At 43.8% G+C, this 121,896-nt stretch overlaps 2 protein-coding genes across 2 annotated transcripts; one reads left to right on the top strand and one right to left on the bottom strand.

The window, feature by feature from the left end:
• The first annotated feature begins 5,610 nt into the window (after nucleotides 1-5,610).
• CD74 (CD74 molecule) lies at nucleotides 5,611-26,314 on the top strand. Its single transcript, XM_028718282.2, has 9 exons — nucleotides 5,611-5,855; nucleotides 12,357-12,532; nucleotides 13,505-13,581; nucleotides 15,192-15,254; nucleotides 17,483-17,578; nucleotides 18,299-18,368; nucleotides 22,036-22,227; nucleotides 23,816-23,901; nucleotides 24,951-26,314. Exons 1-8 carry the CDS (start codon nucleotides 5,791-5,793, stop codon nucleotides 23,890-23,892), a joined length of 816 nt encoding a protein of 271 aa, XP_028574115.2. The 5' UTR covers nucleotides 5,611-5,790; the 3' UTR covers nucleotides 23,893-23,901; nucleotides 24,951-26,314.
• A 280-nt stretch (nucleotides 26,315-26,594) lies between these two features.
• On the bottom strand, nucleotides 26,595-66,894 carry TCOF1 (treacle ribosome biogenesis factor 1). The gene is made up of 18 exons (XM_077924615.1): nucleotides 66,641-66,894; nucleotides 61,863-61,918; nucleotides 60,105-60,232; nucleotides 59,683-59,780; nucleotides 58,504-58,858; nucleotides 56,717-56,799; nucleotides 54,711-54,941; nucleotides 53,523-53,771; nucleotides 48,749-48,932; nucleotides 45,306-45,457; nucleotides 42,905-43,138; nucleotides 41,902-42,193; nucleotides 40,574-40,662; nucleotides 36,376-36,583; nucleotides 33,187-33,702; nucleotides 30,175-30,242; nucleotides 28,097-28,130; nucleotides 26,595-27,156 (listed from the first exon to the last, which is right to left on the bottom strand). The coding sequence occupies exons 1-17, from the start codon at nucleotides 66,752-66,754 to the stop codon at nucleotides 28,101-28,103; spliced, it is 3,087 nt and encodes a 1,028-aa protein (XP_077780741.1). The 5' UTR covers nucleotides 66,755-66,894; the 3' UTR covers nucleotides 26,595-27,156; nucleotides 28,097-28,100.
• Nucleotides 66,895-121,896: the final 55,002 nt, after the last annotated feature.

Here is a 121,896-nt window from a genome sequence, read left to right as displayed (position 1 = left end):
ATAGATTTACCATGGTAGAGCTGTGGATCTGAATTGAGAATTTTCATTTACATTGCATTATTGCCGCACAGAAATCCCAAGCTTGTTTTCTCAGAAGTAACTCAATGCTTTCAATGACATTTACTCCCATGTAAGTAGATAGCATTGCAGTCTTTGTCTTTTTGTCAAGAACTAGGGAGAAGAAGTGTTTACCTGTGCAAATTCTCCACAGGGTTGGTTTAAATAGTGCTGGAATGAGCACCAGCCAAAATAAGGACTTTGTCATAGCTCACTTTCTTATTAACACTGCACTTATTTATATCCTACGGCGTTTCCGTGCGCTGCTCTGGTTCGCCAGAAGCGGCTTAGTCATGCTGGCCACATGACCCGGAAGCTGTACGCCGGCTCCCTCGGCCTATAGAGTGAGATGAGCGCACAACCCCAGAGTCGGCCACGACTGGACCTAATGGTCAGGGGTCCCTTTACCTTTACCTTTATTTATATCCTGTCTCTTTTAATTTTGCTAAAAATTCACAAGGCAGCTTCCACTAAAACAGGCACAAAACTGTTCAGAAACTAATTGCATTAATATAAACAGGCATGAAACGAGAAAGCAGCAGGGTTTTGTTTTTAAAAAATAAATCATGGTACTAAAATTAAACTTAATTAAAATCCCAGGCAAATAAGTTTTAACTTTACATCAAAAGTTAGGATTGGTGCTCCACAGGCCAGGAGCCACTGTAGAATAGGGCATATCTCAGGCTACTACCCCTTGGTGTCTGAAGATGGAGGCTTTCAGAGCAAGAACTTAGAAAATAGTATTTTAAAATTGTTGCAGCGTTACTTAGGGAAGTTTTAAATGTTTGATGTTTTAGCGTTCTTTTAATCTGTTGGGAGCTGCCCAGAGTGGCTGGGAAAACCCAGCCAGATGGACGGGGTATAAATAATAAATTATTACATTATTATTTCAGTCAGGCCATGCCTGGTTCAATAGTCTCTCTAGTTCCATCATGCCAAATGAATGCTGGACCTTTTCTGGATACCAACTGTGTCCAAGTTGTAGCAACAATGTTATTGATAACCAAATGGCCTGTAAAAGCAGAAAGGAGCTATTGGCATTTTGGACCCTCTGCCTTGGGTTATTTCCCTTTTTATGTTATGGGCTGTACAGTTCTAGTGTTTTAAGTGTTTTCTTCAAAACAGGTTTTGGTTCCGCAACATGGTTTTGGTGGCAGGCTAGTTTCTTCCTGACTCAGAGAAAGGATACATAAAATGTCACAGGACCTTGCATGTAGCTGAGCTAAATACTTATGTATTTAGGCTGATGAGAATATGCAAGGGGCAAAAGTGTATTCTCAGAGCAAGCCCAAAACATTTTACTGCCTGAAGCAGTACAGTAAATGGCACCGCCTTCTCTCCAAATTGAGCTTCTGCCCTGTACCTAAGGGCAGTCAAGTTATTTTGACACTTGAAGCAATGCTTATCTCCTTGGTATTAATAATGCAATAATAAATAAATGGCTCCACTGTTTTGTGGGACATCATTGGGAGAAGAAAAGGCTAAGGAGTAAACCAGGCTTCCTCAGCCCTCCAGATGTTTTTGGCCTACAACTCCCATGATCCCTAGTTAGCAGGACCAGTGGTCAGGGATGATGGGAATTGTAGTCTCAAAACATGGAGGGCCGAGGTTGAGGAAGCCTGGAGTAAACCCTACATAAGCATGGAGTGGAGCCCCTAAGGTGGTTGGGTGGCACATTGTATGCCACCTCCTGACAACTGCAGCCAAGCTGGTGTCAGATGTATTGCTCTGCTTTCCTTTGGTCCACATCAGCGAGGTCAAGAGAGTGGTCTGGGCAGCCCACAACCTCACACACACTGCTCAGGCTTGCAGCCCAGAGAGGTCACTTGAGTGCTGCTAATGCAGCAGTTTGACTTCGTCCCCTGAAGCACACAACATTGTCTCTTGAGACAGACAGATGCCAACAAAATAAGCTTTTTCATGAAACCCAAAATCCTCATTCTGCCTACCAGCCTTTATTCATCTGGTCCCCAGATTAATGACTGCTAACAAATGTCTTCCATTTTCGTGATCTCTTTTTGTGCATCATTTCGTGGAAAAGAAACTTGGAAATAAATACTTTCTTCCTCATTTTCTTTTGTGGTTTTATGTGGAAACCTAAGAAATAGAAAAGGGGAAATGATAACCAGTATTCTAGCCAATCAGAAATTGGCTACTTCCTGATGTTTAGAGTTGCTAGGTAGAAAATGCTTCACAAAAGGCTCAAGCTGTACTTCTGCCTTTGTTATGAGAGAGCAGTAGCTTGTTTAGCAGTTGTGTTCCAATGCTTCCTAAGCAAAAAGGTCGTTTTTAAAAAGAGGTAAGCTACTAAAATTTCCACCAGAAGTAGCTAGACAAATAAAAAGAATGTATATTCTTGTACACCTTCAGCACAGGATTGTTACAGGGCAGAACTATTTCCTTTTGATCTTGAAGGATTCATGTGCTCGAATCCTGCTTGCTGGTTTCCCACAGGCATCCTGTGAGAACAGGATGCTGGACTAGATGGGCCATTGGACTCACCCAGCAGGCTCTTATGTTCTTATTGTCTACACAGACTGGCAGTGGCTCTCTGGGGCTTCAGACAATGGTTTTTCCCATTTCCTACTTGGGGACCAAACCAGGGAAAGCAAGCAAGCATTCATTCAATCAATCAATCAATCAATCAATCAATCAATCAATCCCCCATGACAGTGGTGATGCCACTTCACTTCAGAGTACAGGCATGTGTGTGCCATTGTGGAGTGTGTTCACACCACAATGTTTGCACGTCTAGTTTCATAAGCTGGGGGGTGGAGGGGGCAGGAGATGAATACCAAAGGTATTGTAGGTGGAAGGTTGACTCACCCTGTCCCTCTCTTCCTACTCACCCAATTTCATTAAAACTACATGTAACACTGCTCTACAGATATTCTTGTCAAGAGTGCTTGTGACCTAATATCACTGTTACGGATGAGAGAGTTGCACATCACAGGATGCAAGAAGAAGCCACGCAACAAGTAATGTGTTATTTTAGAGATGAAAGTATTTGGGGATTTGTTTACAAAATCAGTTCTGTACCAAGAGAAGCTCAAATGTCTGAGCTACATCTGTTGTACAAATCAAGCATATCTTTGCTTATTTTGCATTATTTGGCTTTTGCTGGTCATGTGATGATGCAAGCTGATATGCAAGCACTGAAGTTTTACCCTTCAGTGTCTGGAAATCTCCAATATGATCCCCTAGTCGCCAACATACTTTCAAACCTAGTTAAAGACACTAGCTGAATGTAGAGGATTTATCTGCTAATGTGGACTCCAGTCTACAAAGGTCTTGTAATAAATCAGTTAACACTGGTAATGAGCATGGTACCCACAAGATGTTTTGAACTAGACCTCACCAATCAAACCTGGCTGGGGCTGATGGGAGATGGAGTCCAAAACATCTGGAGGGCATCTGGTTGACATATGTTAGGGCCCAGCACCACAAGGGAGAGGCAGGCCCCATTTCAGTGCAGTGACTGTCCAATGTAAACATGATCCAGTGAAAGGTTCTAGCTGAGCAAGTGTGACTTATTGTCCTGATCCCCTGGCTGATTCAGCAGCCAGACAGCATGCCAAGACTGAGTCCAAAATCCAAGGGTCAATCAGCAGCTACAAAGTCTACAGGCCAAGATCCAAAGTCAAAGGCCGAAGGTCAGGAAACGAAGTTCAGGGTCAATCAAAGCCCAAAGTAGAAACCTGTGGCGGTCCAGGAGAGCACAAGACCAGGTTCTTCACGGCAGTTGAGCAGACATGGCACGTAAGCTCTGCTGTCTTCTTATAATGTGCCTGCTGGTTGTAGCATCTGGGCTTCATCCTCACCTGCTCTCAGCTTGTTCCAGTTGAGGAATCACAAGCCTCCTTGTGATCCAGGCCCCACCTGGCCAGCTGGTGAGCTGGTTTATAGGCCCTCTGCTTCCTGGAGTGCCCTGCCCACTGTTTGTTACGCCTCAGGATCCACCATGTTCATGGGGGCAGGGGTTCCTCTGGCTCTGGCAAGGGGTCCCGCTGTTTGACTTCCTGCTCACTGGCCCCCATCCCCTTGTCATCCTCTGTTACCCCATGAGTACTTCCTACACCAACCTCTCCTTTTCCACCCCCAGCTTACGCCCCCCCCCCCATTTGACTTCCTGCTCTCTGAACTCCTGCCAGTTCATGGCACTTACTCCCATAGCCTCCAACATTTCTCTGATGAAAATAGGGACGTCCCATTCCATAATGATAATTTTACTATTTATACCCCACACATCTTACTGTGTTCCCCAAGCCACTCTGGGCAGTTTCCAACATACATAAAAACATAATAGAACATTAAACATTTTTTAAAAAAAACTTGCCTATACAGGATTGCCTTCAGATGGCTCAGGGGCTGGATAACTCCATACCCTCCAACATTTATGTGATGAAAATAGAGGCAACCTAAGTAAAAGCAGGACATTCTGGGATCAAATCAGAAACCTGAACAGCTTCTCTAAATCAGGATGTCCCTAGAAAATAGGGACACTTGGAGGGTCTGTAATCCCTAGTGCTGGTATCACTTGGGGGAAAGGAAAATGGTTTGGATCTTAACATGTTTTCAACAGGCCTTGTTAGCATTGGACATTGCATCTCTCTTGCAATGCTGGCCCAACTTTACAATACTGCTCCCATTTTTCTTCATTGGAATATGCTGACTGAGGACAACACCACTTAATACACTTGACAAAGCTGGCCCTATTGCATTAAAGTGTAATGTGCCATAGGAATTTGTTGCAACAGGCTGACCTGGTTACCCCTGTGGACCCTTTATCATGCCCTTGTTATTTGGTTATACTGAATTCAATATATGGCAGTATATGGCATCACTGTCTAGGAAGATGATTAACGCAAAAATACCCAATCTCTGCAGTCTTTTTTCTTTAGTCTAAACTTGACATTTACATTGGGACTGGCTGGTACATTTCCGAAGCCTGCTCACTATTTCCACCTATGAGAGAAGAAAAACTGGGGACTTTCATTTGTTCTCTGTTTCTCATGGGGTAATGACACAGGTCCTGCTATTGAATGTTGGAACTGGGAGTTCTCGGCTGTGGTGTTTTAAATTTAGGTGGTGGTTTTTGTTCTTGTTTGGTTGCAAATGAGTTAATAAAAGTTGGCAGTATATGATCTTCACTCCTTGCGTCTCACTGTTTCAGGGAAGATTTTAATCTAGCTTTTACACCCCCACATAAAAACAGTATTGTTCATCACAACTTACTATATTGTGGCATATTGCCTCATAAATATGCACCAGTAAAGATTCACCACATGCACTTTCCAAATCTCCCCTCCAAAGCCCAATCTGAAGTAAAATCTCTCTCCAAAGAACAAAAAGTTACTTTATTTGAATAAACCGTGCCATGAGAGAGCCTTGAGCAATGTTACAGTGTTCTCAAAACGCACAGTCTATGTGGTAGCACGAAAAGCTGCAGAACTCTACCTGACAACCGGTGATGTCATTTGAGTAGCCAATGAGATTTTTTAAAAAAGTTAAAGCTGGGATAATTTGCTTACGACCTGTGTGTTGGTACTGGTGGGGGTGGAGGAAGGACTTGAAGGGTTTTTCCAATTCTTTAGGTCCTGCAACTTTCACTTCCCATTTCTGTGCTTCTAGAAGCTTCTGAGGAGTGCAACAGCCTTTATAGAGCCCTTGCTGGTCCCAGGCAGAACATCTTAACTTGCAGCCACCAAGAAGAACATCAAAAGAGACAGCACCATGGAAGATGACAGGAACGACCTTCTCCCCAATACATACACTGGCTCTGCTCCAGTGCCAGAAAGGTATATATGATTGCATGTGTGTTCTTTCCCCCCACTACCTTGCACTTTTAATAATTTGTATGGGGTAAATAAGCATCAAGGTTTCCCACTGTAAACTGTCTGCCCCCTAGAAAGGCAGCCTGGCAGTGCCAGCCCCACCATTAGGCAAAGTGTGACAGCTGCCTCAATCAGTAGGCTTTAAATATCATGAAGAGGCATCATATTGAAAGGTATTTAATGTGTATTATATTTTTATCGCTGGGGAGGTGGGAAGGTGTTTGCAGGATTTTCTGTCTCAGGTACCAAAATAAATGGACTGGTCTTGGACATTTTGCATCTTTCTTTTCTTTTCTTTTCGATGGTGGTAGGGTGGCACCTTGTGTTACTCATGATGTTGTAGCAGACCAAGAGGTAGTGTAACTGTGTGTACTTTCTGTGTAACTGCCAGCAGGTCCCAACTATGTGGGCAGAAAGTTATGGTAAGGTATGGTACTCTGCTTTCAATCCCTCTAAAATGAAAGGCTAAAACAGGGGGGGGAAATTGGTGGCCTAAATTGGGGGGGGGGGGTGGAATTAACTGAAGCTGCAAACCTGTACGCATTTACCTGGGAGTAAGCCCCTTTGTACAGAGTGAGACTTGGGAATAGGATTGCGTTGCAGAAATGACTCCTGTTTGTTTGCAAACCAGTGAGGTTCGAACAAAGCTACTTTATATTTCTCCTCATGCTGAATTGCAGACCTTTGCTACAGTTAGTTCTGCCACAGTTAGTGTTGGGCTGTTTTTCGTAACTGAAAGGAAAAGTTTGGTGCAATTGATGCTCTAACTTTTATTCTTGCCTGCACCTCTCCAAATAAGGGGCGATTGGTATGTTTTATATAGTCTCAGCCCTATTTTTTATAACAATTCTTTGGAACTTTTGTATTTACCAGCCACCATTAAGCATTTCAGGGGAGGGGATGTGTTCTTTCTTTCTTACCTTTATATCCTGCTGGAAAGGCTATTTTACTTTTGAGGGAGGAGGAAATGGAAAGTAAAAAAATATCAGAGTGTGAGCTTGATTGTTTAGTAAGGATTTGTGCCTGGGTTTCCACACGCAAACCAACCTCTCTAGCCCTTGCACCACACTTACTTTTCTTAGTGTGCCTCCATTTTGTATGTCACGCTTTCAGGTTTCTTGTCTTTTTATTAATACATGGCGAATAATGATTTCTTAACAACGGTGACCATTTTGGGGGATTACACTGCTGCGACGCTGGCAATAGGCAGTTCCTGCCAAACCAAACAGCCAAAGCCAATCAGATAATAGAGACATGGTGATGTCACTTGTTGCTAGGGAGAAAGGTGTCCAGAAAATTAAGATCCATACTTTAACATTATAGCAGACTTTCTGTCCCGCATGTTGAGTTATATGGAGCTAAACTATACTGGAGATGGATTTTTATTTTTAAAGCAACAAGCATTATATTCTGCTTATGAATCAGATCACATTTAAAGCGAGTAACTTCAGCTTGGGCTGTCTACACTTGAATTTACATGACAGAGTATAACTATTAGAATTTCACTGTTTCATAGAATTATAGAATCACAGAATTGTACAGTTGAAAGGTACCCCGAGGTACCAACCCCTGTAATGCAGGAATCTCAACTAAATAATGCCTGATAGCTGGTCATTCAATCATAGCTGTCAACGTTTCCCCTTTTCTAAGGGAAATTCCCTTATTCCGAATAGGATTCCTCGCAAGAAAAGGGAAAGGTTGCATCCAACCGCTGCTTAAAAATCTCCAAGGAATGAAAGTCCACAGCCTCCCAGGGCATGGGCGTAGCCAAGAGGGGGCAGGAAGGGGCAGCTGCCGCCCTAAATCAAGTAAATCAATACAAAATACTTCACTAACTGAGGTTCTTCCCCCCCCCCCAACATAAAGCCTGCCCCCCCCCAAGTCCCAAGAGAGTCCTTTCCACTATCAAGCAGCTCTTACTGCTAGAAAGTTCTTCCTGGTGTTTAGTCAAAATCTTCTTTCTTGTAACTTGAAGCCATTGGTTTGGGTCCTAGCCTCCGGAGCAGGAGAAAACAAGCTTGCTCCATCTTTCATATGACAGCCCTTTAGATATTTGAAGAAGGTTATCTCCTCTTAATCGCCACTTTTTTACCAGGCAAACATTTTCAACCCCTTCAACCATTCCTCATAAGGCTTGGTTTCCAGACCCTTTATTATCTTGGTCACCCTCCTCATGTTCCAGCTTGTCAATATCCAGGGCTTTTTTTGAGTTCTGGCACCTCTCAGGTGGGCATCATTGCCGTTGTAAGAGAACAAGGGAGGTGTTCATGGTGAGTTCCACCACCTTTTTTTATATAAAAATAGCACTGTGCGATATCCATCTTAAGTTGTGGCACACTGAACTGGACACAGTATTCCTGGTGTGGTCTGACCAAGGCAGAATAGAGCTGGACTATGACTTTCCTTGATGATGACTCTTCACTTCTGTTGATGCAGCCTTTAGGGTTTGTTTGTTTGTTTGTTTGTTTGTTTGCTGCATCACACTGTACCTTCTGGTAGATTAAGCAGGTGCTGTAAAGAATTGGGAACTGTTTCTAAAATAATATTGATTATTGAGAGTATTAATATAAAACAGCCCCCCCTTGCACTGTATTTCAGGATTCAATTTAGATTTTTGTAAACACCATGTATTCTGCAAATAGGATTAAGAATTTCTGTTTAGCATAATATTCAGTCCCATTGCTAATATTAAACAGCCAATCCAAACATCTCTTCCATTAAAACAAAAAACAAAATCCTGGTTTTCTTAGCCACCACTAAGTATTTTTTTGGTGTGGGGATCTGTTCCTACCCCCACTTACTTTTTTCCCCCTGGCCCGAAAAGCTACTTTACTTCTGAGGGAGGAGGAAATGGAATGCAACTGCTTTCCCTTTTCCTACACATGCAGTTACTGTGTTACTTGTTTCCCTCAAGAAACTCCAAAATACAACATTTTAGCATCATAACAACCCCATAAAATTGTCTGGGTTAAAGAGCTGAAAAAAGACCTAGTAAGCTTGATTTGAACCTGGGTTTTCACATGCAAGCCAACCTCTCTAACCCCTGCACCACACCTACAAAATGGAGGCACACTAAGAAATGCATGTCATGTTCTCAGGTTCCTTTTCTTTTCATTTTTATATGGCGAATAATGATTTTTTAACAACAGTGACCATTTTGGGGAATTACTGAACAGCCAAAGCCAATCAAATAATAGAGATATGATGATGTCACTTGTTACTAGGGAGAAGGGTGTTCAGAAAGTTAATATCCATACTTAAAACATTATAGCAACCTTTTTGTCCTACAGGATGATTTACATGGCGCTAAACTGTACTGGAGATGGATTTTTTTTTAAAGCAACAAGCATTACATTCCTCTCTGAATCAGATCTAGAACATTTAAAGCGGATGAATTTAGCTAGGGTTTTTAAGTCTTGAATGTACATGACAGGGGACATAAATAATAGGACTTCAATGTTTAGTAGAATTATAATTCTTCTGATTGAATAATAAGCTGCTGTGAGTGATTAAGTACTCTTTCTAAAAGTTAATTGTTGTTAATAAAAGTACTCACAAAACAATGTGTGCGACAGGCAGTAGTTTAGAAGAGATTACGGTAATATGCCATTATCGCAAAGCTTGCTTGTTGTAGAAAAGGTAGAAGAGAAGCATAACAAACGTATTTAGAACTACTAAACATTTGTTGATTCTTGGCACTAGAACATATTTTCAAAATGTTAGTTATTTATCTGAAATGTTGCAAATGATTGATTTATATTTAACTGTGTTTGTGTTTTTGGTTATATGATAATTCAGTTGGAAATATCTGCATTTGTGTTTCATTTTAAAGCAAATAAACCTTTTTCTTTTTTTAAAAAAATGGCATCATTCTCCTTTTAATCACAGAAATGAGTATTTCTCAGGGGGTATCTGCCGCACATAACACATGCATGCACCATTTGAAAGAGAACACTTTGTTGTGTATGTTAAAGTTGCTTTATTCATGTGCAGATTAATGCGAATTTACTCGACTGAGTAAAACGCCTATGATTGATCAACTGTCAAGGTATCTTTAATCTGGTGACAGCCCTAATAAATACAGGGAGAATTATTGATGTAACTGAAGGTCAAACTTCACATTACAACAGACATACCTAAATGTGTCTCCATCTCTTTAAAATGTAGCTGTGGGGAGGGGAAAGGGGACATCGAGAGATACATCCAATATGGAACCACAGCATATGGAAAAGAATTATCCCTTTCCCCTTTCACTATTTCCCCAATGAACTTCCCCCACCCCACCCAAATTGCTACTTACCCCATTAATAAAATCATACTTAAAAAAAGAATCAAAAATCAATGAGGCTCATAGCAGCTTCAGTGTGCCTCCTGACTTACTTGCATTGAGCTCCTCCATGTAAGGGGTGGGCTGGATTGGCTTAGGGAACCCCCTGCTCCACTGCTAATGCACAAGAGATCTACATTCCTGTACTGGTATGCATGCAGAATCCCTTCATACGCACACAAGGAGATCTGTGGCCACTTGGCATATCCATGTATCCATGGGCTAGTCCAGGGGTCTGCAACCCGCGGCTCCGGAGCCGCATGTGGCTCTTTTACACCTTTGCCGCGGCTCCGGGACGGATACTAGCGAGGGGAGGAGGCGCATTGTGTGCCCCGACACTCCCCACTGTGGCGGGCGCTGTACTGGCTGTGACGTCGCATGGGGGCAGTGCGTGCGTTAGTCACGCACCGTCCTGACATCACCTTCCCGCCCACTGTCAGATCGGAGGGCAGCGGCGTGCATGCTTTAAATGTCGCAATGGTTTTGCGGCTCCCAGGTTTTTTTCCCCTTCGGAAATGGGTCCAAGTGCCTCTTTTTGTCTTAAAGGTTGCAGACCCCTGGGCTAGTCCATGTATTATTTGAATGTGGGTGCGGGGAGGTTTCTCTGAGCCCCACTGTTGTGATGACTAATCATAATTATGCACAGTGCTTTTTTTCCTTTAAAAATGTTTAGGGGTATTCTCATTTTGACTCAAGAAAACAACCGTTTTATAGTTCAAATCAGGAAAAATACAGTAAATGGACAAAAGTACAAAGATTCACAAAACGTTTAGGGGTATGTGTACCCCTGCGTCCCCCCAGAAAAAAAGGCACTGATTATGTGATACAAGTGAAAACACTTTTATTCTGATGCAATCTACAGGCTGCAAGAGTGGGGGGGGGGGAGAGAGAGAGAATTCCTGCAGTGGGTTGTACTAGATGACCCTTGGGGTCCCTTCAAACTCAACAGTTCTATGATTCTAATTACACACACACACACACACACACACACACACACACACACACTTGTATAATTATTGCAATCATACAGCTTTTACTGCATTAAAGCCTATGGCATTAGATCTCCAAACATTTCTTACTTTTCACGTTCTGTCTGCCTAGCAACAAGTGAGGTGACAAGCAGAACAGATCATGACTGGCTACAGCTTGGGAATTTCCCCCACGGTGTTTTCCATCAGGGTGAAGGACTGTTAAATACTGTATGAGTAGCTTGGGGAAAAGGAACTGTAAAAAGGGAATTGCGGTCCTGGTGGAACCAAGGGGAGAATCCTGATAAGCAGATGTTGAGCGCATCCTGTCTCTATCTTGCACTCAGGAATTAATCTTAAATTGTGTAGAACTCTTCTATTTAAAAAGTTAACTGGATAACTGATTTCCAGACTGTGTTTTGGGGAAGGATGTGACTCCTCAGAGCCTTAACTGACAGCGTAGCCAATGTGGTGCCCTCCAGTGGTGCTGCAACTCTCATTATGCCTAGCCAACATGGCCAATGATCACTTGCCATTATGCAGTTTAGAAGACCACCAGTAGTGATGGTCAAGTTGTCTGTAAGGAAGCTTGTCTACCATTCACTAAGCGTCTCACTTGAGGAATCTCTGATAAGCTGAGTAACCTCAAGTCTTCAGAATCATACCTTAGGACCAAAGATGGCAAGAGATCCAGGATCAGATTTCCCACACTAAAAAAGGAAGTTTAAAGAAGCTATGTGGGAGGAAGGAGAGGTGGCAAGTGTGAAGGTTTATCAGTTTTCCCCTTCTGTACTATCCCCACAATTTAGATCCCTTCTCCCAGCTACATTTTGACCCATGTAAGAAAATATAAAGGCACACACATGTATTGCCATGTAGTGCAAATGTAAGCTTTGGAACTGGATACTTTTGATCAGGAAAATTGTGTGTGTGTAACTCTTATTACCATGGCCCAACTCCACTTTCCCTCCTTTTCTATGGTTGTTGTTTATTAAAGAAACTTTTAATAAACCCCTTTCACCTAATTTAGCCCTTAGTTAACCAAGTCAAAGCATTCTGTTTGTGTTACAAGCCAGAGATATTCCGTGCCTTGGTAATTTGCATGCAGGTGAATCCAAACCTGTTCTAAGAAAATAAGCTCTCAACCTGGACATCTTTTATATCTTGCAGGGGTTCTTCCAGCCGTAAACCTGTCTATGCTGCCTTTTCCATCCTGATAGCCTTGCTTATTGCGGGCCAGGCAGTGACTGGCTACTTTGTGTATCAGCACAACACCCAGATTTCCAAAGTAACCAAGACCGCCACTGAGCTGAAACTGCAGTCGCTGGCCAACAATCTCCCTCATGGTTAGTAGCTTCCTTCTTCCTCTTCCTGCCCTCTCCCCCACTCCTACACTGTCTAGCCTTTAAGTTTAACCATGATATATTTGCAAGCATTCTGAATTCTTAAAACATTTCTCATTTTTTGTGTGTTAATTGTGCAAATCGGAGCTGAAGGGACTGAGCCTGGGTCTGTCAGCTGTTTATGCACTTGTATCCAAATAGCCATCTCTTGTCTGCTTAGATAGACAGACCAGATGATAGTTTACTATATTTATTAAATTTATATCCCACCCCTCCTCCCAAAGAAAGGAAAACAGATCTACAGATTTCGGAATGCTGACATTTTAATCTGGGGTGCAGTCACCCTGTTCTGATCAGGTTTAGTCATGCATATTGTGAGTTTTATAGCTTCAGTTTATATTCTGCTCTTGAGTTGCTTTCATGACTGTTATATATTGTACATTGACAGTTTATATCAATTTACAATTTATAAAAACATGAAAAGAAGCATTCTGCCCCTGAAGTCTGACACGGTACAACTTGGGCAAGGTTGTGCACCCTGTAGTTAGCGTGGATGAGTATGTTAGTGTTGTCAGTTCTGCAAGAGCCCTTCGTAATATATTTGGATATGCGAAGGGGTATAGCTCGGTGGCAGCATGGTGTCCTCCATTAGTTTGAATAATCCTTTTTTACAAAAAGCTATCTGAGCCTTTGGACAGTTTCGAGGGATTTCCCTCCCAGGCGTAGAGTTTGGAAAGCTGTTTCTAAAATGAGATGGGGGGGGATGTTTGCTAGTGGGGGGGGGACGACGACAAGTATACGTTTCCACTTTTGAGTCCAGCTCAGACACCTTGATTGAAGTCATGAACTCTCTGTGCAATATAATTTGTACTCTTGTATGTTTGACTCATCTGTATAAGAGGAATATCCTTGGGGGAGACCACTTTTTTAAAAATCCCCCTACATGTTTAATTGCACCACTCTTTTCTCCTGCAGCTCCCAAGGCAGTTAACCAGAAGAGGATGGCAATGGCCAACATTATGCCTATGGTCATGAGGGACCCAGATGAAGAGGTAAAGATGACAATTGCTTAACTAGCACAGGGCGGGGTGGTGTTAGGGTTGCCTGCTGCCTCGGAACCTCTCCTTTTCATCCATACAACTTGCAGGGGATAGGTATGGATGGGGGGGGGGAGACATTCACTCTGTCTTCTGGGGCCTTTCCTTTCCAACCAGTCTGCCAATACAAAAACAACCACTCCTGGCTAGTATTGCAATGCTCCCAGCACCTAGACCTTATACCAGTGTTGGAAATAAACGTTAGGCTCTTGAAACTGACAGGTCCTGCCTCAAATTAAGCTGTGTAGAGAGATTCCATTTGAAACAGCAGCTTCAGAGCAGGGAGAGTGAGTTGGCTCAACTTGACATGAGTCAATGTGACATGAGTGAAGCTGACAGCCTATTAGGCCAGCTCTGTTCTCTGTTCTTATTTGGTCACCTTGCAGTATGCAGGAATGGTTTGCCAGGAAATTAGCCTTCCTTGCCAACGTTCCCTAGAGGTGGCGGCAACCAGGGAATGGTGCCAAAGCTGGTTTAGGGACACCCCAGAACCCTTGGGAGGAAGTTCATACTAATGGTTTGGATCCCGATTGAAGTTCATTCCATGTTGTTTCCCTTTAAGTCAACAAAAAAAGTTGCAACTAAATTTTCACGTTGAGTTCAAAGAGACCTGGGTGTAAGTAAGTCCATTGTATATGTTGCGGTGTGTGAAGACAGGGAAGAGCTGTTTGTGTAGTCTGCTCTGTGGGATTGGGCAAGTGTGACAAAAGTTGCATGCCACCCCCAATCTATGCCAAGCGGTAGCAAGATTCCAGGGGTGTTCTAGGCACTCACCTAGGGCTGTGTTTCTGTTGGGAAAACCGTGGCACAGTGGAGGCTAGCGTCTTTAAGAAATAAGGTTTATCATACACATATTTACACCTGGAGTCTTCAATGGAGGGGGTGCAGAACAGGACACCCCAAGAGTGTTTCTCATTGCCTCTCTCATAGCTTTGGGGTTCAAAGCAGCAGTCAGTCATGCATGGGCATAGCCAAGGGGGTGGGTGGGGGCAACTACCATCCCAATCAAGTAAGTAAATAAAATACTTAACCGACCAATCGTGTCACAGATAGCTCAGTTCTGCCCCCCAAGATAAAGCCTGCCCCCGTAACATAAATCCTGGCTACGCCCAGGCAGTCATGGCTCCTGGTCTCTCGGTGCAGCCTTCTCCATCCAATGCCATCCATTCCTACTTTTTCCTTGTTCCCAGAACACCTTTAGATTTCAAAAGGACAATTTTTCCTGTGATATCATGCCTCGATCACCTTGGTAACCTCCCAAATCTCCTGTCTTTGCCCACTCCTGGGGCATGGGGGGGGGGAGGAAGGATGGCTTTGTGCATTGCCAATTGTCCTAAATGGCCCAGCACCTGACTCCCCATTGTTTCTCAATGACTCTGCACTTAGCTGGCTGCAGCAGACTGGCTTGCATAAGCTAACCCATGTCTGGCACAGTTCTGTAGCTTGCATTTCCCTTCATATTATCTAAATATTACCATTTATTAATTTCTACCATTCACTAACAGACTCTGGAATCCTAGATCTATTACGATATTTCAACTTCTTTGTTGTCGTCTCTTCTACAGTCTCCAGAGGATAAAATGAAGCTGACCAATAGCACTGAAGACCAGATCAAACGTCTACTCATGGTAAGAGCCTCGTCTCTTTGCCTGTGAAACAGTTTTGCTTGTCTTAGATGGAGAGTACTCAAGTTTGCGGCTACAGACTCAGCTGCTGGAGGCCTAGGGCTGAATCCCGCGAAGTCATCCTGTTAGCCCAATAACTTCCACTTACTCGATGGAACACCCTCTAGCACTCCTCTTCCTGTGGGCCACCCAACCCACTGGGGCAGATTTGAAGAGGGAGGTAGAGGATGCACAGGCACAACTTTGTTGGCTGCAACTCATAGCACAGAACAAGATATTCTTTATGTTCCTAAAAATCACTAACATATTATTTGTTTTCCAACCACAGTATCTGACAGGTGTGTTTGTGTTCCCGGGAAGGATTGGGGATACGGCATTTATGCAGGGATCCAAATGAGGGAAGGGTGGACAGGCACATGGGTTCCCTTGCTTTTAGTGCACCAGTTAGTACTGCTAGATTGAATAGTTGGTTATTTCTTCAGCATGAAAAGCAGCAAGGCACAAGTGCAGCAACCTATGCCTTTCTTTCCCATGTGCCTATACCTCTTTAGATCCAAAGACTGTAGCCTAAGTGTCATAACATTAACCGTGAATAACGCACAGGTTCGGAACTACATATACACTTTGGAAACTTTCCTGCACCCAAAGAAGGCACTACTGTACCAATTAAATCTGCCAAGTGTCCTGAACCCCTGGCCTACCTGGTCAGTATGCCAAGTTCAAAGCCCAATATGTCAATCCATATGAAGTCCAAAGATCAGGAAACGCAGTCCAGGGTCATTCCAAGTAGTCAAGTCCAGCAGTCAGGATACAGTCCAGAGCCAAACCCAAAGCACAGTCCCGCAGAGGTCCAGGAGCATCCAAGGCAATGAATATGGGCAGCTGAGCAGATAAAACACCTCAGCTCTGCTTCCCTTTTATACTCTGCATGCTGATTGCAGCATCTGGGCTTGATGAGGCATGTGACCCTCACCTGTTCCAAGCTCACTCCTGCTGAGGAATCACATCCCTCCTCCCAGAGCTAGCGAGCCCCACCTGGCCAGCTAGTGAGCTGGACTGTGGACCTTTGCGTGCCTCAGCCTCCTAGAGCACCCCTCCTGCTGCCCCCTAAGCCACAGAGCCCACCATGTTCATGGAGACAGGGGCCCCTCTGGCTCTGGTGATGGGTCCTGCAAGTCTGGCTCCTTGCTATTCCCCATCACTCTGTGAGTACTTCCTTCCTCATCCCCTTCTTGCCCCAGTGTGTCCCAGCCCCAGCTACACACCTCATCAGAATCCCCATCATCCTGCCAGTTCATGACACCAAATGACCTCGGAGGGCGGCATGGCAGGCATCTGTTAAATGAGAAACTTAGATAAATTGGCATACTCGTAATATGGGGCTATGCAGACAAAGATGGATTAGATAATAGGGAGTTTAGATAAACATTCAGACAGTGGGAGTTTGTGCTACATGCTGTGAATAATTGTCATTAAATTTTAGGGAAAGCAAAGGCTTTTATTTTTACCTCAGCTTCTCACTGCATGCACTTGCTTGCTTATTTCTTTGTATTTTCCTCCCCAAAACCCATGCCCTGCCCAATGTCCCAAAGAAACTCAAGGTATTTAGGAAATTGGCAGCAAAACACTATAACCCAAAAATAATTAAACCCAATAATACAACTATTGACATAAACAAATTTAACTGTTCCAAAACAGCCACCAGAATATGCAAAAGCTATGCCAGCGAAAAAGCTAATCAGTTGGCTTGTGGCTTGAAAGGACCCAAGGACAGGAGAGAAGTCCTCCTCTCTGTTTGTATGTTCCCTTTGAAATCATTCTGCTGTGGCTGTTTTCTTCTTAAAAGGATTTGCATCCAAACTTTGAGCTCTCCAAGGCAGTGAGGAGCAGTTGAGGGAGGCAGCTTTAGGATGAAAAGGTGGGGGGGGGGGAGCAGAGATAGTTCAGCAGTCCCTCCCACCTGTACCTTTTGCACTTTAAACCAGCAGCCTGCCTTAGAAGACTGTGCTGGTGACTCAACTCCTACAGATGCGTCTGCTGCCATGCTCTCTGGTTGGACCTCCCCATCACTGTATCTGGTTGAATTCATGAGATGGAGTTGGTATTTCACATGCCGCCAGTCCTGACCCAATCCTTTGAGCAAAGTCTTGCTTTGCTAGGTGATCTCTTTCTGGGCCTCCAGCAGACTTACTTTCCTTACATAACGTTTGTTAACATGTTCCTCCCTACAGCAATCAAACCCTCTCATAAAATTTCCTGAACTGAAAAAGAGCTTCATGGAAAATATGAATACTCTGAAGAACCGCTTGGATTTTGAGGACTGGAAGGTAAGTGCTGCCATCTTTCACAGAATCCTCTCCCCGCTCCTCCCCGTCCTGAAGAGAACACGGTGTCACAATGGATAGGCAATATCTCATTTAACAGATCATAGAGTTGGAAGGGACCACGAGGATCGCCTAGCCAGCCCCCTGCAATGCAGGAATATTTCACCCAATGTGAGGCTCGAACCCATGGCCCTGAGATTGAGTCACATGCCCTAGAAGCTCTCTACCCTGTTAATTTTATTTGCCTTGGGACTTATTCTTGTTGGAATCTAAGACTTTGGAAGGGATCCTAGTCCTTCCCCTCTTGTGCTCAGGAAAAGAGTACAAGTATCATTGTCACTTGCAATGCTTCCTAGTTTGCTCGACTGCTATCTAGTGTTTTGAGTTGTTCATGTGTGGGATTTAAAATAGGCCTCAGTTAAACTTGCTAAATGCCTGAGATTCTAGGAATTATGTTTGGGAACTAACAGCAGGGAGTTCTTCCGTGAAGGGACCGCAGCGCCGGACCTCTGTTAATTATGCCAACAAAGCCTCAGGTTTATTAGTGTAGTTAAAATTGGCTGAACTATATCAAAGCCCTTTCCTGCAGTGTACAGTGGCGTTCACCCAGCAGTGAAACATATGGTGGACTTCTCATCATTTGGCAATTATACAGTTGTTAACTTACATTTATTTATTTGTGGATAGGGATGCCTTTTATTAACTGCATTTGATCTTTTGCAGTCTTTTGAAACCTGGATGCACAAGTGGCTGCTCTTCCAAATGGCCAAGAATGAGATTCCAGCTGAACAAGGTATGCAAGGACTGTAGCACTGAAAGGAATTCTAAGGGTGATGGATGCAAATTCTCTGAAGGGCTCAAATCACAACACAACAGAAAACCTTCCATTTTGCTGCAGCTTCAGATCCTAAAGAGATGCAGGAAATCATGTGAAACAAAATCCCAATGTACTAGAATCAGTACATTTCTGTATGAGGGACTGAAAGGGCTCTGCTGCATGCCAGAAGACTAATGTTAATGTATGCTGATGACTTGGGGGTGGAAGGAGATATTATACAGGATGTTGAGCTACTGCTGAAAATGATAGCCCTGTGTGGAGTTCCCCCTCTCTATTTTGGAACATAGACAGGACTGGCACCAGAATTTATGGAGCCCGCAACATGGTGCCACCATGCCCCCCCAAACACCCTTCCAATGCAGCTGTGCCTTTTTCTTTCATGGTAACGACACCACCACCAGTGGTGGGTGGTTTTATAGATGTATGGTCTGGGGCCTTATATTGTGGGTAAATAAAAATGGCAGTTAGGCATCATGGATAGGAGCAGAGCTTGGCTCCCATTCAAAAGCAGCACAACCACCCATCCACCATTAAAACGGCTTTCCAGAGGTCCAGTGAAGAAGGTGGCAAGGCAGCACAACAGGATTGGGCCTGGTGGGGGGTCCTTCTGGGCCTATAGGGTCCTTGGCCAGTGCCTGTCCTGGGCAATTGCTTGCGCTGGGCCTGAATGCAGAGCATCACTTAACCAGTGATACATCATCATGTGTTTCCACACAGCCCCAACTTAAGAACAGCTTAGTTTATGAACAACTTGGAACGCTGCAAACCTGGAAGTAGGTGTTTTAGTTTGCCTTGGAAGCAGAATATGTTTCGCTTCCTGTTGAGTGTGTTCCATTTGTAAATTGAGTCCCCCGCTGCTATGGGAAAGCACACCTTGGTTTAAGAACAGACTTCTTGAAAGGATTAAGTTCATAAACCAAGGTACCACTGTAATGCACAGCACGAAGACATCACGACACAAAGTGGCTAGAAACTGTTACAGGTGTGCCTATGGAGGAGAACTCAGCACAGTGTTGCTCTTTGTACCGGCGGCTCCATGTCCCTTGCATTGGTTTGGATCTGAAGGATGTGAGTGGAAGGCCCTTCCTCTCATACAAGGGGGCACCTGCAATTTCTGCAGACTTCCCTCTTCACCTGCAGTTCCCCATCCTACATCTCATTCAGCTTTTCAGGGGCACAGGGGGCTGAAATGATGGGAGGGAAGCAGCGAATTTGCATTAACCTGAGAACTCCCACAGTTGGTTGGATCCAGCCCCACTAGCCTCAAGCAAGCCAGGGTGTGGATCCAGCCCCACTAGCCTCAAGCAAGCCAGGGTGTGAGAGCCACTCACAGGCAATGCTCCCCCAGCTGGAGTTCATTTGCAAGTGTAAATCTAGTAATTAGTTGGCGAAAGCCTTGTAGCTCCAATTAACCTGGCAAGCTTTGGGCTGGGGGGGGGGGAAGACTGCTCACCCTTAGCACAAAGACCACCCAAGCCCAGGATTCTCACTTCCAGCTGCAGTTCATTCACTATTTCTTGGCCTTTCTACGCAAAGCACAAAGGTTTAGCCCTACAACGTATTTCAGAACGTTGCTGCTGAAGGAGGCTGCTGAAAGGTGCTGCCAGAAAGCGTTGCCCACCTGGGTGCAATTCCTTGGCCAGGACCACCTATTTTCAGCGGCAAATCTAAGCACTCGAAGAGCGATTCCACACGGCTGTTTACTGTTCACTAGACACTGCTCACGCATGCAACTTCTGTGCAGCATCCAGTTGGTGTTTGATCCAGAGATCACGGAATGGCATTTTGATGAAGATGGCATCCTGTGGATGCCACAAAGGAGGGCATGCATGAACAGCACCGGGTCCCCAGTGAGCTGCTGTGTGCTCTCCAAGTCCCTTCCAGTATGAATCTTGTGACTGGAAGACCTGGGAATGTGCTTAATACGATAATCCTGTATATGCCTCTTCAGAAGTAAATCCCAGGGTGCTCGGTCAGACTTATTGCCAGGTGAGTGTGTATAGGATTGAGGCATAGGACGTAGGATCAGCGCAACTTAAAAGTGCTTAACTTTGCCTTGTACTCAAAACATGGAAACATATTTGACTTCTGTTGGCTCACCTCCCTTAGCTTCTGGGCCTTGTTTAGTTGCTGGCTTCCATATGGATGGTCTATCTGCAGGAACACTGCCCAGTCTACTAGCTTCTGTGTCCTAAGAGATCTGCTGTGGAGACCTTGGTTTTTTGGGGTGAGGTTTCCTTCTTTATCTCAATTGAAAACTCATGGGGCCAAGAGTAGGGCACTCTCAAGAGTGGCACTGCAGCTCTGGATTTCAGAGAGGCCTTCCAACAACTTCTGTCTAGGTATGGAACATCTTTATACTGTACAGTTGTTTGTTACATTTTAAACCAATTCTGCATTGCCTTGGCTGCTGTTCTACACTGAGGGACCTAATAATGAAAACAGCAAAAATGAATGTCTTCCTTGGCAGAAGATGTGAAAAACCTGTTTCGACATGTTGTGATACTGACCATTTTACTACTGAAATATGCTTGATGTAGAGCACAGCTTGAGCCCAAAGCCACTTGCTGTCTCTTCAAAGGAAACAGTGGCTGCAAAAGGGAGCTCTCTGCTGACTTGCAATTCAATGAATGAGGTCTTCATGTTGCAGAACCACTGGTTTTTAAAAAGCCTCTTTTCGCTCATCACAGCAGAAGCAAAACATGGTCTGCCCCTGGGAAGAGTGATTGGCAAAGAGCAATTCATTTGAAACTGCAATTATCTAAGCTAAATGATGCACCCATGATGAAAGAAGACCTGTTGTTTGAATTAAGGCCCACTTCAAATACTTTTTTTAAAAGGAAAAGGAAACCCTACTGAAATAATTTTAGCAGTCACACACAGAGAGAGGGAGAGCCTTATTAATGACACACAGTCTTGAATTTGGACACCGACATGGTCAACCACTTTCCTGTCCCAAATTTGGGCACCCATGCAATGCTTAAAAAAAGAATGATTCCTCCTTCTGTGATTTCAGCTGTTTCTGAAATAAAAGCCCGCAGCCGAGATTTTCATACCAATTAGCCACTCAGCAGTGGTCGGACACATTCCCATTAGCAGAATTTATATTAATACTGCCTCCATTAAGCAGTACTCATTAGCATTTGCTCTCATTAGGCTAAATGGGTTCCCTGGGAGCCATCCCAATAAAATAGCTGTCCTAATTAAACGGGCATATTGTTACAAAAAGCAATTCTTTCCTCACATCCCCCCTTTACTTTCCCATGGTGCAGCCACAATGAAACAGCCTCTTCTCATATTAGGAGGCAGTTGATACATTCAGCCAAACCAAAAAGGATTGCTTCTTCTGGACTTTCAGTTTCAAAGCTGCTTCTGTGGAGTTGGGGAATGCTTCCAGCTGTGCTATTTTTCTATAAGCGGGGAGCATTTAAGCGATTGGTGCCATCTTACCACCTGAAGTGCTGTGGTGCAGGGAAAGCTTTACCTCTGAACTTAGCCATGTGTCTCAAGCAAGGCAAGGGAGCTGTTCAGTTGTAGTTACTTACAGTTGCATCAAAGGGCAGTGCTAGCAGCTGGCAGTCAACTGTGCACACTGAAATTTATGTGTTTGTTTTGTTTAAAGTGAAAACCAGGTGCCAGACAGAAGAATGTGGTCGGGGTGTCCACCTGGGAAGATTCTGTGCCAAGTGCGATGAAAATGGCGACTATCTGCCTAAGCAATGCCATGGTAGCACTGGCTTTTGCTGGTGCGTCTACAAAAATGGCACCATGGTTGAGGGCACTACTAAAGTCCGTGGGCCACTGGACTGCACTGGTAAAGAGCTTCTGTTTCCTATCAAGGGGGAAAGGAGTTAATAAGCAAGCAGATGTCCTTTATATTCTTGAGTAAACTGGATTATCTAGAGTTAGGGAGCAACATCTTAATGGCCCAAGTCCTAGGAGCTAATGAGTCTCTCCCCCCCACCCCCACCCCGACCTGGACTTGAGTCCTAAACACAGCCAAAGTGTTTGCAGTGCAACAGCCATTGTTGCAGCTGTAGCAGTGTTCTTTCCTTTTTCTAAATAGAAGAGATGAAGTCAGGCATTGGAGTTTTTGGGGACATACAGGCAGGGTGGGCTGGGGTGCTGCGATTCCCAAGAGTCGCAACACAACTGTGTGTGAACCACGTCGACTACTTTCCACATCCACCATGCCAGACTTCCCTAAGAAGCTCTTATTACATAGGCAGTGCAGTTAGAGCAATTTTGCACAAAATACTTTGGTGGCAGAATTTGGGTCATCTGGTTGTGGAGCCAATACTTGTTGCTGCCAAATTCACATTGTTTTTCCTTGCCTGGAAGATAAACCCACTTTGATTTCTGCATGGGTGTGCCTTATGTTCCTTGTGGCTTCACCATGGGAATGGTGTTTGGTCAATATTACGAGGCAACTTGATGTGAAAAAATAGCCTTGTTAGTTGCACTTAGTCTTGCTTGATGAACTTACGTCATTCTCTTACCACTTACATTCTCTTACCTTGTCATTCTCTTACCATTCTCTTACTGAACTTATGTCATTCTCTTACCACCACCACCACCCACATCAAGAAAGTGAGAAGACTGTTGTGAACAGTTAAGGAAGTTTCCCCTATCTTTGCGCTTCAGATTTCTACCTGATATCTGCCCCTGAGTAAGCTTTTTCCAAATGTAACAAGCAAATGCAACAGCCATGGCAAATCATTTAAAACATTATGACCTTACAGCGCATAGAAATCTCAGAAAACCCAATATCTTCATTTGTGTCATTATCATTATGCCAATCTAACACATTCTCAAGAAACAAAACAAAACTTGGAATTAGTCAAATGAAAAAAAAAAAAAAAACCAGAAAAAAATTATTGGAATTAGTCACAGCCTATGCAGGAAAAAACTTAAATCGTAAGAACTCTGCTGGATGAGGCCAATGGCAGATCTAGCCCAGCACCCTGTTCTCAGAGAGGCCAACCAGATGCCTAAGTAGAATCTGAGTAGAACAGCCATCTCCCTAATGGTGATTCCATTCAACTTGCATCCAGAGGGATAGTGCCTCTCAAAAACCATAAAACCAATATAACCCACTTGCCATTAAGTACACAACTTTGTGTTGTTGAATGGACTAAAGATACAAATCGTTCAGTGCCCATTTGTCAGATTTCAAATGACCTTTCTCTCTACAGGCAGTGGAAAATAATTTGGCCAAATGTTAATAATTTTGTGTATTACTAAAAATAATATTAAGATAGATGAAAAACAAACAATTGTGCTGCTGGCTGAACATGAGAAAGCACAAACTGGTAGGAAGCATCCTAAACGTGATGTGGAAAGAAGAGGACATCTTAGGGCATTGGAAAGTGCTAATCTCTCTCTCTTCCTCCCTTTTCCAGGAAAAGGGCAACTGGTGAACGTGACAGCAGGTGATACTGAGAATGTGACAGCTTCTCAGCTGAGCTTCAGTGACTAAATGATTGAGGTAACTTAAGAATTTTGCTGGCTCAAACCAAAGACCTATCTAAGCCCACCATTGTTTTACCCCCATAGTGGCCAACCTGATGTCCATAGGGAGCCCACAAGCAGGAGATGAGGATCATAGCACTCTCTCTGTTGTTCCCAGTGACTGGCAAATCAGAGGCATGGTGACTCTGATCCTAGAGGGAGCATACAGTCATCATGGCAGGAGCCATTGATCACCTTATCCTCCCTGAAAGAAGCTGGCTTAGTTCAGGAGAGCCTAGGAGTTCATACACAAGAGAGCAAGCCAAGTACTTTGTTTTTAAACTTGGGTGCCTTTTTTAAACAGTCTGTACAGATTGAATAGGGACGCGGGTGGCGCTGTGGGTTAAACCACAGAGCCTAGGACTTGCCGATCAGGTCAGCGGTTTGAATCCCTGCAACAGGGTGAGCTCCCGTTGCTTGGTCCCAGCTCTTGCCAACCTAGCAGTTCAAAACCACGTCAAAGTGCAAGTAGATAAATAGGTACCGCTCGGGCGGGAAGGTAAATGGTGTTTCCGTGTGCTGCTCTGGTTCACCAGAAGCGGCTTAGTCATGCTGGCCACATGACCCAGAAACTGTATGCCGGCTCCCTCAGCCAATAAAGCGAGATGAGCACCACAACCCCAGAGTCGGCCACGACTGGACCTAATGGTCAGGGGTCCCTTTACCTTACAGATTGAATGGGCCACACAGTTCCTGCAGTTGCCAAGGCCTTCTATGTGCAGGTAGTGGCACATCCAGCCTCTGCTTATCTTTTTTTAAAGCCTGAAATACAGATATTCTCTAGGTGTCAAAGGCAGAGTGGGTTTTGTGCATGTGGAGAACGATAGGTATACAAGCCAAATTAGGATACCTCCCCACCTCAAGGCCTAACAATTAAAGGCACCATTAACTTTAAGGGGGAGAACAACACAAGTTTTGTGTGGGTTGGCTTTTTGTGTACTTTCCATCAATTTCTGCCTCTATTACTAGGAAACATTTCTGGGGCTTGACTTCTAATGCACCTTTCTCATTCTCTTCTTTCTTTAGGAATGCCAAGCAAACAGGGCAGGCAGTAGCACCAGCTGCATCAGCTCAAGAAGCCCAGCTTATCTTCTCCAGTTTGCTCTCGTTTTTTTGCTTCTGTATTGATTTCCTGAATTATGTTAGCCGCAACCACTTCTCAAATTCCTAGGCTTAAGCATTATCCTTAATGGAGGAGGGAAAAGTAGGTTGATTAAATATAATAGCCTGCTGAGCCGAGCCCTGAATTACCTTTTTAGAGAAGTAACCCTTGTACAACCACAGCTTTAGCAGCAAAATGCTTCAAGCAAGAAAGGGTGATGTTTTCCTCAATTATTCAGCTCATGCAGAGAGGATCTCCCCCCCCCCCCCCCGAATAAACCCTGCAGTGATTCTTGTGGCTAATCAGGCTCCATGAATAGGGGAACATTTACTGAATGTATGTGAATAACAATAGGATTCTGAGACAGTGAGCACATCTTCTGCAATGAAATATCTGTTTCCCTCAAATGGGGGTGGGGGGGAGAGAATATAAAATTGTTTTCCAAATATATTATTCAAAGGTTTATTACTCTATGTTTAATTCACCTTACTCTTTCCCCACTGGATTCCCCCCGATTTTAGATAAGTCTTACAAGAGGTAGATTTCTACTGAACCCTTCATTTATTTGTTCTTTGGTGATCACCCGTAGCCGAGTATGGATGCCTTCCATGAACACAGTCTTAACAGTGAGGCTGTAAGTGACTGTGGAGCCCAGTTCTGGATCCACACGTCCTTCCACAATGGGGACATAGGTTTCCAAGCAGGAGTTGATCGTGGTGAGGGTTTGCCAAACGTTTCTCCTTTTTGCCCTGAGTTTGTGCTTCTTTAAAGGGAAATTATCGAGTGTTCTTTACATACATGGGTATGAACTGCTGTCATCCTGAGTCATGCTAGCTGGGGCTGATGGGAATCAGGGTCCTGGTGGTCTAGAGGAATGGAGGCATTACCTTATGTAAGGTTTAAATATAGTTGTGAATCCTGAAACCCCAAATGCTGTACCCTATGGAGTTGGTTGTGTACCCTTTGCATTTGCTAGCATAGCCCTAGAACTTTCTTTAGTAGAGTTTCTAGCAAGAGAATACTGGAATTGTAGGTAAGGCTATATAAATCTAGGCAAAGAACAGGCTTCTCCCGCATCCAAAGCAAATATAAGTGAATGTTTCTTCAATTACACAAGCAAGCCAGCAGAGTGGATATATATTAGTGATAGTTGATAGACGAGCACCCACGCTTATGACATACTAATTATACCCTTTGAATATATGATCACTGCTTTATTAGTGAACTCAAAGATGATTTTAACTGTAAGTCTTTGTAAAGTTAAAAAAAATAAAAGATAACCTACTAATACAGGGCTCTTGTCCATAGAGGTGGATGACTGAGAGAAGACTCCAATTAACTGGTTAACAACCAAAGGGAGAGAAACGGAACATACATTTCCATAAACCTTCCTGTGAAAACCACGAGGGCTGGAAGCTTGGCTCTCTCTAAGAACGAAACAAACCACAAAGACATGAGCCGGTTCAACACAACATGACAGCTGTGCGCAGCTGACCAAATCCTTCAAAATTGTTTAGCTGCAGCCAAGAGATTTACACATTTTCAGTTTCCAAATAACACACATGTGCTTTTCCCAGTTACTATGGTTTTATTGTATACTATTATTTAAAAAAAGAAAGAGAGGGAGAGAAAAGTACAAGAGAAAAAGCCAACCTAGAATCAACAGGGTTTTGTACATATTGAACACAATTTCTGGATGGACATTGCAGAGACATCAAACTTCTTCCTTTAACGTAGTATGAAAAGAGGGGGAGGCGATCTTTTCCTTTAAAAAATATAACTCTTAAGGGTTGGGATTGGGTGAAGGAGGAAGTAGAGATAGCCGTAAAAGTAATTGCTGGATTCAGGATTGACTAATCAAAGGTGTTTGTCTTCCTCACATTCCGTCAGTTACAGTAGCTGCATCTTCTCCATTGGCCAAGCAATCGGGGCATGTCTTATTCCCAAGCAAATAGCCAGATCAACTGTTAGCAATGCTTAGCTCTAAAAGTCACAGTTAAAAATCGTTATAAATACTGGAATCAAGTCTTTGACATTCCCATTTTCTTTTCTTTAAAAATATAAACAAACAGTTTCTTTCCCTTGAATGCTCCCAGCATATTTTTATTCTTTACTTCGTGCTTTAAGCCACTACAGGAAAGGGAGAGAGAGAGAAAGAACACATTAAAAATAAAAATAAAAACTACTGCAAAGGAGGGAAATTCTACCAATGACAGATTTGTCAATGAATAGGAAAATAATTTTTCAAATGCACCACAAGCATCTTTTCTCACCCTTGTGTTAATGAGGTACTATCACTCCTACCAACCACCAGAAAACACCAATGACCCAGCTCCACCCTAGAGCTATTTGACTTTTGCAGAGGAGGAAAGAAGATGAAAGAACTCAAGGTACTTGAAGATACGATTTATTTCAGGCCTGACACATTCCAAAATAAACCTCCTTCAGAGCACACATTTTTAATGCCAATTCTCATTGAGAGCCTAACCCACTATAAAACTGCTATCGCTACGGAACTGCGTTAAATCCTTATCGGAGTTCTAAGTGGCTTTATGCCTGTTTCCCCAACCCTAGTGCCCTCCAGATGTCTGGACAATTCCCATAAAGTCTGGCCATTGGCAAAACTGACTGGGGCTGATGGGAGTTGGGAGCCCAAAAACATCCGGAGAGTGCCAGGTTGGGGAAATCTGGTTTATGCTCTTGATAGGCATTTAAAGCCATAAATTAAAAATGCAATTAAAAACAACCCAAAAACCTAGAACAGAATCATCTTCGTATACCTCTAAACTAAAAGTGATCCTGGAAGGAATAGTCCCAGCTGCCGGGGTGTGTGTGTGTGTGTGTGTGTGTGTGTGTGTGTGTGTGCAAGGCACAGGTGCCCTCCCAGAAATCAATAAAAATACTTCACTGAGGTTCTGCCCCCCTAAACAGGAATCCTGGCTAAGCCCATGCCAGCTGCCTTGAATGAGAGTATTTCCTAAGCAAAAGGCTCTAGCCAGAGAAAGAGAGCCATTGGAATTTGCCAAGTTGACATGAACTAATTGGCAGAGTACTTTAAAAAGATACTTACCGGCTCATGCTGCTCCCTCAAGATCACCAGTTTTCTGAAAGAAATCCAGAACAATTTAGGTCTGTTGTTGTTTTTACGCCCCCACCGCCCCAAGAACTGGCACTGCCTCCAACGTCCTTGGCTCCCTTCACAGTACAGAGAACACAGACCCAGTTTCAGATGGTGAAACAGGTCCTTCTACTTCTTTCTAGGCTCAGCCACGCATGCAACCATCTTTCCTGCTCCCAATCTCAAATGCTGGCAAAATAAGACTTAATTCTCCGTTTAAGAAACACAAAGCATGCTGGGAAAGGGCATCTCAAAACTTTAGTGCTCCGGTGCAAAACTTAATTCTGGGGTGGGTGGGAAGGGTGTCAATCTCAAGCTCGTTTGAACTAACGGAAATTTCAGACTCCCTTGAAGAAATTATGTTAGCTCAGGGCAAAGTGCTCGGTTCAGGCCCATATTCTGGAGAGTCTGGGCAACAGTTGAAGCACAATAACTCATACCATCCTGTCAGACAAATTAAGTAGCTCTAGCCTGGCTTTCACCTCACAGCCTAGTTTAGCTTTTAGGCCATATTCCAGACAACCAAACAAAAGAAAAACTACTGCTATGCAAGGCTGAACAGAACTGTGTGTGTGTCACACCACCCACCTCAAGACCCTTAAACTAGTCTGCTGCTCTCAGGTATAGTGGAGAAAGCCACCCTGCCACCTGTGTTGAAGAAATCCCCAGCTGCCAAACAGACTGGCTTCTATAGATGGAATTGGGAGGAGGGGATGCCATCAAGTGGCAAAATGTCTTGGGAAAGCCCTGATTCCCCCCCACCTCTTTTTTAAAGGGATTGCTTCATGAGCGATAAATGCATCCCACAGCCACGTAACCTAAAGGTAATGAAGTTTAGGAGGAAGCAAAGTTTCTTGCAATGCAAGTTTCCTATGAGCGGCGTCACATGCCAGCACCGCATCTTACAGTATTAGAATGTACCGCGGATTTGAATACGGCAAAATAGTAAAAAGCTAGTTACTGAAATAGAGTATTGGCAGTCTTTCACTCATGTGGCAAGGACAAGTTATCTGAAACTAGCTGAATAATTTGATTTTGGACAAAGTAAATGAACCCAATGTGCAGACAGCACTGTATCCCATTGTACTTGACTTTTGTTAAAAACTCCAAGATAAGCAAAGTGAAAAGCTCCTCACAGCACTCACAAGGGACACAATATAGTTATGGACAATATATGCATCCACCTGTATGTGTATATGTGTACATATATACAGTCGTACCTCAGAAGCTGAACAGAATCTGTTCCGGAAGTCCGACTTCCAAAACATTCGGAAACTAAGGCACGGCTTCTGATTGGCTGCAGGAAGCTCCTGCAGTCAATTGGAAGCCGAAGAAGCTGCGTCGGACGTTCGGGTTCCAAAGAAAGTTCGCAAACCGGAACACTCCTGGGTTTGCAGCGTTTGGGAGCCAAAACGTTTGACTCACAAGGCATTCAGGATCCAAGGTATGACTGTGTTTGGGAGTGAGGGATGCACGTGTGAATGTGCCCCAGTGTTAAAATTTCCCTAAACACACATAACTAGGGTGGGGAAAGAGAAACTGAGCTGAAAGATTCACTTTCAGAGTGTTTTCAAGCTGTACAGTAAGATGGACAATAGGTCTTCCTTCTCATGGATACAAGGAAATAGGTGGAAATAAAGCCACTCCACTAAAACAAAATTTAAGAAGACCGACAAGACTGTTAACATGGGGCGGGGTGTCACCTCCATTCTTTAATCCTGTATTTGCATCATTGATACGGGTTTGTTGTTTCTACACCCCCTGCATATAATCCTTAAGCTAAGGAATGCCTCTGACAAGGCTGTCTCCTAGCAACTTTGGAAATATGTAGACCAAATTGCGTAAGTATTCTAGGCTGCAGTCACACCTGGTTTTGGAAAAACAACATAGTCCTGGAGCCTTTTCAAATGCAAACAACCTAACACAGAGGGAGCAATCCTGTATAAGTCTACTCAGAAGCAAGCCCCATTAAGTTCAAGTGCTTACAGACAGGTTTACCCATCCCAAAAAGTTCTCTAGTGTCCTGTTACCTTCTTTTTCTTCTTCTTCTTTGATCCATCTGCGGTAAGAGACTCCAGCTTTTTGCTCTTCTTTTTCTCTATAAAACAATTATGCAAGAAAAAAAATAAGAACCTGTTTTTTTTAATCTTGAGGTCAGACAAATTATTAGCCAGTGTAATCAAGGTCTCCTTGGCTCTCCATAAACAGGGGAGGCTGTGGAAGAACAAGCTCTTCAGTCCTGAAGCAATCTCATTCAGCTATGTGGGATCATTTCCTAGGTTAAGAAAAGAACTACATTTAGGTAACAGCATAAGAAGGCAACTCTCATCACCCCTGACCTTTGGCCATGCTGGTTGAGGCTGATGGGAATTGTAGGTTGGGAAAGACTGGGGAAGGGGGGAACAAAGGCATGTTCTTATTTTAGAGAAAGCACTTTCCCATTACAGATGAATCCTCTTTGGCAAGGAGAGTCCCTATACAAGGGTTTCCATCATTCACAATGACCCTTGTTATGGGCAGTAATGCAGCAAGTGGGATCACACCACAGGCATGGCACACAGCACACAAGCCCCCATTTAGCAGGGCTAGTGGAGCTACAACAGAAACACAGTGTCCTCGGAACTTGTGGCTCAGGGTGCCCTCCGTCACTAGCGAAAAAACAAATGAAGTTCAGGCCAGAGTGACCCAGCAACTGGAGGGAAGTGTTTGGCGTATACTGCATTCTGCACAACAAAAGCAATATACTTAGGCAATCTCTGTATATTAGAATGTACAGGCTACATGGGAAGGATCTCGGATGCAGTTTCTTACTGCAAAACCACTAAAATGGTATTTACACAAGAATTTGTGAGAACTTTTCAGAATCTCAGCGTTGCCAATGGGGGGTTTGCAAAGGCTGGTGATCATCTTGCTCTTTGGGAATGTGCAAAATAAGCCACAAACATCCAGCCTTTATATATTAAATGACTTTCCAGTCGTGTCTCTGGTTTATAGAGGGAGAAACTGAAGACATTCCTTGCACAGGTATCAGACACCCCATTCTTTTTTGCATTAGTGATTCATTTGCCCAGTGCCTGGATCAACACAGCCATATGTATATATCCGTGCATAGCTGATTTTTCCAAAAGCTATATACCGTATGTTAAGTCAGAGCCTCATCCTTCCCCAACAATATAGCTGTAACTCAGCTTTGTCAGAAATCTCCCCTCCCATCTATTCCATTGCCCTTTCTCATCCTCTGCTGGAGGAGGGCTGGGACAGTCTTTCCCTGTGTGAGGCAGCAGCAAAGCGAGAGAGAAATTACTATGGAAATATACTAGCAACAGGAATGTACCAAATCTTAGCAGGAGCCTCACACAGGCTGGAGCTGCTCTTTTAACAGAGAATGATTAACAGCCATCCTCTCCCCACCCTCTCTGTGTGGTAACAGCAGCTCTCAGCACTTAAAGGCAGCTTTAATACTGTAGAGTCATCAGCACATATATCCACGGCTTGCTCAATTACTGCTAAATGTCACAAGAACTAGCAGCCCTTGAAACTGAATTTCATTCCTCCCGTGAATCTATGCATGGAACTGGGATGGTACTTTTCCATTTGTTTTTAAAAACAGACCCTTTCCTATACAGGACAGAAGGCTGTTCCCTAGCTCAGTGGGGCCACAAGATGCCTGGCCATTTAATAGCGGAGATTTCTCCTCCTCCCCCTGCCTTGCCAGGACCAGCAAAATGGGGGGGAATAGAGCTGGGAGTGAGAGTGCATGCACACAAGTGGAATGTGCAAAAACACCACAACAGCAAGGGCTGCCCTTCTTATGGGACATACATGCATATGGCTTCTGCCCTTTCCTGCATTTGCAGAAAATGGTCTTTGCTGCTCCAAATTGCACGGCAGAAATCCCTTACAAGCACAGGCACGGCCTTAAGTAGGAAGAGCTTTGATGAGTAAAGCAGACAGCTTATTCACTGGCAGCAAAGAAACTCCAGCCACACGACTGCATTGTTTGGGAGGCAGCATTGCAAAGCAAAGGGAGCCCAGCCTGATGGACCAATTTATATGAGGATAAGGCACATGATCCGGAAGCTGTACACCGGCTCCCTCGGCCAATAAAGCGAGATGAGCGCCGCAACCCCAGAGTCGGCCACGACTGGACCTAATGGTCAGGGGTCCCTTTACCTTTACCTTAGGCACATCAAGCTGGTCCTAAGTTTGAGATTTATTTTTCACACCCTGCTTTTTCTGTTAAACCACCACCAAAGCAGCTTACTATGCAACGTAACGGAACAAAATAGGGACAATACAACAGCAGGCCCTATTCAGATGCTCTACTTCTGCATTAAATCAAAACCCAGAGTAGCTCTTTCCCCTGACATTGTACAGGGCTGGTGTCTGTAAGGAGGCTGCGCGCAGCTCCACACATGAAAGCCCCCTATCTTCCCTGCAGATGCTTGGACGGGCACCACGTGGAAGGACTACTCAGCATCTGTGACACAGCACTGCCCCCGCCATTTGACACAGAAGCAGAACACCTGAATAGAGACTGCATCAACTGGGTGCATCCACAACAACAGGAGACCCACACACAGGCTTAGGGGAAACAGAAGGATGAAAAGTTGGGATTGTGTTTTTCGAGACTCTCTGAACACAGGATTCAGAGTCAGCCTTCTGCGTAGCTTGGCAGAAGGGTAGAGAAGGGCAGGCAGCCGCAGCCTGGTGACCTCCAGATTCGCTGGACTCCTGACTCCCATCAGCCTAGGTTAGCATGGTCAGTGGTCAGGGATAACAGAAGCCTAACCAAAGCCCACTGAACAGACGGTCCTCTGCAGAGAAACCTGCTGGTCTGAAATCTTGCATCCTTTGCTTACTAACACAAATGCACACTAAGCTTTCTTGCCAGCTAGCAATACCACACGAGCCCATCTGGGGGCAGCAGAGTGTGCTGAATAGGGCAAGGGACACCTGGGATTGTATGGTGTGTGTGTGTATGTGTGTGTGTGTGTGTGTGTGTGTGTGTGTGTGTGTGTGTGTGTGTGTGATGCTCTTACTCTTATCAGCTTTCTTCTCTTTGCTGCCTTTTTTCTTTGGTGTTTCGCTGCCGGTTGAAGACTTGTCTTTCTTCTTCTTCTTCAGCTTTTTCGGCACCTCTACGCCACTCTTTGCTTTCAGCTTCTTTCCCTTCGGCTCGCCCAGGCCAGCATCCCCAGCTGCCAGCTTTCGCTTCTTGGACGGCTTCTCTTTTGCCCCAGCCTTGGAAGATTTGGTTGCTTTGGGACGCTTGACTGCCGCAACAGGGGTGGCTTGGGGCTCTCCCTGGGCAGCTGCGCCAGGAGCTTGGGCTGCGGCCTCCTCTGAGCCAACTTGTGCGGTTTGAGTGCTGGCCTGCAGGGTGAGTGGCAACTGCCCTGCAGGTTTCCTTTTGGTGCTGCCGTTGCTCTGGGCCTTTGTGGCAGCTTTCTTTGCAGAGGCGGCTTTGGAGCCGACGCTTCCCGCTCCTTTTTTCCTTGCTGCGGCCCCCTTGGTCTTTGCCACTTCCTTTCCGGAAGAGGGTAATGGGCCAATCTCTGTGGAAACATAATTGAAAGAGAGAATGACTCAAGTGCTCTTGACAGCCTTACTAGCTGCCGAGAAGCTTATGCCTCTCCAATGCCTCCTACTTCCAAAGCACTGCGGCTCATGGGAGGTAAATCAGGCCATGCACCAAATTAGTAACCAAGCTTCTCGTTGAATGTTTAACAGCAGGAGAAAAAGGCCCAACGTATGGAGGGGCGAAGCCAGAAAGTGGTGCTGGGGGACTCTTTGAAGCCTTAGCCTTTGGCCTGTGGTCCCTCAGGGTTCTGTCCCCCATGCTATTTAACATTTACATTAAACTGCTGGGAGATATCATCCAGGGTTTCGGGCTTCTGTGTTACCGCTATGCTGATGACACCCAGCTCTATGTCTCCTTTCCGCCTAAATCCAAGGTAGGGCTGGGCAATGTTGGGTTTTCAACATTGCGATTTATCACCCACCAAACATTGCGGTTTGGCAATGTTGAAACAAGCTGCATCAGCTCCTGCTGGCAAGGCGTGGGGTGAAACTGCCTCCACTCTCACTGCCGGAGCTGAGGCACTTTCAACCCCAGTGCCTTGCAGGCTGGGGCCAATTCAGCTGGCCCCAGCCTGCTGCTCAGGAGTGTCTAAAAAAGCCCACACCCTGCAGCTGGCTCCCAAAAGCCAGAGGCGAAGTGGGGGGTCTTTTGAACTTCTCCCTTGAGGGGGCACAACAGCCGCCCCCCTTCAAGGGGGAAATGTTATGAGCAGCTGAGCAGCCCCGATCCTGCTTCTGCTGGTGGCGAGGGCAGTGGCGCACTCCTCAGCCAAGCAGTTTAAAGAGGAAGAGGGAGGAACAAGCTGTATGGCACCTCGGTGATGCAGCTTGTCTCTCCCTCTGCTGGTATGAAGGCAGACGATGGCGGTTTCACTCAGCGGTGTATCGCTGGTGAAACCGCAGCCTTCTGAGTCCCTCTGCCTCCAGCTGCAGCTTGTTTCTCCCTTGGCGCTGGCAGCAGAAGGACTCGGAAGGAGGTGGTTTCACCAGCAATATACCGCTGAGTGAAACTGCCATCGCGGTCTGCCCCTCATACTGATATATCGCCCAGGCCTAATCCAAGGAAGCTGCCTTAGTTCTAAAATGATGCCTTTCATCGCTAATGGACTGGATGAGGGTGAACAAATCCAAAGAAGACAGAGGTTGCCTAGGCTTACTGCCATCAGAAGAAACCCAGAGTTTATCATAGCGTCCAAACCCAGTCAGCAACAGTGTCCTGCAGCCCATGTTTTGCCAGCTTTCAGCAAGAAATAAAGTGTGTCTTTTTCTTATTTTAGCAGCTACGTTGTGTGACAGTTTGCTCATTTAGCTGGCCATATAACAATTTAAGAAAGCAGTCAGAAAGAAGAAAGGTAGAAGGACACACTTACTCTCACTAGTAACCCTGGGGAATGATCCACAAATCCAACACCTATCAGTTATTCCCTTCAGGTGTCCTGCCCAAGGGATTCCTAAGACCACACACACACAAAAAGCACGCCTGATGTGTTCCTGACGGATGTCCAACAGGTGGCAGCAGAAGACTTGCTCATGCTGACTAGCCCTTATTTTAAGGATTCATGTTCTTGGTCACAGAAATTTACAGAATCCCAGGACACAAATGGAAGCCTTGCACTTCAGATACCATGACTCCAAAGTGCTATTTTTTTAAGCTTTTTAGAAGAGATTTCCCCCCCACTTGCTTCTGAAAACCACCTTTTCGGTCAAAAACAGGGCAGAGCCCCCTAAATTACCTAAGCCTAGGGATGTTAAAAGAGCTAGAAATCTCACGTGACACAGACCCCCATTGTAAAAATGTCTGCCACCACCCCAGACACTTAACTGAGAAGATGAGCAGAAGTGGACTAGCTGCTTCCCTAAAGTGGCAGGGCGGGGGAGCACTTCCAGCTTACAGGCATCACTTGGCACACAGGCCTATTTTGGCCAAGCCATGGGTACCAGCCCCTACACCTAATGTTACAGTGTAGGGCAGGTGAAGTCCTGGCTCAGGTGAAAGGGCAGGAAAGCAGTTGCTGGGTCTTTCTAAGCCCCTTGCAAAGCTCTCTGCCAAGAGCCGCGCAGGCAGTATCTAATGATACTGTGCTGTCAAGGTGATTGACAGGTAGGCAGTCCAGGGTGGTGGGGGAAGGTAACAATCTGGCTTGCTGCCCTCGTTTCGTTCCCCATTCCTGTCCTAAAGAAAAAGAAACAAACGCTACGCCACACTTTAGAACACAGCTGCCATCTTGACCTTAAGGGTGATGCTACGGTTATGGCATGCAAGCTAAGAACAGACACACTGCACGGGGTTAACCCTTCAGTGCAAAATACTGTCCCCACCCACCTGAGGAGAGTCACTAAATATGTCCATGCAGAAATCTGTGGCTGCTATACCCTCTCCCTCCTCCCTCAGAAGATCTCAGAAGTTTCATGCCACACTGAGTTTGGGAGGAGGCAAAAGCAGCAGCTGAGACTCATTGCTTGAACCCCTCCTCCTGTCCACCCCCCCCCCCAAGCTGAGAAATGGGGACCTCCTCACTTTGTGCTGAATACGAGAGTTCTCAGGCGGTTGGGACAAGTACACCTGTGCCCATATCACATCATGACTGGTTTACTTGAACATTCCTCTCCTCCAGCCCTCCTGTAAGGATTCACCCTCCATGACTAACCTGTCTTCTGCCCAACTTTTTCCTTAGCATCGGCGTCCGAGTCACTACTGTCACTGGAAGAGCTGTCGCCAGAAGCCATGCTGATGGGAGGACCACGAAGAGCAGAGGCAGCTTTTCTGGAACTCTGTTTGGATAGCGCAGGAGCGGCACCCTTTGGCAGAGTGGGCAGCGGGGTCTTTATAGGGCCCACGAAGCCCTTTAAGAGGGACTAGAGGAGGGCAGGGGGTGGGGAGGAGAGAGAACACATACACAAGTTAGGAACTGGAACTTATTGAGGGATGCTGCTATCCGTCTTCAAGCTGAAGAACATGGAAGTGGTACCTTACAAATCACCACCGGGTAGCCACTTAACTGGATACTTTTTCATAGTCCTGCTGCAATATTGACAGGTGAGAATCCAGGAATGTGGTTCTTCAACCTCTGTTTCTCTTAATTTTAATGAGGCATCAGAGCATTGGTGGAAGGTGGGAAGAGCATGACAAGGAATTGTCAGGGCAGGTTGAGAAGACAATGCCATGTTGCCATCCGCCTGTCTCGAGAGACAATGGAGTGTGTCTCCGGGGGTGAAGTGCAACTGCTGCGTTAGCAGCACTGAAGTGACTTCCCCGAGGCATAAGCCTGGGCTGTGTGTATGAAGAACTGAACTGCCCAGATAGCAAGACCCCACTCTCAACCTCACTGATGTTGTCCAAAGGAAAGCAGAGCAGTATGCTTGGCACCAGCTTGGCTGCAGGAGTTGCTGGAAGGAGGCATATAAGGCTCCATCCAACTGTCTTAGAGACTCCATTCCAGATTTGTGTAGTTTACTCCTTAGCCCTTTCTTCTCCCAGGGGTTTAGGATCAGAGTTTTCCTTCTCCTAGTTGGGCTACCTTCCCAGGTTGACGAACCCCATCTGCCCTTGAGAAGACAACAGGAACATAAGCCTTTGGGTCCATTGGGTCCATCTGGCTCAGCTGAGCCTAGACCAGGGGTCATTGGATTCCTGTTCTCATCAGCCCCAGGTCCCATGGCCAGTGGCCAGAGATGATGGAGTTGTAGTCCAGCACCATCTAGAGGATACCGGGTTGGCTCCTCCTGGTCTATACAGCAGCTCTCCAGGGTTGCAGGCTGGATTGAATTTGGGACTTTCTGCATGCAAAGCAGATGCTCAACCCTTGAATTATGGACCTTTCTCCAATTAGGTTGCTCATTCCTGCAGGAGGAGGGAAAAGTTTTGCAGGGAGGTGGGGGTGCTATGTACAAGGACATACTAGTGAATTAAGCTTTCAGGTAGAGTTATGACTAGCCTTAAGCCCGCTGGGACCCGGGATCATCTGCACCATCATCACAAAAAATGTGCCTCCAAAAGGATCTAGCATCTCCCCCCTCCCCCAAGCTTCTGAGATGATCCAGTGGCATGCAGTCTGTGGACTAGAGGGATTAGCTTAGCTCCCCATTATTCTGGTAAAATTACACACACACAAACCTCAGTGCTTCATTTCTGGAAGAAACCCTTCCTTCTCTCTCCTCCTTCCACCAACCCTACTTCTTGAGGCTCTTCTTTAGTCCACTCTAGGCAAGCCAGAGGGCTGCACTCCTTGCATGGCAGATCTGAGGGCGTGTCTCACCAGAGCGGCCTGATTATATGAAGCTGACTGGTGGCCCCTCTAGCTCTGTACTGTCTACACTCACCTCCACCTTGCCCCAGCTGTTTGCAGAGTATGTATATGTATCTAAAATTGGCGATGCTCAAACCCATTCATTCTGCAGAAGAAGATTTATACCCAAAGGATGGTATGTAATTGTTTGTGACAATTAGGACCCACTGGAATGACAAAATGACTTGCAGAGGCTGACATGTTCAGAAATTTGCTTTATCAGTAGAGTTCTGCTCATAACAAGCTGAATCCTACTACTTAAACCATTAAGTTCTACTGTTGTCAGTAGAAAAGGGTGGTGAAAGTTGATGCCTCTGAACATGTGCAAAGTGGCACCTTCTCAAGTGACTGCTGCCTGTTCAAGGCCATTCTAGAGTAAGGGGATAGGAGGATCTAGGGGTGGAGGATCGTTGTGTGTAGGATATGCATGGCTTTAAAAAAAATTATCAAATGATTAAGTGCTAGGAAGGTATGATTGCTCTATTCTAATACTTTCCCCTGCCAAATACTGGACACACATTGAATGCTGTAAAAGCAGCTCCACTGAATGCCGACAGTTGGGTGGAGCCTGAAACTATTCTCAAAAATGCTGGGTACTATCTACCGGTGTAATTTCCCAAGGCAACTGGCTGTAACTGTTCCCCTACAAATGTCACCACATGCCACTGCCTAGAGACATGATCTTGCTTCCTCTAACTCTGGCTCCTGATCTGAGAAAAGCATGTTGTAGATTCGTAGGTCTTGAAATGCTGATACAGAACTTTACAATGATGCTACAAATTCCACGAGCAAGCCCAGGTCATCTCCTCCTTCACAGCCCCATTTTCTGCCTCTTATGAGCCCGTGAAGAAAAACACATGACGAGTCCCGCCCCTGCCTGCCCCAGTGAAGGTAGAAGCAAGGAAGCAGCTCACAGGCTCTGGAGAAAGCATAGCTGGAGAAAGGCACAGAGACAGAAAAACCTGTCCAATGCTTCCATTCCCCCTATTGGGAGGCAGCGGGGGAGAGAGAGAGCATTTATGCCAGTATTTTATGGGTTTACAACACACGCAGTAAATTTGCTTCTCTGTTCTCTCCCTGTTAAGCACGCCTAGGGGAGGCTGCTGACCATTACCACACTCCCAGGCTCACATGCAAGTCTAATGCGTTGCAGATGTACAGCTCATACGATATGCTGCTCATAAAAGGACATTTTATAGCTTAGACATGGCTTAAATTGCAAATAAAGAATTGCTGCCGTTTGCCTAACACAGCTCCCCTTGTTTAACCGTTGCATAGCCCTGCAGTTTCACCCTGGACCTCTCCCTTAATCAGGCAGGGCAGGTGAACATGAGGTCAGACACAGATATAATCAAGATTCTACTTCCAGGAAGCACCTCTCATTCCATTCAGCAGGTGCATTTAAGATGACGACACCTTTGCTGAACCTATTCCTATTCTCAGTTTTCTTATGAGTAATGTCAATACCAATTTTTAATATAAAACGTACAATAAATGTTGAACCCATTTGTCCTGCACTAATATAACCTTACATTTCTTATCTAGTTGCATGCCTCCCTCACCCCCAATCTCTTCCCTTTCATACCCCATGCACTTATCTTACAATGAAGGAGCACATTTTGTCATTTACAAACAAAATAAAACCACCTCACAAAACCACTGGGTCAGACTGAAAGGGTAAGAAAAACCCCCTGAAATGCCAAAACTTTAGGCATCCAGATAATATCAGTATGGTGAAAACCCTCATTTAAACAAACTAACTTTATATTATGGGCATAAGGAGGTTTAAATATCATTATTTTAAAAGCCACTTTAAGTTCAAGAAAACAGTGCATCTTATCACGGGCTTATGATATCAGGTCCAACTTAAGACTGGGGGTCACTACAGACCCCAAGTGCTGTTCCTGAATACTGTAACTATGTCCTGAAACAACAAATTATCCTTAAAGCAGCTTCTTCTTTCTTTTTGTTTTACATTAAATTGGAAACATTTTAAAAAAAATTATCATTTTGGTCATGATACCAGATCAATAAATGTTGAACCCATTTGTCCTGCACTAATATAAACTTACATTTCTTGTCTAGTTGCATGCCTCCCTCACCAGCTTGCAGAGAGGGGAGACCTTCCTTCACCAGGCTTGAGTAAGCAGCTGTAAGAACTATTTTTTACCAATCACACTTAACATCTGATGCATTTACAAGACCAGTAAAATGCCCTTCTTGCTCACTGCAGTCTTCCCTTATGAAACTGTGAGACAGGGCTATTGTGTCTCCAGATGGGGTTCAAGACTGATCCCCAGGCCCAAGACTGCTGAAGTGAGCAAAACTCCGGTCTGTATGGTGTTAATAGCAGATAACCATGCAGCTGAATGGTGAAGTCCACACCTTGCTGGCATCACTTATAGCTATGAGGCCAAGCCTTATAGTACTACCATCCATCTTGAAAAATCCTTTGGGCAGACATGCACCATTAAGACAAAACATCAAATGCAGCCCAGTGGAATGTGTGCCAGTGTTAAGAGCCGTCTTCTCAGCATGCAGCCCCCCACGGAAGCAATACCTGCGAAGCCTCCTGGTCTTCATCACTGCTGGTCGCTTCAGATGAGCTCTCTGGCTTCCCCCCCACTCCTTGTTTCTGTGGTATGCTTGCTAAAAGAGAAAGAAAGAGGGAAAACTGCCATCTGTGAGACTTCTACTGCTGCAAAACTGTTGTGACACAAAGAGCATCTAACTGTGGAGACAGTGCCAACCCAAGAGCCTTATGAACTTTTACCCACAGAGTTTGCCCATCCCAACTTTGCCAAGGTAGTCGCTGCAAAGGGTACATAGAAGTTTAGGTGATGGCCACTGGGGTTGCTTCAGCTGTGCTATAGGAATACCAAACTTTCCTTACTTTTCGTTTTCCCCCCAAGGTAGGCAAGTGAGGGAGTTATTGGGACAAGAGCTACGTGACCCTTGGGCCCAGCGAAGAGGCAGACCACTTTCAAGACTACTTGAATTACCACAGGCAGCCCACTTAGGGGCCACATTTCCTAAAGGAATTGTGCCAAATTCTACAGTGCTCCACATCTCGCGCCTAGAACTAGTCTCCTAAAGAAGGTTCGGCATACTTAGGCTTTCTTTGAGGGCAATTTTTTAAATTAAAAAAACAAACAAGAAAATCTCCTTGTGAGATCAAGAAAACACTGTGAGAAGGAAAACCATAAAGTTCTTCTCTAGTGCCCTTGTAATAAGACAAAATGAAGATATAACCAAGGAATTTCTCCCATTGAGACTTGGCCAATTGTGCTATCTATCATCTATCTATCTATCTATCTATCTATCTATCTATCTATCTATATCTATCATCATCATCTATCTATCTATCTATCTATCTATCTATCTATCTATCATCTATCTATCTATCATCTATCTATCTATCTATCTATCTATCTATCTATCTATCTATCTATCTATCTATCTATCATCATCTATCTATCTATCTATCTATCTATCTATCTATCTATCTATCTATCATCTATCTATATCTATCTATCTATCTATCTATCTATCTATCTATCTATCTATCATCTATCGAATTTCTACTGTGAAATAGCCACTGAGGGTGGGGAGGATTAACTGGAGTCATGGCTTAGCCTCATCACCTATTTCCCTGGCTCAGTCTTGGGATACATGGTGCACCCCTAATGCCTAGCCCCTCAACATCCAAGATTCCAGGTGAGAGGCTGTGGCTTTCAGATGGCTAAACACCCTTTGTAAATATGCCATGAATAGGCTAGGATCCTTCTCAGCTTCTCACAGGGGCACTGATATCTTGTTGCATCTCTTCACTGTGCTTGCCACATTCAAAGGTGACTAGAATCCCCCCCCCCCCATCTTATCTCTTACCAGGCTGTGGGATCTGCTTGGCGGTTGTCAATGCCTCCTCCTCGCTATCCGAGGAACTGCTGCTTCCAGAACTCTCCTTGTGCTTAGGGATCCCATCGGGTTTATCAGGCAGAGCCTGGCTTAGTTTAGGCTTCTTGGAGGAGCTCTGCTCCACCTTCCCCGTTGTTACTGCAGCAGGGCCTTGGCACTTGGTGGAAACAGAGTTGGGTGTACTAGAGCCGGCCTGTGCACGCTTCCCTGGAGGAGCAGCTGTTTTTACTGCTTTCGGCAGAAAAAAGGGGTGAATGGGGGGCTGCAGGAAGATACAAAATCAGAAATGTCCATTAGAAGTTAAAAGAAGAGGGTGCAGACTTCACAACCAACCATTCTTGGAATTAACAGACTATTCTTATGCCTAAAGAAAGCAGGTTCAAACATTCTTGTTTCTATTGCCACCTATCATGCATGAACAATGCAAATCTTCACTGGGTATTTTCTTAGAAGGCCAGCAACAATGAAGCTCAAGTAGTTGATCTTTATTTTTTGTTTTAAAAAAGCACATTATTATATTAACAACTCCCAACGCTGGTATCGGAAGATAAAATGACTGATCTCTGTTTCTTTTGTAATTTTAATACTTTTTTTAATGGATTTGTAATTTGTATAGGTTTTGGGCCACCCAAGTGGCATGTTTATACTAGATGGGTGGGATATAAATGTTGCAATAAACAAAAGAAAAGAATTTACATAATTGGCAGTAAAGTGCTATCACTTAAGAAAGATCAGAGGTGATGGGAGGGAGGCAAGGGAAATCCATGCCAGAGAGAAGTAAAGCAGCCCTACCAAAGTGCCTATGGACAATGACAGTCACTTATGACACTAGTATCACCACTGCCTCAAGAAGCTATTGAGAAGGGAAAGGTGTCATTAGTGCTGGGGACCAGGCAGCTTCACACCTGAAGTCTGAGCCACTAGTACAGCTGCACTCTTTGATTCTGTGCAGCAGAATGGATTCTCTTTTTACCTGTTTCACAGGCTTTGCAGCCGCCACCTCATCCTCTGAAGAATCAGAGCTGTCAGTCTCTGAGCTCTCTGCAGCTTTCTGGAGAGAGGCAGCTGCAGACTTCATTGGGCTTGCTGTCCCAACTTTTCCTGCTGGCTGAGCATTGCCTGCTTTGTCTGATGTGGCACCTGCCATCTTTGCAGCTGGAGCTTTCGCAGGAGCGGGTGTGGGTTTCTGAGTTTCCTGAGCTGGTTTCTAGGAAAAGGGAGGGTTATTACATAATTAGATTGTGACAAGAGCAGAAGCTCTATATGCATAGAAACTCAAGGGAATTTATTTATTCAAGGGAAGGTTACCAAACAACAAATACAACATATAACTGAGCCCCTATCTGCCTGCGGACTGCCTCGCCAGAGTGGTGCATGCTCTGGTTATCTCCCGCTTGGACTACTGCAATGCGCTCTATGTGGGGCTACCTTTGAAGGTGACCTGGAAACTACAACTAATCCAGAATGCAGCAGCTAGATTGGTGACTGGGAGCCGCCGCAGAGACCACATAACACCGGTTTTGAAAGACCTACATTGGCTCCTAGTACGTTTCCAAGCACAATTCAGTGTTGCTGCTCACCTTTAAAGCCCTAAACGGCCTTGGTCCAGTATACCTGAAGGAGCGTCTCCACCCCCATCGTTCTGCCCAGACACTGAGGTCCAGCTCCGAGGGCCTTCTGGCGGTTCCCTCACTGCGAGAAGCCAAGTTACAGGGAACCAGGCAGAGGGCCTTCTCGGTAGCGGCGCCTGCCCTGTGGAACGCCCTCCCACCAGATGTCAAAGAGAATAACAAATACCAGACTTTTAGAAGAAATCTGAAGGCAGACCTGTTTCAGGAAGCTTTTAATGTTTGATGTATTTTTTTGGAAGCCGCCCAGAGTGGCTGGGGAAGCCCAGCCAGATGGGCAGGGTACAAATAATAACTTCTTCTTATTATTAATATTATAATAACAAAATATGCACATATATTTATTTTTTGTTGTTAAATTTCTGCTCCATCTTTCCACTTGCCCTTATATTGCCATTCATCTAACATTTTTAAGGGTTTTATTTTTTTAAAAAAAGTTTAACTGCTGCCTCCATTAAGAAGATTGCAGTTGCTTCCCACAAGAAGCAAGGTGATAGTAATGGTGCTCATAAGTATAATGGGCTGTTAGTGTAGACCCACTGAAATTAACAGACATTATTATTATTATTGATAATAATATATAATTAGTCATTTTCCTAACAAAACTGACCCAAAGCTGCTTACAAAAATAATACATAGCTAGCTTGGGTACATTTCAGTAACGCTTAGAACATTGAAGACACATTCTGAAACAGAATGGTGTTTTGTTTTTTGCAACCCTGTATGTAAGCTGCAAGCCTTCCTTAGATTTTTAATTTTCAGACAAAATACTATTCAGAATGTTAGTTACCAGCCTCTCCCAACCTGCACCACTGGCTGGAGTTTTTGTGGGGTTTTCATGTGTTTTTCATAATATGCTACACCTGGCACAATAATATAAAATATATTTTATGCATCCAGCATGCATATATTGTATTATATGCTTCAGCCGTGATGTATATGTTATACTTGGATTAACAAAAACAATCTTTTTTTTTTTATAAAAAGAACCAAATCTGTCAGCTGTGCAAAATAATAACTACTTATTTATTCACCACTAGGAACAGTCTTGGCAACTCCTGCACTGGTTCTACCCAAGCACCTGCTCGTTTCTTCATTTTTGAGACTTCCAAGGAACAGTGGCTTTTAAGCGTGGAAAGCCCTAGAACTGTTTTCAGAAGCAGATCTGGAATCCAAAATGTGGAACAGAGATTTGGGGAGGGGACAATGAGGCTACTAGAAAAAAGCAATCCAACTATCTGCAAGCACTAGGTAGAGCTCCATGCAACTTCAAGGCCAGATGAGTGTTCCTAGCTGAGCACGACCACTTCATACTCACTCTGTGTCCCACAGCCTGAGCTGAATGGCACAGCCGTTGAGTAAACACAAATGCCAAAATCTATAGCTAGGGGCTGTGAGTGCACATAGTCCGTTACCTGGATGAGCAACTGTGAGCAAAAGGGGCCCTGCACACACAGCAACCCCTTCACAATCTCGAAGCCAGATCTTTTGAAGAAGCCAATGTCCTACTCATCAGATTTTCATAAGCAGGAGGCCAATTCCAGATCCTCATCCTCATTCCATGCTAAACAGCAAATTTTCGGGGCTTTCTTTTTATATTCTAAAAAAAATGGTTCTGAACACACCAGACGCAAGCACACGCCTCAAGCTTTGCAAAGCAAGCAACCATGAACTTAGGACCAGGATGCGAAGCACAGCCGGAGTTATACAGGTGGAAGTTACCGCCCTCCTAGCTTTCTCAGTTACCTGGGTGAACACTTTGTCTTCTTCAGAGTCAGACTCATCGCTAGAATCCTGGCTGCTGTCTTCGCTCTCCTGGGCCTTCTGAAGTGGTCCTCCTGGTGGGGGCAGGGACTTCGCAGCAGACACCACCTGAGGTGAAGCGTTTGCCTTGGTTGCTAAAAGGAAATAAGGAGGTGAGACAACAGCTCAATGGGTTAAAGCTTAAGGGGGCTGCAGCTCAGTGCCAGAGCATATGCTTTGCAGGCAGGCAGTCGCAGGTTCAATCCCTGGTGTCTCCAGGTAGGGCTGGGAACAATTTCTGCCTGAAACCCTAAAGAGCCACTGCTGACCATTTAGTCCAGGAACATTAGTCCAGATAGTGTTGGACTACAACTCCCATCATCCTTGACCATTGGGCAATGCTGGTTGAGGCGGAAACTGGAGTTCAGTGACACCTGGAGGGCCACAGGTTCCCCATCTGTTGTGGACAATACTGAGTTAGATAAGCCAATGGTCTGACTTGGTATTGAGGCAGCTTCTTATGATAAGATAGCTTCATCTGTAGATAGGAGCTCATGCACTCTGGACCTGTGGCTGCAGCCATTTCTTCTTAAATGAAAAAAGGAACAGAAAGGAAGTGAAACACAGACTTCAGGAACAGCCGCAGCTCTCTTGGAAAGGTCATGTCAGTGCTTGCTGGTGATTTCCTAGTACTGGTTGAAGAAAAACAGGAAGGAATTGGAGATCACCACAGTTCATGGTCCCACTAGAAAAGCTGGACCCCGAACCGAGAAACGTCTTCCCCTCCAGCTTCTGGACAAATATGTCAGGAAGTCTGTTGGGATCCAGCCTGCAGCCGTGAAGTCTAGATCTTATTAGCAGCTACCTGCTGGTGACAGATAAGCTGCTGCCTGGTATTCCCCCTCCCCAAACTTTTTTGACAAAAGCCTGTCAAACCTACAAGCAGGGGAGAAAGATTTTTAGATGCAAGCCTTTTAAAAAAAGCAAATCCATTGCACTGCAACTGAAAAGAGAACTCACTGAAGGACAATTCCTTTAACCTTTAGCTGGTCTAAGCTCCCTGGAAAAAAACAAAATAGCCAAGCCATGCAGTACAGTAATGCCTCATCTTTGTACAGTTAGACCAAACATGATAAAATTGTGGGGGAAGTTTCCCAATATCTCCATTAAAACCTCACACACTCTCCTTTTCCATGATCATAGTGGCAAAAAGAAAGGCATTGCAAATGCATGTTAACCGAGGGAAAGGGGTCATAGTTCAGTGGGAAACACTTGCTTGGCATACAGAATGTCCAGGGTTCCATCTTTTGCTGCAGGGGATGGGGAAAAGTACTTTGCTGGAGATTCTGCAGAGCAGCTGCCAGTCAGAGTAGAATATGCTGGCAAGATGGACGAAGAGCTTGACTTTGGATAAGGCAGCTTCCTGCGCTGGTGCCAAAGGGTAGCAGGGAAAAGACTAAGAGCTGCGCCAGAAATCCTAATAACTCACACAAGGTCACATTCAGCCATGGTTTACTCAAAGTAAACATAGAAATTATGTTTCAGAGTAAACATTGACATTGATGGATCTAAACTAGTCGTTTCAATGGGTCTACTCTGTGTAGGCCTAGCAACGGATGCAACCCATGCTTTGAAAGATGAGAGGTGATGGTTTTAAGGCACCAAGCAGTAGTCAGTGCAGCACACGTTTAAATAATATGCACTATTCAAGCATGCTACAGTGGAACCTCGGTTTTCGAGCGTCTCGGAAGCTGAACGATTCGGAACCTGAATGCCAAAAACCCGGAAGTAATATGCTTCCATTTTCGAACGTGCCTTGGAAGTTGAACGGCCTCTGCTGTGTGTTTTCCCATTTTTTCAATAGATTTTGCCAACCGCCCATTGACCCTCAGTTTTCAAATGTTTCAGAAGTCAGTCTTCCAGAATGGATTAGCTTTGAAAACCGAGGTTCCACTGTACTATGTCACTACATTTGTGTCCCAACCTACCTCCATGAAACTTGGGGTGGTATGCACTGAAGTTACACGCATTTTATCTTTAAGCAACGCTGAAATGTAAAGTTAGGCCAAGAATTTGCCTAAAGCTATTTAATGGGTGAGGGAAGACCAGAACTTGAGCTGCCCTATGCCAAATCTCCCACTCTGTCTGTCCACTGGGTACAACATGCTGGATATCTCATTTTTAAGGTTTTGCAAGAAATAAGCTTTCAAAAAGACCATGGAATGGCCCAAAGAGAGGGTACACACGCTCTCATAGCTTTTTCTGTTGCTTAGCGTCCTTGATTTCTCGGGTTTACGTTGCAACACAACATCTTACAGTGGATTCTATTATTTCATGGAAAGAGGCAGCTTCTACAGGAATGTCAAAATTTTGGAGAACATCTAGTCCCTCAGGGCTTCTCCTCCTTCATCACTGTAAGATTCCAGGCATATTTTTTACTGCTCGTGTTATGAAACAGTGAGACCTGCTAGGCAATTTGGGGCATAGCATTTGCTGAAAAACAGTCTCTGAATATAGAGATATCCAGTGTAGGCTTATGCTGTACCACAGGGATGGATGGATAACTCTCTTCACTCCTCACACTGCCCCATAGGGGCCTGGGAAACACCCCCTAGCCAGTTCCAGAGGCACAATTTGCCTGGGGAGCTTGTAGCCAGGGCTGCTGCAACAAACAGCCGTGCAAGCCTTTGGGAGGCAGAGACGCAAGAGGGCACCAGAGGTGCGAGGGAAGGAAAGAGGGATGGAGACCAGTGTTGCCCACGGCACCCCTGAGCATCATTCAAGGCACCCCAGGGTGCCATGGCACACTGGCTGAAAACCACTGGTGTGGAGTAATAAAGTGATAGCTGTGTACTAAAATTCCCAGTCACAAAAACTGAGCGCAAAGCTCTCCCTGGCTCTGCAAGCTGTCACGCTGGTTTCCTCCCATGACTTAAGATGGTTTCACACCAAGTCTTTCAACTTCACAGAAGCAGCAAAGCAAAGAATATTCCAGAGAGGGTTTCATAGCTGCTAACATTCCTTTATGAATAGCTCAAGAAGCATAAAGCCATTTTTACTGGCTGTTTTCTTCAGCCTCCAAGGGGAGCTCATCACTCAGAAATGGATCTGCTTGGCAAACGCTACGAGGAACCAGAAACAATGAGCACCCCCCCACCCCTCCTCAAAAAGTACAGTCCCTTCAGCCAATTTGGAAGTATGTTCTGAAACAAAACAAATACAGAATTGGAACACTGACAAGTTCCTCACATCAGTTTCAGAATAATTGGCATCTGTTCCTGTGTTTTGGCACTTCAGAGCGCATTTGTGGGTGTGGGTGTGCGTGCTTTTACCCTTAGGGAAGCTGTTTGTTACTCCGGAGCCCCCAATGCTCAGGCAAAGAAATTTTACAGAGAAGCTGAAAACAAGAGGCCCCCAAGCACCAATGAAAACCAGGGGCTTCTTACCGAAAGGAGGTGGCAGGTTCTGTTGTGTTGGAGGAATCATTTCCTCCTCACTGTCAGATGAGCTGCTGCTCTCACTCTCCGTCTCCTTCCCCTTCAAAGCACTCGACACAGCTTTCGCCGGGGTGCCTGGTTTATCAATCTGATTTTGTCTGGCTCCAGCGGGAGGCTGAGGAGTTTGCAATTTCTGCACCACAGGGAAAAAACAAAACACACACAACCGCCATCAGTGAAGGATTTATTTTCATGGCTGAAGAGTTTATTTGAGTTTCATTGGTTTCTTATCATTTGCCCCCAATCTGTCTCCCAAAACAGGATAAAAAAGGGATATCCCTGGATGGGAAAGACTGATAATTACAGTTTTTACGTGCAACTGAAATAAACATGGCTATTTTGCATGACATCACCTTGCCAACAAAGGTCTGTATAGTTAAAGCCATGGTTTTCCCAGTAGTGATGTATGGAAGTGAGAGCTGGACCATAAAGAAAGCTGATCGCCGAAGAATTGATACTCTTGAACTATGGTGCTGGAGGAGACTCTTGAGAGTCCCATGGACTGCAAGAAGATCAAACCTATCCATTCTTAAGAAAATCAGCCCTGAGTGCTCACTAGAAGGACAGATCCTGAAGCTGAGACTCCAATACTTTGGCCACCTCATGAGAAGAGAAGACTCCCTGGAAGAGACCCTGATGTTGGGAAAGATGGAGGGCACAAGGAGAAGGGAACGACAGAGGACGAGATGGTTGGACAGTGTTCTCGAAGCTATGAACATGAGTTTGACCAAACTGCGGGAGGCAGTGGAAGACAGGAGTGCCTGGCGTGCTCTGGTCCATGGGGTCATGAAGAGTCGGACATGACTAAACAACAACAATTTTGCATGACCTGAACTCCAGTTCAGACATGAGAGTTTAGGACTTGAAGTGAAGGAATATTCCTTTAGGTTTGTCTTCCCCAACTGTGGTGTGTATTCTCTGTCGAATCCCCAGGGTCAGTCCTAAAGCTGTGAAAGCCCCCTCCCATAAAAGTGGCATACTAAAGCAATGAAATTTCATATTTTAAAGCAGCCATCCTGAACCTCGTGCTGTTCAGATGTTTCATGCTAGAACTCTCAGCAGCCAAGTGACATGGGGCGGAAATTTTTCCGTTTCATAAATGTGTTAGTAACAATGAATAGATGCCAACTGAAAGAACAATTTTAGGCAAGTTTCAAAGTTTTCAGCTTTGTTTACGAAATGCAAGTAAAATAAAGCCCGCTAAATTAGATCACTCTAGGCCCTAGGGCATCAGAATTCTTCTTGGAGCAAATTAGTTCAATTTGCACAGGACACATTTCAGAAACGCCTCCTCTCCTGGAGCTCATTGGGCCGAAGAAACAAAGTAGAGCCTTCTCTTGGCATGCTTTGGCTGGCTGCAGAAGCAGGTGGAGCGGGTGGTTTGTGATCCTGCAGAAAACCTGTGCAGCTGTCTGCTACTAGTGCTTTGAAATGCCTTTTATCTTGGCTGTTTCAGCAGCTACATGGTTGACATTGTACAGGACATCCCCCACCTGTACTAAATCACTTGGTTACATTGAACTGACTGGGGTAACTGTGCCCCTGAAGGACCAGGTGCGCAGCCTGGGAGTCATTTTGGACTCACAGCTGTCCATGGAGGCGCAGGTCAATTCTGTGTCCAGGGCAGCCGTTTACCAGCTCCACCTGGTACATAGGCTGAGACCCTACCTGCCCACATACTGTCTTGCCAGAGTGGTGCATGCTCTAGTTATCTCCCGCTTGGACTACTGCAATGCGCTCTACGAGGGGCTACCTTTAAAGGTGACCCAGAAACTGCAACTAATCCAGAATGCAGCAGCTAGACTGGTGACTGGGGGCGGCCACGAAGACCATATAACACTGGTCCTGAAAGACCTGCATTGGCTTCCAGTATGTTTCTGAGCACAATTCAAAGTCTTGGTGCTGACCTTTAAAGCCCTAAACGGCCTCGGTCCTGTATACCTGAAAGAGCGTCTCCACCCCCATCGTTCTGAGGTCCAGTGCCAAGGGCCTTCTGGCGGTTCCCTCACTGTGAGAAATGAGGTTACAGGGAACCAGAAAGAGGGCCTTCTCGGTAGTGGCGCCCGCCCTGTGGAATACTCTCCTATCAGATGTCAAGGGAATAAAAAACTATCTGACTTTTAGAAGACACCTGAAGGCTGTTTTAATGTCTGATGTTTTATTGTGCTTTTAATTGTGTTGGAAGCCACCCCGAGTGGCTGGGGAGGCACAGCCAGATGGGCAGAGTATAAGTAACAAACAAACAAACAATATTACTATTACTGTGGATTAAAGTATAATCCTATCTTTCCAGGCTCTTTCTCCTTACCTTTGCTCTCACCTTGCCCTAACTAAGCAACTCTGCATGTAAGCCACTTTCTAACACCCCTTCTTAAAAACACGAGAGGCCGCCCACTGGATCAGATCAAAGGTCTCTTTAATTCTCTTTCCCACAGCAGCCAGCTAGGTGCTTGTGAGAAACAACCCCCCACAAAGCATGGCATTGCAAAGCTTGCTAAAGTGGCTGTAATCCCAGGAGGAAGGAGTGTCTATCAAACAAAGAGCATTCAACTGCTTGAACAGCAGACAAAAATATTTAAAAGGTCATTATCTATTATAAAAAGGACATTATCTATTATAAAAAATTCGTATTACAAGCTATCAGTTGCATTAACAAGCTATCAGTTACATTTTCAGGCTCACAAGATATAATGGAAAGCCTCGAGGGGAAAAAAGAAGAAGGGCTAACTGAATTGTCCTTTAATTAAAAATTGTTTCAGAAGAGGACAGTGCTTTGGCAAATGGAAGTATGTTCCAAAGCAGATGGAAAGGACTAAACTGAACTGAAAAAGCACCAGGATCCTTTCCTTATAATTCAAATGCAGATCTTTCATAACGTTTTAAGTTTCATCTCTCCAATTAATTCAGTTGCTTTCTCCAAATGACATGAGACAAAAATATCGGCCAATTCAAAACCCCACTGATTTGTTAAGTGCTATAAAGGATGGCCTACACACATAGCATACAAGACCTAAGGATATGTGGAGAAGTACTTTGTCTCTCGAGACATACAGATGCCAACAACAACATGAAAGAGCTCATGAGAACATGAAAGGGGGTATGGGCAGAAAGCAAGAAGCAAGCTTGTCCCCTCCACCAAATTCAGTTTTGCCATTCAATTGCCTTAGAAGGAAGCCACGCAGCAAGCAATGCACATGATAGTTGGGCTGAATTACACTGAAGTTCAAAGGCCCCCAAAGGAAGCAAAATCAAAGCAGCCATTTCAAAAAGAACCACCAGCCCAGCATCTGGTCTACTGCATTTTTAAGAGCGCTGGGGAGTAGAATAAGGCTCTGGGCAAAAAGAGAGAGAGGTTTTCTGAGCAGCTTTCATCTATTAAGAGAGGCTGATGCCAAGACTGGCGGACGCTTATAACAGCTGGAAGCCTTTCTTAACTTCTCATCCAGTTGTGCAATAAGCTGGCAAGGAAATCTGTGCAACACACCTTGTCCAGCTGGCTCATTCTGATCATGTTCTGTGACCAGAATTATTCAAATCAAAAAGAAGGGGGAGTTAGGAAGGAGAAAGCACATCTCTGACAGCGCCAGAAGAACGAACATAGGACCCTAGAACTAACAATAGTGAAACCAGAGCTTGCAAAGCGCACAGCAGTTTGCCATGACAAAACATATCTGGTTATACTCCAAATGAAGTGCCACCCAGGCCCTCCTCTAACCCTTCTGGGAAAGGGTTCCATTAATAATCACTGCTTGCTTCCATTAATAATCACTAAAGTTTATGACTTTGCATTCAGAAGGTCTCAGGTAAAATCCTTGTCATCTCCTGGTAGGGCTGGGAAGGCTCTATCTGAAATCCAGGGGCGCTACTGCCAACCGGTGTAGACAGGACTGAGCTAGATGGACTCACAAGAAGATAAAAGCCTGCTGGATCAAGCCAGTAGCCCGTCCAGTGGAAGCCTCCTATTCTCAGTCACACAAATTATTTGCAAGGCAGAAAATAAAACAAAGACTACAAAGCAATAAAAAACAACAACCCCAAAATGGGTAGGGTGCAATAATTCAATATAGGAGTTTGAGAGATGTGCTCCCTTTGACATTCTGGAGGTTTGTAAGATTGACGCTTTGAAAATTCCAGGAAGTGTCTCACAGATCAGAAGTTTTTAGGAAACTAAACTTGACCAAATACTGCTAAATACTCAAAGAAGCGACCTTAAAACTGCTGCAGAGGACAGACATAACCCAAGACAGGCCAGGGAACTGAGGCAAGAGGCCAAATGGCAATAAGGGCATTGTGAACAGCAGAGATTTACCAACTGCATTTCTGAGTGTCGAGGTGACACCAACAGGGGCTACAAACTTATTTTAAGCTTCGTAGTGAGGAGCAATAACACGAGCCCAACATTCAGAAAGCAGTTCCAATAGTGACTGTGTAATAAACGTTATGTTGTGAAGGAAAACATTTTTGCTTTATCAGTCATGACCATTCCCTGTTGTTAAAATGCGAGCATCAGAAAAGCAAGCGTATTACGCTTTAGCTAGATTGGCAACATACTGAGGAACAGCCCGAGAGATTCTTAAAAAAGGTGATCAAGGAAGCAACCTGTAAAGTGGAGATTTCATGCACAAGAAAGACACATAATTCTGAATGCGTTAGGCCATGTAAGGCAAGGTGGGAGGGGCAGAGTCAATCCCATTATTTCAAGTAGAAGCAATGCATTTCTAACCTTCTGGCTTACTGGAACTGAGGGAGCCTCATCCTCATTCTCAGATGACGACTCGCTGCTCTCTGAGCTTTCGGCTTTCTTCCCCCCGCCAGCAGCCTTGGCAGGAGGTGGCTGTTTCACTGCGGAAGTCTTTGGCGTTTGCTTCAACAGAGCTGGAACAGAGACTGTCTTGGTTGACAGGAGACTGGGTGCTGCTGCATTTTTCACTGGGGATGAGAAGGTCTGAGGGGATTTTCCAGGTGACTTTGCCTATTTTTAAGATTAGAAGAATGGAACAGAACAGATAAAAGCCAATTCATGAACTCAAGTGGTTCATATGTAAGGCTTTAAAAATAAATAAATCCCAACATAAAAAACAAATCAGCAAACAGGTTTTGGGGAGCAACTTGTTTTGGAGTCATAGGAGGCACACGGCAATTTATCTTGTGGCTGGAGTGTCAACGATTTTTGTTACAGGTTCATTTGAACAAATAATAAAACTAACTCCTTTGAAACACTGCTATGCCACTTTCCCAGATACAGTGGTACCTCGGTTTACGAACTTAATTCGTTCTGGAAGTCCGTTCTTAAACCGAGGTGTGCTTTCCCTAATGAGGCCTCCTGCCGCCGGTGCCCTTCCACTGTTCGGCTTCCATTATTAGACCGAGGCAAAGTTTGCAAACCGGGACACTACTTCTGGTTTTGCAGAGTTCGTAAACCAAATAGTTCGTAAACAGGACTGTTCTTAAACTGAGGTACCACTGTACTTGGAAGCAGCCCACATCACTAAGAACGGACTTACATAAACACAGCTATGTGCCATCAAACCAAACTACACAATTAGAGTGTTTCATTTTGAATTGGCTAATTTTAGGAATAGCAATACATTCTGTTACTGGCATTTTGGGGGAAACTGATTTCCCCCCTACATCCAGCCAATATACTGCTGAGCCCCTAACCCATGGTTTGGGGGCTTGGGTATGTGATGGCCAAATGTAGCCCATTTTTAAGCTAGCATCCCTTCTTGGATTTTGTGCTTAGTGGCTTACAGCAGGTATGGGAAAGGTATGGTCCTCCAGATGTTGTTGGACTAAAACTTCCACCAGCCCCGGCCAGCATAGTCAGGATGTTGGGAGTTGTAGCCCAGTAGTACCTGGAAGGTCACCTTAGGGAGAGAAAGGAAGGGCAGATATCCCCAGGGTGTCTCACCTGTGTTGCCAAGGAGGGTTCCTCGATCTCAGTGTCAGACGAGTCACTTGTCTCAGAGCTGTCTGCTGGCTTCGTGGTTTTAGCCACATTTCCAGATCTTGCTCTGGTTTGTTGTGCTGTTTTCTTTGCTGGAGATGCCTTTACTGCATTTCCTTTAGACTTTACAGCGGTGGCTGGCACACTTTTTGTCGGCGTCGTGGCAACCTGTCTGCTTTCTGCAGCTGGTTTTACCTACAACAACGGGAAAGTTAAAATAGGTGCACGGCAGCTGAGAGCTGGAAAGTTCTCAAGGAACATGTCTTTGATAAGAATACAATACATGGCCACAGTCCTCCAAGCACCTAAACTGCAAGTTGCCCTCGATTCCCAAGCAGTTTTGGAATCTGGCATTGGACCGTGGTTAGGTAGGCAAGACCCAGAATTCAGGGCCAACCAACTTTCAACATCTCATTCTGGAGAGAAGAGACTCCTCCGCTTTGAAATGGGCACCTTGAATTAAAGAATACTGATAGTGAACAAATGTATATAAAGGATCCCAGGACACACATGGAACCAAACGAGAAGGAAGATAGGCAGTAATACACCAGGGAGAACTAACATGGTGTATAATGAATGTGACCTCACCACCAGCACTGCACCTCAAATATTTATACCTGCTATCCTACCAAATGAACAGGAGGAACTGTTACAATGCCCAAAAAGGCAGGATAAGGATGTTTGGATAAGGCAGGCCTATTCTTTCCTTGATCCAATGACCTAGTAAGTCAACCCAATGAGATATGATCCCACAATCTCATCGCACAGTGCTACCCTCTTGTGCTGCTGAAGCCCTTGAGCTGGCAGTGTGTGGTGGGGAGGGAATACAGAAATGGAAGAAATGACATGTAGCCACTGTCTCTGCATTCCCTTGAAAGTTTTCAGGTGGCAGAAGACATCATGAGAAGGATGCGAGTGGACTCAGCTGGAGGCTGGGAAAGCAAAGGCATCAAAGGTGGGGAAGAAACAGGAAGAATAAAGGGGAGAAAGCAGACAGGACAAAAAACAGAAAAAGGCAGGGAAGAAAGCAGAAGTTGACAGCAGTTCCCATTTTAAAGCAGCAGTCAAATAACTCTGCTTTTCCTAGTTGGACAGAGGAGCCCAAAACCATGGGATAACTCTTCCACAGAATAAATTGCTGAAATTAGCCAATGGTCAAACAGGCTGGGGCTGATGGGCAGTGTAATCCAAAAACACATAGAGGGCATCAAACTGGGGAAGGCTGGTTTACAGCAATGCTCCAGAGAGCCAATTCAAATATTAGCACAGGCACATGGCAGCACAGGCACATGCATTAACATTCACATGGGGGAAACAGCTTGCACGAAAGCACACCAATGTCCAAATCTCCTGGCACAATGAAAATTAAATGCACAGGGAAGAGATTAGCCTGGAAAATTCCACCCCAATGTTTAAGCTTTTCCCACAGAGCGAGACTGGGACGTGAGGAGACGTTCAAGCAAAGCAGTGGGGGGAACAGTTCTATGTGGAAGTGGCTCTCTGATGTTCACTTGTCTTTGGGAGGCAAGGACAGAAAACACTTTTCCACAAGGGAGACTCCCACTTCTCTCAGCCATAGGATGAAGTGTGTGCACAGAGCCTTCCTAGCCAAGGTGTGTGCAACTCTCTTTGTCCTAAAAGGAGCTCTTAGATCAGCGGTGGGAAGCCATTGTCACTTGCCCTTGGGGGCCACATTACCAGGGGTGGGCTGGAGCCAGTGGTAAGCAGGATCAAAGCCAAAAGTTGGCAGGGTCGGCTGGTAATGGCCAGGGGATCCATTTTCTTTAGGTTACCCACTGTTACTCCCCTTCTTTCTCCCTTCTTTCCCACCCTGTTTTGTACCAATGGGACCTTTTCCAAGTATGGTGAAGGGAAGTAGGACAAAGAGAGCTGGCTGGATTCAAAAGCGCCATGAGCTGCATCCAGCCTGTGAGTTGGCTGTTCCCCACTCCTGCAGTAGTTGGAACTACCTGGAGCGTTGCAGTATTTGTTTCTTCTTCCGAGTCTGAATCATCACTGGAGTCTCCACTGCTACTCTCTGCCTTCTTCAGAGCTAAGACACAGAGGAGACAAAAGCACTTAAGTTGAATCCGATAAACATGAGAGGACATTAAATGCAGCTTTAGAGATCCAAGTCCAAAAAAGTAGGAAGCTCTGGGGTGCTTTTTTATTATTAGGGTATCCATATCTCCAACCATCAGATTTTAAGATACTTGCACAAAGGTGTTTTTAAGTGGGCCACAACCCACAGGTCATTTAAATTACCTAAAAATCTTGCTGTTTGGAAAGATATGCCCTGGCTGCTGACTGCTCAGCTCTGGAAAGGAAAGAGAAGCCCAAGATAGAAGAATTGTGTTTCTATTCACATGAGTCATGCCATTAGAAAGTGTCTTTAGCCTCCAGTTCAGAACATACCAATCATGTACTTGAGATTATACCAATTAATGACACAGCAGCAGGATATTCTTCTGCAGGAAAAACCAATTACGTTTTAAGATCCAATATGGAGGGATGTTAAGAATTCACAGCAGAAGTGGGTCATAACTGAGGAGGTTTATGCTCCTGGAGTTGACAGAAGTGGTGAGCAATATCCAATATTACTACACACTCCTTGTAGACCCATTGAAGCCAATGGACTCAAGTTACTTAAGCCCATTTCAATTACTGTACTCCAATGAGACAGAGTGTGTCTTAGTTGACCATAATTTGTAAGACTTTCCTGTTGGGTTGAAATAAACGAGAGACGAATGACAAGTGTCATATGGGAGGCATCTCTCGAGCATGTCTCGGGGAGTCCCTTTTATTGAATATTACAGCATTGCCACATATGTGCTTGTTGCTGATTGGTTAACACAAATACAATGTAAGGGTTGCATATAGACATTAATCATCAATAGATTAAAGGTTGGGAAAGGGAACACAGAATTAGACAGGTATGAAAGCCTCCTTATTAAACTATTACTAGTGATTGATATAGCAAAACTTAACAGAACATAACTATTGTATTCCGTAGATGTGGTCAACCATGCATTAAGAACAGGTCAGGGTACGATGTTTCATGGACTCAATGTGAACTGAACATTCTAGGGTAGGAAGGAATGCTTCAGCTTAGATGTTTGCCAGAGTCATGTGCAGAAGCAAAACTTCCCATCATCTCCCAGAAGCAAAACTTCCCATCACTTTCCAATAGACTAGACAACATATTATTATAATTGCTAGGCTTATGAAAAGCCATACAGCACAAATTTATGGGGAGGCGAGTGACCCTATTTTGCATGTGATTTTGATTTAGCTAGATACTGGCCAACATCCTCATAAATAAATGAGGAAATCCATAGAGAAAAATTTGTCGACTGACATCAAAATGGAAATGTATTTATTTCAGGTGCTCAGACAGCTCAGCACGCTTGCCATAACTTTAATCCAAGAAAGCTACTGTGCTACACACATGCCTGCCTGCCTGTATGTGTGCTCATGAACACAACTGCATTTGTGTCCTTTGGATCCTTCAACGTGTTTGGTCTCTTTGCAATGGACACCTGCTTTCACGGAGAGTACTGAACATTTTCCTTTTGTTGAGAATAGTTTTATATTTATCCCCTCAAATAGAGCTGAAACAATCAAGGCTACAACATGATTTGCAAGGCAATGCAGGCCAACCAAACCGCAAGTCAAAAGGAAAGATTCGAGTCCGAGAGCTTGGATGATGTTTGTGCAATGCCTTGCGACACACATCTCAAGCCAGCCAACTTCTTACCTGGCTTGGGTACTGGGGTTTTTACTGCTGCTGGTGTCTTTTCTTCCTCACTTTCAGATGAGCTGCTGCTGCTGCTTTCAGAGTTCTTTGTCTTCCTTGCAGCGGCTGCCTGTGATGCATTCTGCCCTGCTATAGCAAGAGGCTGCGAAGCAGATCCTGGCTTAACAGGGAGGATTTTATTCTGTCCTGCCTTTGTCACAGCCGGCGTTGGTGGCTTATTTGCAGTTGCCTTTTTCTGTTGCCCTTTTGCCTGGACAGCAGCTACAGCCACCCCTTTGCCTGGGAAGGAGTTCGTCTTCTGTGCAGCAAGTTGCAGCAAGTTGCTGGTTTTGTTTCCTGCTGCGGGGATGTTCACCTAAGAGAAGCAATCTCATTACACTTGTCAAGTTGTACATAGGACACCACCAATGACTGATTCTTCTACACTGCTTTGAGGCTTTTCTACAATCAAGCAATATACTTTCATAAATAAAATACATAGCCTATGCAGTCCATCACAGAGACTCCAAGTTTGCAAACAGCTCCAATAAGACCACATTAACTGGCAGCTCTGCATGTACAATAGAGAGAGGAGAGCTGTGCCCTACCTTTTGGACCATGTGCTTATTGTTATAGGCTTTCTCCTATTCAATATCCTCAAGGCTGATTTCGATCTGAAGGTAGATCAGTGCTTGTCTAGAACTGTCTACTCTAGACAATTGCCTAGACATTCAAAGCTTGTCTAGAATTTACCATGTAAAGAATGCAACTTATTATGGTCACCCTAACAAGGTGCATTTGGATGCATTTCAAACAGGGAATGTTTCCTTTTGCCATAGGGATTCTTGGTAGGTATGTTTTTTCTCCCAAATCTTACAATATCTGCTTGTGAGCCTTCAAAGCAGACACATCTCAGTTATTCCAGGCTCTCATGACTTTTCCTATATCCCTGAATTAAGCATTTTGGGGTTAGGTTTTCTGGAAGGTGAGGAGACAGCTCAAACCTTCCTCTGTTCTCTTTCTAAAAAAAAAAGGGGGGGGGGAGTTTCCAAAGTTTACCTGATGAGAGATTTTGAACATACACAAACAAAGCAAGTGCTATATTTGCAATCATGAAGTCTGATTTTCCACAGCTATCCTATTCTCACACACACCATTTACAAGCACTAGCAGTAACAGTAACAGTAACTGCCTTCTCACCTCCTTGCCAGCAGCTTCTTCCTCTTCAGAAGATGACTCCTCGTCCTCACTGCTGCTCTCCGCTTTAGCTAGGGAACTGTTATTCACAGCCACATTGCCTGCAACAGAGAAGAGATGTCAGCCTATACAAGTCTGAAGGATTTCAGTGTCTCCAAGGGGAGGGAAAACTGAAGTCGCAGGACAATTTCTATCCTGTCAAAGGACACCATGTGTCAAAATTCTAGACAGTATCTCAAAGTTCCATAGCACTCCTCATAGCAAAACCTCTTTGCAAGCAAACTGCATGTGTCAAGGACAGAGATGAGATGGTCCCTCACCTGCATTTGCTCTTTTCAAACAGCATCTAAGGTGCAAATTATACATCGCAAAATAGCCAGGTAGTAAAGTGCTTGGGGACATGGAATTAGACAAGTGCGTCTTACTTTTTATGGGTTTTGCTGCTTCCTCCTCCGAGCTCTCAGAGCTGCTCTTGGGATCAGGAACTCTGATCTTTGCTGGGCTGCCCTGCTTGATTTCCTCCGCCTTTCGTTTCTGGGCTTGTGAGGAAGTTCTGTTGAACAGATTTTGCAAGGATGTTGAATAGGCATTAAACGAGGATAGTTAGCTTAAAAGGGTTCATTCAATAACTTTTTGAGTCTCATGCCTCTGTAGTACAAGAACCACCACTGTCACCCATGAAACATTTACTTTGCTATGGAAATAAAACAAACTGGGTACTTCTTTGACTTTTTTTTTTAAAAAAAGTTTGTAGTTCAGGCAAATTGTCTCCCCAAGTTAACTTTTAAAATTAACTTATTAGAGGCAGTAATAGAACTAATCATACCCAATACCGTGAAATTGGGATGAGGAGCTTAATTAAAACCTAGTAATAGCTTCATCCTATCTGCATGGCTAATTTGAAGCTGGAATTTTCCAAGACTGTCACACTGATCACATACCTGTCAAGAAAAAAAATGTTGAGTCTAAACTTTACCCAAGAGAAAAATAATTAAAGAGAAAAGGGGTCAGCTAATGGATCTCTCACCCACACACAAGAGTGAATGGATCATAGTTTAAAACCCCCCCAAAAGGGGTAAAGGGGGAGAATGAGCCCCACACAGAAGGATTGCCATGGTATTGCTGGTTCCAAGGGCCAATGTACAGGGGAACTGTGGAGGCGGAAGGAACCACGGAGAGAGAATAAACAGGGGGCAAAACTTGACAGTATCACTCAGAAGGAAGTTGGCATTTCCTAGCAGATCCCTGCCTTCTACTGCATTTTATATCATGTAGGTGTCATTTGTCTAACCATTTAGCTAGATGGGACAGAGAGGAAGAGTGTGTGAGATTTACGCAATACTTAGAAAACAACTTTGGGGGAAACCTGGAAGTAAAAATGAAATGAAAGACTGAACCAATCAAAGTTGCGACCCACAATTAGTCAAAATTATGTAGGCTATGTGTACCGTTACTTGAGCATGGTGATTTATAGACAAAACACTAATCTTTTTCCCTCAGGCCGAACAACTTTGCATTATCAATTTAGATATAATAAAGGATACACAGAGCCCAAGAACTCCCAGATTGATGGAGTGAAACAGAAGGAGCTTCAAAGTTTTAATTTGAACAAAAAGAATAGGGACATAATATTCCACTTTTCATGAGCTGGGTGAAAGGGATTTTTTTTAATTTGGGGGGCTTGCTTCAGAAGTGCTTTCTGACCCTTCTACAGTGCAAAAGGGGAGGACACTGGGGTTCTGAAGCCCCCTTCCAAGGAGTTCTTTGAATGCTAAGCCAGCTATGCCATTGCCCTCACATGTGAAGACCCTCTATGCATGTAGTGACAGGTCTATGTAGAGCACAAGGAGGAGTCATGGAGCAATAAAGACCCTTCCTTGCTTGGTAAATCTATAATGGCTCCAGGATTGCTCCAGGAAGAGCCCTTTATTACAAACGCCAAATGCAACTCCATATGTTCCAAGAATGAAACAAGACTATTTTATCTAATCTATCCTTTTATTCAGGGTAGATTATGTTGGTCTGGAGGTTACCCTTCCAAAAGGGAAGTAATTAAAATGCAGAAAATACTAATACTACTATTATTATTAAAATGTATTGCTAATAAATACTAATTTAAAAGTGTGTCTTTCAGGCACAGTATCAGACAAAAACATAACTTGTTTCTTTTTTGTTAAACTTACTTTTTCCACTGAGTGAAGATATCTCCGAGGGGGACTGGGGATGGTAGGAAGGTCTTCTGTACGAGAAAAAGAGAAGTTAATTGTGTCCTTTACCCATATCAAGAGCAGAAACCCCACTTTTTGGCCCCACATTTTTTAAAAACAACAACAACAACAATAACAAGAAAGCAACTATAGAGTTGCTCCAAGTACATTAAAAGGTAAAGGTACCCCTGCCGGTACGGGCCAGTCTTGCCAGACTCTAGGGTTGTGCGCTCATCTCACTCTATAGGCCGGGAGCCAGCGCTGTCCACAGACACTTCCGGGTCACGTGGCCAGCGTGACAAGCTGCATCTGGCGAGCCAGCGCAGCACACGGAACACCGTTTACCTTCCCGCTGGTAAGCGGTCCCTATTTATCTACTTGAACCAGGGGTGCTTTCGAACTGCTAGGTTGGCAGGTGCTGGGACCGAACGACGGGAGCGCACCGCGCCGCGGGGATTCGAACCGCCGACCATGCGATCGGCAAGTCCTAGGCACTGAGGTTTTACCCACAGCGCCACCCGCGTCCCTACAACACAGGCCCAGAATTAAGAACCACAAAATAATGGAAAACAATTTGGCCAAAAGATGTTCCCAAGACACAACTAATTTCTTCTCATTGTAGAATATTTACCAAAAAACCCCACTGGTTTTATATCCCCAAAGAGGCAAAAAGATAAGCCCAACATAATGGAAAATAGTATTTCTGGCCCCAGATTAAAATGTATCTGAAGGTTGTGTGTTTTTTTTAGAAGTCTATATACTTATCAAGTACAGTGGTACCTTGGTTGTTGAACTTAATCCATTCCAGAAGTCCGTTCGACTCCCAGAACCATTCGAAAACCAAGGCGCAGCCTTTGATTGGCTGCAGGAGCTTCCTGCACTCAATCGGACATTCAGCTTCCGAAAAACATTTGCAAACCAGAAAACTCACTTCTGGGTTTGTAGCGTTCGGGTGCCAATTTGTTCAGGAGCCAAGCTGTTCGACTACAAAGGTACCACTGTACTTTCATAAAATCGTCAAGAGAAGTGTTGGCAGCAGCTACACCCAAGTGCCTAATAAATGCCAACTATGACAATTGGAAACATACTATTACCAGCACTGATAAATATATCCTATACCCAACTAGGATGTTGAAGAAACACACACATACAAAACTGCCAGCGGTTGCCAACTCTGACATCAACTAACACAACACTGTAGGTTTCCTGTAATATGCTTTTTGCATTCTTACTCTCCCTCTTGCATGTTACTTAATCCACTGTCAGTACAGCCAATTTTGGCTCCAGACTTTATTTGCCTCTCATAGTTGCAATCCAAATGGAGAAGTCCAAGCAGTGGGGAGAACCACACCCACAAACAAAAGTGCCTGCAACACAGCTGGATAAGCATTTATCATATTTATCAAACAGTGCTATGTGCATTTTAAAGTACACACACCGGCCTCCTCTATACGAGGATAAGTGGGAGGAACTCACATATATTTAAATATCGAGAGATGCTTCTCACACAAAGCCACTTATGGGCATTGGGCTGGGGGGGACACATTCAACGCAGCTCCTCAATGCATGAGAATGGCTTATCTGAACACCCCTAATAGTAACAGTCACTGCTCTACAATGTTATTTCTAGGTGGTAAAAGCCCACATGACTTCTGGATGAGAAACAAGTGGATACCTCTGAAACCATAAAGATTTCATCCAATATTGCTTTCAGTGTAATTTGATGTTTTGGGTCTTCATAATCTCTCAAACCTTCCAGCTTCAAGTCTGGCTACCCCAATCCTATATACACGTAGCATCATTCTCCTCTATGTCACAAAATACCTTCAAGTTGCAACCCTGTCTGCCTAAATTATGTTTCAGTCTGACAGCTTAGTAAAAGTAAAGTCCAGTCGCAAATGACTCTGGGGTTGCGGCACTCATCTCGCTTTACTGGCAAAGGGAGCCGGCGTTTGTCCACAGAGTTTTTCCGGGTCGTGTGGGCAGCATGACTAAGCTGCTTCTGGCACAAGAGAACACTGAAACCAGAGCAACACATGGAAACGCCGTTTACCTTCCTGCCAGAGTGGTACCTATTTATCTATTTGCACTTTTTTTGGCGTGCTTTCGAACTGCTAGGTTGGCAGGAGCTGGGACAGAGCAACAGGAGCTCACCCCATCGTGGGGATTCAAACTGCTGACCTTCCGATTGGCAAGCCCTAGGCTCAGTGTTTTAGACCACAGCGCTACTCATGTCCCTGATAGCTTAGCAGTACCTCTCAAATGGTAATGTTCAAAGCTAATGTGCATTGTGGTAGCTTGCTAGTGCTACCACGAAGCTCTGTATACCTGTCACAGGTGGGAAGAAAAGGTTTCATACTAAACAGAGAGCCCAGACAGCAGAACCACATTGGAGATTCCCCACTTAGGAGGTTACAGCGTTGGGGGAATTCTGTGGTGGTCTAGACATCAGGACTACAGAGCCTCCAAGGAGAAAATGATTCTGCATTAGAGTTCAGGGCTGTTTATTCATTCATTCATTCATTCATTCATACCCTGCCCATCTGGCTGGGTTTCCCCAGCCACTCTGGGCAGCTTCCAACAAAAGATTAAAAATACATTAAAACATCAGTCATTAAAAACTTCCCTAAAGAGGGCTGCCTTCAGATGTCTTCTAAACGTTAGATAGTTGTTTATTTCCTTGACATTTGATGGGAGGGCGTTCCCCAGGACGGGGGCCACTAATGTGAAGGCCCCCTGCCTGGTTCACTGTAGCTTCACGTCTCATAGTGAGGGAACCACCAGAAGGCCCTTGGCACTGGACCTCTGTGTCCGGGCTGAATGATGGGGGTGGAGACACTCCTTCAGGTATACTGGACCGAGGCCGTTTAGGGCTTTAAAGGTCAGCACCAACACTTTGAATTGTGCTCGGAAACGTATGGGAGTCAATGTAGGTCTTTCAAGACTAGTGTTATGTGGTCTCATACTTGCATACATACACCCTGCTAGATGCCCATAGTAAAAATATTCAGATTGTTCAAGTGTGTTGCTATTTTAAGCTATAAATTATTTTAATATTGGGTGGTGAAGACCATCTGCACCTGCAGACACATCCTCAAGACCAAATGCAAATAATTAAGAGTCAGTGGTTTGTGGGTTGTGACCTCAACCATCCCAACTGTAAACAAAATTTAGGATAGGTCACAAGTGGCTTGCTGCAGTACAAGAGAACGTAAATATTAAGTTTTTTAAAACCCTCATTTCCTGAGGCTATACTCAAAACAACACACTAACCCCTTGCTTCCTCTATAGGTTATATTTTTAATCTATTCAATATTTAAGCAGTTGCACACACCCATTAAGTAGGTAATGTAAAACTCACATACTTTTATCATGAGCTTGCTTTGGGTGTATAAACCTCAAACCAAAACTCGAATTGGAACCATTGAATTTAACAGGCTTAGGGCAAATTCACACATGCATGTGTGTTTCTGAATAAACCTGCATCCATGAAACAGCTTCAGAGATTGGACATGAGTGTTACTAAATCCCTTGCTTTCAATAAATCTATTCCAACGATGACTAACATTGTATAACAGCTGGAGCTTTCAGTTTCATTTCCCTTCAGGCTCCTCGCACACAGTATTTTCTTCTGTACCTAGCAGCCACACATTCAACAGCAAGTCACTAAATAATATGCATGTGTGTGTGACTCTGTTGACACTGATACCAGGACAATGCTAGCTGAAGCGGACTACATAATCAGCTAGGTTCAAGGGTACTAGCATAAAACGGAACATACAAGAACATGTTACTCTTGATAATCTGTAATAACTGTAATAACTGACTCTCAACAGTCAAAATGTGGACTGGAATTCACAATTCACTCCTAGGACTGCTCAGAAAAGTTAGAAAAATTAATGAATTACCATTCCCAAATACTCGACTGTGAGAGGTAATCTGGATTTATAGGCAATACATTGGTACGTTGGGTTAAAGACGCTTCAGGTTACAGACTGCGCTAACCCAGAAATAGTACCTCGGGTTAAGAACTTTGCTTCAGGATGAGAACAGAAATCGTGCGGCGGCAGGAGGCCCCTGTAGCTAAAGTGGTACCTCAGGTTAAGAACAGTTTCAGGTTAAGAACGGACCTCTGGAACGAATTAAGTTCTTAACCTGAGGTACCATTGTATCCCTGCCTGAGGTGTTCAGGGCAGCCTCTGTTAGTGGTCCCCACCCAGGCCCAGTTCTGAAGAACTTCCCAGCTCAGATCAGGGAGGTCCACCTTCCACTTCCACCACCTAGTGAAAACCTTTAATTTCAAATTGGGACTTTTAAGCTTTCTGGTAAGCATCCACTGGTCTCGTCTTCACTGCATCTTTTTAACTGCACCGTACACCGCTAGAGGATACAAGCCACTGAAATAAAATCTCAGAAACCCTTTCAATAGGAGCCCTGGGTGTTCTGAAGAGCTGCCTAGAAATACACGCCTAATAAACTGAACAAACCCTTGCTAAGGCCTTGTGAGGCAAGGAAAGGCTACTGCTATGAAAATGGGCTGCTGGACGCCACAGAACAAGCTTCCCAATACGAATTCTTCCCTACTGCAGGATTACCGGGGGGCGGAGTGAGGGCAGCTGCCTTGTTAGACCAGAAAGAAAAGACTTTATAGGGTTGCAGTTTCATAGAGTTATTGGGAAGGCTTGCTAGTGAGGCGGGGGGAGAGCAAGGTTCGTCAGCCCCCCCTCCGCCCACGTGGGAGCCCGTGCAGTTACCTGCCCACTCTGTGCCAGCAGCTCCCTTGCTGCTCTCTCATAGCCAATCTGGACCAAGTGCTGGTGCATCAGAGCCAGCAGCTCTTTCTGCTCGCTGCCTCCTGCTGCTGCCATGCTATAGCAGCTCCAAGGATTCCGGTCCTTAGCCCGCGTACACTGCCATCAGCGGAGGCACGGGGTTCACAGCGAGTAGCTGATAAGCCACATGCTCCCTGCCACTTGCTCCTCTAACCCTTTGACCAGGCAGCGGCGCGTATACGTCACTTCCCGTTCCGCAGCCCCGGGGGCTCCTGGGAAGTGTAGTCTCTTATCGCCGAGCATCTCCCAGGCGCCCTTGCTTGTAATTCGCTCGCTTTGTGCCTTCTATGCTGCTGCGTCGCGCTTTAGATGTAGGGCTTCAACGAGCGGCTTCCTGCCTAAAGCGCGACGCAGTATTTTTAAGGGCACAGCCGAAAGGACAAGCACGGCTCAAGTTTTAGGAGGCTGCATTTAAAAAGACAAAACAAAACAGCGGTTTTTGTTTTCTTTGCTCTGGATTTCTGCAACTTGCAAGGCATATACAGTATAAAAAAAAGCAAAGCAGCTCATCGCTCGGTTTCTTGCGACCTGCAGGGTAGCTCAAGATTTTCTAAGTTCCTCTGTTTGGAAAGACTGCTCGCCCAAGTGTAGATTGCATTCCACATTTAGCTTTTTTGTAAATATTGCTCTATGCAAATAGCACTTCCGTTTACTTAAACACCTGATTGTATCTCAAAATTCTGGACACCTACCAGACCATCTGTTTAAATTAGGTTGTTTTTACAGGCAGGTGGTTTTAGAGTTGTTTTCTTACTGAATAGGTGTTCTGCTCTGGGTAGCTGCTGCCATTTAGTGTCTGTGCTGCTGCATTTAAATTTATATGTAGTTATACATAGGGACAAAGCAGTTAGATGAGGTGAGTGGTTGCCACAAGCCTCAAAGTTGGTACTTTATAGGAGAAAGTTGGCTCTGCGCACTCTCGGTAAAGAAATGCCTCTATTTTTAGACAAGTTAATAACATCCAGCACAGGCTTTTGCAACTCTGAAATACAGAGCCCTTATTTGTGTACAGTGAGGGCTGCAGACTTGTACCCACTTACCTAGGAATAACCCTTTTACCTAGGAGTAAACTCAGTGGGGCTTGCTATGAATAAGTATGGGCTGCAATCCAATATCCACTTGCCTGGGACTAAGCCCCGTTGTAAACATCTGAGTAGATATGCATGGGATTATTAAAAGAAAATTGGCCCTACTTCAGGAGGTTCTATAGATTTTAGTTATTTGCTGCATGTTTAGTCCACTTTTCAAACAATTATTGCCTCCTGAAGTAGTTCGCATCAATATATAAAGTTTAAAAGGGAGAGAGACAGGACCTCCCACCAGGCTTACAAACTAAAAGGCATAACACACACTGAATGAAGGATGGAGGCAAAACACGGAGGATGGAGATTAGTTCTCCAAGGCAAAATGGTGAGCTACAAGAGTTTAAGCCAGGCCAGTCTTCACTTGCTGGTGTTCTTCCTTGAATAGCAGTTGGTGGGTCTTGTTCCTTTACCCCACAAATGGGGTCAGAGTATCCTTCCTCTTGCTTCTGATTAGTCCCTGGACAACTGGCAACTTGGAGCTGAGTGCGTATTCTTTCTAGTGGGGCAGGGAGACTGAGCTCTCTGCAGTAGCTCCATGTCAAGGCCTATGGGTGGGACTGGGTTGGTCTCTCTTTTGCCTTGGCATTATTACTGGGAGATAAGAGGAGCAGCTTTCTAATGGCCCAAGTATAGTGGTACCTCGTGTTAAGTACTTAATTCGTTCCGGAAATCCGTTCTTAACCTGAAACTGTTCTTAAGCTGAAGCACCACTTTAGCTAATGGGGACTCCTGCTGCCGCCGTGCCGCCAGAGCACGATTTCTGTTCTCATCCTGAAGCAAAGTTCTTAACCTGAGTTAATATTTCTGGGTTAGCGGAGTCTGTAACCTGAAGCGTATGTAACCCAAGGTACCACTGTATGTCATAGTTGGCTCACTACCAGGCCTGTGGTTTTGTATCTATAAAACAGGATTTTGTAGAGGGAGGAACTGCAGGAGTGATAAAACCAGGTGGGCTGGGTATAAATAATAAAATTAGTATTATTAAGGAAGTAGTAAGAGCAGTGTAGTTGCTCTTGCTTTGACAATAAAAATGGAAACTTCATTCACTTATTGTTTACTCATTTTTTCTGTTTGCATCCAGCCTCATTTTTAATTGTCCCATAGGGCTCTGCTCAAGAATTAGTGGGGGATGATAAAGGCAAGAATGGAGAGATAACCAGCTTCTTGTTCCCTTTCTGCATAGCTGTCAACGTTTCCCTTTTTTTAAGGGAAATTCCCTTATTCCGAATTTCCCTTAATTCTCACACACCGTCTGAGAATCCAGGATATAGATGGTGGTGTTTCTGTGCTTGGTTACTGAATTAGAGTACAGAGTCTTGTTATGTTTCAAATATGCCAGTGTAATGCTTGCAAATTATCACTTGATGGCACTGTAGTGCTGTTTTCACAGCTAAAACATGAAACATAAAAAGGAAGGCCACCATTGCGGGGGGGGGGGGGGGGGATAGCCCATCCTTCATTTAGACTTTATAGTAGAAGCCTCATTAGAAGGTGCCCCTAAAGTGGACAGCAAGTCTCAACCAAGAATATGCTGTATGGCAGGGATTCCAAATCAGGGTGCTTTGCTGGAAAAAATCCATTTATGAATTACCCCATGTAGTAACATCTGTAGCACTGGGATCAGATTTTGATCCTCTCCCTTCTAAGTTTCCTCAGCTGTTTTTCTGCCCTGAAGGAATAGAGTGGAATATATAGTGGAAAAGTCTGCTTTTTGAAAAAGGGAAACAGAGACACCCCTTTAAGGATGTTAATGGCTGAGGCAGACATATGATTGCTACTGCTTGAGTTGAGAGGGTGGCCGCTGGTCTGGTCCCTGGCACTCTCTCCTGTCCAAGAGTTCTGACCAAAAAACAAAATGGAGATTGATAAATCTGACAATGCTGCACCCCAGAACTGTGCCCTTGTTTTGCACAGAGCAGCAGTTACATGCTAAAGAACAGGGTGCAGAAAGAGATCAGTCCCACAAAGGGACATTTCAGGAAATAATTGGTCAAAAAATGTGGTGGAAGACATTTGCAAACAAAAATATTATGGTTGTTGTTCCATTAATCTTGCTGTGTCACCCATCTCTGTTCAAATAACTTGGATCAGGATTAGGCAACCCATGGATGTCTCTCCATAGCCTGAACCCCCCCCCCCCCCAAATTCTGCCAATAAGCCTTGGTGGACTAGAAACATCCCACAGTCCTTGTGTTGCTTTAAACCCCTGAGTTACACTGCTCTTCTCCTCCTCACAGTATTTTTCTCCTTTCTCCCTCATTCCCAACAACCTTCCTTTGTCCTATCCTCAGAAAGAATATTGCAATTCTATCTAGCAGTCCAAGCCATGTATGTGGGAGCTTGAAGTATTATAAATATCCCAAATGGCCTCTCCATTGTGGGAGTTTTAGTAGCTCTAACCCAAATTCAGAAAAGGTAATAGGTAAAGGTAAAGGTACCCCTGCCCGTACGGGCCAGTCTTGCCAGACTCTGGGGTTGTGCGCCCATCTCACTCAAGAGGGCCAGCGCTGTCTGGAGACACTTCCGGGTCATGTGGCCAGCGTGACATCACTGCTCTGGCAAGCCAGAGCCGCACACGGAAACGCCGTTTACCTTCCCGCTAGTAAGCGGTCCCTATTTATCTACTTGCACCCGAAGGTGCTTTCGAACTGCTGGGTTGGCAGGCGCTGGGACCGAACAACGGGAGCGCACCCCGCGGCGGGGATTCGAACCGCCGACCTTTCGATCGGCAAGCCCTAGGCGCTGAGGCTTTTACCCACAGCGCCACCCGCGTCCCTAGAAAAGGTAATAGGATACTCTAAGTGTACTGAAGAGGCCATTCTGATGTGTACTGAAATGACTATCTGCTTGGCTTACTTAAAAGCACAGTCCATCCGTATAGAACCAAACTATTGAGAGGGAAGGGACAGGGTGGAGGGAGAGGGGATCATACCTTAGGGCTAACCCAAGACACAAAAGGCCAAGATGGTCTCCCTGGCACCATTTCCAGGTACAGAAGTATCAGTGGCAGAATGACATCCTCTATCACACCTGAGGGTAGCAGGTTAACATAAGTTATGCAGGGCAGGCCTCCAGCACCTCACTGCTGCCTCTCATCTTCCAGCATCAACCGCCTGGGGTCTATTTGTCCACCAAAATCACTACAATCTACCGTAACCCAATGTTTGCTATGTTTGCTTTAGCAAATGGCTTTCAGCCACCTCTGTTGTTAGATGCATGGGTCCAAGACTGTTAATTCCAATAAGACTCAGTATGGAGAGCAAAAAAGTAAAAGATAGATAGATCCATCAAAGACAAACAGTACACTTACCCAGATTGTTGCAAAATGTTGTCAGTCTTCATGAAGGCAGCTATAAAATTAGAACTTTGCTTCCTACTGAGACTCGTGATGAATTCATTGCAATTGCAGCCTGATGTGCTTCAAGGTCATATAAGTCCAAAAAGGCTCATAGGCTTCATTCATGAATAGTCACCAGCAAACTATGGGGGGGGGGGGCGGAAGAGAAGCATTACAGCAACAGAACCCACTTAAATGGATGAATCCGCAGTTTTTTCTCGTCCCATAGTTACCGGCACAGAAGGCATTTTGAGTGCTTTTGTAAACATGGCAAATGATAAATAGAGCTATTCAGCTAAGCAAACATTTGCATCATTATAAATAGGAAAAAGCTGCCGTGACCAAACTCTGGCACGGAAGGAACAACGCCAGGTAATTATTAAAAGGTGAGGTTTTCGATTCATGTTGTTTCAACTGGAGGTGGAACTATTTTGCCCTCTCTGTATTTTTAGGAAGGTGGAATGTCCCTGCTGTATCTCAAGAAGTCAGTTCCTTAGGTATGCAATTTCAGTGCCAGGAGTGACCAGTGACTCATGAAGGGAATTGCAGGAAGCTGTTTTACAACCAGAAGGAAAGGAGGTCAAGCAGGTAGAGCTTTATACACTCATAATCAGGACTGTGGTCTTGTGCCTCTCGTCTCCCTGGGTTACATATTTTACTCGGTACTTTTAAAACCACTTATGTGGCTCTTCATTCAATTTTAAATTATTCAAGTGTGCCAAGTTTTGAAACTGGACATGTCAGTGGACTGGAAGCTTCTGTGATCCCCTGTCAGAAACATATGGAAGTGTGCACCTCATAATGATGACTTCAAAAGGGTGCTTAGGCCTTGAGAGTTGATGCGGGTCTGGTGTTCATGTTGCATACATAAGAACCAGGACCATTTAATGCCCAGCTAACCTTGGCAGCCTTTGCTGTCTTATCAGAGTATCTGGAACTTTCAAGTTGTTTCAATGAGCTAAGGACCACTGAAAAACCATATTTGTTATTGGTACAGCATTTTGTTGTTTAACATGTTTTCCAGTCTTCATTTCATTTACCCTCAGAAACGCTGTGAGGCAAGTTACTATAATGAATGTTTTATTTTATTTTTATTTCATTTACTTACATCTTACCTTTCTTCCAGGGCTTTTTTTCAGCTGGAACTCAGTTCTGGCACCTCTCAAGTGGGCATCATTGCCATTATAAGAGAATGAGGGAGGTGTTCATGGTGAATTTCAGCACCTCTTTTTCTAGAAAAATAGCACTGCTTTCTTCCATTATGAAGCTCAAGGGGGTGTACTTGGGAGTTTCCAGAAAGTCTCCCATCTAAGCACTGCTCAGACCCAAGCTTCAGTAAGGCGGGTACATCATGTGCCTTTAGACCCTGCCCTGGCATTCAAGGATCTGAGACTATTACTGGCAGTAATATACCAGTTTTGTCGAAGACCATCCACTGAAGCAGGATTCCTCAAACATTTGTGCTGAGAGCCAAAAGGCAAGCTTCCCTTTCCATTTAGCCCTTCCAGCTACCTCTCAAGGCCAAGGCTTAAATGAGGAATCCCCCCCCCAAGTCATCCCTGTTTTCTATTACTATGACTTGCAAAGAGCCTGCTTGCACCCACATCCACCCACTTTCATCACTTTGTCTATGCCCATGCTCATCTAATACTGGAAGTTGGAACAGCTTCCAGGCATTCATGACAGAGTCCCTGATTTCCACACTAACAATCAGAGGAAGAGAAGAACAGGCTGTTGAGGCAGTGCCAGCCTTAGGTAGGGATGTCAAAATAGCAGCTGAGTATACGCAGAGGAATGCAAAATAACACAAACAGAAGAAAGAAACTTTGTGAAGTATTCACTGATAGGGGAATGCTGAGGAAACCCCAGGCATGACAGCAAATTCCACATAAAAAGAGGCTGAAAAGGGCCAGGCCAAACTACTGGATGATATATACATGTGGTCCTTTGACTGGTGTGGTAAGAATTCACCTCTACACCACCTTGTTCATTACCCAAGTGAGGAATAACCATTTTTTGAATAAGCCACAGAACAAAGGAAACTGTTTTCAAGTCCAGCATCCGGATTTAGGGACCCAGCGTTTATTATAGCTCTTGGAATAGGACTGAGCTCACTAGACTCAACATGCCAGTTGAGAAGGTCTGTCTCAAGGCACTTCAGAACAAAAGCTTATATAGTAGTTCAAACACAGCAAACAAAGAGTCCTAAAACATCTTCACATACGTCAGGAAAGGTTACAGGTCACGAGAAGTAAAGCACACATGGCTTCATATTGGTATCTTCACCCCTGCATCACCTTGGAGTGGCCCCAATGTGCCCAGGCCATTTGACCATTTTAGGTCTCGAACGTCTGGCGTTACTCTGGCAACCTAGGCTTCAGTGAGGGAAGAGCATCAGAAAAGCTTCTTCCTGGGTCTTTTATAGATTAAGGAGAGATGGAATGCAGCGTAGGAGAGAGACTCACAAATGCAGAACACACAAAAATCAAGCCTAATACATTCTAAAAGGCAATTAAAGTAAAACATTATTAAAATAATAAAAATGTACACCTGGGGTCTCTAATTCTTATGTCACTGGCTTCTGATATCTTCAGAAATATAGGGTTGCCATACACCTGGGAATTCCCAGACATGTCCTCTTTTGGGAGTTCTACATGCCCACCCAGGGGGAATTTTACATTTAAAAGCGAACGACCTGGATTTTGGGATTTTTTAGGTGACCTGGGTGCAGGCTTTGGCGTGGGTGGTTCAGGCTCTGTGGTGACAGAGGGGCTATCGGGCAATTGCCCTAGAAAAGCTCAACAACTTTCTTTTTGTGTCCGGATTTTTACCTCATGAAATATGGCAACCCTAATAAATCAGCTATTCTCCATCTCTGGATTCAGTCGTTGTCCACTGCATAAAACTAAGCCTTGTTCCATTGCACAAGAGGAAATGGCCACATAAAACGAAAGAAGGACAGACAAAGAGAAAGGAGCAGAGCACCTGGTTAGCTCAGTCTTACAGCACCTACCTGGCACTCAGAAGCCCCAAAGTTCAATACACAGCATCTCCAGGTATGTCTGGGAGAGACCTCTATCTGAAACCCTGAAGAGTCACTGCCAGTCAGTGTAGGCAATATGCTGAACTAGATGGAGCAGTAGTCTGACTTGGTACAAAGCAACTTCCCATTGCCCTAAAAGAATAGCAGAAGAAAGGAGCAATGATGAAGATCCACCTTGAAACTGAATGGGATTTTGCAAAAAGAGAAAAGGCTTTGTAGTCTTAAGGTGAAAGTGGGTGGTCAAGAATGGAAAACATGGACAGTGTATGGAACAGCCAGCAGCAAAGCAGGGTATTTTTTAAAAAAAGAAACTGAAGAGGAAAGAGAGAAGAAAGACAATACAGGGAGTGTAAAACAGAAAGGAAAAGGAAAGATCCAGGTTTTAGCTGCATGTTTTTAATGTATTTTAACTCAATTTGCCAGTGTTTCCCTAGCAGATGTTCCCCAGATGGGTGTGCTTGAGGGAAAACGGAATGCGCTGTTGTTTCTGTGGGGATTTAAGTCTTTCTGTTATTTGCTTTAATATAGCTGCAGAGACTATATATTTAAATAACATACCTAGGTATGTGTTGCTAAGGGTGGACTTCTGTGAACAGCTGGTGACTGTTTGATCAGGAAGTAAGAGCACTGTCTTTTTTAGGTCAAGCAAGAAGGGTGGTTTTAATTCTGAAAAGGCACTATTTTCTACTGTGATATTGCAGGGGAATTGTCCCCCACTCTTTCGTCTGCGAATGTGCAACAGATGGGAGGAAATGCCATTTTAAAATGTCACAGCACCACAGTGATACTGAAAAAATACACATAATCTTTTCTCCATTGAGTACACAGAGGATCACATTTTCATGTTCGCATTGCCTGCATGTGTTCATTTTTGCATAGGAAAATCTGCAGTCAATAACATGATTCAAAATGCAATTAATCTGCAGTTCCCTGGGGGGGGGGGGTCCATGGAACTGGCCAGAAATAAATAGTATGAGGACCACGTAACTTCAGCTGGATATTTGCAAGCTCTTTCCAGCCTCATTCTTACTCCCCACGATTATTCAGAATTCCCGCCGATTTCAACTGACTGTAATCCCAAGCAAGCTTGCAGAAGATTGCTGCCGAGCATTGGGCTTGCTCCAGCAGGAAATAAAAAACACAATAATGGGAGAGTTGGGGATAAGAATAAAGCAGCAGTGATGCTTCTCTCAAAGGCCAAGCAAGCTGCTACTAGAGGGTTGGTGGTGTTTAGGAGGGTCGGTGCAGCAAACAGCTATGACGAAGTTGTACTTAATTTTGCATACTGTAATCCTATTATGTAATAGCCTTTATTGCTGCTTAGGTTTTTGATCTCACAAGATTCGTTTGTGTATAACGTGCTGATTTCTTCTTGCTATTTATAAACTGAAGTGCATCCAGTGGTCTTCTGCTGAAATAAAGCTTTCCAAACAGATCATAGCTTCTCAGGCCTTGTTTGGTCACTACCCTCATGGTGCTTTCAAAGGTGACTTCCTTTGTTGTTGTGCTCTTTCACCTGTTTTGTAGCCATAGGTTTGTGCTAGCAGTGGAGATGGAGCAACCTGCGAGGGGGCATAGGATTCCAGCTACACTGACCATTGCTTCTCCTCCACAATACCCCAACCCCACCTTTGCCCCCTCTGCTGGCCTTGGCCTGCTTCCTTTGGTCCAAGTTTCATTAGACCCAAGGCTTTTGCAATGTTGGTGCAACTTCATTATGTTGGTATATCTTTGGGTTACACACATGAGGATTTGGTTTCGATCCTAACCCATCCCAGCTGGCATAACTGGAGGATAGGCTCACTCTGTAAAAAGAGGCACAGGCAATTTTTTATGGTCTCATGTCGAGTCAGGACCATGCTCTCATCAAACTACTGGCATAAAAAGACAAGGCCTTTTTAAAAAAAACATCTGGTTCTTAATGATTCTGTATATGAACATGCACATATGTGGATTGTATATATTAAATTCCACTGTTATATTTGTGTGGTTTCCTCATTAGGTAAAAGAATTTGACTTTGACAAGCCATCAGATTTCAATCAAACAACTCCTGAAGGCATGTTTTTAGTACCATTCAAAATCTTTGCCAAATTCTACATCTCAGCATCAGCTCTGGGGCTCTGCTGATGTGCCCTCTCAGTCTTTGTGTCTGCGAATTTCATTTGAGACTGCTCTCGTATGCCAAATTCAAAGCAGCTTTTGTGTCTTGCGCACTTTTGAGTTAAAGATGTGCCTGACATTGTCAGCTTGCTTCATTAAAATAATGAAATGTTTAAATTACTCAATGGGCTCACAATTATGACCAGTCTGTTGCTGCATTAGAAGCTACATCACAGATACTTCATATCCCGTTAGTTACTACAACCATAGTTGATCCAATATTGTTACCTGGGATCAAAATCTACCTCCATTCTATAAAATACACTTTTAATTTAATGTCTGGAAGAAAGGTTTTGGAAAACTGGAAAAAAAACCTTAAAACCCTAATGTTATAACAGTAAAAAATACTGCTACAACTACTGTATTTCCAACCATGCTTAAAATGTATCCCCATACTTTAGGATATGCAATGGCTTGTCACCCCCATGCCAGTTATTTCAGGCTGACACTCCAACTTTAGCTGCAACTAGCAATTTAATTTTACATTATTTTAAAAAGAAATATAGGCTGCTTCTCTGCTGTGACTACAGGCTTATTATTATTAATTGCCCTTAAAAAAAATCAGGTTTTACCAAAGCTTTACCTTGGGGCTAGGTTTGTAAGTATTTCCTCATTAAAAGACTTGGCAGCCATGCTCAATCCTTCAGGCCAACATCAATAGTTACAACAGCACTTGTGTGTTTATACAGATTTCTGCCGTTCCACGGTTATGAAGTTTAAAAGTTTGACATAAGGGAACTGTGTTTATGTTTGAGAAGTGCATTTTTGTAGTGCTTACTTTGTGGAGTTGAATTATGTCAAACACCATCTGACAGTAAGGGGCGGAGGGAAAGAGAGAAAACAGGTATTGCATTGCTGACTGGGGGAAATCAGAGTTTAGTGCAAGTTTGTGTAACCATAGTGTATGTGTAAAAAACTGAAGAGGATGCCAGAAATGGACTTTTGAGGTGCTGTGACCGCTCTTGGAAACACTATTGCTATTGACCTCATCACAGCCAAGATGTAGAGGGGTCTTCCTTCTCAGGGCCAAAATGCATGTTAAACACACAATGTGTATAACTGCAGGTTAACAGCTGTTACATTTGTTCAGAAAGCCACTTCCGCATGATGTGGATTGATAGCAAAAAAGGAGGACGAAAGACATAGGCGCAGCTGGGGAGGGGGGCTAACTGACCAATTGCATTGCTGATAGCTCAGTTCTCACACACAGAGTTCTTACACACAGAGCCAGTGTGGTGTAGTGGTTAAGAGCGGTAGACTTGTAATCTGGGGAACTGGGTTCGCGTCTCCGCTCCTCCACATGCAGCTGCTGGGTGACCTTGGGCTAGTCACACTTCTTGAAGTCTCTCAGCCCCACTCACCTCACAGAGTGTTTGTTGTGAGCAAGGAAGGGAAAGGAGAATGTTAGCCGCTTTGAGACTCCTTAGGGTAGTGATAAAGTGGGATATCAGATCCAAACTCCTCCTCCTCCTCCTCCTCCTCCTCCTCCTCCTCTTCCCCACCCAGCCAAAAAATCTTGGCTAGGCCCATAGGCTGCTACATGTCCAGACATTACTGGGAAGATGGGAGGTGGGAAGATTTCCACAAAGCGGTGCTTTGTCCTGGATCTTAGGCAAGTCACTTGAAAAATCACACATATATATAAGTTCATCAGCTGTGGGGGTTGTCTAAATAAAGCTCAACAACCTATGAGGTATCCTGGTTTTTACTTTTTGAAATATGGCAACCCTATCTTAACCCCCCCCCCCCGATTCCTAAACCCCCCCGATTCCTAACCCCCCCCCAATTCCTAACTCCAAACAGCTCCCCTCCCCAACAGTTTGTTGGATTTCAAATACACATTAGTCCCAATAATAATAATAATTTATTGTTTATACTCCACCCATCTGGCTGGGTTTCCCCAGCCACTCTGGGTGGCTTCCAACAAAACATTAAAATACAAGAATTCATCAGATATTAAAAGCTTCCCTAAACAGGGCTGCCTTCAGATGTCTTCTAAAAGTCAGATAGTTGTTACTGTAATTTCTTTGACATCTGATGGGAGGGCATTCCACAGGGTGGATGCCACTACCGAGAAGGCCCTCTGCCTGGTTCCCTGTAACTTTGCTTCTCGCAGTGAGGGAATCGCCAGAGGTCCCTCAGAGCTGGACCTCAGTGTCCGGGCAGAACGATGGGGATGGAGACGCTCCTTCAGGTATACAGGACCGAGGCTGTTTAGGGCTTTAAAGGTCATCACCAACACTTTGGTGCTTTTATCATGTGGCCTGAATGCATAGATATTGGGAGTGCATGTACATATTCCTGCTCACTCCACCCCAAACCAGGAAGGTCTGAAAGGGGCTTCTAAGAGTGGTTGAACTGGCTCCATTATAATATCAGAGTTGACGATCATGAGGAGGCTTCTAAGCACTTTCAACCAATTGTGCTTAGAAGCCAACTTTTAAGCCAATATTTTAAAATCTTGATTTTCCCCACCCATTTAAATACCATATTTAAACTGCGCTTCAAATAAGTGCCCTTTAATTTCATCATACTGACTGCATTCCCCCCTTCCTTAGTGATCAGTTTACCTTTGGGCTGCTTTAAAATACAGTGCCAGAGCACATTGTTTCTCATTTAGGAGAAGAATAGATTCACTGGCTTAATTTTAAGTCAGCCCCCCCCCCCTTCAAAACATCACAGCTTGCAATGAAAGATTTTGCAGTTTGCTCAAAATAACTTGGCTGCTCTCTTGATCAGATGACCACAAGTGAGCCAGCTGTTGCTCGGACCCTTGGCTACTCAAGTATATCAACCTGCTGTGAAACCTATTCAACTCTGTCCAAGTTGAACATCACATGTGACAGTGGTGTCAAACTACTGGCAATGACAGGACCAAATATATTGTAGAATACAGTCGTAAGGTAAACGGAGACCCCAAATAAAAACACTACAGTATTTGTCTCAACCACCTTCTATAGAGCTTTACTTCAGCCATTATTAGCCCAAATAATTAGCATTAAAATATCTACAAGCTTTCTCTTCCAAATGCAATGTTGAATGCATTTTGCCTATCGTGCCTTGTTTACAACATATCTGGACTACCATAATATAATAACTTGGTAGTTTGGTGGGTAGGCATTTTCTGAAAATCCAAACCATGCTATGTTTTTCACTAAAGAAGACATATTGCCTATGTTGCAGATCAGTCAAAAGGCAATGCTGTTCACACAGTGTTGCGGGCAGTTGGAAAAAGGCTTCCCAGTATTCACCCATGTTAGGGCAAAACCAGAAGTAGGGGCTGTGCATCCTATTGTGCCGCCTGTTACATGAATGTATCTGTTTCACTCTTTGGCTCACACATCCTCCCTTTCCTTTCCTGGCGCACTTCATGCTAAACTGGAAGCGGATGCTTCCACTCTCCTCCTCATGGCTGGGAGCAGAGTGGGGAGGCTGTGAGCCCAAATCTCAGCTGGCTCATTTACGTAACACTAAACTATGGGTTCACATTACATCCTGGCATAAGAGGCAACACAGATATTTCTGGTGATTTAACAACATAGGATAACCCTTTGTTCCTCTTGAAAGAAAAGCAGGATACAAATGTAATGATGAAGAATAACAAGGTTATGTTTTTTGCTTGGCAAGTCAATGTAAAAGGGGGAAGCTCCACTTAAAAAAAATATTTGGAACGGCCCTTGGGGGAACAGGGAGGAGAGAGATTTTACAGAGGAAGAATTAGATTTTCTCTGTCCATGACTTGGCATAGCCTTACGCTCCACATTACTATTAATTCCTTCTCTCCTGGTCTGCTGCTCTTTCATTCTGCTTGCTTCTCTCTACCTCGCTGGCATATTTGGCCAAAACCGTTGATACCTGTCACCACTGAGACTGGGGTACATTTTATTATTTTTTATTTGGAGCAGAAATCTAATTTCCTCCAGCTGTAAGTTATCTTGGCTTTCATGTATCTGGCTTGGCAGAGTAAACCAGAATAGGAAAGCAAGAAATATCTCGCAGAATAAGGATCTGTTTGTAAAGACTGCACTGCTGGGTGGGGTGAGAAAACAAAGTGTGAAATTAAAAAGCACAAGGCAGACAAATAAAAGAGAATCAGTGTAGCAGGCAGGTAGCGATGGTGAGAAAATGTAGTCCATTTTAAAAACAAAATAAAACAAGATATTTTCCCAGCAGCACTGGGAAATGTCATAGGAAAGTGGGGGGAAGTGTTCAAACGCTTCAGCTTTGGATATCAAATGCACATGAATAGGAACATTCAAGTGACATAGGTTTAATGGAAAGTCTAACATATGGAACCTTTTTATGCTGCAGGCAGGGTTGACATGTTTTGTTGCATGCAGAATTCATTTGTATCGTCCATGAACAGAAAATGGGGAGAGGTACATACATTGAATCCCGGTGACGGGGTGAGCTCCCATTGCTCGGTTCCAGCTCCTGCCAACCTAGCAGTCCGAAAGCATGCAGTGCATGTAGATAAATAGGTACCGCTCTGGCGGGAAGGTAAACAGCGTTCCTGTGCACTGCTCTGGTTCACCAGAAGTGGCTTAGTCATGCTGACCACATGACCCGGAAGCTGTCTGCAGACAAATGCCAGCTCCATCAGCTAGGAAAGCGAGATGAGCCCCACAACCCCAGAGTCGTCCACGACTGGACCTAATGGTCAGGGGTCCCTTTACCTTTTTACATACATCTCATACCTGCGGATCTCGAGATGTTTCCAAACCATACCTCCCACCATTCTTTGCCACTGGTGATGCTGACTGGGTACAGATGAGAGCTCTCATTCTGTAACATCTGGTAGGGCACCGCACAGATCAGTTGTGCAGTCTTGTGGCTTTCTTCGTTGCGGCCAGTGCTATTTTTATTGGGGAAAATAGGTGCTGGAACTCACCATGAACGCCTCCTTTGTTCTCTTATAATGGCAACGGCACCCACCTCAGAGGTGCCAGAACTGAGTTCCGGCTGAAAGAAAGCCCGGCTGTAGGCCTGCAGAACTTGTGGCTCATCAAGGCAAATGCAGCAAACCAGCCAAATACAGTAGCCTACAAGCCACTTGCTGAACCTCCTCTTTGCTTCTTATGTGTGGTTGCAAAAATAAGTGGTTGTTAAGCCCTTGGCAAGCCACCATATGTGGGCTGTGCTCAGCTTGGTGGGTCACAAGTCACACAGTCTTTGCTTACTGCGGTTCCTGACACATTTGAGTTGGTGGATTTATCTTCTCTAAAATAATTGTTCAAGGAGTTAATCTGAACTATTCATTTAGGCATCTAATCAGATGGAAAAGCAAGGGATTTCGTATAAACCGCCCACCCATTAGTAATCTGCGCTATTCTGCTACCAGTTCCTCCACATCTACTGAAGTGATGTTCTAGTGGCTACTAGACTAGTTGTCATAGCAATATACTCCCTCCAGTATCAGTATGCCTCTGAATGCTGTTTTCTGGGGATCACAGCAGGGATTTCTGTGTTCATGCCCAACTTGCAGACTTTCCGTAAGCAACTGTGGAAAACAGAATGCTTGTACCCCTGCATGCAAGCAGACAATTAGGGATGCAAATAACAACATTAATAATAATACTGAGGAGTCGAAAGAGGCTTCTGCCTCAATACGTGTGTCCAAGGTGTCATAGGAAGAGCTTGCAATGTAATTTATTCCGTCTGTATTGCATTTTCCTGCCCTTGGGGGAATATGAGGCTATCTCACAAGATTGAGCGAAAGTACAGCGAAAGCCACATAATAAACTAGAAGCAACTAAAGGGCAATTGTGCATAAAAGGCAAAGCAACAGGCCCCCACCAGCAGCTGAAGGCATCCCTCCCACCAGACTGGGATCTGGAACAGATTCAATATTCCACTCTGAACAGGGAGGGGAGGAATATGAGGAGACTATATGCACCCCCCTTCTTCTTCTTCTTCTTCTTCTTCTTCTTCTTCTTCTTCTTCTTCTTCTTCTTCAGCTGCATTCATTTACTGGATTCACAAGAGGCTCAAATCATTTTGATTAGAAACTTTCTAATATATTATTATTTCGATTACTATTATATTGTTACAAACGTCGGGTACCTGCCCCTTTCTCTGCCAAGCAGTGGCAAGAGCCCATGGGGTCCCTGGCACCCACAAAGGGTGTGGTGCCGTGGCTTTAAGAAATATGGTTTATTCACCTATTTACACCTTCGGTCTGCGTGGAGGGAGTCCAGATGTTACAGCGTAGTCCTTTCACGAGGTGCTCGTACCGCAGCAGCACAGGCAACCTTCAGTCTCCCTGTTCAAGATGGATCTCCGTCTTTCTTCCCTTTCTTCTTCCCAACAACCCTTTGTTTAAAAACACACCCTATCACATTGGCAGCCCTTCAAACCCCTGTCTCTGTTCACACTTCAGGGCAAGGTGGAAGGAGCTCTCTGGTATTGTTAGTGACCCTTTACTGTTCCCTTGATAGCCATAGTTCCGGCCAGGTTGGTTTGCATAAGCCAGCACAGGAATTCCCTGTCTGGCACAGCTCTGTAGTTTGTGTTTTAATCGATATCCCAATGAATCAAAATCCTAGCATATATCAAAACTATTGTGTCTTTGATTATATATATTCACTTAAATATATTGTGTATATGTATATTAAATAATATTAACTACCATATTTTTCCATCTATAAGACGCCCCCCATGTATAAGAATGCCCCCTATTTTGGGGACTCTGATTTAAGAAAATGGGGGGAGATGTAGCCGTGTATAAGACTCCCCCCCATTCTTGACATTATTTTTTAGGGGGGGAAACCTAGTCTCATACATGGAAAAATACGGTATATTGTGAATGCTTTATGATGTGGAAATTTAATTCATTGTGTGGTCTGTGGGTACTCTTGCAGCCTACTTGGTCTGAGACACTGGACTGCCCTGTCCTAGATATTCAGACAAATTAGTACAGGACAATATTAAGAATATAAGAAGAGCCTATGGGATCAGGCCAGTAGATTATCTAGTCCAGCATCCTGTTCTCACAGTGACCAAACAGTTGCCTGTGGGATGACCATAAGCAGGATTTCAACGCAGCAGCAGCAGCAGCAGCTCTCTCCCCTCTTGTGATCCCCAGCAACTGGTATTCAGAAGCATACTGTGCTTCCAAAGTGGAGGTAGAACGTAGCTATCAGGGTTAGTAACAAAATTTCTAGCCATTGCAGTAGCTCAATCCCTCATTCCATCTGGGCGCAATTGTTTTCAAGTCATTTTTCTTCTCTTTCCGTATTAGGTTTTGTGCTCTTTTTCCTAGCTGTTTAATTTTATGACATTCTTAAATCTGCTGTTTCTCATGGTAGACTCTAATTGAAAATACATTTAAAATATACTAATTATTGCACATCGCTTTTGTCCTGTCAAGATTCTTGGATGTGGTTCCTAATCTTGCAGATTTGATCAGCCAATCTTTGTAATGCAGGTGAATCTGACATCAAAATGAAATAGCTGAACTGTGCCGATTCCTGGCTCCCCCCTTCCTCTGCTTAATTCCTTTTTTGAAAAAAAAAGAATGCAATAGTTAAAAATAATTACATAACTGTCATTAACAGTACACTGCCATTATCACTTAACAGTAATTGTCATTATCAGTTAATTCACTGAAGAAAATAGAGCACTTCTCCCTATGGTAACAGGAGTGAAATCTATTGTTTAACTTAGCATCTTCTTGCTAATGCTGAGGTTAAGGCAATTTCCTGGTGTAAGGCTGCTGATTTAATGTGTAAGCAAATAACAATGTAAAAGGACCTTTTATGCGTATGCCAGATTTTATGACAAAACTGTTATAAATAGATTAGCAACTGCATTTTGTCTCTGGTTTGTTCAGTACACAACTGCCTGAAATTCTAGATTGTTTATAAATCTCGAGTGTTTATAAGTCTTGAATGTCTCCAAAATTTCTCCATGCAGCAGCAAATAAAGCATTGAAAAAAGTCACGTCTGGACAAACCATGGCAATTTCTTAGCATGACTCTGGTCAAAGAATGAAGGCCTTTGGAGAAGTGCAGCTCCCCTATGAGGAGAGGTCGCAGCACCTGGGACTTCAGTTTAGAGAAAAGACCAAGTAAAAGATGTCATGCAGAACGGAGAAAAATAGAGAAAAGCTTTCCCCCCTCTCTTATTGTTATGTATGCATGCACTTCAGACCTCCTGGAGCTCAGGAGCTTCATCTGCATAACAAAAGACAGAGGATTCTAAAACCCTCCAATGACATTGTTAGTAGCTGGCAAGGGACCAATCCCTGCTGTGATATGGCCAGTGTTGTGATTCGTTAATTGCAGTACTAAGGCGACCTATCACAGGCAACCTGTGTGATTTGTCTGGGCCGGCTTAAGGTAAATATACTGGGCCAAGTGCCCCGGTTTGTCAGTCTTGTTCTTCTTGTTCCTGCTGTTCCAGCAAATACTTTTTAAGCTGAATCTCAGACTTGGGTTCATGCCTGAACCTACCTACACATCACTTATAACACTAGAACTTGTGGACAACCAATGAAGCTGCATGTTGGACGATTCGCAGAAATTTGGGAAGTTTAATAATAATAATAATAATAATAATAATAATAATAATAATAATAATAATTTATTATTTGTACCCCGCCCATCTGGCTGGGTTTCCCCAGCCACTCTGGGCGGCTTCCACAGAGACCAAAAATACACTAAAATGTCACACATTAAAAACTTCCATGAACAGGGCTGCCTTAAGATGTCTTCTGAATGTCAGGTAGTTGTTTATCGCTTTGACATATGATGGGAGGGCGTTCCACATTAAGCCAATTGGCTTCCTTTGAACGTAGGAACTGCTGCTCATATTTTGTTAGCTAAAAAGTGGAAAACCCAAGAATTACCAACAATAGAAGAATGGCAGATGAAGAAGATGGATTTTTCGGAGCTAGCCGACCTGACCGGAAGAGTCCGCGACCAGAAGGAGGAGGAGTATCAGGAAGAATGGAATAATTTTAATGATTATTTAGTTAAATTTGTTAAGTTAAACTAACTGGAAATAGCTTGCAGATACTTAATGGGCTTAGGATTTTATCTATGTTAAGTAATGAATTAATATGTTTAATTCTATAAGGTGAAGATTTAAGGATGTTAATGTTTAAGTTAAATTTCATAAAAATTGGGATTTGGAAAACCGTTAAAAGGATATGCAATGAAATTCAACCAAGGGGATGCGAGGAAGTCACTTAACAAAGTTAACAACTGTAATTTTTAATAAGGCTATGATTTATGTTTGTTTTGTTTGTTTGTCTTGTGTGTTTGTTTATAATATTGTGAAAACCAATAAAAAAAATTTGGGGGGGGAAAAGAAAGTAGGAATTGTTTTGGCTTGGTCGTGCACTGCGTGCCCCTCGATTCACCTCAGTCGCCCCCCTGGCTACAAACATGCACATTCTTAAGAACCTGTACCTAAATTGTACCACATCTGACTGTACATGGTTCATATGATAGAATCACGACCAACCTTACAATTCAGTGATTTCTTTTTCTTCTGACTCACCTCCCCTGTTCACCACCTCTCAGCCTCCTGGCTCTCCTGCAGGACTCCACCCATCCACCTTGGCTCTCACCTGGGGCCCCAAGTCACAGATCAGCCCACCCCACCCCAAATCTCACAACAAATACGAGTTCTTAGAACTTCGTGACATAACTATCATCTATCTAGGATTACTTTTGTGGGCAGGTAAACTAGAATGAGAGATCAAGGTAATGTCTGCAGGTTCCAGGAATCCACTTTATTGTTTTGGGGGCCCATATCTTTAGCACTATGGTGCTAAATTATGGTGCTGAAGGAGACTCTTGAGAGTCCCATGGACTGCAAGAAGATCAAACCTATCCATTCGTAAGGAAATCAGCCCTGAGTGCTCACTGGAAGGACAGAAAATGAAGCTGAGGCTCTAATATTTGGCCACCTCATGAGAAGAGAAGACTTCCTGGAAAAGACCCTGATGTTGGGAAAGATTGAGGGCACAAGGAGAAGGGGACGACAGAGGACAAGATGGTTGGAAAGTGTTCTTGAGTTTAACCAAGCTGCGGGAGGCAGTGGAAGACAGGAGTGCCTGGCGTGCTCTGGTCCATGGGGTCACGAAGAGTCGGACTTGACTAAATGACTAAGCAACAACATCTTTAGCACTATAGGAAACGAAAGTAGGGAGCATAGGTTATAACAGTGTCCAAAGTATTTCCACCCCACCCTTATTTTAGCATCTAATCACAGTGTCTGACTGAAGATAGTTGGCCTTTGTTTTTCTTTGGGACTTATGGAAATAATTTTAAGGTGCATGAGCAACATGAAATGCATTCCACATACCACATGTGAAAGTTGACAACCCCAAGAAAAATTCTGTATTCATTCTGTGAATTCATATTGAATGGTGTGTGTGCGGGCTTGTAGGGGAAAGTTTTGTGCTTGTGTGGGATCCGGGAGTATATTCAGGAATACAAAAACATTGAAAGACAGATTATTTGTCTGCTGGTATCCCTTGTGACCTAAATCTGTGTTTAAAATATGCCTGGTTGTATCCGGAATAATATGCACATCTTTCATCAGGAAGAATTGTAATTGCCTTAGCATCTACTCAACAGAATACTCATTGCTGAGTTAGTACTCTAAGGAAACCTTTCTATTTTCTCTTTAAATATAATATGGAATTAGATCCTACTTCATGCCGAAGCCTTTGATTTTTCTAATAGAAGAGATTCTTTTTCACGTAGTACAAATAAATGTGTTAATGGCAGAACCAACGTTTTCCATATTTGGCAGAACTAGCAGTATTGGCAGGAAGGATAAAAATGCCAGTCTCTGTATGAACTAGGAGCCAATCTGCATGAATCTGCTCTTGATGCTGGAAATGAGGGATGGGGTTGAAGGTCTGCTAAGCATAAGATGACCCACCCAGAAAGAAACAGGCAACTGGCTCAGTCTGGACAACCTTGCAGTAGAAAGAAATGCCTACCTCACAGAGTCGTTGTGAGGTTAAAATGGAGAACCATGAATGCCACTTTGAGATCCTTGAAGAAAACCCCAGTAGGTTGCAGGAGGAACCTATTGAAGATTCCATGCAAAGAAATAGCCCACTTCATGTACTGCAACTTCATATGACTGTGGAAAGTGAGTCTGAAGCCATGTGTATGTATTTTATTTGACACACAAAATTCCCTGTAACCATTTCCTCCTTGCAAATGGGATTTGTAGACATGGATTTTTAGAAAACATTTTTGTGTGTGTAAGTCTGACAGACTTGATGTTGGAGGTTTGCTATATTAGCCCCTTAGCCTGCTCAGTCTTTCTTTCAGTATTGTTTTGGACTACTCTTCACTATAAAAATATATTGATATGGAGGAATCTTTTTTTAAAAAAAGCAAAAAAAAAAAAAAAAAAAGGACAGCATTTTATTATAGCAAAGTACCTCCCAAACTTTAGATAGCTAAGATTAAAAATAGTGGCATTCTATCTATCAGTTTATTAGCAAGGTTGTTAATAGAGAGATTTGTTCACTGATTAAAAAATATACATATTGAAATTCCACTTCTCCAGCAATCAGTTTTTAAAATGTGCGACTGAAAATTGTCTTGATTGCCTAAGCTGTAACCTTGCCTGTCATGTGAGCAGCTGAGCTGTGAAGCCTCTCAATTTGACAGTATTTCATGAAAATGCTGACAGTTGGTCTTTTGCTCTGAATCTGGAATTACAGCAAATTATCCTAGTGTCATAAAAGCTCTGTAAACTTCTAGTTGGGTTTGGCTCCTAAATGCTTTCTAAATTGTTTGCCTCTTCTAAGGAGCGAACTTCTCTGAGTTATAAATGGAAAACATGTCAAACTTTTGCTGGAATTGCATTCTGATTTTAGATTATCATTCCAAAGCAACTCAAGGAACAGGTTTGGGTGCATTTTGTGGAATTTAAGCACATGAAGTTTCTCACTGTGAGAATTCTGAGAGCATTTTTTAATTCATAGAAATAAGAAGTCTGTAAGCAAAAGGGAGATAAGGGAAGTGATATGCAAAAGAAAGGCAATTTTGAAAGGTCAAAGAACATTGCCTCAGACAGACTCATGATCCTGAAATTAGGAATTTGAAAGAGGCCACCAGTTCAGTCCTGATGTTGTGAAATATGGACTGGCATTTCATGTTGTCAGATTTTCCAAGAAAGAAATTAATGTTCCAGAAAACACATGAAGTGCTAATCCAAATTTTTCTGAGCTAAAGAGACATTACTGTCCCCGGTCTGGATCTAGAGCTGATATTAAGCAGATCAGATCTTCTAACGTTTGTAGGCACACACAGGACATTATCTGCTGCTGTTTTATGTGGCTTTGGCCTAACAATAAAGGATTCAGCCATATGGCTATATGGAGACTGTAGACACACCATTTCTTTGCATCTAGTTCCTACATAACGTTTACACAGGGCTCTCTGCCAGATTGTGTAAGACTCTGAAACCTAGGGACTCAGCTAGATGGGTAAAGAAATCTATTGCATACGCAATATAACACTGTGAAACCAGATGGCACTGTGGAGTCCCATCTTTCCCTCCCGGATTTCCCTGTACAGTATGAGTTTGCAACGTGTTTAACTGAATCGCTTCTTTGACATGTCTAGATGCAGCCCTAGTCAGTTTTCACATTTAAGGCACCAGGGGTCTTGAATCAGGAACTCTGGCAGTGAGTAATAATAATAATAACAGAAATAAAAAACAAAAAACCCACAAGCTTTTTGCAGTTAGGAAAATGCACTGGAAATTGACCAGTGAGAATGAATGCTCCATAAACATCAGACATCATATAAGCTGGGAAAGCTCATTCAGTAGCAGAGCATCAGACTCTTAATCTGTGGGTCGTGGGTTTGAGCCCCACGCTGGGCAAAAGATTTCTGCATTGCAGGGGGCTGTACTAGATTGCCCTTGTGGGCCCTTCCACCTCTATATTCTATAATTCCCTGCAAACTTTGCAGAAACAAATCAGGAAGAATGTTCCACAAACAAGCCACTTGGACATGACTTAAGACAGCTCAGTTGTGACTGGAAAACAGGCTGATTCCATAACAGCAGAAGATGTCTTATGAGAGTGCTCCTGATAGTTCTCAGAGCTCGTGTTCCTGAGGGTGAAGACAGGTATAATAGGAAAACAAAACTTACCAGGAAATTTTCAAGCTCTACTATTGGTCTGCTTTCAACTTGACAACTGAAATAGCAAGACATCCATATCAGAAAGTACTGGACCAGTGTTGCCTCTCCCACCACCCTACCCTGCTTCAGATATCCACGATGCGGGTTTGTGTATTTAAAAGAGCATTTGGGACTTGATCCGTACATTTGTTGCTTGATTCAGTATGTGGTTTGTTTGCATTTTAAATTAAAAGTGCAAAACTGTTCCCAGGACTGGGGAAGTTTCTGTTTAACATCCAAGGGCACCAGCAGGTCAGTGGACAACTCCGCAGCTTCTGTCTGCTTAAAGTTTGTGGAACCACTGTTTCTTTCAGAGCTCGATTCTGAAGAGAAACAGGTACTTTTGAACTCCTCCAGAGTGACTCTAAAAATGTTACTTCGTCCTCAGACACCCACTGATGGCATGCATACGTAAAGAACACCAAGTGGTCAAATGAATGAGCAGTAGTGAGCAGAAACTTTAGTATGCAGACAGACTAAAGGAAATAAATTCACTTAATGATTCTGCCTGCATGCGTGTCTTAACCACAAAGCCTGGAAGTGTAGAAATATATTTTAGGATTGGGAATTGCCAACACTACATTCAGCTCAGTCTGCAAAGGTAAATACAAGAGAGGCCTGTAACTCCTGCTGTTACATCTGGAGAAATGCTTACCAAGCTTTCTAAGAGTCCTGTGCGCCTCTTGCCATAGTCGGGTGTTGGAAATGGCATAAGGCCCCGTGTTTCCATCACACACAACCCCCCCCCCCCGGTGCTTCATTTTTTCTCCTTAGACATATGGCAGTGCGGATCATAAAGTTACATCATTCCAAGGACTTTCTTGCCTCTAAGGAAATTCTCCTTCAGTAAGTAAATAAAGCTAGCAATAAATTTGAATTAAAACTCTTTTGTGGATAACGTTTAAAAAAAATCTGCACAGCCAAACACCTGGAAGGGCGGGGGCAGGTGGTGGAGGGGAGGGAGAGAAAGCCGTACTGCTTTCCTGCACAACTTTAAATGTTGACAGAAATGAATTGCGCTGTCAATGGTGCTAGTTCAGTATCAGATCAGTAAAGGTAAAGGTAAAGGTACCCCTGCCCGTACGGGCCAGTCTTGACAGACTCTAGGGTTGTGTGCCAATCTCACTCAAGAGGCCGGGGGCCAGCGCTGTCTGGAGACACTTCTGGGTCACGTGGCCAGCGTGACAAAGCTGCATCTGGCGAGCCAGCGCAGCACACGGAAACGCCGTTTACCTTCCCACCAGTAAGCGGTCCCTATTTATCTACTTGCACCCGGGGGTGCTTTCGAACTGCTAGGTTGGCAGGCGCTGGGACCGAACAACGGGAGCACACCCCGCCGCGGGGATTCGAACCGCCAACCTTTTGATCGGCAAGCCCTAGGCACTGAGGCTTTTACCCACAGCACCACCCGCGTCCCAATCAGATCAGTAGGACTTCATAATTCTGTTAAGGGAATGAAAATCAGGCCGTGATGGGCGGCTTAGTTTACTGAAGCATTTTGTGTACTGAACTTCATTCTCATAGATAGATAGATAGATAGATAGATAGATAGATAGATAGATAGATATGGATACATATATCTCCTCATAGTTGTTATTTCAGGAATGAGACATGTTCCTCTTCCTTTCAGGTCACAAAATACTGAGGGTGTGGCTCAGTCCATGCTCGTAACTCGCAACTTCACAGACTGATCAGCACAGGCTTTGTAGCACCCTGCTTGTGGTTAACGCTTAGCTGGAATGAAATATTCAACGCAGCAATAGAGAAATTAAAATAATAATTTATTTGTCAGACAAATAAATGAGAGGCACAGTGGTATATGGTTACCAAGCTCTGGCCTGGCCTCCTGCCATTATGGCCAGCACTTATATTCCCTTAATCCAGCCCCCTTTGCTCCTCCTTGGCTGCATCTGTCCAATCAGCCTGGTTGGATTTCCTATTGGCTGCCTGCTATATCCAATCACAAAAGATACACCCACATCCTCCTGTCCTTATATGGAGCACAAAGAGCTATATATTGTTACATCTATAAATGACAAATAAGTAGTAATATATCTTACATGTGTCTCAACAAGGATTATTAATTACCAGCTCACCTCTTGCCCTCTTCGCCCTATTGCCTTCTAAAACAAATGGTTAATCTTAAATTTTTATCTTAAACATATGTCAAGGATCTTGAGTTTCACATCAACATTGAAAGATCTCCTTCATTTGAGAGTTTCTAAACAAATGTCTGACAGCCATATATCAGGACTGCTTGGATGGCTGCTTGGATGGCGTCTTCTTGTCTGACAGGGGGCTGGGCTCAATGGCCCCTGTGGTCTATTCCAACTCTAGGACTCTATGAAATAAGAATCTAACATCTAAATTTGTTACTTTCTAAATCCTTTGCATAGTTACATTTAAGCCAATATATTTAAGCTAATATATTTCATACATTATCATAGGTAACCTTTTAAAAGAATAAAGCTTCTCAAAATAGAAAGGAAGGAACTCAGTAAAAAACAGGTTTTAAAAGGAACCCCTTCAGTTTACCCCCCCTTCAGCCATCTGCTCTCCTCTTTAGCTGTTCCCAATATTTATTACCCTTAAACTCTCTCAGTTTAAGAAAGAAAACAGCTTAAAAAAGACTTCCCAAAAATGCTTTCTTTCTGCCAGCCAGATGCTTCTCCATTTGGTCTTTAACCTTGGAAAGAAGATCTAGCTCATTTTACTGGGAGGCACATTGGTATAATTTTACTATTTACTCATTCCTAATTATATTTATCTCTGCCTTTGTTATCTTCTGTAACATGTAGGATCAGTGTCCGTTCTCAGCCTGTAATTTCAGCTTTTACGACTTTGAGAATTGTTTTCTGCTATCAATCAAGGGGCCCCTTGTCTAGGAAGAAAACACTGTCAGTGTTTTCTTAAGCAGCTAGCCTTCTTGCCTGGCGTGAAACTTTTAAAAATCTAAGCCCTCTTTAATATACAAGCCTTGATCAAACATTAATAAAATGCAGGCTTATGCCTGATGCCTCATTCCCCCCTTTCAAGCTCAAGGACCTTCGTCCCAAGTGTCCTTGATAGCTTGACCTTCATCATATTCCTGAGGTAAAGCTCTGTATAGGGCCATGATATGAGGTAGAGTTTCATTTGAAACCATCTTGCTAATTGTACTTCTAAAACATGAAATGATACATGGCATCATACATAAAACCATTACCACTACTGTCAAGAAAAACAAGCAAGACAATAGTATCCCTTTGAGTCCTGTGACATTAGGTAACCAATTGGTGAGCCATCCCATATCCCATCCTTCCCATGTTTGTACTGGGACATGTGCTATATTCTCCATCTTTGTAGCCAACACACGGATTGCCTCACCATTATCAGAAATGTTAAAGCAACAGGCATTCCCTGTCAAGTTCAAGACTCCACATAGGCCTCCCTGCTTGGCAAGTACATAATCCATTCCCATTTTCAGCTGCAAAATGGCGGCTCTACTTTCATCCAACTGTTGTGCAATAAGTCTCAAACTCTGGGCCGTTGCATTGGTTACAAGTTCCACTACTGCTTGCAATCGAATTATTCTGTTTAGATTATAGATAGGATCCCGTGCCCCTTGTATGAGCTCACCAGGATTCCAGGAGGCAGGATCATAATAGGCTATAATGCGCTCTGGTGGCCAATCATCAGTACCGCTCCAACTTTGGGTACTTCCTCCTGCTATATGAGAAATATCAGCGTTTCTTCGTGTACGCTTGGCCAAATTAGTAGGCATAATCCACATTGGTGGTAATACCCATCCCAGGAAACAAGTCCCACTCCATTTGGAAGGGAGTTTCTTGTATGCCCATTCTCCACATATCCACCACAACCATCGGGTCTGAGGTTTTTGGTACGTGGAGTACAGAAGGCGAAATATCAAAAGAGGTAGAGAGTTCACAGTGCAGTATGTTAGATTGCCTTTTTCTGTCACAGTTATGTTCCATACCACTTTCCATGCATGAATAAAAGGAGGTGCACAGGGCAAGGTATTCCGAGTTCGATAGGTAGTACCGTGTGCCCAGGTATGACTATTCTTAAAATAATCCCAAGTATAGTGACAATGAGAAGAGCCTATCATGATAGAATCAGCTGCATCTGATGATTTATGTACACAGAATTCCCCTTGTACAGGTATAACTCGTAATGGTTTAGTTGAGTTCCATCCGTGGAAATTCTGTAATTCTGTTTGGTGTGGTATTTCGCTTACCATACCAATGGCATCTAATGGTATCGGTAATAAGGGCATACCTCCCTCTGAATCATCTGGCCCAAGAGAGCAAACAAGGCAATTGGTCCTATTTGCAACATTGGCTACCATTTCAGCTAAACCTACCCACATATTGTGGTCATGGCGGAATCCATATTTAGTCAATTTGGTCAGATTCAAGGACCCTTCCCCTTCCCAAGGGATCAGGATTAATAATAGAATCATGTTGATGTCTAGCATATGCATTCCTTCCACAGAAGAGTACCTTATTGTGATAGCAAATAAATATTAGTCCCAATATAATTCCCCCAGTGACAGAAATGGGGAACCACCAAGACCAAAACATATATCCCGAGGATCCCCAATGAGTAATATCTCTGATAATTGTTCCACAAGGGGGGGCCAGTCAATTAATTGTATAAGAGAATCTTCCCGTTCACAGTCGCTGGTTCAGACGCTCCTCAAGCTTCAGGCGTGCGCAGGTCAGCCAGCTTCCAGGTTGTGGCTGCAGCAGGCCGGTCGTCTAATGTTGCCCGTGACCTAGCCCGTTCCCGGTAGGGCTAGATACAGGGGTTTTTGGAGAGAGTCAGTTTTAAAGGATTAGAGGGGTCACCTTTGCACGTCCAACTGCCTTCGGACTTCTTCAAACGAGAGTGATGAATCCAGGGGGTCACCTCAGCTACCTTCACCGCTGTTGGAGTAGAGAGCAAGACGGTGTAAGGTCCACGCCACTTAGGTGCGAGTGGATCACGTTTCCACTCTTTCACCCATACGCTATCGCCAGCCTGGAACTGATGAATCGGCTCGGCAATGCTGCACGGCGTGCGCTCGAGGACCCACCTGTTAAGAGAAACAAAAACACGGGAGAGAGATTGCACTTGTCCCTGTGTCACATGGTCTCCTAGTTGTTTAAGGTCAGCTGGAATATCCTGAACAAAGGAGGGCGGTCTCCCATACAGGAGCTCAAAAGGTGACAACTTAAGTCTTTTTGTGGGTGCACACCGAACACGAAACAGTGTTATGGGTAACACATCTACCCATCCCAATCCCGTTTCCTGGGTTAATTTTGCCAATTGGGTTTTCAGAGTCCGATTCATTCTTTCAGTTTTCCCTGAACTCTGAGGCCTATATGCTGCATGCAGTCTCCATTTCACTTGTAGGACTTGACATACTTCTTGTACTACTTGATCAATGAACGCTGGCCCATTATCACTTCCAATGCATCTAGGTAATCCAAACCTCGGGATCAATTCAGTGAGGAGTCTCTTAGTTACCTCTCGTGCCTTTTCAGTTCGGGTGGGAAAGGCTTCAACCCATCCGGTAAGAGTGTCTACAAACACAAGGAGATACTTGAATCCCTTAGAAGGGACCAGCTCTGTGAAGTCCACAATTAGACTTTCCATGGGGACATATCCCACATGTTGGATTCCAGGAGGTTGTACCGGTCCCTGCCTGGGATTGTTTTTAGCACAAAGAACACATTTCTGTGAAATGCAAGTTGCTAATTGTGATAGGTTAATAATATACAACTTCCGACTGAGACTCTCTCTGGTTGCAGTACCGCCAAGGTGAGTAGATTCATGATAATTTCTTACAATTGTGCCTGCTAGATGATGAGGTACATAAATCCTATTGTCCGGCAGAATCATCCAACCGTCCTTCACAACTGCTCCTTCCTGTTCAGCCCACTTCCTCTCTTCTGGGGTATAGTGAGGTTTAACTTCTTCTGGAACTACCTCTGGTATGAGGGCTGCTATAAATCCTCCCACAGGCTTTTGGGCTGCCTCTCGGGCTGCTTTGTCAGCCGCATGATTTCCTCTGGTTATTGGATCCCTTCCTCGTCCATGACCTTTGCAATGCATTACAGCAATCTGTTCTGGAGCCCATACTGCTTCTAACAGGATTTCTACTTCAGGTCCATATTTCAAGGCCTTCCCGTGGGCTCCTATTAGACCTCTTTCTTTCCATAGAGCTCCATGTGCATGCAGGGTTAAGAAGGCATATTTAGAATCAGTATAGATGTTTGCCTTACATCCGGCTGCCAATTGCAGAGCTCTAGTTAAACCTATAAGTTCAGCTTTTTGTGCTGAGGTGCCGGCAGGCAAAGCTTCAGCTTCCACAACTTCCTCATTGGTGACCACAGCATATCCTGCTCGTCTGGCACCTTCATGCAGGTAACTGCTACCATCAGTATAATATACAACATCTGGATTTTTCAATGGTTCATCTTTCAGATCGGGTCTACTGGAATAAACTTCATCCATTACTTGGAGACAATCATGTGATTCCTCATCATCTACCTCTGGTAGGGGCAGCAAAGTCGCTGGATTGAGCATATTCACTACTCGTAGATGAATCCTGGGATTTTCACACAATAGGCCTTGGTATCTAGCCATCCTTGGGTTCGTTAGCCAATAACTACCCTTATATTCCATGAGTGTCAGAACAGCATGAGGTACATTCACATACATCGTCTGGCCGAAGGTAAATTTATCAGCTTCTTTGACAAGGCTTGCAGTGGCCGCTACTGCCCTTAGGCATGGAGGCCATCCTTTTGCTACTGAGTCCAATTGTTTTGACAAATAAGCTACTGGACGGTTCCAACTTCCTAATCTCTGGGTCAGGACTGCCGCTGCAATCCCATTCTGTTCATGTACATACAGCTGAAAGGGTTTTTCCGAATTAGGCAGTCCAAGGGCTGGGGCCTCCATAAGTCGTTGTTTGATAACTAAAAAGGCTTGTTGCTGCTCAGGTCCCCATACGAATGGGTCCTTCTCTGCACCTCGAGTGCTTTCATGTAAGGGCTTGGCCAGACTGCTGAAATCAGGTATCCATAGTCTACAAAACCCTGCTGTTCCTAGGAATCCTCTAAGTTGTTTCCTTGTGGTAGGTTCCTTGATAAGGCAAATAGCTTCTTTCCTCTCTGGTCTCAATGCTCGTTGTTGGTGTGAGATGTCAAAGCCCAAATATTTGACCTTTTCTAAACATAACTGTGCCTTTTTCTGGGAAACTCGGTAGCCAGCTTGCCAGAGCAAGTGGAGCAGTTCCTCTGTCCCTTCTTTACAGGTATCAAAATCCTTTGCTGCTAGTATAAGGTCATCTACATATTGCAGAACCACCTTTTCTCCAGGTATTGAGGGGTAACTTGTTAGATCCTTCGCCAAGGCAGTGCCAAACAAAGTTGGGGAATTTTTAAATCCCTGGGGCAATCTTGTCCAGGTTAGCTGGCCTTTTGTTCCTGTTAAAGGGTCTTCCCACTGGAAGGCAAATATAGGTTGGCTCTGTGGTGCCAGCCGGCAACAGAAGAATGCATCTTTCAAGTCCAATACAGTAAAAAATGTTGCTTCTGGTGGGATCAAACTCAGCAAGGTATATGGGTTTGGTACATTTGGGTGCAAGGTCTCGATAGCCTGGTTTACGAGCCTCAAGTCCTGCACTGGCCTGTATTCATCTGTCCCAGGTTTTCGAACAGGCAAAAGGGGTGTGTTCCATTCTGATTGGCAGGGCTTAAGCAGACCATATTTTAATAGGCGGTCCAAATGTTTCTGGATGCCCTCTGCTGCTCGCCGGGGTAAAGGATATTGCTTTACAGATACAGGGGTAGCCATAGGTTTTAAGGTTACTACAATTGGAGCTATATTCTTGGCCATTCCTGGTGGGCTATTTTCGGCCCATACTCCTGGTGGCACCTGTAGGGTTTGGAGGAGCTTGTTTAATTCTGTATCCAATGTGGGTTGGACTTGCAAGGCTGACATTAGGCGCCATGATTGTTCCTTAGGTACTGAAAGGGTAATTATTCCTGCTGCCTTTGATGGCAGTTTCATTTCTGGACCTCGAGGAGTGAAGGTGATTTGGGCCTGCAGTTTGGACAGCATATCTCTACCTAAGAGAGGTATTGGACACTCAGGTATATACAAAAACTGATGGGTTAAACGATGTCCCCCAATCTGGCATTCCAAAGGTTGGAGGAAAGACCTCTTAGCTGACTGACCAGTGGCACTTTTAATGACTACACTTTTGGATGCCTTTTTCTGCAATAGTTCTGGGAGTACTGAGTATTCAGCCCCAGTATCAATCATAAAGTCTATTAAATGGCTCCCTAATTGAATCGTGACCGTGGGCTCCTGGAAGCCTAACTTTATGGAGTCCGGTCGTTCCTAGTCTTGAGTAAAATCCTCCTCTGCCAGTCCAATGAAATTGTCTCTACTCTGTCCTTGTCCAGGTCTCTGATATCTTCCATTTCGGATCATTCCCCGTCCCCGTCCCTGGTTTCTTGGGCCGGAGCCTGGGCCTGGGCCTGGGCCTGGGCGTACTTCTTCCAACCTCAGGGGTTCAGGACACTCCCGCTTCCAATGACCCTCCTTCTTGCAATTCGCACATTGATTCCTTCCCAGTGGTGGATTCCTTCCCCGCCCTCTTCCTCCATTTAAGGGGCGGTAGTCTTGCTTCACTGCTGTGGCTAGCATTACCATCTTTTCCTTCTGCCACTTCTTCTTCTCTTGCTTCTCAGCCTCATCCCTATTCCGATAAACTCGGCGTGCAATGGCCATAATTTGGCTCATCAGCATCCCTTCCCATCCTTCTGATTTCTGAATTTTCTTACGAATGTCAGAAGCGCACTGGGCCACAAATGTAGCAGTAATCATTCTGCTGTTTTCAGGGGCTTCAGGGTCAAAAGGAGTCCATATACGATAGGCTTCTTGCAGCCTCTCTAAAAAGTCTCCCGGACTCTCATTTGGTTTCTGTTCTACTTCTGAGACTTTAGACATATTAGTGGGCTTCTGGCATGCCCTGCGAATACCTTGCACAAGCGTCTGGCGGTAAGTGGTAAGTCTGGCCAGATGAATTGCATTGTTTGGATCCCAATTAGGATCTTCCAAGGGAAAGTTATCTTGGAGATGACGGTCAATATTAAAAATATTTCCCACTCTGGCCTGCTCACGCAAATATATCTGTGCCTTTTCAATTATGTCTCTTCTTTCCTCAGTGGTGAACAGAGTATTCAGAAGCTGGCGACAATCTGTCCAAGTAGGACTATGAGTATTTACTATTGAAGTCACCAAGTCCATCATAGCCTGAGGTTTTTCTGCAAAAGATGGGGTGTGTGTTTTCCAATTCATCAGATCCGTAGTTGTGAATGGAATGTACTGAAGGGTCGAAGTTCGAGGTGGCCTTGGTCCGAGTTGCCCGTTAACCAGCACAGGCTCCTCAAGTGCATCAAATACTCTTCTGAGAGGGGCTACTACGTGATCTTTCTCTTCGCTTTGCTCTAGGGGCCTCAAATCATAGGGGATGGTATTTGTCCCAAGGCGTTCTTTTAGCAGCTTAATACGCCTGGCTGTATTGCTTGCTGACCGATTAAGGTCTCCCTGTAACTTCTGTAATAATTCTCTAGGACTTGGATGTACAGGGGTTTGGGGTAGGCAATCAGTTGTTCCACTAAAAGAGACTGTAGATGGAGTTCTACTGGGACTCACAGATGGAATAACCACTTCTGCTTGGGCTTCATTATAGGACTCCAATGCCTCCTGAAGATATTTATCATAATCTATCAAGGAGTCAAGTTCTGTGTCTCTACCCCCATTATTCGTTCCACTTTCTTGCCTTGGGGTTACAACTGGTGGAGGGTTTGGATTATGCTCCCTTCGATGTGGAGCATAGGGTGGAGGTGGAAGCACCTCTTCCTCTGGTCCCTCAAAAATGGGTTTGAGTTTATTTGGCAAGATTCCTTTCCTAGCTTCGGCTTTTACAGCCAATAATTTGCATCGTTGGACTTTGCATTCCCTTATCCATGGAGGATTTTTATTTAATGTGCTCAGCCAGGAATCTATATATGAAAATTGTTCTGGGCACCCTCCAGTTTCTTTGGTGATGTTAGACCAAAGTTTGCTTACTAAATTTATATCAAAAGTTCCCTGAGATGGCCATCCAGTATTTTGTTTTGGCCATTCTAGTTCACATAACGTTCTCAAGCGCTCTGGCGTCATTTTGACTCCATATGCCCCTGAGAAGGCTTTCTTAAAATTATTTAACATACATTCAAGAGGTGTATTTCCCCCCTTTGAACCCCCAACTCCCATTGTATGGCCCTGTGAAGTATCCACTCAGTCACTCACACACACGCTTCGTGGGTTTCCTTGCCCAGATGGAGTCGCCTCACTGGGAACCGAAGTACTACCCACTCCACACTCAGGTCAGCTACAGATTGCTCTGTACTTTCTCACACATACAATGCGCAAGATACTTCACCACACTCTACCTCCCATTCTTCCCTTTCCCCCCACCAGACCACCATCTGATATACCCAACCACCTAGCGTACTCAGTTCCCACTTACTGAGACGCAGAAGTTTGATCAAGACTTCTCTTCCTCCCAATTAATTGGAGGGCCAAAAATCCCTTTGTGCACTTACCCCTTGGTTGGTTCCGTTTCCCCCCGGTCCGTCGCTGCCAGTGAGCAGGGTATCAGACAGACGAGACTTCTGCGTTCCCCTGGAAAAAATTTTTCCATGCGCGCTGGGTAGGCAGTTTAGAGATCCTCTCTCTTGTACCCTGCTCAGTAGAGCGAAGGGGCTGCGTTCCAGCAGACCACTTATCCGAGTCACGGGAGCACCATAAAATGTAGCACCCTGCTTGTGGTTAACGCTTAGCTGGAATGAAATATTCAACGCAGCAATAGAGAAATTAAAATAATAATTTATTTGTCAGACAAATAAATGAGAGGCACAGTGGTATATGGTTACCAAGCTCTGGCCTGGCCTCCTGCCATTATGGCCAGCACTTATATTCCCTTAATCCAGCCCCCTTTGCTCCTCCTTGGCTGCATCTGTCCAATCAGCCTGGTTGGATTTCCTATTGGCTGCCTGCTATATCCAATCACAAAAGATACACCCACATCCTCCTGTCCTTATATGGAGCACAAAGAGCTATATATTGTTACATCTATAAATGACAAATAAGTAGTAATATATCTTACATGTGTCTCAACAAGGATTATTAATTACCAGCTCACCTCTTGCCCTCTTCGCCCTATTGCCTTCTAAAACAAATGGTTAATCTTAAATTTTTATCTTAAACATATGTCAAGGATCTTGAGTTTCACATCAACATTGAAAGATCTCCTTCATTTGAGAGTTTCTAAACAAATGTCTGACAGCCATATATCAGGACTGCTTGGATGGCTGCTTGGATGGCGTCTTCTTGTCTGACAGGGGGCTGGGCTCAATGGCCCCTGTGGTCTATTCCAACTCTAGGACTCTATGAAATAAGAATCTAACATCTAAATTTGTTACTTTCTAAATCCTTTGCATAGTTACATTTAAGCCAATATATTTAAGCTAATATATTTCATACATTATCATAGGTAACCTTTTAAAAGAATAAAGCTTCTCAAAATAGAAAGGAAGGAACTCAGTAAAAAACAGGTTTTAAAAGGAACCCCTTCAGTTTACCCCCCCTTCAGCCATCTGCTCTCCTCTTTAGCTGTTCCCAATATTTATTACCCTTAAACTCTCTCAGTTTAAGAAAGAAAACAGCTTTAAAAAAGACTTCCCAAAAATGCTTTCTTTCTGCCAGCCAGATGCTTCTCCATTTGGTCTTTAACCTTGGAAAGAAGATCTAGCTCATTTTACTGGGAGGCACATTGGTATAATTTTACTATTTACTCATTCCTAATTATATTTATCTCTGCCTTTGTTATCTTCTGTAACATGTAGGATCAGTGTCCGTTCTCAGCCTGTAATTTCAGCTTTTACGACTTTGAGAATTGTTTTCTGCTATCAATCAAGGGGCCCCTTGTCTAGGAAGAAAACACTGTCAGTGTTTTCTTAAGCAGCTAGCCTTCTTGCCTGGCGTGAAACTTTTAAAAATCTAAGCCCTCTTTAATATACAAGCCTTGATCAAACATTAATAAAATGCAGGCTTATGCCTGATGCCTCAGCTTCACACTCTAGAATTGTTTCTGTAAGTGCCATAGAGCTGCCCTGGGCAAAACAGTAGCTACGTTTTTCCAGGAACACTCCACATTTCCAGTTTTGCTCAACTGTGCCAAAAAAACAGGTGGGGGAGAGAGCAGCAGTTTATGGTTATCCTGCCTCTAGTTATATGTCTAAATGTCAGCTTCCCTCACTTGAAACTATTGTGCAGTTGATCCTCCATCATATTTGTATTTTTTCCTGCTGGATTTTATATTTTCCCAAACAGGGAACCAGCTACTAAACATTTCTTCATCACACGTTTCCCTAGGTGTAACCTGAAACCTGAACAGCACTTTGGAGAGCCTAATCTATTGTGTCTGATATGCCTTCACATACTCCATCTTAAGTCTTGTGACTAAATGCAGACTTTGTGGCTTTAATACCAAGCCAGCTTTTAACATTTTTCTCTCCCCACATCCGATTTGTATAACATGCAGCCTGAACTCAAAAGGTTTCTCATACTTTTGTGACATTTTGCTTGGGTTATAAAGGTATTATCCCACTGTGGATTCCCCCCCCCCCCCCTTTATGGGCCAACATGGATATCTTTTTCTACCATGTTTTAGAGCTTGGTTATTGTTTACTGCAGTACTAACAGTTGACAGTCAGTTCTTCATGAGGTGAAAAAGACTGATGTCCATTTTGAAAACGTCTTCCGCTATTGCTTGTTGTGAAGAAAAGCATGCTGGGAGATAAGGAACAGACTTCTTGACAATGTGTTCCATCTGGTTAAGAGACAATTGAATCAGTATATCCAGTTATTAATAAAACAGAACACACATAACACATGCCTTCACCGCACTCTATTGAAAAGGCACTGGGTCCATAAGATTTCAGAGAAAAACTTCAAAGTATCCTGTGTGCTAGTCTTTCTACCACTCTCAGAAACGCTAGAGGATTAATAATACAGTAGGTCCTCCTACTCATCCTCTAATCTACCATTCTCTATGGAAAGGAAACTGCTCTGACACAAGAATTGAATTTGTGCTCCTGGCCTTGTCAGCAAGAAAAGAGAGCTCTCATTATGTAAGTTATTAATACCTCTCACATTAAGTACCCCGTCTTCTAATTTAAACGTTTCTTACACTGTCAAAATAATCTTTTATACAGCACATTTTTGCATCTTTCCATATACCACAATCACAGCATACATTTAAAGCACTATAATACCATTTTACGCATTCATAGCTTCCCCCAAAGAACAATTAATTTGTTGGGGGGAGGGGCTGAGAGTTGTTAGGAGACCCCCTACTGTACTTCCCTTTGCAGAGGTACAATTCCGAGTTCCTAGGAAGAGGAATTGATTGGTTTTTGTTTTTTTTTCCTTTGCTGTTAATGTTTTAATGGGGTTAAAACAACGGTTAAAAAGTTAGAACACATCCTGGATGGAAATGGTGTTTTTTTTAAGGGGAGTGAAGAGGAATTGATTGTTAAGCCTCTCTGGAAATGGCAGAAACAGCTCGTTTCCCTTTAAGGCTCCCATTCTAAATATTTTTCTTCTGAAAGAAGGGCCTCACTACGTGTTGCAATAATTGCATGGCTTGCAGCCACATCATAGATTATTATTATTTAATAAAAACCTAGGCATGGGGAGGGCGAAGCATTTCCATAGGAACTGCAGTACGGGGGGGGCAGGGAGTTAGAGGGCTCATTCACACTTTCTATTGTCCCTTTTTGCACTCAGTTGTAGGGTTTTCTCTGGATTAATGTTTGTACTCATTTAGGGCTAAAGAATAGGCTTTCCCTTAGAATGAAACAAGGGGAAAACCGCTAGGACCCACGCTTGGAAAGTGTTTGTCAAGTGGAAAACACCTTGGACTCGTTCTTTCTAGGCCCAGGACAAGTGGAAGGTTGGACAAGCCCTAAGACTTCTTTCCGCAGCCACAGCCGCGATGGAAATTGCTCCCTCACTAGTGGTAGAAAAATGTTCTCATCTCTTTAGCTTTCAACTAAGCATGAAGCCTTCTTTCACTTTTCAGGCTGATTAACTAGTAAGTAAAATGCTTTTCTTTCAAATAACCACAGGGGTTTAGCTATGGGATGTGTTGTAAACAAAAATTGCCCTTTTCCCTTATGGGGTATCCAAGAGCCCATATAGAGTCTTTACATAGGTTCCCTATTGGTAGGAGAGAATAACAGAGGCCAACCAGAGAATATTGAGAAGTAAAGCAGCTAGTAAGCTTATCTTTACTGATCTGTTGCAACAGGGTGCTCCCTTTATCTGCAGGAGAGGAGGAGGAACCCAGAAAAATGGCGCACGAGGCCTTATAAAGACTTTTGAAATTGCCACCCTATAGATCAAGACCACCCCCAGAAACATCATACATACACCACACAAAAAGGCAGTCTAAAACAGAAATTTTGAATGTTGTTTTTCTTCTGTCCTTGTTTATCTCCTGTCTGGCATGTTACTTGATTGGATTGCCTGGGGAGCCTGGCCATTCTTTTGTAATGATAAATACTTAGTTCCTGGGCCATGTCACAGGCTCACAGCCTATTCATATCTTAAATGTGCCCTTAAGACAGGATTTGTGATGAAAGAGACAATGGGAGGTTTCCCACTTTGACCTTGCAGAGAAAACATTTGCTCAGTTTAGGAATTAAAATGGTTCCAGGTCAGTCTTCCTGTGCTGATCTATGTACGTGCTTGGTTGGTATGCTTATGAACATTACCATATATCTAAGACCTCAAAATTCCTATCACAGATGGGATGGAGTAGGGGGTGAGTTGCTTCTCTGGGGTGCATTTTTCCCTTTCTCAGACCAACAGTGCCAAGCCTCTCCCCCCACTCCCATTTTTAGCCATCATATCAACTGTATGGTTTTATGAAATTATTTAGGCATATTTCTTTTTTGTTGTCATTTAGTGACACCTGTAAATTCTATAATCTGAGAATTAGCAAAAACAAGTCACCTGTGGACAGGAGGAAATCTAATTAGCAAACAGGTCTGTCATTTGCCTGCGGGAACAAGTCAAACAAACCTATGTGAGTATTAATAGTTTGCTACCTTTTTTTAGTACTATTTGAGTACTTGTTTCTTCCTGATAAAAGAGAGATGTGAAACTCAAATGCTTACAGTTTGTTTTAGGCTACAATCCTTTACAGTGGTACCTTGGTTTAAGAACAGCCCTATTTGCGAACTATTTGGTTTATGAACTCTGCAAAACTGGAAGTAGTGTCCCGGTTTGTGAACTTTACCTCGGTCTAAGAACGGAAGTCGAATGGTGGAAGGACACCGGCGGCAGGAGGCCTCATTAGGGAAAGAGCACTTTGGTTTAAGAACGGCTTTGGTTTAAGAACGGACTTCCGGAACAGATTAAGTTTGTAAACCAAGATACCACTGTATACAATTACCAGTGAAATAAGTGATATTGAACTTTTTGGGACTTACTCCTGAGTAGACAAGCAGAGCATTGCACTGTGAAGCACGTTGTGGTCCGACAGAGGATATTTGGCAAATTCTGCCTCTTTTTCCTTGGTTTCTGTGAAATCAACCCAGGCACCAGTGCCTTTGCCCTTCCTTCTTGCAGAGCCTGTTGTCTTGGGCCTGCCTGTTACCTTCCTGAGATAAAGTCTGCATCCTGCCTCACCAAAGGAAAAGCAACACCCACTCACCTCTCAGAAACTGACCACATCAGCACAAAGTCCTGGGAGCACATAAGTAGACGACCCTTTTCCTGTTAAGAGACTACATGCTTTAGCATAAGGCCTAGTGCAGACAGGTGTGTTTTCCTTTCTGTGAACTGGGATTGGCTTACAAATAAACAGAAAGACCAGGTGATCATGTTCCCTCCGCTGGACCCTTCCAAAAAGTTTCTCAAGTAAGAAAGGGCTCCTTGTTTCAAGCACCGACATGAGCCAAGCAGTTTAAAACAAAAAACAAAACAAAAAAACCCCCTCTTTTTTGTGCTTGGCTGCATCTACAGGGAGCAACAGACCTCAGGGAGAGTCAAGAACACTCCTTGCATTTGTCTGTATGCTAGAGGGTTTTTTTAGGTCTCCAACCAGGCAAAACATACCTCCGGTGTTTGGAGTGGTTATACCTCAAAGGGACGAAAGGAACCAGGAAAAGAGCAATCTCTCGGGATCTTGAATGCTGCCAAGGCAGCAGAAATCGGTAGGTGGAATGGTTTCTTCCTGCAAAAGGGCAGGCATTATACAGAGAGAGCCAGGGGCGCATGATGCTTAGAGGATATCCAGCTATGAAGTTGTGCACTTGGTGCCTAGGACTGCTATTGAACCCTCTTGCATTTTGTGCCATACTGTATTTCTAGACTTTTAATGTGAACATTCCTGTTTCGCAGTACAGGTACCAAGCATAACACAAGGTATCTGAGAGACGGCAGTGCTCATTTGGAGAAGTCTTGGCAGAACCTTCCACCCCAGTCCTTGTTCCATCCCTCCTCCTATCCTCTGCCAAAGCTTTTCTCAAGTATTAAATACATTTTCTTTAACTTCACATATTCAGCAACTTTTACAAAAAAACAGCAGCAGCAGCAGCACACAACTCTTTCCAACTTTTATTTTCTTGCTTTTGTATTTGAGCATCTATTTCACAGTCTATTAAAAGTCGCTTTGGCTATTTTGAGAGCTGACGGCAGATGCGTGAGCTGCTTTGCACTTCTCATTTTTTTCCCTTTTAGCCTTTACTATAATGCCCAAATGGGAACTTTCAAAAGAAGGAGTGATGGGAAGCACCACATATATGCATATCTAAAGCCTACCATGCAAAAATTGATTTTGAATGCTTTTAGTCATTGTTTTTTCTTTCTTTCAGGGGGTACTCAATGGTACTCAGTACCAGCACCTCTTGTTGTTGTTGTTAAAAAGTGTGGCACTTACTGTAACAACTTCATGGTGAAACAAAATAAAAAAAATCCTTCCAGTAGCACCTTAGAGATCAACTAAGTTTGTTTTTGGTATGAGCTTTTGTGTGCATGCACACTTCTTCAGATACATACACCTATTTTTCTAGAAAAAAAGGGCTGCAGTTTTAGTTTGTTTCACTGCGCTTACAGCATGGACACACTGTTGAATTTGAAAAGGCGGCTACACTTCTCCCTGGCAGCAGTCAATGGAGAGGGAACGCCATTTAACTTCACGCTTCTGTCAAAGTACAAGGCCAGCTGGGCTCTAGAGCAACAGCACGTTGAGTTTGTCTTGTGACCCATGGGAAAGTTCCCAAAGCAGGAAAGTAGAAGGCAGTGAAGAGAATCATCTGAGCTGCAAACGGGCCTCCTATGAAGTTCAGTGAAGCCAAAGGGAGCCAACTCCTGGGCTTTGCTAGACTGAACCAGGGATAGGCGTCTGGCTCTCACTTGGAAGGAGATCTTGTGGCCTCTTTCTCTGCTCAGCCAGGATGAGACAGGAGGTCATGCCAGCTCCCGACATACTTTCAGGAGTGAAAACGTTTACGTGTGCCTCGTGATTAATCATGTCAGGAATTAGGCTCAAAGAGTCCAAAGTCAATATGCCCTTGAAGCTTAAGTGTCAGGGTCATTGGGAACGGGGAACGCTGCCAGGAGACTGTGCTGCTTTAATGGCTTACATTTTTCCTTCCACCACACTTGCATCTCAATGGCCAACTGGGGCCGTGTATGTATTACTGGCTTAAAACGCAGCTAGGTTGTTCTTTCCCCTCCAATTTGGAACAAAGCTGCATTGGGGCAGAACACATCAAAATGGAGTATTTCATAAAAGACAACATAATAGATAACAGGGTAGATATGGAGTGTGACTAATCTCATGTCTTTCCAAACAAACAGTGGGAATGCACGTGAAATCCCATAAGCCAGGATGTGTTCTTTGCACTAGCACTTTTTAGCAGCAGCAACAGCTGGAGCGTGGAGAAAAGTCTCTTGCATAATCAGTCAGCATAATGAAATTGGATATGAGATATTTCTCAAAGATAATGCACTCTGGCTTGAGCAGTGTTGCTCTGCATTGGAGAGGGCAAGACACTACTGAGAAACTACTGGCCCTGACTGGTATGGAATACCACCTGGGTCTAATTGTTCCCCCATCTCTGCATCAAACCACACCCTCAAGAGCCTGCTAGGAATCACTGCCCAAATTGGTCCAGGGCTTCAGCAAGAGCATGGACTTTCCCTGCGCCTTTCAGCATCCTGGTTAAAAAGCTGCTCTCGTACCACTTGAGAAACTGGATGCAGTTCAGATCCGTACTGGAAATGTGGGCTTGAATTCAAGAGAGAATGGAGCCCGTTGAAGCAATGTGGAAATCATCAGGCATGTGAAGAAGGGAGCTCAGCCAAACCCACAAGATTTCTCTCCAGCTTCTCATCTCTTCAAAGAAAAATACACTAGTCGTTTAAGAGAAGACGGGTGGAAATAGAATACGAATTGCAAGTTTATGGAGGGGATGTCTGCAAGAAGGCTTTAATGGCTCTTCATATAAATCATGGTCCATATTGACAGTCCGCCATCTGCTCACACCGCCACCTGCTCACACCAGTGGCAAGACCTCCCTGTCTTCTGCCCTATAACAGTTGCTGGATGCGGAGCCAGTGACAAACAGAGCCAATGAACTCTAGTTTTGTCCCCATTCTCCTTCCTGTTGAATTCTACGACGGACAGCACTGACACTGAAGAGGAGGAAGCTGTTATGCAGTGCCAACCCCCTGGGCTGGTTGTATGTAGGAAGGAAGGCAGTTAGGAGCTGGCCTGGGGGGCAGACCGGTTGGTGGGGAGTGCCTTATTCCCCCTAATGAACCTGCCTCCACTGGTCCAGGCGAGCGCTTCAATTGGAAAAAAGCCTTTACCAAAGGTGTCATGGACTCTGAAGATGCTGAAACTCAGGACAAAAGGGAGAAGCATGCTAAGAGGAAGACACACTTAGCAAACCCTCACCGTGATCAACTCCCACCCGGAAACCTATGTCCCCACGTGTGGATCCAGGACGTGGGCGTGTGGATCCAGAATCGGCCTCCACAGTCACTTATGGGCTCACTGTTAAGACTGTGTTCATGGAAGGCAATCTTACTCAGGTACAAGTGATCGCCAAAGAAGAAGACTGGTCCATGGAGATGATGCGGAGGAGAATCAGAGCCAATGCATGGGTGGCATATTCTACACAGAGGAAGGAACACCGCTGGTTTGCCACCCCAACCCACACTGTCTTGCCATGTTTACACTTCTCCTGGCATTTCCAGTTTAGTGGTAAAGCATTGGAATGAGAGTACAGGAGGCCCCTGTGTACCCTGCCTATGGCAGACTGAGGGCGAACAAACACCACCTTCATCATGAACAACTTGCCCACTTGCCTAAGGTTAGTAAAAATTCCTTCCAGGCAAGCAGCTGGCCACTTTCATCCAACCATTGCTGGCCTGAGGCATTTTGCTGCCTGGAGCACAGCCCACCAGGGCCAGCACTTAAAGAATTCTTGCTGCAGTATTCAGACACCAGTTCCTGCCTTTGCCGAACCCCACCTTATAGTGCCCCTGAAGTACGTGTTTCATGCTGCTGCCTGGTAGGGCTGGCCTAAAAACTACTAAGGAAAGAGAGTCCACTGCCTTCTGAGTCTGTTCTGCTGTAGAACAGCTTGTAATGCGTCATGTACACTGATGGCTCAGGGCAGCTAATGAACAGTAATACTATGTGTACTTTCTTGAGGATTTGTGCTGTTATATGGGAACAAAACAGGGCATGGGAGGAGTACACATGCAAAGTGTTGAGAATAGAAGTTTGACTGTAGAATTTGAGAAATATCAAAGCAAACGAGTACTGTGGCTTTAGACAAAAGGCAATTTTGAAACGTCTATGTAATTTTTAGAGGCATGCTTATTGTTATCTGAAGCATATAGTTTTGTTTTTTTAAGTCCTTGAGCTGCAGGAAAACTTCAGAGGCAAGAATACTTATATAGCTCACCTTGAAGTTCAAATGTTTTGGAGCAACACATTTATAAAAGATCAGAAATTAATAGGAACAAGGTTTTAATTTGTTAGAACAAAGTCTGATTTTGAAGAAAGCTGTAGAACACTTCAAGCATGTAAGAAGAATAAAGGAGCTCAGATATAATATAATTAATTAAAACAATTAGAAAAGGCACTGAACAATTGAGAGAAAAGGGTATGCTTCACATAAAGACATAAAAGCAACCCACAATAACCTTCATCAACCAGGTACCCTCTTTTGTTTTGGACTATTGTTTGGATGGGGTTTGTTTGTAGTCTAAAACACTTGAAGGGCACCAGGTTGCTAGAGACTGGCCTACACAGTGGGAACAAATCTTTCTTTCTCCCCTTGTTCAATTCTCAATGATTGTGAATGTTCAAGTATCGGTTCCTGTTGCTTTTGGCACTGACCTACAAGAGGAATGCAAACCTCCACAAGTCTTAGAGTTTTTTGAAATAAGAAGGAAGCTGAACAATTCTCATAATTACTAATTTTCAAAGTTGAACCCAAAGTGTTAAATGATGGCATTGATCTAAAATCACACTTGGTAACAGGGAGAGAACATAACAATAGCACTGTAGTTTGTTCCCCAAATAGGGAAGCAGAAGATGGCAAGAAAGTCATTAAATCATAACTTTGCAGTGTATGCCTTACATTGTTAGATTCAGTTTAATTTATTAGATTTGTCTATTGCTTTATACGAAAAGTCACAACATATGTACTTTATTGTCATGTCACACCCACACACCCACACCCAGTAACAATAATAAAAGCACACACTAAATGCCACATTAAATGTTGAGGCACTGAACACATCATACCAGAGGTAGTGCATTTTCTCTTAGATGGAGAGAATGGATATATAATTGCTTTCATTTGAAGGCAAGGCAGAAGGCTTACATGTCAGATTGTGGCTGAATGCAGAAATCTCTGGTTTGTGGATATGTTGCTAAGCCAGAGGGATAAGCAATTCTGATAAAGGAGAAGCTGGTTTACTGAATCAGAAATTTAATAAGAGGTGGGCCTTGGAGGTATGTGGCTATTTAAAGATAGCACAGAGGATCATATATATCTTTGAACCTAATAATAATAATAATAATCCTTCTGGCTTTCCAATGAGTCCCCCCCTCTGCCCCTCTCAATCAGGATTTTAATTTTCTTGGAGCTCATACCCTATTAATCAGGAATGATTTTAACAAAGTATTGAAAATATTCCCAAGTCAAAGAGGACATCCTAGCTTGGTTGACAATAAATACAAAGTCAGGAGGAATACACCTGGCATAAACCTAAGAAGATAAATGGCTTCAGGTTACATTGTGTTTGAAGCATCATTCAGACTGGGAGTGCACTTTTCGATCTCCAAGTCACAAGAACTGCTTGCTTTGCTTTTTTCTTTTTAAAGCCTATATCACCTGTTGAGTTTTCCTTGTCTGATACACCAAATGGTTTTGCTTTTAGATATGCACAATCAAGATATTATTAGCTGTTATCTATTTACATTATTTACATACTGCATTTTCAACAAGTAAATCTGTGCTCAAAGCGATTCACACTAAACTCAAAGTCTAAATGCAGTACAGTGGTACCTCGGGTTAAGTACTTAATTCGTTCCGGAGGTCCGTACTTAACCTGAAACTGTTCTTAACCTGAAGCACCACTTTAGCTAATGGGGCCTCCTGCTGCTGCCGCGCCACCGGAGCACGATTTCTGTTCTCATCCTGAAGCAAAGTTCTTAACCTGAAGCACTATTTCTGCGTTAGCGGAGTCTGTAACCTGAAGCGTATGTAACCTGAAGTGCATGTAACCCAAGGTACCACTGTAATACTGTGACAATACACCATAAGGTATCGAATATCACTGCAACATAACACTAAGGGCCTTCCCATTCCTCAACTTAATGCAGATTGTGAACCCCTCTTGCCTTCTTTAATTCCCTCTCGTCCATGTGACATTCTCCTCCAACTACTGCTCCCCCACACTTTCTCCTTCTTATATCCAGAGATTCCCTGTGCAGTTAATTGAGGTTATTCTCCTATTCAGGTTTTCAACGCGTAGGGAATCTCTGAATTTAGGAAGGAGAAAGAGTGGGACAGCAAAAGCTTGAAAACATAAAGATTAACATAAAAATCAGAAAAAAACCATTACAATAAAAAAACAAATAGGATCTTGCGAACATTTGCTCTGCAATAGCAATTCAGAAGGTATTCCTCAATTATTGCATTCTCGTGGAAGGAAGGTGTCTGGCCTTTCCTACACTAAGTGAAGGAAAATAGTTTATGTTCTTACCAGTGCGGTGTAGGTGTTTATTGTGATGTAAGCATAGGAGTAGCAGGCACTGGGTTTGCCTGCCTTTTCTTGTGTAGGGTCAGGATGTGCTGTCTGCACTGATCCTACAATTTGCCCTGCCAAGACACAGACTTGCCAGAAACCAGGCCCATTGAATCAGCTAATCGGAGATCTCCAAAATGCTGTATGCAGACCATAATGCCTGTCATGGAAAGCTTCGAGAGCTCAGAAGTTGGGAAACTTGACAAGGACTTCACTGTCCTTCTTGAACAAGAACAGATCGGAAACAGGAAACTCCTGACACCACCCAGTGCCATCAAGTGACTAAACCATACAATGAAACGATCCACACCATTTTACAAAACAATGTAGGTTTTGTACAATCTGGGGTCAACCAACCACAGCCAGTCTAGCGACAGATCAGTGCCGATTCCCCTGCACAGTGGGGTTAGATGGCAGGACGAGAATGGAAGCCCTCCACCTCCAACCATTTCATCTCCTTGAGCTACATTAGTCATGCTCAGGCATTAGCTCCCTGTACCCAAGCTTTTGAGCTAACCTGAGGTAGAATATTTTCATGGCTTTGGCAGTTGGCAAACTGCCTCTTGTTAACTCACACATAATTTACCACATTTTAAAGATTATTATTGTTATTTTTAAAAAACCCAAAGCAAAATAATAACGGGGCCCGGGGCAAGAACGAAACCGACCCAAGGCCTCTGTGAATGTTATGCCACCAACCCGCACACTTTTGGACATTTGCATTTTACCTCGTAAAACTATGTCTGCCAATGGGTTATGCGTATTAGCGGTGCGTGTTTCTCAGCTGCCCTGATATACCGTAGGAGCTACACAGCATCATTCCCAGTCGGCGTTTTTATAAAATTAACCCTTCCTGTGAAAGCTAGCCCTTTGGCACTTCAATGCTGTCTTTCTCTCCGGACTCAATGGAGCATTATTAGCAGCAGGATTATTGAAAGCAGAACTCTTGGGCTTTACAATGAAAGCTCTGTGCGAGGCAAGATGTTGCACAAGCTGTTTGCACGGGCTGTTGGTTCCCTTCCCGTTTCCCCACCCGCCCCACACCCTTTTAACCTCCCATCCCACCTAACGTGAAGTCAAAGCGAATATATGAAAGGGGTTTAATAAGTCCCATATCACCTTCCTTATAGCAAGACTTCTGACCTAACAGGCCAATGGGGTCCAGACCTAAATTGCAGAGGGCATTGATCTCCTAGCCTTAGATCTTTAAGGGCTTCCGTTCTCCCCTAGCCAGTGTGTAGCCTCTCCTCACCCCCTCTGCTTTTATTGGGCTTTTGATTAAAGGGTCTGGGCAAGTCAGAAACACAAATAAAAAGTCAAAGAAACTCCTTTGAAATCACTCAAACCTAACCGATGACTCCAGAGCACCATGGCTGTTAGGTTTGCTTTGGCTTAGCCATTATGGGTCTTGCAGATTATTTTCAAACTTTTTTTTTCTTCCAATCCTAGATTTTTCTCTTAGAACTGTTATTTGTGTGAGCTGTGATTTAGTATTGATAGCACATCTCATTCTTTCATTATGAATTCCTTCCATAGTATTGGATTAAAAAAAATAATCAGAGAAGATGTACACATCTAGATAGCAGGAGTGCATGGATTTCAAGGAGCAAATGCTATTTTTAAGAGACTTCTGGTTCTGGGAGACTTCAACTCCATGCTGAGGTGACTGGGTCTGGAGTAGCTCAGGACTTCATGACTGCCATGACAACCATGGGACTGTCCCAACATGTCACTGGCCCTACACATGTGGCAGGCCACACTCTGGACCTTATTTTCTCCTTGTTGTTTTTTCATAAATTGATTTGTTGTGCTTGGATGACAGAACGCTTTGAACCACTTTAACTGCAAACCTGAAGTTCTGGAACACGGTTGAATCTGTCCCACAAAATACTGTAGTCGCAGTCTGGTCAGCGCAGTTTACTATATCCAGTTTGGGAGTCAATCCTATGCATGTATAAGAACATGCTGTAATTTGCAAACTCTTTAGGAGAGCCCCAACCATCCTTTTTATGGTGCATTTATGATGATTTGTGCTCATGATGCTATTGGGGCAGTCATATACAATCCCACTTTCAATAATCATAATCATAATCATAATATTTATTGCGGTCTAACAATAAAGTTCCTACAAAAGTTTTTGGGTGGTCATGTTGCTTCATTTCCAATCAGTGCATATCCCATAACTTCATAACTTTTTATGCCATAAATGTTCAGGTTTATTTTTATCACTCTTTTCTTGTACTATACAGCCCCTACAGCCAGCAATAATGTGGTAGCATTGAGGAAGCATCGCAGAACTAGCCATTCCCTAAGTCAGTGTTTCCCAAACTTGGGTCTCCAGCTGCTTTTGGACTACGATTCCCATCATCCCTGACTGCTGCTAACCAGGGATGATGGGAGTTGTAGTCCAAAAACAGCTGGAGACCCAAGTTTGGGAAACTGGTGTTGACCAAACTCCAGTCTAGGAAACAAATCTCTGAACAGTCTTGAGCACCCCAGAAGTTCGTCTGAGCTTGGACTAACCTGCTTTCAGCAGTAAGGACCACTTTTGAAGACAATGGCATGATACAGTTTCTACTTTTTCACCAGCCAGTTGAAGGATATGAGTAAAAATATCCCATTATTACTCCCAGTTCTGAAGATGTTGCAGTGAAAGCTTGGAATGGAAGTGAAAGCTTGAAATGGAAGTTTTGTGGCTCTTCAGATGCCAGTTCTGTGGTAACTGGTAAAACAAAAGCTGACACTTTCATGGCAATTCTTGCAATGTGATACGTCAGAAATTACTGGATCTGTGAATTAGGTCAGAGCTTTCCTTCCCACTGGCTACACTGACTCATTCCTGTTAAGCCAAAGCCAAGGCCAGGAGAATCAACAAGCGCTCATGGTCTTCCTTTTAGGCAGCCATCAACACCGACAAAGCATTCCATGCTGTCAAAAAGTGCCTCCATAGTGTCGCTATTTTTCAGGAGAGATTAAAGCTCATAATGGAAATCTAGGTTTGCGCAATTAATGTGGATTAAAGTGCTCCATTGCCCTGGCACACTTTCTTCATGCCATGCATCATTTTAATAACCTTCTATCATGTCAGCTCTGACTTGCTTTCTACCAAAGCTACAAAGTCCCAAATGCTGCAGCCTTTCCTCATACAGAGGAGTTGCTCCATCCCCTTGATCGTTTTGGCTGCCCTTTTCTGAACCTGTTGCAGGGATATTGCATTTCCTTACCAATTGCACCTTAGTTGTCGCTGGAGTATTTTATTTAAGAATTTAAAAGCATTTCTGAACCGCTTAATAGTTTTAAAAACAGTGTATCCTATGTGCAACATAGAAACAATATCCATTAAAACCAAAGGTAAAGGTATAGGTACCCCTGACCGTTAGGTCCAGTCGTGGACAACTCTGGGGTTGCGGCGCTCATCTCGTTCTATAGGCTGAGGGAGCCGGCGTTTCTCCGCAGACATCTTCCGGGTCATGTGGCCAGCATGACTAAGCCACTTCTGGCGAACCAGAGCAGTGCACAGAAACGCCATTTACCTTCCTGTCAGAGCGGTACCTATTTATCTACTTGTACTTTGACATGCTTTTGAACTGCTAGGTTGGCAGGAGCTGGGACCGAGCAACGGGAGCTCACCCTGTCACGGGGATTTGACCTGCCGACCTTCTGATTGGCAAACCCTAGGTTCAGTGGTTTAGACCACAGCGCCACCCACATCATTAAAACCAAAAGACAACCCCAAATCAAGTATAGAACCACGTAAAAATATTTAAAATCACATCAAGCAAAGATTCAGGGGATTCATACACAAAACAGGGTCAAGGAAAGCTGGGCCAAAAGATATGTATTTACAAGACGCCTGAAACAAATGAGGAGGACCAACTGAAATCAATAGACTTAAATCCATTTACTGTAATGAGTAATCAGTATGACGAACATTTAATATTGCCAAATGTTAATTTGGCAGCAAAGCTAAATTCAGCTTTCCTTTCAGGAAAAATAACAGCTTTGGAGAGTGGGGAAGGTTTTTGTTTGGAAAAAGACACTGGGGGTGAAGGAATGTAAGCACCCTCTTTTTATGTCCATTGTGAGCTGCTAATAAAGACCAGACAAGCAGACCTTTGAAATCTATACCATTACATATATTATACATTCCCGTGGTTTCCTCCTTCACAAACTACTGGCTTGGAGAGAAAAATATATATATTAGACAAGGTAGTACATTAAGAGGAATGCGCCATATATCTCTGATCCCTGATTAAAAATGAATCATACATCCATAGTAAAATATATAAACTAGATAAATTAACAGAGGGAAATGAAGTAAAGACAATGGAAGTTTGTTTAAGAAAGAACACATATTTGCTGCATGCTATGCATTCAAACTATTTCCATCATGAAAAGTACATATTTTGGTCCTTGGTCCAGTCTATGGGTATGTTTACCTGCCATATTGGTATACTTTACTCATTGATATGTTGATTTCATTACATTCCCCGAGTCAGGCTTCCCCCTCTTGGTTTTTGAAGAGCAGTTCATTTTCACTACTCATGTTGTTGCATGATAAAGGTTATCGCATCACCTGAGATCCAGCCAGTGCATGATTTGGGACGGATCTAAAAACCCGGTACTGAATTCCTTTGAGGTGACATATCAAGATTATGTTGCTGTCAAAGCTGGCTTTGAATATTACCAGAGTACTTGTTGACTAGCAACAGCTGTCAGAGGAACAACACGGTGTCAGCATTAAACTATCCAGCAGCTCAACAAGAAGAGGCTAGGCTGTTTTACTGATTGTCAGAACGATTATGATTAACACAAATGGACATGACCTTAAGGTGTTTCCCACACACCATTGTTTCCTGACAGTGTCTGGAGAAATCTGAGAAATGCTAACACCTACCACAATTATGTTGAAGCCTGTAACTGCAATTGGACATGCTCTCAACAACTGGAGCTCTCATTGTACAGACCGGTCTGGCCAACCATTGAGGATCCTGGGATTTCAATGAGCAGCCACTCCTCTATGGCTCCTAAATCTTTTCTTTTCATCTAATTGCAGTAGTTAATACATTCATATCCTACGTTTCCTTCTAGAAGTTCAGAACAGTAAGCACAGTGCACACAGGACTGCCCTATTTCACAATCTCAGCTGGTAAATTGATCTTAGAGACATTATGTTCAGACCGACATTATGTTCAGACCTCTTGGGAGGATATCTCTCTTCTACCCTCAACCTCACATACACACAGTGTGTGTGTGTGTGTGTGTGTGTGTGTGTGTGAAGCCTCATACACAACACTGCTTGAGAATTCTAAGAAACAAAAAACGTGCTTTTTTAACCCTAGAGGTTAAATTTAGTGCCATTTTTAAAGGTTCAGTCCACCATATTGATTCATAATGGCATCCAATTGATGGCCATTAAATAAATGCTAAAATTGTACATGTTAGTAAAAATGCTAGTAAATTTTAAAGTGCTCAAAGCACTTTTTGTTAATCTCAGTCATGAATCCAGTCATATTGGCCAGAATTATTATCATTAGTGGTATCATATTACAGATGAGAGCTAGAAAGCCAGATAGTTGTAAAAGGATTTATTGGTAAGCAGTATGACGTTATGACTCAAGTGTACATCTTGGTTTTCACTGCATATGTTTAACAGTGCAGCTGATGGCAAAGGATGACCCCCCCCCCCAAAAAAAAGCATAAGTAGCAACTGCTCCTTTCACGGGATTAATTTTCCATCTTTCCCCTCAATCTGTCGGGTATGAAAAACAAGAGCTGCATTTAGGCAGCACTTCATTCCATTTTGCTGACATTTCCTTACCTGATAATTTCCACATTTTATGTGATCTTTCACATGACATAAAAGCCACTTCGGAAAATCAAGTGGAATCTAGTAGAAGTCTAGCACTTATTTCCATGTTAACTCCTTCCGGGGGGGGGGGGATCTATTTGCAACCCCAATAATGCAAAAGGTCATTGGAGTTTTGCACTGTAATTTCCCCCACCATTTCCATGGATCATGGAATAATAAATTATTATTATTTTTTAATGTTTAATAGGTTATTGTATTTTGGTGTTTTGTTGGAAGCCGTCCAGAGTGGCTGGGGAAACCCAGCCAGATGGGTGGGGTATAAATAATAAATGATTATGATTATATGATGTGATAAAATTTGGAGTGCTATTCCAACATACAGCTACTTTTTGCCATTTTCCTGTGCATGTTTCCTTGGGGGAACAGAAGCATACATGCACATAAAGGGTGCTGACACACTTAATGATGTATGCAGTTGGGTCACATCACACCCACTGGTGTGAATGGAATTTAGCACAACATGGTGGTATTTTGATCAAAAAGCTGCAGTTCCATAAAGCAACAGGCACTGCAGTACAAAGGGAACATTAGAAACTTGGACAGAAGTACTAGTATTGTAACCAGGAAAATGAATGCAACAATCCCCACATCTGAATGCACTCAGATTTGTTAATTGTCATATGTTTTGATCACTTTTGAATCTGGATCTCTTCAGAAAGGGATCCCCAGAACTATTTCATTCCACTGGTGCCCACTGTCTCTTTCCTGACTTCAGAACTTTTAGTGTTCAATAAAAAGCACACCAAAATCTTTAAAACCCAAGAGATTCCAAAATGAACTAGGCTCTGGGCAATGTTTCCGCTTATGTTCTCATAAATGTATTTTCTCTTTGTAATGGCTTTACTGGTTATTCTCATTCTCTCCAAATCCTTACACTGCTCAGAGGCCAAATTCTGCATTTTGCCAACTTCAGCATGAAATTAAGAACGTAAGAGCAGCCTTGCTGGATCAGTCCAAAGGCTTATCTAGTACAGCATGTCATTTCCCACAAAGTCCAACCGGATACTTTTGGGGAGCCCACAAGCTGGACATGAGGGCAGCTTGTTCCCTAGTAGTCATCAGTTCTGGGTTATACCAGCATAACTGAGACCTCTCTTTAGGAGATAGTCTGGTGAAATTTTAACAAAACACATGAAAACTGCTTATGAGCGGTGAGAAATCAGTATACTAAATTTAGTATAACTCACAGGGTTGTTTGGGGTAAAAGTGAGGACCACGTACAGTATACTGTCCTGAACTGCTAAGGAGGGCAGGATAATAAGGAGTAAAAATGATATACTGAGGTGTAGGGTGGGAAAATGCTTCATAAGGGAAATTTAGGGGCAAAAATATTTCATAAGGGGGAGACAGTGATATGATTCTATGACATGGGAGTCCTCCTAGGTTTATAGATGGAACATAGATTCTAGAAATAGAGGTCCCAGACAAGCCACCATTTCTCAGGCTCCACCTGTAATGTGATGTTGATAATTTGGGCCTACTTCTCGGAGTTGTCATAAAAATCACTGAAGTGAAATACTTTAAGCACTTTGAGAAAACACTGCATTAATACTAAGAATTTCCCCCTTTTCTTCAAGTATGTTGCTTTTCATGCTGGCACTTCTCAACACCCAATTGGCCTAATAAATGGTTAACCGGTTGAGAAATGAATTCATGTGCCTTTTGCTGCTATGTTTGAGATCAACGATAACATTCTGTGTCATTGTCTGGACCAAATGAACTTTGTTTATATGAATCACCCTTCTGATTCATGTTGTGGATGCAATTGTACCATTTGCGCAATTGCTGTCGTGGAACTCCAACAGAGTCCTTCGGTCCTTTTATATGGTATCCTGCATCAAGAATGGCTCTGGCCATGTTGTGTGTTCAAAGCATATAATACATTTTCTCCCTGGGCTCCTTTGGAAGGAAGGATATAAATGTACATTATAAATAATTTCTGAGACTATTTCACTGAAAGGTGGTTTACCATTGTTTAAAATAAATAATAAGTGGCCAGCTTGCTTCATCCCATTGCTAGATTGATTTACTGCCTGTGGTGTGCTGGAAAATCCTGCACTCCCATTGCCACCCCCATTGCAAGTTGGTAATCATTTTGGTTGCATGACATAGGTATCAGATGGCTGTTTTGCTTTGTGTCCAGCTGTAATAAGCACTGAGCTAACAACATAACTAGGCAAACTATTGGTTGTGAGAAGCAGCCCCAAGGTGGCAACTGTTAGGGAGTGCTGCAATTTTTCTTCTCAAACGTGTTCTGAAAACTACCCAGTGCAGTACACAAAACAAAAACTGTATCTCTCCCATGTTGACACTTTTGAAACCCCATTTCTACAAATCCACCTCATTTGTATCCCCAGTGCGGTAGTACCAACAGATCCTAATTTGCATTTAATATATATTCCAAGCCTTCTATTCAATAAGGTGGGGAATTTGTGTTTGACTCTGGATTACACCAATCTGGACTGCAGGTGGGAACTGCCATGACTGTATATTCCTTCATATAACAAATTGCTTCAATAAAAATACACTGTTGCTGTCACTCAATTTCTCTAAGTGGTGAAAAGTTGTTTTTGCACAGCACTTATCTAGATTTGGTTCCCTTTGGAAGGTCACTGGGGGCTTGCTTGTATTTTGCTATATTGGCAATGTATTTACAATATACAGGTTGAGCACTGATGGAGGCTCATCTTAAATATTCAAACAGAGGGCCAAAGTCCATTGCGTCCACACCAGATCTTTAGTGAGACAGCCAGTATCCCCAAATTGTGTCAGTCACAAAGCTCACAACACAGTTATTTCCCAGTGTCCCAGCTTCTATCCTCAGATGAAAGAACAGGAAATCAGCACAGGATCTCTGCGTTAGCTTAGGATACAGATTATAAGGTTCAAAAGATTCAGGTAGGTAGCTGTATTGGTCTGACGCAGTAGAAATATATATATAAAAATAAAAACATTTTTCCAGTAGCACCATAGAGACCAACTAAGTTTGTTTTTGGTATGAGCGTGCATGCACATGAAAGCGCATACCAAGAACAAACTTAGTTGGTCTCTAAGGTGCTACTGGACAATTTTTATTTTTATTTTTGTATTTCTGAGGCTCAAAAGGTACACCAGCAGAAACTAGAATACATGGCTAGGCAAAGCAAAGATGTTGTCCCAATACTTGACATGCTGCCCCCTGTTCTGCTTTTAAAGGAACAGGACAGGAGCAGTCGTCTTCGTGGCTGTCCTTCAAGGAGAGAAGACAGTGCTTGCAAATGAGCCCTTCTATAGGGAGAGTGGATCTGTTCATGCCAGTGCAGTTGCTGGTACATCCTTGGTGACAGGATTCTAGTCTAACCCACTGACTCTCCCTTTGCTTCTGATGCAGTCATTTAGCTCCTCAGCTACAGTGGGACCAGAAGCAGAGTAGGGACTGGCTTGCGGCTACATCCACCCATGCCTCAAACTCCTCCTCCTCTGACAGATCCTTCCAAACTTGCCCCATCCCACTTGGCACCATGGGATCCATGACAACTGGGATCTTTCTCCATCTGCCCATACTTGAGCGGCAGTTTCACAAGCAGCTACATAGATCACATCATGTTTAGTGGGCTGATGTGTGTGTGCCTGCCCCCTTCTCAAAAGGTCATTCCTATTCGAAATAGTTCTGTACCAAGAAATAATTGGATAATTAATCAGTTCCCATGGCAACACATTTACCTATCTTTGCCTGACAAAGGCCAGGCCAGACCTGCCCAGCAGATTCACCCGGTTTTAAGCAGTCCTTTTCCTGTCCAAACCCCAAGCCTGCAGCAGTTCATACAATTAGATATCAGGGTGGATTCTAGCCCAACTTCTCCCCCAACAGGCTACTCTTCAATGAGGGAGAAGAACTGTGGATGAAGGAAAGGGGAATTTTTGTGAGCCCCCACTTGCTGTCTGAAGTAGTCCTGCCTTGATACATTTTTAAACCTCTTCCAGCTTCCTTATGATCTCGTATCTCCAAACCGAGCCTCTCGCTTTCTCAGTTACCTCAAAATGGTAATAATCCTTGAAAAGAAAATCTTACATTG

The sequence above is a fragment of the Podarcis muralis genome, chromosome 2 (genome assembly GCF_964188315.1).
Source record: "Podarcis muralis chromosome 2, rPodMur119.hap1.1, whole genome shotgun sequence".
In the NCBI taxonomy this organism is placed as follows: domain Eukaryota; kingdom Metazoa; phylum Chordata; class Lepidosauria; order Squamata; family Lacertidae; genus Podarcis; species Podarcis muralis.
This window is presented reverse-complemented; position numbering and strand designations above follow the sequence as displayed.

Excerpts from the sequence above, each read along its gene's own strand:
- TCOF1 (XM_077924615.1), bottom strand. The coding sequence starts at position 66,754 with ATGGCAGCAGCAGGAGGCAGCGAGCAGAAAGAGCTGCTGGCTCTGATG. Across the intron at positions 42,194-42,904 it reads CTGCAAAGCCTGTGAAACAG|CCCCCCATTCACCCCTTTTT; the intron begins GTAAAAAGAGAA and ends ATCTTCCTGCAG. Across the intron at positions 40,663-41,901 it reads CAAGCAGATCCCACAGCCTG|CAAGCATACCACAGAAACAA; the intron begins GTAAGAGATAAG and ends TTTCTCTTTTAG.
- CD74 (XM_028718282.2), top strand. The coding sequence starts at position 5,791 with ATGGAAGATGACAGGAACGACCTTCTCCCCAATACATACACTGGCTCT. Across the intron at positions 15,255-17,482 it reads AGATCAAACGTCTACTCATG|CAATCAAACCCTCTCATAAA; the intron begins GTAAGAGCCTCG and ends TCCTCCCTACAG. Across the intron at positions 17,579-18,298 it reads TGGATTTTGAGGACTGGAAG|TCTTTTGAAACCTGGATGCA; the intron begins GTAAGTGCTGCC and ends GATCTTTTGCAG.